This window comes from Rana temporaria, chromosome 4 (assembly GCF_905171775.1).
Source record: "Rana temporaria chromosome 4, aRanTem1.1, whole genome shotgun sequence".
Classification (NCBI taxonomy): Eukaryota; Metazoa; Chordata; class Amphibia; order Anura; family Ranidae; genus Rana; species Rana temporaria.
In genome coordinates this window covers 462,360,416-462,504,594 of record NC_053492.1, presented here as the reverse complement: position 1 = coordinate 462,504,594, position 144,179 = coordinate 462,360,416, and the positions used below count along the sequence as shown (strand labels likewise).

The window sequence follows — 144,179 nt, the reverse complement described above, 5'->3', positions numbered from 1 at the left end:
AGTATTTTATGTCCCGTGCAGGATTATTAAAATCGTCTTCTATGGATAATATATGGCTCAATTTAAAGACTCTCCAGCCCCCCAACCAACTCCCAAAAAATGACATGATCATTCCCTGGCTGCCTTCTTGCTGTTTGCTGTAAGTTCACTGATGGGCTTCTCTTCTTTTGTATGTTGAGTGTTATCTGTGAAATTGCATTAAAATCTACAAATCCCTCTTCCCCTTTTTTGACTTTCCTGCAGTCTGTTCTCTAATCCTTAGGCCGGCCATACACGGCGCCATTTCTTTTTTCCTGCGATCACGGGTTGCGGGAAAGAAATTCGCACGATTTGCCCCGTCAACACAGGCAGTCCTGACAGAGGAATTTACAATTGTTTTCTCTGTGGGGGGAAACCATCCCTGAGAAGATTATCGCTAGCAACTCTAGCGGCCTTTTTCGATAATCGCAAGCGAATCCAGCAGGCTTGTTGTACCCAAGTTGCTCGATCAGCTTTGTACGTTCAGCCTGCCCATTAATGGTTCGTATCTTGGCCGGTCCCTGCTGAACCAGCTGAGATTTGAACCGTGTATATCCGGCCTTAGCAATAAAACAGGCATTGTGCCGGACCCCCGTACTCCAGATGAGTCTGTCTGCCACCACACAATCCCAAGACCCCTTAGATTTCCCATTCACTAGCCCTAGCTCAGTGTAGGGTAAAACATCAGACCGTTTATTAGAACTAGAATACAAGTGTTAGATAGATAGATAGATAGATAGATAGATAGATAGATAGATAGATAGATAGATAGATAGATAGATAGATAGATAGATAGAAATAAAAAAAAAGATAGAAAGAAATAAAAAAAAAGATAGAAAGAAATAAAAAAAAAGATAGAATGAAATAAAAAAAAAGATAGAATGAAATAAAAAAAAGATAGAATGAAATAAAAAAATAAAAAAAAGATAGATAGATGGATAGAAAGAAATAAAAAAAAGATAGATAGATATAAATAGATAATCTTTAGTTAAAGAGGAGGTTCCTACCTCCTGCTCATATTACTCTAACAATACACCTGTAACCAGAAACATAAATTAACATGAGCTAATTAACCAATCCTTTAAAGCAGCCAATGTGACTCCCTAACTACAATACACTTTATCGTACATATCAACACAGAACTCCTTCATACAATTGCAGGGTTAATTGGCACAAGCAACAATGGGTGAAAAACTCTTAGAAGTTATACTAGACTCATTTACATTATAACAGACAGGTGATTTGAGTTGGCATCAGCATATTCAACAGTATGTGTCCCAACATTATGAATCGGTCACGATTTCTAATATGACATATACAGGGTTCCCAGAGTCTGTGTGTCTTGAGGGGGGGGGGGGGGGATGGACCTGAATCTAAAGTAACACCACCTCAAGGGTCCCCAGGCATACAGCTAAAAAAAGAGCACCGTTCCCCCAAATGCCAGGGCCCATGATCGGTAGGCAAGAGGCCAGCATTCAGTCCCCTCCAAAAGCCTCTGTCCCGGGTGAGTCGGTCACAGGCATATGGTATAGAAGCCCTCTTTTGGTCACTTTTCTAGGATGCCTAACAATCTCTGTATAAGCCTTCGGAAAATTGACAGCTCCTCAATGCAAACTCTGTGGGGTTTGCGCCCAGCGATGTAGCTTGCATTTATTGTCTATCACTGAATATTTGTCTTTGTGTGGCCAGCTTTGCATGTTCTTATTTATTCATAGTGCCTGAAAGGAAAAAGTCTGCTGTCCAATCAGTAAAAATATACTTGGGGGGGGGGGGGGGGGGGGTGGAGAGACCCTAAAATGTGTTTAGATTCCAGACAGTACAAAGCAGATTATAGCGCACACATTCAAGAATGACATTTATCCTGCAAGGCTAGTTAACTGCTTGCCAACCGCCGCACAAGTATTTACATTGACAGAATGGCATGGCTGCGCAAATGGGCGCATATATACATCCCCTTTAATTTGCCGGCTGTGTGGTCGTGAGAGCTCCGTGACCGTGTACTCGATGTCCGCTGGTGTCCCGCGATCGGGTCACAGAGCTGAAGAACGGGAGATGTCAGTGTAAACACAACATCTCCATGTTCTTCCTAGTGACATCGTCTGTTCCCTGTCATTAGGAACAGCAATCTGTGATGTCACAGCAAGCCACACCCCCTAACAGTTAAAAGCACTCCCTAGGTCGCACTTAACCACTTCAGTGCCCCCTACAGGTTAACCTCTTTACTGTAAAAATGACACTGGCAGTGATCAGAGCAGTTTTATAGCACTGATCACTGTAAAAATTAAAATGGTGTCAGAAGTGTCCCATGTGGCCACCATAATGATAATGTTGCAGTCATGATAAAAATTGCAGATCGCCGCCATTACTAGTGAAAAAAAACATTAATAAAAATGCCATAACGCTATCCCCTATTTTGTAGATGCTATAACGTTTGCGCAAACCAATCAATAAACGCTTACTGCGATTTTGTTTTTTAACAAAAATATGTAGAAGAATAGGTATCGGCCTAAACTAACGGGAAAAAAAAAAATTTATATATTTTTTTGGGGATATTTATTATAACAAAAGTAAAAAAATATTGATTTTTTTTTTTTTTTTTAATTTGCTGCTCAATTTATGTTTATAGCGCAAAAAATAAAAAACGCAGAGGTGATTAAATACCACCAAAAGAAAGCTATGTTTGTGGGGGAAAAAAAGGATGTCAATTTTGTTTGGGAGCCACGTCGCACGACTGCGTAATTGTCAGTTAAAGCGACGCAGTGCCGAATCGCAAAAAAGTAGCCTTTTCTTTGGCCAGCCAAATGGTCTGGGGATGAAGTGGTTAAAAACAATGCTCAAGAAAATTCAGGGGCTTTGGGTCGCACTATATGGTCATATAGTGCCAAGCGACAAAGTACCCTGATTAGTGTGCTGTCCAATCAGATCTTTATTTTAGCATTGTCTAGGGGCAATAATAGAAGAAAGAAAAGAAAGCCGCCATCTCATTGGTGCCTGTGGACAACAGAATCTTTTGGACACTTGTGATAAATGAAGGTAATGAGTCGCGTGTATTAATATTATTAAAAATAAAAAATTGATTTCTTTTTGTTGCAGAATTTACGACTGGAATCCTGAACAGCCAAACGTATTCAAAGTTGAACAAATGGAGCGTCTTAAGAAGGGTTTGCCCGTGGGAATGCTTAGGAGCTGCTTGTGCTCAGTTGACCAATACGTGTGCAATTCAACCAACTGCTGCGGCAACCTTCTCTGCATGGATACCAACGGCGTCGCCAACCACAAGCTAGTTTAAGTTCATCTGCACCTTCTCTAGCAATCTCAGGGGCCATAATCATCCTTTTGCTGTCCTAAATGGGCAAAAGCGAAGCCATCCGTTATCCCCCATTACACTCGTTACACCCTGATGACTGTTGCTGTATTAGCGTGTCTTTTTTTTTATATTTTTATTGGCCAGACGTAGTTATTATCACAGTACTCTGCGATCAAAGCTCTCATCAGCCAACCAATGCACTGGTAGAGAGGATTTGTATAGAAATAATTGATGAGATTGCTACTCCTTACCATAGTACCTCAGAAGAGAATGATTCACTCTTTATATAACTTCAAGTGCAATATACACGCTGTGGACAGCGGCCTTCTGTGTGCACAGCGATCTCTGTACTGTACACATAACCATGTCTGGCCACTGACCGATTACCTCATTTGCAGACTTTTGCACGGCTAAATGCTTTGGCACAAAATGAATGTGCCACCCTGTCATGATAAAGTGTTTCTGGATTCTGGTGCTTACAAGCTCTTTTAAAGTATGTAGAGGCATTAAAGATGTTTTATGTGCGTTCCCTCTCAAAAGTCTACGTTGGATCTTAAAGAAGAAACCTTGTCAAACTTAATAACTTTTGTGGACGGCGTCTTCAAGTTCTCAGAAGTGGAGCCCCATCTATGGTGTAACGCAGGGGGTAGGCAACCTCGGCCCTCCAGCTGTGGTGAAACTACAAATCCCATCATGCCTCTAGGAGTCATGCCTGTGTTTCGTCAGATTAGGTGACCTGTCAGTTTTGGTGACATTCTGTCGCCACCATCTTGCTACACTCTTCACTCCTCCACAGTAAGAATACACTGAGAAGGGGGCAAGCGGACATCTTGTTACACCCACTGGACTTTCACATTTCACAGTTATTTTTTTTAACAGGAAACAGAGCATATAAGGTGCAATACAGTACTTGGAAATCCATCGGGCTGTTTACATGCTGAATTATGAAAGCAGAGGTGTTCTGTCACATTAGCAGGTTTGTTGCTGCTGCTTTTGAAATGCAACATCTAAACCAGTGATGGCGAACCCTGGCACCCCAGATGTTTTGGAACTACATTTCCCATGATGCTCATGCACTCTGCAGCTGAGCATCATGGTAAATGTAAGTCCAAAACATCTGGAGTGCCTGATCTAAACAGTCTGTTGGATTTCTAAATGCTGTATTTCACCTTATAAGCTGCGTTTACGGTTAAAAATACGCGTGAAATGTAAAACTCTGGTGGGTGTAACCAGATGTCTGCCTGGCCCCTTCTCGATGTATCGTTACTATTGGAGGAATGCGGGGTGTAGCAAGATGGCAGCAATGGAACGTCGCTTCCGTCCGATATGGCGACCTGTCAGAATTGGTAACGGAACACCTGGGATTGTTGGGGTCTTGCAATAACTCATGGGACTTGTAGTTTTAAAACAGCTGGAGGGCTGAGGTTGCGCCTACCCCTGTAATGGATCAATGATCTCGCAGTTCTTCTCATTTTTATTCTTATCCATCTCCAAAACCTCAGTTGCTTGGAGAACCTGTTTTGATGATAACATGGAGTTTCAAACCGGGGACCTCCCAGCCAGGAAGCAGTGTTGACTTTGTTCTTTTCCTGCAGTTACTACTCCTAGCCACCACTGGAGGGCGCTGAAGGGAAATGGCCTAAAATACATATGCGCTGTCAATTCCATCCCCTATTCCAGGGGTCTCCAAACATTCTAAGCAAAGGGCTGGTTTATTGTTCTTCAAACTAGGAGGGCCGGACTATGGCCAGCAGGAGTGGAAATTTTCTTGGCATCATTGGGAGTAAGCATTGTCACATTTGGTATGAGGGGGAGGAACAGTGCCCAGTCCTTAGTATCATAGGGAGGAATAGTACCCCATTTTTGATGTCAGTGGAAGAAATGACGCCCCATTGTTGGTGACAGTATAGTGTCTTGTATCAGTGGGAGAAATAGTGCGCAAAGGGCAAGCAGAGGGCCAGATCTGGCCCTCGGGGCCGCAGTTTGGAGACCACTGCCCTATACTAATTGGTGCTGCTAACACTAATAATAATTTCCCATACCTGCACGCCAACTAAAAATATTGGCCAAATATGGAGTGCTGCTCCTCTTATTATAGCAGTGAAAACTGTGATAGACCACATTAATCAATACAACCAATTGTGTACCAAACTTCAAGCCACGGCTCTTGACAATTCTACAGAATTTATATAGCGCCAACAGTGTACGCAGCGCATTACAATATTAAAGGGAGACAATACAGTTACAATAAAATACAAGAGGGTTAAGAGGGCCCTGCTCATAAGAGCTTACACTCTAAGAGGGATTAATTTAACCACTTGCCGACTGTGTCACGCAGATATACTGTGGCACAATGGCTCTCTTGGGCAAAATCCCATACGGGTACATCCTATCCGTTTTTGGCCACCAGAGGGCGCCTGCTGCGCGTGGCCGGTGGGCACGATCACCGCCGGGCCACGTGCGATAGCACGAGGATTTTTGTGTGTAAACGCACAAATCCCTGTGCTGTCAGAGGAGAGGAGCCATATCGTTTCTGCCTACGACGTAGGAAAAACTATATGGCTTCTCTCCTAGTCGCTTGCATCCCCACACAGTTGAAACATGCTGAGGGAACACACATTTACCCCTTTATCGCCCCCTAGTGTTAACCCCCTTCCCTGTCAGTGACATTTACACAGTAATCGGTGCATTTTTATAGCACTAATCGCTGTATAAATGCCAGTGGTCCCAAAAAAAGTGTCAAAAGTCTCCGATCTGTCCGTCACAATGTTGCAGCCCCGCTAGAAATCGCAGATCACCGCCATCACTAGTAAAAAAAAATAACAATAATCTTAAAGGAATTGTAAATGCAGAAGGTTTTTTTTTTTTTTTTCTTCTTCTTCTTCTTCTTCATCTTGAATGAAAAACGTATATAGTGCAACACATGCGAACTGAATCGCCTCAGGGCACTTGGTATCCATTTCCTTCTATACGTTGCCTTCAGAATAGATGGGTTTTGAGTTTTTTTTTTCTGAAGGCCTGGTGATTCACTTCCGTTCAGATGCTGGTTGGTAGAGCGTTCCATAGTCTAGGTCAGTGGTGCCCAACCTTTTGAAGGCCACTTAAGCGACTTGGTAACCAGTCTTGGGCCACAATGAGCGGAGTGAACAGATGACAGGTCTGTGTCCAGTCCGCATATGCAAAGTAGACAATCTACTCTATGGGCCCTCAGATCCAATCAGATAGAAGGGGGCAGATCCACTTGTTTTTTTTTTAGCAGATCGGATTGGAGGTAGGCAGGTGTAAACGGACAAAAGTCTATTTAGATCTGCAGCTCCATAGAGGTCAATGGAGGGTCCGATTGGGTCAGATTGATCATGTGAAAGGGGCCTAAGGCTGCTTTTACACTGATGGTCTGTGGTCTATTGTGGCGCAGTGTATGGTTTTCCGGCCGGTTAACTGCACTTTGCCATAGACGTGTATTATATTCTGCAGGAGTGGTGCACTTTCTGAAAATCTGCTTGACTCCTCTACTGCCGGCTTCATTTACAACACTGATGCTCTTGGATGGCAGGTCGGCAGTCGTGGCTTGCAAACCAGCCATCCCAGGGCAGGAGGTCGCGGGCCACATCAGAGGGCTCCGCGGGCCACTGGTTGGGCACCCCTGGTCTAGGTCCTTGGATGGCAAATCTTCGTTTTCCTTTGGACTTGTATCGGGCCTTAGGTATAAGGAGTAGATTTTGGTTGGTAGAACGGAGATCTTAAAGTGGATGTAAATCCAAAAATATCTACATATCTGGCTTGGACATGTTTATCATAATATGAGGTGATCCACAGTATAAAAAGTGAGAAATCCACCCCTCCCCCACATAACACATCCTGGTAATATACAATGAACTGTGGATCACCTCATATTATGATAAACATAACATATGATAAACATGTCCAAACTAGACATGTAAATTACCTGTCACTCAAAGCAAGGAGAGACGAAAGGACTATGTATTTAGACAGGTTTTTATCTGGAAGTCTGTTAATTTTCACTGAACAATAATAGAGGATTGCTCAGAGCTGGATTAACTCTGTGTGGCAAGACTGGGCACATATGACAGGAAATCTTATTCTCTACATTGTGACATCAAAAAAAAAAAAAATTGGGGTTTACATTCACTTTAATGCGTTGTCATTGATCACATGATTTCTTTAGGGATCAATTTGGTTAATATTTTTAATTTAACCACTTCCCGACCTCCTCATGTACATATGCGTCAGCAGAATGGCACGGACAGGCACATGTACGTACCTGTACGTCCTCTGCTAGACGTGGGTGGGGGGTCCGATCGGGACCCCCCCCCGGTACATGCGGAGGTCGGGTCCGCTCGGGGAGCGATCCGGGACGACGGCGCGGCTATTTGTTTTTAGCCGCTCCGTCGCGATCGCTCCCCGGAGCTGAAGAACGGGGAGAGCCGTGTGTAAACACGGCTTCCCCGTGCTTCACTGTGGCGGCGCATCGATCGGGTGATCCCCTTTATAGGGGAGATCCGATTGATGATGTCATTCCTACAGCCACACCCCCCTACACTAGTAAACACACACACAGTGATCCCTAAATGTTACAGCGCCCCCTGTTTTTAACTCCCAAACTGCAACTGTCATTTTCACAATAAAGAATGCAATTTAAATGCATTTTTTGCTGTGAAAATGACAATGGTCCCAAAAATGTGTCAAAATTGTCCAAAGTGTCCGCCATAATGTCGCAGTCACGAAAAAAATCGCTGATCGTCGTCATTATTAGTAAAAAAAAATAAAAATGCAAAAAAACTATCCCCTATTTTGTAAACGCTATAAATTTTGCGCAAACCAACCGATTAACGATTATTGCGATTTTTTTTACCAAAAATAGGTAGAAGAATACGTATCGGCCTAAACTGAGGAAAAAAAAAATTATATATGTTTTTGGGGGATATTTATTATAGCAAAAAGTAAAAAATATTGCATTTTTTTCAAAATTGTCGCTCTATTTTTGTTTATAGCGCAAAAAATAAAAACCGCAGAGGTGATCAAATACCACCAAAAGAAAGCTCTATTTGTGGGGAAAAAAGGACGCCAATTTTGTTTGGGAGCCACGTCGCACGACCGCGCAATTGTCTGTTAAAGCAACGCAGTCCCGAACTGTAAAAACCCCTTGGGTCTTTAGGCAGCATTATGGTCCGGGGCTTAAGTGGTTAAAGGATGAATTGCTCATCATAGTACAAAGGCTATTTTTCCCCCCCAGTAGCCGGGAGCAGCTAATACAGAACAGAAAAATATAAACAGACTTGTTCCAGGTCGGAGGTCCTCCCTTGTCTGAAACTCCTGTTCATCAACAAACCGGGCACTTTTTTTTTTCCAGGTACAGGGATCAGGAAAGGAGAGAATAAAGTACTAAAATGACACTTGAATGTCCTTGAAGTGAACCTGTCGGAAGTCTTGTCTATGTTTGGGCACCGCAGCATGTATTCAGCCTTTTTTTTGCCTGAACCCCCCACGTTTGTATAAGTGAGACTCTGTGGCCAAAGAGGGCATTCTGTTTGGACTGGAGGTTGGCGGTTGTCTGGCTCTGAAGATGGGCAAGTAATAGTCTTAATAATAAAAGGAAGATCATTTCAGAGTGGCTCTTCTACCCAACAAAGAAAATAAGACAACTTCCAGTAATGGCACTGGATGTTTGTAGGTTTTCCCCCAGTAGGGGCTTACACCGGTATCATGGAAGACTGGGCTTTGTATAATAGTCAAGGAGCAATGGGAAGTACTGTTGTCCACACAGACCAATCAGAAATCCCCTTTCTTTAGTCTGACTGTACTAATCTGGTGCTGACGGGTGACTGCTTGTTCCTTAAATAAAAGCGTCCTTGTTGCCTGCAGCCCGTGTTCCTGTACTAAGCACTCCTTTTGCATATCATTTAAAAAGAATGTCTTCTGGAAATTATTCTTCTGTATTTTATTTAAATGCTTTCTGTTATGTATATACCGTTTTTTTTTCCTTTCTTGTGTCATACACCTACATGCCAAACACCGCGACAATCTCCTGCTCTCAAGGGTGATGTATTGAATCACAAAATCTTGTTTGTTTTTTATGGAAGCTGTCCTCTACGGGTCGGGGGAAAAAGTTAAGTGGTATCTTCAGGGCTTTTTTTTTCAGCTGGAACTCAGTTCCACCACCTCTGACTCAGGCCCTCTGCTCTCTACTCGGCACTATCGCTTGTAAACACAGAGGGCCAGATTCATGAAAAATTGCGGCGGCATAACGTATCCCCTTTACGTTACTCCCCCGCAAGTTTTCGTCGTAAGTGCTTGATTCACAAAGCACTTACGTGTTAACTTGCGGCGGCGTAACATAAATCTGTCCGGCGCAACCCCGCCTAATTCAAATGGGGCGTGTGTCATTTAAATTAGGCGCGCTCCCACGCCGAACGTTCTGCGCATGCTCCGTGTGAAAATTTCCCGCCGTGCTTTGCGCGAAATTACGGCGCCCCGACGTATTTTTTGAACGGCGACGTGCGTTACGTCGTTTCCTATTCCCGGACGTCTTACGCAAAAAAAAAAAAATTGGAAATTCGACGCGGGAACGACGGCCATACTTTAACATGGCTGGTCTAAATGTAAGCCATGAAAAAGCAAGCTTATGTTTGCGACGGGAAAACCGACTAGCGATGTCGTAAGAGAATGCGACGAACGCGCGTACCTTCGTGGATCGCCGTAAACCGCTAATTTGCATACCCGACGCTGGAAAACAATGCGAACTCCGCCCAGCGGCCACCGGAAAATTACACCTACGATCCGAAGGCGTACGAAGCTGTCGTATCTTGGTTTGAGGATTCCAAATCAAGATACGACGCGGCAAATTTGAAAATACGTATTACTGCTGTGAATCTGGCCCTTAAGTCCGACTTCTGTGTTTACAAGTGACAGCTTGTCTCTCAGCAGCTCCCACAAATCTGGTCTCGAGTGGCGCCCACTGAGTGCAAGATAGGGACAAAGGAGATGTGGGTGCAGATGCCAACACCCCTACTGGATGATCTCCCTGAAAGTGAGAGAGGCGGAGCCATTTACAGGTGTGCAGGAAGTTGCTAGAGCCGGTTGGGAAGAGGGGTGAAAGTGAGATATGGATGGGGGGGGGGTGCAGAGGTAAACAGCTGTGAAAGAAGGCTGAACTCTGCATGCAGCGCACCCCTGAACTCTGCACATAGCGCACTCCTGGTATTTAATGCCCCTTTAATACCCTCCCACTGTTGGCCAAATATGACCACACCCACTATTTGAGGCTGTTTGAAGGGGGGGGGGGGGGTTGATGGGCCATGGTTGAGTCCTGCACCTATTTTCTGAGAAAAAAAAGCCCTGGGAATCTTTAATAGTAAATAAATAAGAAATATACTTACAAACAAATCACTGATAAAAGCATATCTGGGTCCATAATAACCACAAAGCAACTGGGTCACTGAGACAGTTCCCAGCAAGACAGAGAACGTTGGGGCTATTGGTTTGTGTTGTTTTCCAGGTTTCACAACATGCCTACAAATTAATTGTTGCTTTTACTCTCTTAACCGTTCACATATCCCCAACCCTGAAAATTTATATTTTACCCTTAACTCCGCCTTCAAAACTTAAAGTGGTTGCAAACCTCAACAGTCTCTCTCTAGGGTGGCTGTCCTGAAAGACGAACAAGGGGGAAAAAGCTGATTATCGCCTTCTGTTTACATCATGTGATCAGCCGTCATTTTCTGACAGCTGATCACGTGGTAAGGGGCCCGGGATTGGCATTTTACTCCGATCTGTAATTAGCCGAGTCCCAAAGACTCTGTGATCAAGGAGAGCACACAGGGGGCACAAGCATGGGAAGATGTCCATGTACACCATGGCTGGTCAACCTGTGGCCCTCCAGCTGTTGCCAAAAGTGTCCGATGTGTACGCCGCAATATCGCAGTCCTGACAAAATTCGCCGTATTACTAGTAAAAAAAAAAAAATAATAATTTCAGAATTCTATCCCCTATTTTGTAGTCACTATAACTTTTGCGCAAACCAATCACTATACACGCTTATTGAGATTTTTTTTTACCAAAAATATGTAGAATACGTATCGGCCTAAACTTAAAAATTGGATATTTATTATCGCAAAAAGGAAAAAAGTAATTTTTTTCCAAATTGTCGCTCTTTTTTTGTTTATAGCGCAAAAAAATAAAAACCGCAGAGGTGATCAAATACCACCAAAAGAAAGCTCTATTTGTGGGGAAAAAAGGATGCCAATTTTGTTTGGGAGGCACGACCGCACAATTTTAATTTAAAGCGTTGCAGTGCTGAAATTTTGCCTGGGCAGGAAGGGGGTATATGTGCCCAGTAAGCAAGTGGTTGTAAACCTCAGACATGAAATATGAACAAAGAATATGCCTTTTATAGTGTGTACTTAAAGCACTAAGCCCTCGCTCACACTGAGCGCGGCTTTGAAATCGTGCAAATTCATCAGAACTCGCACGATTTCAAAGCCGCATTTCAATCTGACTTCAGGGGCAACTTTAACCCCTTCCCGACCGCCGCATGTAGATATACGTCGGCAGAATGGCACGTACAGGCACATTGGCGTACCTGTACGTCCCTGCCTAGACGTGGGTCGGGGGTCCAATCGGGACCCCCCCCCCGCGACTTGCGGCGGTCGGGTCCCCTCGGGGAGCGATCCGGGACGAAGGCGCGGCTATTTGTTTCTAGCCGCTCCGTCGCGATCGCTCCCCGGAGCTGAAGAACGGGGAGAGCCGTATGTAAACACGGCTTCCCCGTGCTTCACTATGGCGCTGCATCGATCGAGTGCTCCCTTATATAGGGAGACTCGATCGATGACGTCATTCCTACAGCCACACCCCCCTACAGTTGTAAACACACACACAGTGTACACCAAATCTTACAGCGCCCCCTGTGGTTAACTCCCAAACTGCAACTGTCATTTTCACAATAAAGAATGCAATTTAAATGCATTTTTTGCTGTGAAAATGACAAAAATCCCAAAAATGTGTCAAAATTGTCCGAAGTGTCCGCCATAATGTCGCAGTCACGAAAAAAATCGCTGATCGCCGCCATTAGTAGTAAAAAAAAAAAAATTAATAAAAATGCAATAAAACTATCCCCTATTATGTAAACGCTATAAATTTGGCGCAAACCAATCAATAAACACTTATTGCGATTTTTTTTACCAAAAATAGGTACAAGAATACGTATCGGCCTAAACTGAGGAAAACATTTTTTTTTTATATATGTTTTTGGGGGATATTTATTATAGCAAAAAGTAAAAAATATTGCATTTTTTTCAAAATTGTCGCTCTATTTTTGTTTATAGCGCAAAAAATAAAAACCGCCGAGGTGATCAAATACCACCAAAAGAAAACTCTATTTGTGGGGAAAAAAGGACGCCAATTTTGTTTGGGAGCCACGTCGCACGACCGCGCAATTGTCTGTTAAAGCGACGCAGTCCCAAACTGTAAAAACACCTTGGGTCTTTAGGCAGCAATATGGTCCGGGGCTTAAGTGGTTAAAGACACCTGCGCGGGTTCATGCACAGATGTCTATTTAAATTTCCCCCAAAGTCGCCAAAAGTTGTGCAGGAGGTTGGGACGCTCCTATTGCCGGCAATGGGCTCTGATTTGACCTGTGAAATAACGCCGATATGAACAAGGGCTCAGGGTCAACAGGTTTTCCTGACACCAAGAGAAAAAAAAGTTGATGGGAGGGCGCTCCAGCTGATTGACAGCCTCAGCGCCGTTCCTGTGTGCTGTGTAAAGGGGGGTGTGTGTCACTTCTCTCCAATCAGCAATCAGAGCTCTCCTCATTGAGCTCTGCAGTGTGTAATTTCAGCTCCCTGCCCCCTGTTTTCTGACAGCTCAGGAAAGCTTTATAAATTCTGCTCTTTGAACAGATGTAGAGAGTAGAAGGCTGCACATAAACAGGTACAACGTATGTAGGAGGATTTATTTCATCATTGTATCACCTGTGGCCAGTTACTTCACTGGGTATATGTAAGTGTTTATAAGTCCACCTTTTACTAAACGGCATTATCTTGTAGTTCATTCATTCACAGATCTCTGTGAATGAATAGTGTAGCCAGAGGCGTAGCTTGAATCTTGTGGGCCCCAATGCAAAAAGGTGACCTGGCCCCTTGGCTGTTCTCACGCGGTGCTCCTCTCCAATCAGGAAATGTCTCACAGCTTGTCCCCAGCCAATGAGAACAGAAGGGTGTGGACTGTGCAAGGCAAAGTGGAAGCCCAGTACTGAAGCATGGCTGCGGGGCCCTTGGGCAGATCAGAGCTGGACTTTGTGGAGGATATGATAATATGACAGGAAGGCTGCAGGGGCCCCCTGGAGCTAGGGATGAGAGTTGTGATTGTGACCCCTGCATCCCCTTATGCTACGCCCATGCGTGTAGCTGTGCACTATATGTAAATACAATACATATACAAGAGGTTCGCCCTGGGACTTTGAGTGGGGTGAATATGGTTAGCCAAAAAACATCATGATAGTAAAAAAAAAATAGATTTAATAAAGTTTGTTGTGCATGTAAAACACAACAGCAATAACTACAGGCTGATGAACTAGGCATACAGTGTGAACAAATAGGTCAGTCCACATACATGGTAAACAGTATATACCAATATACAAACATCGGTAGCACCAGACGACGTTTCGCGAGCCTGCGCTCGCTCTTCAGGGGTAAATGCTTTGCTATATCTGTAATGCAAGTAATAAAATGAGTGGCCCAGATTCAGGTAGATCCGCGCAATATTTGCGTGGGCAAAGGGCAACGATTTTTGCTCTGCGCCCACGCAAATATTTCGATTTGCCCGCGATTCACGGAGCAGTAGCTCCGTAAAAATTGCGCGGGCGCTATGCTAATTAGCCCGGCGTAAGGGCGTCTAATGTAAATGATCCCGCCGGGGGCGGGAATCATTTAAATTAGGCGCGCTCCCGCGCTGAGCAAACAGCGCATGCTCCGTCGGGAAACTTTCCCGACGTGCATTGCGGCAAATGACGTCGCAAGGACGTCATTTGCTTCTAAGTGAACGTGAATGGCGTCCAGCGCCATTCACGAATCACTTACGTAAACGACGTGAAATTTAAATTTCACGAGCGGGAAGGGCGGCTATACTTTAGCATTGGCTGCCCCTGCTATTAGCAGGAGCAACCTTGGTCTAAAGTCGCCGTACGGAAACTCCGTACCTTGCGTGCGCAGGGCCCGCGCAACTTTTGTGAATCGGTGGTAGTATGCAATTTGCATACTATACGCCGATCACAATGGCCGCGCCCCCTAGCGGACAACGCAAGAATGCAGCCTGAGATATGAAGGCATAAGGAGGCTTATGCCTGTCATATCCTAGGCTGCAGTCCGCGTAGCGATGTTCCTGAATCAGGGGCATTCGCTACGCGGGAGCAAAACAGCTATTGCGCCGCGCAACCTATGGTTGCGCGGCGCAATAGCCTCTTGAATCTGGGCCACTGTGTGTATCATAAAATAGGTAGGAAGGCGAGTCATCATCGGGGTCAACCTGTAGGACCCCATACTCGCCAATGGGCTGGGCCAGGTCATCAATCGCTGATTCCACCAGCGGCGGCAACAAACGTCCAGCACGGATGTATTTAAATACAAGTGCAAAAGGTGGAGTTAGCCTTTAACCGCACAATCTAACACTTAGTAATACTTAAAGGGGTTGTAAAGGTTTTTTTTTTTTTTTTTTCTAAATAGGTTCCTTTAACCACTTCAGCCTCGGACCAAAATGCAGGTAAAGGATCAGGCCCCTTTTTGCGATTCGGCACTGCGTCGCTTTAACAGACAATTGCCCGGTCATGCGACGTGGCTCCCAATCAAAATTGGCATCCTTTATTTCCCACAAATAGAGCTTTCTTTTGGTGGTATTTGATCACCTCTGCGGTTTTTATTTTTTGCGCAATAAACAAAAATAGAGCGACAATTTAGAAAAAAAAAAAAAATTCTCTTTCGTTCATAGACGGACACAGCCTTCATTGACCTTAGGGTTATACTTCTTCCTACCAGGAGATTTAAGCAGAATTCTACAGCACTTAAGGTGTTAAAACCTTTCCTTCATGCCGCTCCTCCCAGGGGGCGTGGCTCCCCCAGGCATAGCCCACACCCTGCTCTAGCAGCCTCAGTTTGTTTTCTGCCTAACGACAGGAGAGTCAGGCTCTCTCTGGAGTCCTGGACTCTGGAGTTTTTTCGTGTCTGAACTGGCGGCCTTGTCTTGCAAGGCCCCCTACTTGGTCATCCATCGGGATAAGGCGGTGCTGCGCCCGCAGCCCTCTTTTCTGCCGAAGGTCGTTTTTCGGCCTTTCACATTAACGAGGACATTGTTCTTCCATCCTAATGTCCTCAGCCGAAAAACCAGAAGGAGGCCACTTTACATTCTTTGGATGTGGTTCGGGCCCTACGAGTTTACTTGTCGGCGACCGCTCCGTTCCGGAAGTCAGACTCGCTGTTCGTGTCTGTGTCCGGTCCCAGTAAGGGCCTGGTAGTCTCGTCGGCCACCATTTCCAGGTAGATCCGACAGGTTGTGCTTCAGGCCTATGCCCTGAAGGGGCGGGCGCCCCCTTTTCGGGTCACGGCGCATTTGACCAGGCCGATCGGGGCCTCCTGGGCTTTCCGACATCAAGCCTCTGTGTTACAGGTGTGTAAGGCTGCGACCTGGTCGTCGGTCCACACTTTTTCAACGTTTTATAAGGTGGATGTGAGTGCATCTTCTGATGCCTCCTTCGGCCGCAGGGTGTTACAGGCGGCAGTTTACGGTTGGAGTTCCTCCGTTGAGTGACTCTGGTTTTGTTTGGGGTGTAACCTGTTTTTGCTGTGTTATTTTCCCACCCCTCGAATTTTTTGACACTGCTTGGGGACGTCCCTAAGGTCAAAGGATGCTGTGTCCGTCTATGAACGAAAGAGAAAAAAGGATTTTTGTACTCACCGTAAAATCCATTTCTCTGAGTTCATAGACGGACACAGCACCCACCCCTCCTTGGTTTGTACTGCTTGTTACGAACTGAAGCTGCTAGAGCAGAGTGGGGGTTATACCCGGGGGAACCACGCCCCCTGGGAGGAGCGGCATGAAGGGAAGTTTTTAACACCTTAAGTGCTGTAGAATTCTGCCTAAATCTCCTGGTAGGAAGAAGCATAACCCTAAGGTCAATGAAGGCTGTGTCCGTCTATGAACGAAAGAGAAATGGATTTTACGGTGAGTACAAAAATCCTTTTTTTTTACTTTTTGCTATAATAAATATCCCCCAAAAATATATAAAAAAAATGTTTTTTTTCCTCAGTTTAGGCCGATACGTATTCTTCTGCATATTTTTGGTTAAAAAAATCGCAATAAGCCTTTATCAGTTGGTTTGCGCAAAATTTATAGCGTTTACAAAATAGGGGATAGGTTTTTTGCATTTTTATTAATTTTTTTTTTTTTTTTTTACCTAGTGTGTGTTTACAACTGATGGGGGTGTGGCTGTAGGAGTGACATCATCGATTGTGTCTCCCTATAAAGGGGATCACACGATCGATGCAGCCGCCACAGTGAAGCACGGGGGAAGCCGTGTTTACACGCGGCTCTCCCCGTTCTTCAGCTCCGGGGACCGATCGCGGGACTCCAGCGGCGATGGGGTCCGTGGGTCCCGCAGCTTCGGACCGGGTCGCGGGCGCACGCCTGCGACCCATGGCTGGGTAGATGTAAAGGACGTACCTGTACGTGCATCTGCCCAGCCGTGCCATTCTGCTGACGTATATATGCAGGAGGCGGTCGTTAAGTGGTTAAGCTAGTGCATTGTTGGTTCACTTACCTTTTCCTTCAATTTCCCTTCTAAATGTTTTTTTCTTTATCTGAATTTCTCACTTCCTGTTTCTCCTCAGTAAACTTGCCCCCATCATCCGAGCCGTTCTGGCTGGGGGTTAGTCATCCAGAACAGCTTACTGAGGAGGAACAGGAAGTGAGAAATTCAGACAAAGAAAACAAAGAAAAAAAACATTTAGAAGGGAAATCGAAAGAAAAGGTAAGTGAACCAACAATGCACTAGCTTAAAGGGGTTGTAAAGGTTCGTCTTTTATTTTTTAAATAGGTTCCTTTAAGCTAGTGCATTGTTGGTTCACTTGCCTTTTCTTTCGATTTCCCTTCTAAATGTTTTTTTTCTTTGTTTGAATTTCTCACTTCCTGTTTATCCTTAGTAAGCTTTCCACCATCATCCGAGCGGTGGAAAGTCATTTAGAACAGCTTACTGAGGAGGAACAGGAAGTGAGAAATTCAGACAAAGAAAAAAAACATTTAGAAGGAAAATGGAAGGAAAAGGTAAGTGAACCAACAATGCACGAGCTTTAACCACTTCCCGACCGCCTCATGTAGATATACGTCGGCAGAATGGCACGGACAGGCACATCAACGTACCTGTACGTCCCTGCCTAGACGTGGGTCGGGGGTCCGATCGGGACCCCCCCCCGCTACATGCGGCGTTCGGATCCCCTCGGGGAGCGATCCGGTATGACGGCGCGGCTATTCGTTTATAGCCGCTCCGTCGCGATCGCTCCCCGGAGCTGAAGAACGGGGAGAGCCGTATGTAAACACGGCTTCCCCGTGCTTCACTGTGGCGCTGCATCGATCGAGTGATCCCTTTTATAGGGAGACTCGATCGATGACGTCAGACCTACAGCCACACCCCCCTACAGTTGTAAACACACACTAGGTGAACACTAACTCCTACAGCGCCCCCTGTGGTTAACTCCCAAACTGCAACTGTCATTTTCACAATAAACAATGCAATTTAAATGCATTTTTTGCTGTGAAAATGACAATAGTCCTAAAAATGTGTCAAAATTGTCCGAAGTGTCCGCCATAATGTCGCAGTCACGAAAAAAATCGCAGATCGCCGCCATTAGTAGTAAAAAAAAAAATAATTCATAAAAATGCAATAAAACTATCCCCTATTTTGTAAACGCTATAAATTTTGCGCAAACCAATCGATAAACGCTAATTGCGATTTTTTTTACTAAAAATAGGTAAACGAATACGTATCGGCCTAAACTGAGGAAAAAAATAGTTTTTTAGATATGTTTTTGGGGGATATTTATTATAGCAAAAAGTAAAAAATATTGCATTTTTTTTTCAAAACTGTCGCTCTATTTTTGTTTATAGCGTAAAAAAATAAAAAACACAGAGGTGATCAAATACCACCAAAAGAAAGCTCTATTTGCGGGGAAAAAAAGGACGCCAATTTTGTTTGGGAGCCACATCACACGACCGCACAATTGTCAGTTAAAGCGACGCAGTGCCGAATTGTAAAAACCCCTTGGGTCATTTAGCAGCATATTGGGGGATATTTATTATAGCAAAAATTAAAAAGTATAGAATTTTTTCAAAATTATCGAAGAGGTGATCAAATACCACCAAAAGAAAGCTCAATTTGCGGGAAAAAAGGACGCCAATTTTGTTTGGGAGCCACATCACACGACCGCGAAATTGTCCGTTAAATCGGCGCAGTGCCGAATCACAAAAACTGGCCAGGTCCTTTACCTGCATAATGGTCCGGATCTTAAGTGGTTAAGATAATGACACACTTCCAATCCCAACACCAGTAAATCATAAACAAGCAAGTGGAAAACCCCATATAATAACCTAACTATATACAAGTGGGGGGAACATACGTGAGCAAAACAGGACCGGGAGAAGAGACAAGGGGAACAGGAAGCCAGGAACTGGGAACAGGAAGCCAGTTATTGGAGCAGGGAGTCAGTTATGCCTCGTTTCCACTGAGCGGATAGGTACGGTTTGGTTCGGTACGCTATTTTGGGTGTTTCCATTATGAAAGCGTGCCATAAAACCGAACTGTACCGGACCATTCTGGGTCCTGCTTCAGATGTGGGGCCATAGAAAATGGAACGTTTCCATTAGGGCGGAGATGCAATACATTCCACTGATTGGTGGACGTGCTAGGCATTTTTTTTAAATCCTGTATGGTCCCGACAGTCCGATTTGCAGTGGAAACGCTCACGAGAATAGACCGGTCCGTTCTAAACTGTTCCAAATCTACTGACCCGAACCGTTCCATTCAATGGAAACAAGGCATTACAGAGGACAGGTCTCCGGATCAGGGTACAGGATCAGGAATGGATCAGGGTACAGGATCAGGAATGGATCAGGGTACAGGACCAGGAATGGATCAGGGTACAGGATCAGGAACAAATCAGACTCAAGCAGGGATACGGCTTGCAGGGAAAATACTGAAGACTGGACCTCAGTAAAATGCAGGCTTATATACCCCCAGCAGTCCATATCAGATGCAGCCTAATTCCCTGTATAGTTATCTGCTGGGAGACACCCGCTGGTGGTCACTGGAACTGCATCCTATGGATCTGGGAGCCACAGTGCCACCAGCAGATGAGTCCTTTCCTGACACAACTTATTCATACATTATGGGTTATAGATTCATACCTTCAAGTGATTGGACCCTTTGATCACCCCTGATGTTAACCCCTTCCCAGCCAGTGTCATTAGTACAATATTTTTAGCACTGATCACTGTATTAGTGTCGCTGGTCCCCAAAAAGTGTCAGTTAGTGTCTGAATGTTTGCCGCAATTTCGCAGTAAATAAATCAAAATAGCCCATAGTTTGTAGACGCTATAACTTTTTTTCCACAAAAAATATGTAGAAGAATACATATTGGCCTAAACAGAGGAAGACATTTATTTATTTATTTTTTGTTTGGATATTTATTATAGCAAAAAGTTAAACATTTGTCGGTAATTTTTTTGTTTATAGTGGGAAAAAACGCAGAGGTGATCAAATACCACAAAAGAAAGCTCTATTTGTGGGGAAAAAAAGGACATCAATTTTGTTTGTGTGCAACGTCGTATTGCAAAAAATGTCCTGGTCATTAGGAGGGTAAATCCCTCTGGAGCTGAAGTGGTAAATCTGTTTAGGTCTGCCCCATAGCAGTTTCACTGCTACACGGTGGCACCTGTGTGCCGGATCATGTATATATATGTAGCGCCTGTGTACTTTATGGTACTGGTGCTAGTCAAATTTAAGGGTCGATCAGAGTGTAGTTAACCACTTCCCGCCCGGCCTATGGCCGATTTACGTCCGGGAAGTGGTTCTGAAATCCTGACAGGACTTCCAGCTCGGCGATTGGTGATGCGGGGTGTCAGTCTGACACCCTGCATCTCCGATCTCGGTAAAGAGCCTCCAGCGGAGACTCTTTACCACGTGATCAGCCGTGTCCAATCACGGCTGATCACGATGTAAACAGGAAGAGCCGTTGATGGCTCTTCCTCACTCGCGTCTGACAAACGCGAGTATAGGAGAGCCGATCGGCGGCTCTCCTGGCAGGGGGGGTTCGTGCTGATTGTTTATCAGCGGAACCCCCCCCCTCGGATCACCACACTGGACCACCAGGGAAGCCCACCCAGGGTGGGCCAAAAAAAATAAAAAAGAGTCTGAAAACAAAAAAAAAAGTCTAAAAAAAAATGCCAATCAGTGCCCACAAATGGGCACTGACTGGCAACCTGGGAAAATCAGTGCTGCCCCACAGTGTCCATCAGTGCCACCCCAGTGTCCATCAGTGCCACCCCACAGTGTCCATCAGTGCCACCCCACAGTGCCCATCCATGCCCAGTGCCCACCTATCAGTGCCCATCTGTGCCACCTATAAGTATCCATCAGTGCCACCCATAAGTGCCGCCCATGAGTGCCCATCTGTGCCGCCTATGAGTGCCCAGTGCCGCCCATGAGTGCCCATCAGTGCCACCTATGTGTGCCCATCAGTGCCGCCTATGTGTGCCCATCAGTGCCGCCTATGAGTGCCCATCAGTGCCGCATACCAGCGCCGCCAATCAGTGCCACCTCATCTGTGCCCGTCAGTACTACCTCATCGATGTCCATCAGTGCCATCTCACCGGTGCCCAACAGTGCCGCCATATCAGTGCCCATAATTGAAAGAGAAAAACGTATTTACAAAAAAATGAACAGAAAAAAATAAAAACGTAATTCTTTTTCTTTTGCGCAAAAAAAAAAAATCGCAGAGATGATCAAATACCACCAAAAGAAAGCTCTATTTGTGGGGAAAAAAGGACGCCAATTTTGTTTGGGTACAGTGTAGCATGACCGCGCAATTGCCATTCAAAGTGTGACAGCGCTGAAAGCTGAAAATTGGCTTGGGCGGGAAGGTGCGTAAGTGTCTGGTATGGAAGTGGTTAAACTCTGATCTAAATTGTTAAGTGCAGAACAGGGTCTCTGTCTCAGCTGGGCTGTGCTGCGGGCTTATTCTGTTGTACTGGGGTGTTCTTCCAACCCCAGTGCTGTAGGTGGCAGCAGTGGAGGTTTGGGTGTTCATTCCCAGCAGCCAATCAGGAGGGTTTGACCTCGCTGTGCATGCTGGGGAGGGGTATTTTATGGGGCAGACGCCATTGGTTCTGGGTCTTCTTCGTCCAGTGTGGCACCCACCTTTAGGGTGGCCACATCACGGCGCCCCGGCGTTATGGCCTACCTGGCCGGGGCGTGTGTGCCACGCAGTGTTCCTGGTTCCGGAGCCATGCTGGCCCGGAGCATCTGAACAGCGACTGGGTTCCCACCTTTGAGGATCCCAAGCTGTACTGCTGTTCGGTGGGAAGTCAGTCTGAGGAGTGCCATTGAGAGGCTGGCGATCCAAAAGGGCCTGGACAAACCACCGGGGATCGAGGTAGCCGGACACTGAAGGATTGATCACCTATCATTCGGTACCTGGGCGACAAGTTGAAGGAGATCCAGGTGTAACTTATCTAAGGAGGGATATCTCAGAGGATTCAATCCAGAGAGGGCCTGTGGCAGAGGCGTCTCTCTGAGGCTCACCGAGGAGGGTCTGTGGCAGAGACTTTATCCTACAATTGTCCGAGTGATACTCCGGCTGCCAGGTCAGTGAGAGAGACCTGTCCGGGTACACTAAACCCATTCACATAGGAGTGGCGCATAGAAGTGTTACGTTTGGGAGCAGGACTGTTTCCTATCTTCACGCCTGAATCTGCTATTCTCCCTTCTTCTTCAACTTTTCTTTCCTCACCACAAGTTTACTGGGCCAGATTCACAAAAGAGATACGCCGGAGTATCTGCTGATACTCCGGCGTATTTTCAAATTTGCTGCGTCGTATCTTAATTTGTGATTCACAAACAAGATACGACGGCTTTTGGCTAAGATCCGACAGGCTTACGGCTTCGTACGCCTTCGGATCTTAGGCTGCAATACTTCGGCCACCGCTGGGTGGAGTTTGCATCGTTTTCCAGCGTCGGGTATGCAAATTAGCTTTTACGGCGATCCACGAAGCTACTCGCGTGCGTTACGTCGTCGCAAGTCGTTTATTCCCGTCGCAAAGTTAAGGCTGCTTTTTCATGCCTTAACTTTACACCAGCCATGTTAAAGTATGGCCGTCGTTCCCGCGTCGAATTTAAAAAAAAAATTGGCGTAAGTACGTTACGCACGTCACCATTCACAAACACGCGGGGCGCCGTAATTTCGCGCAAAGCACGTCGGGAAATTTACTAACGGAGCATGCGCAGAACGTTCGGCGCGGGAGTGCGCCTAATTTAAATGGTACACGCCCCATTTGAATTATACCGCCGCAAGTTTACAGGTAAGTGCTTTGTGAATCAGGCACTTACGCTGAAAACTTGCGGCGGTGTAACGTAAAGACGATACGTTACGCCGCCGCAGTTATTGCTGAATCTGGCCCATAGTTTTTACCCGGCTGGGTAATAAAGAGCACAGCAAAGAGCACCTGTCGTGGAAATTTCTTTACTTCTACTATATGCAATACGCATCATTCACCCCAAGAATTCGGAGGAGCCATGAGGTAATGTGCCGCCCAAAAATCCAGCAGCTCCTCCAGGGGGTAGTGCTACATATACATGATCCGGCTTTTCCGGGTGTGGAACGCACATGCTCCCGCTGTGATCACACAAAAAGCTCTATTTGTGGGGAAAAAAAGGGCATCAATTTTATTTGGGTATAATGTCGCACTACTGCACAATTGTAAGTTAAAGTAACGCAGTGCCGTATCGCAAAACATGGCCTGGTCAGGAAGGGGGGTAAATCTTTCATCCTTTTCGGCTGAGATACTTGTATCACCGGTTGGAAGTTCCTAAATAAAATGTCCAGGCATAGGCGTGCGCACATAGGGCCAGATTCTCAGAGGAGATACGACGGCGTATCTCCAGATACGCCGTCGTATCTCTGAGTTGCGCCGTCGTATCTATGCGCCTGATTCTTAGATTCAGTTACGCATAGATTTCCCTTAGATTCGACAGGCGTAAGTCTCTTACGCCGTCGGATCATAACTGCATTTTTACGCTGGCCGCTAGGGGCGTGTACGCTGATCTACGCGTCAAAATATGTAAATCAGCTAGCGTACGCCCGGCCGACGCAGTAAAGTTACGTCGTTTACGTTAGGCTTTTCCCTGCTATATGGTGGCATAAGTGCGGCGTACCAATGTTAAGTATGGCCGTCGTTCCCGCGTCAAATTTTGAATTTTGTACGTCGTTTGCGTAATTCGTCCGTGAATGGGGCTGGACGTCATTTACGTTCACGTCGAAACCAATGACGTCCTTGCGGCGTACTTTGGAGCAATGCACACTGGGAAATTCCACGGACGGCGCATGCGCCGTTCGGGAAAGACGTCAATCACGTCGGGTCAAACCTGATTTACATAACACACGCCCACCTCTTCACAATTTGAATTAGGCGGGCTTACGCCGGCCTATTTACGCTACGCCGCCGCAACTTTCTTTTAAGAATACGGCACTTGCCTGTAAAAGTTGCGGAGGCGTAACGTAAATAGGATACGTTACTCCCGCACAAAGAAACGCCGATCTACGTGAATCTACCCCATAGGGTGTACGGTGTGCCTGGGCACACCCTAATCACCCTGTACTGTGCAGATTCCCCCTGCTGCCTGGCTGCAGAGAAAGGGACTGGGGAATCTCTGTCCTCAGTCCCTTTCTCTGTCTCAAAAGTTAGACATCAGGGGTCTGTTTAGACCACTGATATTTCACCAAAGCCCCCCAACAGGTTTTCTAAAAAAATATATATATATAATGCAATAGGCTGCGCACACCTATGTGTCCAGGATTATATAGCAAATCCACTAGCTAGTAGAAAGTAATTTAGCTGCAGAGCTCCCCCCACCCCACCCCAAGCTTCCATGCCAGAGGGGGACAGATGATCCTCCTGCATCTGACACCTTACCGTAATATTCCCAGGTGCCAACTCACTTTATTGGAGCCCCTAATTACCACCATTTTTTTTATTCTTAATAGTATATTTAAAGTACATTTGGTTAAAACAAAGTCTAAAGCATTGGTGGAAAAAAACGCCGGCCATAAAAATGTAAAAGCATTAAGGATTAAAGCTCTCGGGGGAATTGTTGGCAGTAAGTGTCCATTCTTTTCATCCAATCAATAACCTTCTGGATCACTTTCACTTCTGCCAAAGACAGAAGAACCTCTGCAGAAAGGACAAAGCCTCGTACAGCCTGACATTTCAGCTTCATCACCTCTGGAAGATTTATACGGCTCTGTCTTTGCCTTTATACTTTAAAGAAGATTTGTTTGCATTTGTTAGAGATATTCCCTTTAATTCTCTGAAGGTAGCTTTAGGCTGAGTTCATGAGATTGCACGGCAGCAACACCGCGGTAATTTATTCTTAATAGCACTCCAATGCACCTTACCAACGCACTGCATCACAAACCATGGTAAGCACAGCTGCGTGTCGCATTTCAGAAAATGGTGCATATAAGCTTTGGGGTCGGTATTAGGAGCACCTAGTACAAAAGTTCATGAGGCTCCGAGGTCTAATCGCAATGTTTATTGAATAAGAGCATCAGGAGAAGCCAACGTGTTTTGGGGGGGAAATGCCTCCCCCTTCCCATAGGCGTGCGCAAGGGGGGTGCCTGGGCACACTCTAATTCTAGGGTTGGCAACTAATCAATGGCAATCTCCCCAGTGACCATGGGCAGGTGACAGCAGGGCCGGCCTTAGGTGTTCAGGCGCCCTATGTGAGCTAATCCTTTGGTGCCCCCCATCTTCACCCCTCGCCCCCTTGTCACCTAAACTGACTTACCTTTCGGTGGACGGTGCGCCTTTGCATTTAAAAATGGCGCCGCCCGGCGCTTAGACACCACTGCGCATGCGCCGTCTGCCTGAGAATAGCCAAGGTTTTCTGGCTTTCCGGTGAAGCGGCGGCGCATGTGCAGTGTGCCTGTCGGGGCCGGCAGCAGACATTTTTTTCAGGTGCTGCAACTGATGCATTGCTCTTTACCCAGTCCCAGGGCAGGGGGACCTGGCAGCGCGCAGGGAGACCTGGCAGCGCCTGCTGCTGTGACTCATAGGACTCAGACTCCTGTGATGATAATGTGAGTAACTAACTGCGACTCACATTCTGCAAGCTTTGATGGTTGCACTGCGCCCCTGTTGCCCATGCGCCCTGTGCAGCCGCACAGCTCGCACACCCCAAAGGCCGGCCCTGGGTGACAGGTAAACTGCAATCCTTCCTTGCTGACCCCCAGAACCTGGACAGGAGGTGGAATTTAGTGGAACCAATCTGTATTTTCCTCCTGCAGCAGCTGAAAGTAGGCTTCTCCTCCTCTCCCTCTCGCCGACATTCAGCTGCCACAAGAGGAAAATTCCAATACCATAACAATATATGCCATGCCCCCTGTCCCTGTTCTTTCTGCTGCTTGGGTACCCCCTTGCTCCCCCCTCTCCCATTGCTTCAGGATGGAGAGCTGGGAAGAGGCCGGTAAATATCTCACACATGCATGTGTGTTGGAGCTTTGACATACCTCCCAACTTTTTGAGATGAGAATGAGGGACACCTATCAGCAAAAGCATGCAGGCATAGGATACATCCTTTGCCACGCCCCCTTAAAGGAGAATTGTACAAAAAAAACAAGATTGGTTAAACACACAAGTGCTTTTTTTACCACTACTATTCCTTTATATTGGTTTTTGGAGTTTACAAATGAAGCAATTTAGAAATCAGATGAAAGGTTTAGCGCTGGAAAACACGTTTTGATAGAAAAAAAGTGCATTTTACATACATCTATATAGATAAGACCAAAATGAGGGACAAATGAGGATGAATGAGGGACATTGCTCTAAATCAGAGAAAGTCCCTCGAAATCAGGGACAGTTGGGAGCTATGCTTTGAGGTGAATACCCCATTTCAATAGGCTGCGTACACCTATGCCCCTTCCTTATGGTTAATGTACAAAAAGAGGTAAAACATGCAAGCCAGTCCAATCACATCCATAGTTTCAGGTTATTCACATTTTCCTTTCCAATAGTTTTATTTTTTTTATATGCTTTTTATTAGAGATGGGGCGGACACCCCCAGTTCGGTTCGTGACAGAACTTTTGAACATCACAAAACCGAACAACGAACCCCATTTAAGTCTATGGGACCCGAACTGGGAAAATCAAAAGTGTCCATTTTGAAGGATTAGTTATTGGGCATACAAAGGGTATGGGGGTCTGAGTACTGCCCTGGGCCTGGGGGACATGTATCAATGAAAATAAAGTTTGTAAAAAGATCATTTTTAAATGAGCAGTGATTTACTGATGCGTAAAGTAAAACAATAAAAATGTTAAATGTCTTTAAATATAGTGCCTGGGGGTTTCTTTAGTCCGCCTGTAACGTGGCACATCTGTACCATGTATAAAACCTGCTGTAGTAAAAATTACATTTATAAAGCCAAAAAAAAGAAATTTACCCTGCAAGCTTACTTTATTTTATAAACAATTGGCTTTGGGAGGCAGTCTGTATGATGAGGCCATAATGCAGTGCACTGGGAACAGGATTAGGGTTTGTTTGGATAATTTGTGGTTCTGTTTTGCAGACTTTGGATAGAAATAACAGGTGCGGAAATATTGGACTTTGGGTGTTGGTGGTGCCTTCACACCATAACCCTAGTGAAGTACTCTTGATGAAAGCAAGAAATGACCTTGCTATCAAAAATTTTAATGATGTGCACCTGTCAAATATGTGTGGAAAAATTGGTCCTTGGGTGTTAATTGTGCCCATGAAACCTACACCAAAAACATTTTTCCAGATAAAATCAACACCCACAAAGCTAGACAGCGTAGACAGTCTTGGCGAGATTCCAGATCGTGAAAACACTTAATCGGCGACATCGGCATTAGGGGCTTGATAGCTGCTGCTAATCCAGAAATGATCCATTTTAATAAATGTCAACCGATCAATGGAGTCTGTGGACAGACGCCCTCTTTTATCTGTCACAAAACCTCTGACAGCACTGAATGGCCATTCGGAAAGGACTCTGGATGCAGGCAAGCCCTGCAGCTCAATTGCATACTGTGCAAGTTCTGGCCAGTGGTCTATTCTCATGACCCAGTAGCCCAGTGGATCATCAACTAGAAGGCTCTCCATGTCTGTTTTTTCCGTGGATAATCTCCCACCATATGATACAGACGCTGCCAATGGGATGTGGAAGCTGACAGCCCTGGGCGCCAAAGGACTAAAAAAAAATTGAAATGCATCACTGAGGCCGCCTCCTTCTCCACCAGAGTCTCTGGAACTGCCTCCTCCCAGCCACATACTACTCCCGAGAGTACTGCGGACAGAAAACCATCTCTTAAGGTTTGACATATGTTGTCCTCTGCTTCAATGTATTCAAAACTGACAGAATCCTCCTCCTCCCTCTCCTCTTGTGTGTTCTGTGATGTCACAAGAATGGTATCTGCATAAAGCGGGCCTTGAGAGGAAAAAAAGTCCTCCTGCTGCTCTGCCTCGAGTGCCCTGTCCAGAATGCCACGCAGAGTCTGCTCCAGCAGGAACACAACAGGGATTGTGTCATTGATGCATGCATAGTCACGGCTCACCATCCTTGTTGCCTCCTCAAATGGTGACAGTACAGTGCATGCATCCTTTATCAGCAGCCATTGCTGTGGGGAAAAAAGCTGAGTTGCCCTGCATGTGCAGCCGCTGCAGCATTGCCAAAATTGAGTTTCATTTGGTATGCATGTCACAAATCAGGCGGCTGTGTATGACTGCTTGAATTGGCTACAGACTCTTCTGGCCTGCTTTAGCAGATCTTCCAACCCTGGGTGCTTGTTTAACCACTTCCTTACCGCGTCATTGTGAAATGACGGCGGCAGGAACCCCTCCTCGATCCAGGAGGACGTCATATGACGTCCTGGGCTTTGCGGGTGGATATCTGAATGATGCCTGCAGCTAGAGGCATCATTCAGATATCCTTCTCTCCTGCCGGCGATTCTGCACAACGCAAGAACGATCATAGCGGCGATTCCGCCGCTAGATCGTTCTTACAGGCGGCGGGAGGGGACATCCCCCCTCCCGCCGCCATCCGGTGCTTCTCCGGGCTCTCCCGTGCCATCGGGGGCCCGGAGAATGAATCGTCCGGCGCTGGCAGGAAGCATAGAGATGACTGGTGACCAGATGGTCACCAGTCATCTCTATGACCGTCGGAGGACTCGGGCGCGATGTGATGACGTCACGCCCGGGTCCCCGTAAGTAAACAAAGCCGCAATTGCGGCTGCTAAGCAACCGTAAGCATGAGATCGGTGAATTTTTTTTCACCGATTTCATGCTTTCCAGCCTGGAGGAGAGATGTGGGGTCTTATTGACCCCGCATCTCTCCATAAAGAGGACCTGTCACACACATTCCTATTACAAGGGATGTTTACATTCCTTGTAATAGGAATAAAAGTGATAATAAAAAAAATTAAATAAAAAAAAAAGTGTAAAAAAAGAAATAAATATGTAAAAAAAAAAAAAGAAATACATTTATTTTTTTTTAACGCCCCTGTCCCCAGTAGCTTGCGCGCAGAAGCGAACGCACACGCAAGTCCCGCCGACATATGTAAACGCCGTTAAAACCACATATGTGAGGTATTGCCGCGTGCGTTAGAGTGCCAGCAACAATTCTAGCACTAGATCTCCTCTGTAAATCCAAACTGGTAACCTGTAAAAAAATTCAAAGCGTTGCCTATGGAGATTTTTAAGTACCGAAGTTTGGCGCCATTCCATGAGTGTGCGCAATTTTAAAGCGTGACATGTTAGGTATCTATTTACTCGGTGTAACATCATCTTTCATATTTTACAAAACAATTGGGCTAACTTTACTGTTTTGTTATTTTTTTAATTCATGAAACAATTTTTTTCCAAAAAAAAAGGCGTTTGAAAAATGATTGCGCAAATGGCGTGCAAGATAAAACGTTTCAATGACCGTCGTTTTATTCCCTAGGGTGTCTGCTAAAAAAACATATATAATGTTTGGGGGTTCTGCGTAATTTTCTAGCAAAAAAAATATGATTTGTACATGTAGGAAAGAAGTGCCAGAATAGGCCTGGTATGGATGTGTGTATAACTGCCCTGTATGGAAGTGGTTAAAAAACGATTGCACAACCAAATTGAGGACATGAGCCAGGCATGGCATGTGTTTCAACTTTCCCTGTCGAAGGGCGGACAGGAGGTTAGTGCAAACCACCATTCCTGGCTCAAGCTGGCATGGCGTAAAACCACCTCTGGGCCTGCCCCGGCAGAGCAGAAAGAATCTCTGCTCCGGTGTGACTCCTGTCCCCTAGACAGACCAGCTGAAGTACTGCATGGCACTTTTTAGCCTGACTTATTGAATAGCCCATTCGACGACAAATCACCACCAGCTGTATGGAGACGTGGTGGCAAAACAAGCTCCAGCACTGAGCCCTGTCATGCATCCTTCCGAGTTGCAAGCAGAGTTGCCCAGTGTGCTGTGAACAAAATATATTGTCCCTGACCATGCTTGCTGGACCACGTGGACCTTGCTGCTAACTGTCTTTTCCAATAATGCCACAACATTGCCTTCCACATGATGGTACAGAGCTGGAATGGCCTTGCGTGCAAAGAAATAGCAACTGGGAACCTGCCATTGTGGTACAGCACATTCTGCAAATTCAGGGAGGTGGGCAGATTCCCCCAGACGGAAAGGCAGGAGTTGTAAAGCCAGCAGCTTTAGAGGCTGAGCATGTGGGTGGCAGTGACTGTTTCGCTGCAGCAGCTGGGGCAGAGAAATTTGCCTGCTATACTTTATAGCTGGTGTTGTGATGCTGGCAAACGTGCTGCAAGGACCTGTGACACCCTTCGCTATACCATCATCCCTGTCATTGGAGGCTGCTGAGAGGTTATGAGATATAGTGGGGGTAGACCTGAAAGATGAGGAGTGAGGAGGAGCAGAATCTTGTCCCTTTTTGTGTGGCTTTTAGGTGCTGTATCACATAAAATGGCCTGGTCATGAAGGGGGGGGGGGGGGTAAATCTTCCGAAAGGTCAAGTGGTTAAGGGGGCGTGGCAGGGGGTGTGTCCTATGCCCACATTATTATTATTATGCAAAATGTATATAGCGCCAACGGGTAATGCAGCACTTTACAATATAAAAAGGACATTTGCTAATGTGTCTCCCTTAATCCCATCTCAAAAAGTTGGGAGGTATGCTTCAGACCAAAAGGGTGACAACAGAAAGGGGAAAGAGAGACAGGCAGTGGCGGTGCGTCCATAGTGGGTGCAGGAGCGCCGCCCCCTCTCTCCTGCACCCGTCACTCAACAAGTGAATCTTGCATTGCATGAATCTACCTATTATCGCCGCTGCCGCCCACTATTCAGGTGTCCGGCCCGCTGTTGAGCGCTGGCCATCTGAATAACAGCGGTGGGTGTTTTTTGGAAATGCCTGATTAGAGCGAGAGGCTCTAAAAGGCTTCCCGGTTACAGCCTGTGAGCTTTAATCGGCTTCAAAATGGTTAACCAGTGGGCGCACAGGCTGTGCGTTCCCTGGTTAAACAATGCTGTGTTAGGGAATCGTTTCCCCAACACTGACCCACCTCTCAGCCAATTAGGTGCACCGGGTCTGGTTAACGGTGACCTGATTGGCTGAAGCGACATCGTTGGAGCGTGGAGAGGACGGCGCTGACCCGATGAAGGTAAGTACCGGGCTGGTGACAAACTGGCTGCATTGGGGGGAAACTGACGGCATTTGGGGACAAACTGGCTGCATTGGGGGGAAACTGACGGCATTTGGGGACAAACTGGCTGCATTTGGGGGGAAACTGGCTGCATTTGGGGGGAAACTGGCAACATATGGGGACAAATTGGCTGCATTTGGGGGGAAACTGGCTGCATTTGGGGGAAACTGGCGGCATTTGGGGACAAACTGGCTGCATTTGGGGACAAACTGGCTGTATTTGGGGAGAAACTGGCTGCATTTGGGGACAGACTGGCTGTACTTGGGGGGAACCTGGCTGCATTTGGAGGGAAACTGGCTGCATTGGGGGGGGGGCTGGCTGTATTTTGGGGGAAACTGGCGGCATTTGGGGACAAACTGGCTGCATTTTGGGACAAACTGGCTGTATTTGGGGACAAACTGGCTGTATTTGGGGGGAAACTGGCTGAATTTGGGGACAAACTGACTGTATTTGGGGGGAACCTGGCTGCATTTGGAGGGAAACTGGCTGCATTTGGGGGGCTGGCTGTATTTGGGGGGAAACTGGCTGCATTTGAGGGGAAACTGCCTGTATTTGGGGACAAACTGGCTGCATTTGAGGGGAAACGTGACGTTTGATGGGCACAGTGGCTGCGTTTAATGGGGACAGTGGTGGCAATTGATATTTTATTTTGCAGCTTGTTTGCACCCCCACAAACATTTTGAGCACCAGCCCTCCAAATGAGACACAGTCGTGTGCCATGGCGACCCTATCTCCTGTCAGAAAGCTCGTTTGCAGGTTGTCAGGCCAAGGAACTCTCATTTTCAGGAAGAAGCCACAAATAAAAACAGTCACATTCTTTTTTTTATTTTTCTTTCACAGAAAACTTTATTGATGTGACACCATGAGACCAGTGGGCGCGCTTTTGCCCTCAGTCCACACGTCTCCAGGTCGCGCCGTGCCCTCAGCCAACATGGCCGCCCACCACGCCCACTAGCGAGGACTCCATTTCCCGTCATGCTCGGCGGCCGGCTGTGAGGCAGACAGTGGCCGGCGGGGGTCAGTGCAGGAGGCGGATCGGTGTGTCAGTCGGTTTCTAGTTTCTGCGAGCAGATTCACCTCTCAATGGCCATGGACACTTCGGGGAAGGAGAGGGAGGCCGTGCAGCTGATGGCGGACGCGGAGAAGAGGGTGAAGTCGTCGCATTCCTTCCTGAGGGGTCTCTTCGGGTGAGGAGGAGGAGGGACGGGGGAGGGGAGGGAGGCCTGTCAGGGATGGAGCTGTCATCGGGAGCTGTCCGGAGTGCTGATCCCTGATTCCTTCTCCATTCCCCATACACTTCAATGGGGATCATCCCCTCCCCCCCATACACTTCAATGGGGATCATCCCCTCCCCCCCCACCACACAACATGTATGTCTGATGAGAAATCTCACATATGATGAGTCACATGACCCCAGCATTGGGGGCCCATTTATATAACTGGGGGGCATTTAGGCCTCACTAATGTGGCCCTCCCCCACCTATGATGAGTCACGTGACCCCTGCCATGGCACCATGGCATTGGCTGCTTAGGGGCTGATTTATATGGGGGGGGGGGGTATATAGGCCTCATTAATGCCACCCAGTATAATGAGTCACATGACCACTGCCATGGCATTGGCTGCATGGGGGACTATTTATATAACTGGGGGGGCATTTAGGCTTCATTAAAGCAGTCCTCCCCTCCCCCACTGATGAGTCATGTGAACCCTTGCAATGGCATTGGTTGCATGGAGGGCCCATTCATATTACAGGGGGAGGGGGGGGGGTTATAGGTCTCATTAAAGCGGCCCTCCCTTCCCCCACCTATGATGAGTCACGTGACCCCTGCCATGACATTGGTTTCATTGGGGTCAATTTATATAGACGGACGGGGGGTGTTACGGCCCCCCTTTTTATCACCTATGATGAGTCACGTGACCCCTACCATGGTATTGGCTGCATAGGGGACCATTCCTAATACTGGGGGGCATTTAGGACTCACTAATGTGGCCCTCCCCTCCCCCCACCTATGATGAGTCACATGACCACCGTGGCATTGGCTGCATGGGGGCCCATTTATATTAGGGGGGGCATATAGGCCTCATTAAAGCAGTCCTCTGCTCCCCCCCACCTATGTGATGAGTCACATAATCATTGCCCTGGCATTGGTTGCATGGGGGGGGCATTTATATAACAAGGGGGGCATATAGGCCTCATTAAAGCTTCAGCATTGGCTGCTTGGGGGGGGGGGGGCATATAGGCCTCATTAGCTCCCCCATCTATGATGAGTCACATGGTATTGGCTGCATGGGGGGGGGCATTCATATTACTGGGGGGGGCATATATGCCTCATTAATGTGGCCCTCCCCACCCGATGAGTCACATGATCCTTGTCATGGCATTAGCAGCTTAGAGGCTGATTGGTGTTGGGGAGAGGGGGGGGGGGGGGGGCATATAGGCCTTATTGAAGCGGCCCTCCCTTTTTCCCACCTATGAGTCCCATGGCATTGGCTGCCCATTCATATTACGGGGGGGGGGGCATATAGTCCTCATTAAAGTGGTCCTCCCTTCCCTCACCTATGAGTCGCATGACCCCAGCATTGGTTACTTGGGCGGGGGGGGGGGGCATATAGGGCCAGATTCACGTAGAATCGCGGCGGCGTAACGTATCGTAGATACGTTACACTGCCGCAAGTTTTCATCGCAAGTGCCTGATTCACAAAGCACTTGCGATGAAAACTACGCCGGCGGCCTCCGGCGCAAGGCGGGCCAATTCAAATGGGCGTGTGCTATTTAAATTGGGCGCGCTCCCGCGCCGGACCTACTGCACATGCTCCGTTTCGCAATTCCCGTCGTGCTTTGCGCGCCGTCATTTTTTCCGAACGGCGACGCGCGTAGCGTACTTCCGTATTCCCGGGCGTGTTACGCAAACGACGTTAAATTTTAAATTTCAAAGCGGGAACGACGGCCATACTTTAGACAGCAATACGATTGCTGACTAAAGTTAGGGCACCAAAAATGACGACTAAATTTGCGACGGGAAACTAGACTAACGGCGACGTAGTGAACGCAAAAATCCATTGTGGATCGCCGTAACTCCTAATTTGCATACCCGACGCTGGTTTACGACGCGAACTCCCCCCAGCGGCGGCCGAGGTATTGCATCCTAAGATCCGACAGTGTAAAACAGTTACACCTGTCGGATCTTAGGGATATCTATGCGTAACTGATTCTATGAATCAGTCGCATAGATAGAAACAGAGATACGACGGAGTATCCCTTTTGTGAATCTGGCCCATAGTCCTTATTAACTCCCCCATCTATGATGAGTCACATGATCCTTGGGGGCTTATTCATATTACAGGGGGGGGGGCATATATAGGCCTCAATAATGTGGCCCTCCCCCATCGAGGAGGGTCTTTTAAACCTCCAATAAAGCTGTCCTCAACCAGTGATTTCCCGATCACTGCGATTGGCAGCCACCTTGGTCACATGATCGTGAGCCCATGCTGCCACCTTCTGGTCGTACCCAGAGCCCCCCCGGGAGCGGCATGTGACAGTGCGGTCACCGAACCCTAGGCTGCCATGGATGCAGATGCCTAGGCTGGCCATACACTATACAATTTTCTTATACAATTTCCTTTAGATTTACTTTCAACTATGTAGTGCAAGGGCCTGCCTGACAGCGTACACATTGAAAGGGTTTAAGTCTGACCTCATATTATAGGGTTTTGGTAAATCTAAAGGGAAGTTGAATAAGAAAATTGTATAGTGTATGGCCAGCCTGAGACTGCTGTGGCTGCTTATGCCCTCCCCCCCCCCCCCCCTCGGGGCTGGGCGCTGGCTCTTCCAGAGGGGGAGGGGGGTTCTCATTCTTCATGGTTGAGCTTGGGTCACTCACGCGTAGGCTTTTGCATGCGCACGTCACCTAAACAGCAGTCCTAGCATTTCAGTAAGATGCACTTCCACGGCAAACCTGGGGAGAGAAAAGTCCAACATATTTTAAAAATGCGCCACGCTCAACCACATGGTGCTAAGGGCAGTTTGGCGCACATGGGTGCCATTAAAGCGGTATCAAATCCGAAAGCAAACGTTTCTTATATTGCAGCTTACCGATTCTTAGATGTGATGGCTGCATTAGTTTTATTTTTCAGGTTTTCTTTTTTTCTATTTTCAATCTGGTGATCCAGCCAGCAAGTCTGTTTTTTTTTTTTTTTTTTCAAAAAGCTCTCCAGCATATAGTATTAGGTTACATGGATGAGACAAACCCTTTAACACTGACAGATGCTTGCAATGATCAGCTTTATGTAAAGCCTTTATCCCAAAATTGATAAAAATAATAAAAAATGCTGTAATTGATTATAAAGTGTGAGCTGCAGATTTGCTTCAGTTTTAGAAATCTTCTAAAAACATCTAACCCTCCCCCCAGACTGACAATGCTGCGGTCTGCTGTGCCCCCCGTTCTCCTTCATCCAGAGTCGGGGGGGGGCTCTAATACAGGAAGTGTGTTACTGGCCAGATCACCAGGTGAAAACACAGGGAAAAAGCCAAAGAAAACTGAACTAGCTTGGTTCTGGGAGGATGTCCTCCAATGTGCGCCGCCCTGTGACCGCCCTGTGCTTTTGTACATAAATAATCACAGATGGTCAAACGGGCCAATCACAGCTGGTCACAGTGTAAACAAACTTGCCAGTTATTGTCTCTCTTTTTCTCACACAGAGACGTGTGAGGAAAAGAGCGGATCTGACAGGGCACAGTGAGTAATCAGTGCGGCCTCATCTACGCCCCTCAGTGCCTGCCCGGCCTCATTTGCGCAGCGTCATCTGTGCCCCTCTGTGCCTTTGCGGCGCCATCTGCGCCCCTCTGTGCCTGCGCGGCGCCCCTCTGTGCCTGCGCGGCGCCATCTGCGCCCCTCTTTGCCTGTGCGGCGTCATCTGCGCCCCTCTGTGCCTGCGCGGCCCCATCTGCGCAGCATCATCTGCGCCCCTCAGTGCCTGCGCGGCCTCATCTGCGCCCCTCAGTGCCTGCCCGGCCTCATCTGCGCAGCGTCATCTGCGCCCCTCAGTGCCTGCCTGGCCTCATCTGTGCAGCGTCATCTGCGCCCCTCAGTGCCTGCGCGGCCTCATTTGCGCCCCTCAGTGCCTGCGTGGCCTCATTTGCGCAGCGTCATCTGCGCCCCTCAGTGCCTGCGTGGCCTCATCTGCGCCCCTCAGTGCCTGCGTGGCCTCATCTGCGCAGCGTCATCTGCGCCCCTCAGTGCCTGCGCGGCATCATCTGCGCCCCTCAGTGCCTGCCCGGCCTCATCTGCGCAGCATCATCTGCGCCCCTCAGTGCCTGCGCGGCCTATCTGCGCCCCTCAGTGCCTGCGTGGCCTCATCTGCGCAGCGTCATCTGCGCCCCTCAGTGCCTGCGTGGCCTCATCTGTGCCCCTTAGTGCCTGCGTGGCCTCATCTGCGCGGCCTCATCTGCGCGGCCTCATCTGCGCAGCCTCATCTGCGCCTCTCAGTGCCTGCGTGGCCTCATCTGCGCCCCTCAGTGCCTGCCCGGCCTCATCTGCGCAGCGTCATCTGCGCCCCTCAGTGCCTGCGTGGCCTCATCTGCGCCCCTCAGTGCCTGCCCGGCCTCATCTGCGCAGCATCATCTGCGCCCCTCAGTGCCTGCTCGGCCTCATCTGTGTGGCGTCATCTGCGCCCCTCAGTGCCTGCGTGGCATCATCTGCGCCCCTCAGCGAAAAAGAAAAATGACTTATTTGCAACATTTTATAACAGAAACTAAAACTTTTTTTTTTTGTGTGGTATTTTTTCATTTATAGTGCAAATAATAAAAACCCCAGGGGTGATTAAATACCACCAAAAGAAAGCTCTATCTGTATGAAAAAAATGATAAACATTTCATACAGCACAGTGTTGCATGACTGCGCAATTGTCATTCAAAGTATGGCGGCGATGAAACCTGAAGATAGGCCTGGGCAGGAGGGGGGGGGGGGGGGGAGGTGCCCGGTATCCGGTATTGAAGTGGTGAAGGATTATTGTCACCCCTGTGCGTCTGTTAAGGATCAGCGCGTTTCCACGCGGGTTGGGAATGTACCCGATTATGAGCTTGTTTTTCACCCGCACAAGTATGAAGCTGACGATACGGTGCAGGCGTCTTCTCTTTTACTAACATTGCAGGTGGGGACACATGTAGGGAATGTGGGCATTAATGCCCTCCCTGACACCATTATGTGGTAAGCAAGGTTTTTTTTTTGCCCCAGAATGTTATATTGTAGCTGGATGTTTTGTGCGTGTGTGGAGGAGGAGCGGCACTCAACTGCCTGATTTTACCATCCCAGCTGCCAGTGTAAATACCCCCTTATATTGGAGGCCAGTGGAAAGAATGCCCCTTACGGTGGTTGCCAGTGGGGATAATGCCCCTTACGTTGGTTGTTGGTGGAGAGGATGTCCCTGTGGAGAGGATGCCCCTTGCGTTGCCAGTGGGGAGGATGCCCCTTGCGTTGCCAGTGGGGAGGATGCCCCTTGCGTTGCCAGTGGGGAGGATGCCCCTTGCGTTGCCAGTGGGGAGGATGCCCCTTGCGTTGCCAGTGGGGAGGATGCCCCTTGCGTTGCCAGTGGGGAGGATGCCCCTTGCGTTGCCAGTGGGGAGGATGCCCCTTGCCTTGGTGGCCAGTGGAGAGGATGCCCCTTGCCTTGGTGGCCAGTGGAGAGAATGTCCCTTGCCTTGGTTGCCAGTGGAGAGAATGTCCCTTGCCTTGGTTGCCAGTGGAGAGAATGCCCCTTGCGTTGGTTGCCAGTGGAGAGAATGCCCCCTGCGTTGGTTGCCAGTGGGGAGAATGCCCCCTGCGTTGGTTGCCAGTGGGGAGGATGCCCCCTGCGTTGGTTGCCAGTGGGGAGGATGCCCCCTGCGTTGGTTGCCAGTGGGGAGGATGCCCCCTGCGTTGGTTGCCAGTGGGGAGGATGCCCCCTGCGTTGGTTGCCAGTGGGGAGGATGCCCCTTGCGTTGGTTGCCAGTGGGGAGGATGCCCCTTGCGTTGGTTGCCAGTGGGGAGGATGCCCCTTGCGTTGGTTGCCAGTGGGGAGGATGCCCCTTGCGTTGGTTGCCAGTGGGGAGGATGCCCCTTGCGTTGCTTGCCAGTGGGGAGGATGCCCCCTGCGTTGGTTGCCAGTGGGCAGTGGGGAGGATGCCCCCTGCGTTGGTTGCCAGTGGGGAGGATGCCCCCTGCCTTGGTGGCCAGTGGGGAGGATGCCCCCTGCCTTGGTGGCCAGTGGGGAGGATGCCCCTTACAGACAGCTTAAAATGGTAATTGGTGTCATGCAGTGCTCTCTGCCAGATGGTGTTGGACTAGGGTGGCCACATTTCCCAACTACTATTCGGGGACACCCTCCCTTCCCAAAAATCGGCTTGTGCTGTATTGAATCGCAGCACAGTGATTGGACACAAGAGGCGGGATTTATGATTTCTCCAATCACAAGCAGTGGGCGGGGATTGTGCTCCTCCAGGCATTCCCGGGCCAAGACAAGTGCTGTCAGTGAGTAAAGCGGTGATGTGGCGGCCCGGGGGGATGGCTGTGTCGGTTTCATTCCAGGACACTGTATTGTCTTAGAATAATTGTGCCCGGGACAGACCTTCAAAATGAGGGACATGTGGTCACCCTATGTTGGACCTGCCACTATGCAGGCTCCATCAGATCGGAGGTCAGTCATCCACAGCTCAGGGGGCCCCTGGTGACCTCTGGAAGAACCCCGATTAGGAATGACTGACCTAGTAGTAAATGGAGATGCCTCTTAAAAGGAAACCCCTCCTGGTTCCTGGATTGGACACACTGGCTCCTGTATTCCATACAATGTCCCCCCCCCCCCCCCCGGTGTTCCTCCATATGTAATGTACAGTATATATGAAATGTAGGGAAAGACGTAGAACACGTATATATTGTAGTGAAGAATTCTCTGCCCGTGACGGCTTTTCCTTTCCTTGTTTTGTTCTTTTAGTACGAGAGGCTGCAGTGTCAGTATAAAGCATTGTCATCATTGCTCCAGAGCCACCAATTATCATAAATGTAATCTGATTAGTAGGTGGAACATTGGTGACGTATCCATTGTATATGAGCCCCGGATTTACATAAAGTTGCTCTGAGGGTTGGAGTAATTCCTGCGCCTAGAATCCCAATAAATGATTTCCTGTTTAACCCCCTGAGAAAAGGGGCGAAATTTAAAGACTCGGGGCCAGATTCTGGTAGAATCCGCGACAGCGTAGTGTAAGCCATTTACACTACGCCGCCGCAAATTACTGGAGCAAGTGCCGTATTCTCCAAGCACTTGCTCCGTAATTTGCTGCTGCGTAGTGTAAATGGCCCGGCGTAAGGCCGCGTAATTCAAAGGGGGCGGCTTGTATTTAAATTAAGCGCGCCCCCCGCGCCGATCTAACTGCGCATGCGCCGGGCATAAAAATAGCCCAGTGCGCATGCTCCAGCTCACGACGGAGAACGTCAATGACGCCAACGTGAGCGTCATTGACGTAAAGTCCTATTCGCGAACGACTTAGGAAAACGACGGAAAAAAATGACGCTGACCCAACGCCATACTTAACATGGCATACGATGGACCTTCGTAAACTTGCCCCTCATATAGCAGGGGCAAGTTTACGCTTACGGAAACGTCGTAAATTCACTGCGTCGTCCGCTCGGTAATCGGCGTAAATAGCTAATTTGCATAGACGGGGAAAACGACCAGGCGACACCTAGCGGCGGGAAAAAAATTGCATCTAAGATCTCACAGCGTAAGAGCCTTACGCCTGTCAGATCTAAGGGATATCTAAGAATCGGTCACATAGATACGCCGGGCCAGATTAGGACTTACGACGGCGTAAATGGCGTTGCGCCGTCGTAAGCCTTTTAAGAATCTGGCCCTCGGTCTACATTTTTTTTTGCCACAATTTACTCTTCCATCCATATTTATGGTCACAATGCCTAATCCTCCCCGCAAATTGCCCCAATTCCCGCTTATCAGGATTGTGGCGTGCTTCTCCCTGCAGTGTGTTTAAATCTGGCATGCTCTGCCTGCACAGCCAAATCCAGTGGTGCTGCGTCCATAAAGAGGGGGGCTCTTTCTCTTCACCTCTTTATCACCATAGATAGATTCATGCATTGCTGCCACCCCATATTCAGTTGCCTGGCCCCTTTTCGGGTGCAGGGCACCTAAATTACAGCAGCGGGGTATTTTTTGGAAGCACCTGATTAGAGCTCATGGGCTCTAATAGGCGTTCAAAAAGGTAAACAGCGGGCCCCATGCTGGGCGCTCGCAGTTCACTCAGCGGTGTGTTCGGGAAGGGAATGAATATTCGTTTTCCTAATGCTGAACCGCCTCTCGGCCAATTGGGTGCTCGGGGCTGTTACCTGTCACCTGATAGGCGTCCAATCACAGCGCCTGTCATTTCAGCCAATCAGGCATCCAATTGTAGCAGAGGATGGGAGAAGACATCGAGGAGCGTGGAGGACAACGCCGCAGTGACCCGCTGCTCAACCGAGACAAGTAAGTGCCAGGCGGGCAATTGATGGGCACAGTGTCTGCGTTTGGGCACAGTGGCTGCGTTTTGAGGTTTTTTTTTTTTTTAAGTTTGTTTGCGCCCCCCCAAAAGTTTTGAGCCCCAGCTGCCACTGGCCAAGTCATCTGTTCACAGGGACCTGTGAATGGAAGACTACAAATTCCACCACAGAAAAGGGGCTCCTAGATCTCAATAGAACATAAGTGGGGTGACTTCTAGTCCCGTGTTTACTTCCTCCAGTCTCATAACAGTAGATCCATACCTCCAGTACTGACTGCAGGAGCCAAAGCACTGCCCCTACCATGCACACATCTCGGTTACAACACCGTTCACTCTAAACTGATGACCTGTAAAGGCATTTAAAGTGGTTGTAAAGGAAACAAAACAAAAACAAACGTGTCTGTACTTACCTGCTCTGTGCAATGGAATTGCACAGGGCGGCCCTGAACCTCCTCTTCTTGGGTCCCCCACCTGCGCTCCTGGCTCCCCCTCTTGCTGGTACCCGCCCAATGGAAAACCGATTCCCATGGGGCACTCATGCAGGCTCACTCCCAAGCCCCCCTGCTGCATTCATCAACACACAGTGGGGGCTTGGCCCCGCCTCATCGCCACTGGAGTTGATTGACAGGAGCCAATGGCTCCCAATGCTATCAGCCTGCCCAGGGAGGACGGACGAGGACAGGAGAGCCTCAGCTCTCCTGCACAGCACTGGATCGCAGTGGGGTTCAGGTAAGAATAAAGGGGATGAGGGGGAGAGTCTGTGACACAAGTTTATTTTTTTTTTTTTTTTTTTACTTTAATGCATCGAATGCATTAACCACTTCCTGCCCAAAGCTGTCATATGGCGTCCTGGACTTTGAGTGGAGATATCTGAATGATGACTGCAGCCAGGGGCGGACTGACAACTCATGGGGCCCCCGGGCAATAGGAGATTATGGGGCAACACAGTATACATACACAGTATACATACACAGTATATACACATACAATATACACACACAGTATACAGTACATACACACAGAATACACACACGCGCGCGTGTTTTACTGAGGCAGGCAACCCTGATGGGAACCCCTAGTGGCATGGGGCCCTCGGGCAGTGCCCGAGTGCCTGAATGGTCAGTCCACCCCTGCCTGCAGTCGGGGGAGATGTGGATATTACTAATATCCACATCTCCCCCATTGTAATGTCCACCTCTCACACCCCACTGTAATGTCCACCTCTCTCCCCCCACTGTAATATCCACATCTCCCCGCAAGTAGACAGACCCGTGCGCCGACGTCAGCACGCCGCCGCCGGGTGTACCAAGATGGCCGCCGCTCCAGAGCTAGGCCGAAGCCGCTGCCTTTCCTATGGCCGAGGCCGCGGATATCAATCGGCGGATCGCGTGGTGTGCCGATCCGAACGGGTTGACCGATCCGTTGCACCCCTACAAAACGCCATCACAGGCCCCACATATGATACCGCTCCATGACTGGTAAAATGATCATCAAAATGTGTCTGGTTTGTAGTGAATCCCGTCCATATAAGGGCTGATTCACACCTATGGCATTTTTATTGCAGATTTGCACTACAGAACATGTTCCATAGGAAACCATGTTAAATGGACTGTAGTGCAAATCTGCAAAATGCAAAAAGCACTAAAATTGCATAGGTGTGAATCCAGTCTTAGACTGTATGTATTCTGGAGTAATGAAGTAATGAGACTTAAAATACACTTCCACCATTCTCTGAGCCTACTCATTAAATAATAAATACCTGTAACAGTCAAACCAAAGCTTCCCAAACCACCAATAAATCAGAAAAGTTTATGCAATTAAGAAAAGCTGAGTGCAGTAAGTAGAGGGGCTCAGAAATGTAAGATCTGTACTGCAAGTTTCTGCTTTAAAGGGGTTGTAAACGTTCGTTTTTTTATTTTCTAAATAGGTTCCTTTAACCACTTGCCGACCTCCTCATGTAGATATACGTCAGCAGAATGGCACGGACAGGCACATCAACGTACCTGTATGTGCTCTGCTTGACGTGGGTGGGGGGTCCGAACGGGACCCCCCCCGCTACATGCGGCGGTCGGTAAGCCTCGGGGAGCGATCCGGCTATTTGTTTATAGCCGCTCCGTCGCGATCGCTCCCCGGAGCTGAAGAACGGGGAGAGCCGTATGTAAACACGGCTTCCCCGTGCTTCACTATGGCGGCGCATCGATCGAGTGATCCCTTTTATAGGGGAGACTCGATCGATGATGTCAGTCCTACAGCCACACCCCCCTACAGTAGTAAACACACATTAAGTGAACACTAAATGTTACAGCGCCCCCTGTGGTTAACTCCCAAACTGCAACTGTCATTTTCACAATAAACAATGAATTTTAAATGCATTTTTTGCTGTGAAAATGACAATGGTCCCAAAAATGTGTCAAAATTGTCCGAAGTGTCCGCCATAATGTCGCAGTCATGAAAAAAATCGCTGATCGCCGCCATTAGTAGTAAAAAAAAAAATGCAATAAAACTATCCCCTATTTTGTAAACGCTATAAATTTTGCGCAAACCAACCGATAAACGATTATTGCGATTTCTTTTTTTACCAAAATTAGGTAGAAGAATACGTATCGGCCTAAACTGAGGGAACATTTTTTTATATATGTTTTTGGGGGATATTTATTATAGCAAAAAGTAAAAAATATTGCATTTTTTTCAAAATTGTCGCTCTATTTTTGTTTATAGCGCAAAAAATAAAAACCGCAGAGGTCATCAAATACCACCAAAAGAAAGCTCTATTTGTGGGGAAAAAAGCACGCCAATTTTGTTTGGAAGCCACGTCGCACGACAGCGCAATTGTCTGTTAAAGCGACGCAGTCCCGAACTGTAAAAACCCCTTGGGTCTTTAGGCAGCATATTGGTCCGGGGCTTAAGTGGTTAAGCTTGTGCATTGTTGGTTCACTTACCTTTTCCTTCCATTTCCCTTCTAAATGTTTTTTTTTCTTTGTCTGAATTTCTCACTTCCTGTTCCTCCTCAGTAAGCTGTTCTGGCTGACTAACCCCCATAGATGATGGGGGCAAGTTTACTGAGGAGAAATAGGAAGTGAGAAATTCAGACAAAGGGGGGGGGGGACATTTAGAAGGGAAATGGAAGGAAAAGGTAAGTGAACCAACAATGCACTAGCTTAAAGGAACCTATTTAGAAAATAAAAAACAAACCTTTACAACCCCTTTAACCACTTCATTTTATTTTTTTTTTTGCATACTTGGTAAAACCTGCATTTTTGGCACTAAAAAAACAAAAGAAGAATATTATATATACCGTATATACTCAAGTATAAGCCGAGTTTTTCAGCACATTTTTTTGCGCTGAAAATGCCCCCCTCGGCTTATACTCGAGTCACCTTTTTGCACCTGATCTCCCAGACTTTGGGGACCCGGTACCGGCTGGCCGTAGGTCCCCTGGACCCCAAACTTGGCACGCATGTAGCCCCACTCTTCCTCTACAAGTGTGCAAAGTTTGTTCTCTGGGGGGACCTACGACTGTGGAGCACCGAATATTTTTTTTTTCTCAAAGCCGGGCATCCCTTCTATATGCTCCCATGTTAAACGTAAGTCTAGTCATGGGCACAGTGAGGCATGTAGATGGACACCCTAGGCTTATACTCGAGTTAATGTTTTCCCATTTTTTTGTGGTAAAATTAGGTGCTTCGGCTTATATTTGGATCGGCTTATACTCGGGTCGGCTTATACTCGAATAATTACGCTATGTTCTGAAAGCAGAGGCCCTGTAGAATTAAAGTAGAACTATAGGCACTTTTTTTTTTTTTTGTTTTCTCATTTTGGATAGCGCAAGGGAGGGTTATAACAACTGTCAGATTTTTTTTTTAACTTTCTTTTTGCAGAGATTTCTCTTCACTTCCTGTCTGATAGCCAAACAGGAAGTGAGGGAAAATCTCTGCAAATTTTGGGGATTCCTTGGGGACCCCCCCCCCCCCCCCAAGGTCACCAGAACTAGTGACGCCATTGGAAGATTTCCCCTCTATTACTTTTCTGAGGATGACCCAAAATTTGGGGATTTTCTTTTTTTTCACTTAGGGAATCTCCCTAATGGGGCACAGACAGCAATAAAAACTGACGGGTTCGAATCCATCTCCACTCTATCCAAAACCAAAAAGAAAAGTTTTGCCTTTAGTTAAACTTTTAGAGGGTAGTTACAATTTCCTTTGTTGCACAATATTTGCTCAGATGGTTATCAAATGCACTAAAATGAATTTCAGTGCACACAAACACAATTATAATTCCTGATTTAAAAAAAAGATATATATTTTATGTGTGTGTGTGTGTGTGTGTGTGTTTTATGTAAAAAATAATAAATACAAAACTATGTGAGCAAAAATTACGGTACCCCAAATTTCCAGTAGGTGATGCTTTAAATCAGGGGTTGGCAACCTCGGCACTCTAGCTGAGGTAAAACTACAAACCCCATCATGCCTCTGCCTCTAGGATTCATGCCTGTGATTGTCAGGGTCCTGTCTCATGGGACTTGTAGTTCACCACAGCTTGAGGGCCGAGGTTGCCTACCCCTGATTTAAAGCGGAGGTTCACCCAAATAACACTTATCAGACCAACTTCTTTATACTTCCGCAATTTTTTTTTTTAGGCTGTACATACCTTCTAATCTATATTTGCAATCCGGCTTCCGGGTATTTCTCCCCGCGGGAGTAGGCGTTTCTATGCTGAGGAGGCATGTCATCTGGGAGGTCGTGTCACGGCGTTTCCGAAAGAAGCCGAACATGCAGAGCTGCGAGTCGGCTCTATACGGCGCCTGCGTAGGAGCCGTGTAGAGCTGACTGCGCAGGCGCCGTATAGAGCTTCTTCATGTTCGGCTTTTTTCGGAAACGCTGTGACGCGCCTACGCAATACGGGGGGCGGGGCCTTATCCGCCGGGGAGAACTTTTTCTGAAAAGACGTCAATCATCTGGGCGACCTCCCAGGTGACATGCCTCCTCAGCATAGAAACGCCTACTCCCGTGGGGAGAAGTACCCAGAAGCCGGATTGCAAATTAAGATTAGAAGGTATGTACAGCCTAAAAAAAATTCCGGACTGTACATGTTAGAAGTATAAAGAAGTTGGTCTGATATAAATGTTATTTGGGTGAACCTCCGCTTGATTTAAATTGTCACTAAACCCAAGTTCACATTGAGGACCGGTTTTAAATTGTGCAAGTTCGGCTGAATAAGCACGATTTCAAACCGGCAATTCAGTCTGACTTCAGGGGCGATTTGACAGACATCTGTGCGGGATCATTGTTCATAGATGTCTATTCAAATCGCCCCCCGAAGTCACCAAAATTGGCACAGGAACTACTTTTGGGAATCGGTGCAGCGCCGCAAAGTTCGAACGGTGCCATTGCCGGCAGTAGCCTCTGATTTGGCATGTCAAATCGCATTCCCAATCGGCCCAATGTGAACGTGGGCTAAGGGGTTGGTTCAGCAACGCTGGAGAGTGCAAAATCAGGTGCAGCTGTTCGTAGAAACCAATCGGCTTCCAGGATTTCTTATCAAAGCTTAAAGTGGAGGTTCACCCTATAAAAAATTTCTAACACTACATCCAGCCCAGTTCTGCAAATAAAATTACACTGACCTTTATTTATTTTTTTGCCGTAGATACCGTTTACCCGTGGAATTCACCGCGGCTTCAGTGTAGGGAATCCTGCGGGAGTGGGCGTTCCTATTGACATGCCAATTGATTGACATGCTAAACGACGGCGCACACAGCGCGTCACGACTTCCCGAAGGAAGGTCGGCTCGGCTCACCAGCGCCGAATAGAGCCGACCCGAGCTTCTTTCGGGAAGTTGTGACGCGCTGTGTGCGCCGTCGTTTAGCATGTCAATCAATTGGCATGTCAATATGAACGCCCACTCCCACAGGATTCCCTACACTGAAGCCGCAGTGAATTCTAAGGCTAAACGCTATCTACGGCGAAAAAAAAAAAAAAAAGGTCAGTGTAATTTTATTTGCAGAACTGGGCTGGATGTAGTGTTAGAAATTTTTTATAGGGTGAACCTCCACTTTAAGTGAACAAGTTGAAGTTCGAAGCTGATTGGAGATTGCAAATTGTGGTGCAGCTGTGCATGGTAGCCAGTTTTAGTAAATCACCCCCCTAACACCCTGTTCACACTGTGACTGTCATGCAATTTGACAGGTAAAAATCACATGACTATTTGAACCGTTCAAATGGGTGTGACTCCAACTTGCATCGTTTTGAATACGCTTCCTGCACTATTTTTGCTGATTCCATGTCTGACTTGCAAAGACACCTGTACATGAAGGCACACAGATGTCGGCAAGCCGCACATGAAATCGCACTGCCAGAGAAGTCGCATCATTTGCTGACTTTTAGGGCAGACTGTCCTCGTTTTCTATATAAATGCACGTTTAAAAAGGCATATTAAAGAGGCAGCAGGCTTTGAGTGTTTTATGACGCAGTCAGCGTTTAATTATGAATGAAGAATGTGCCATAGGGGAGGAGTGCTGTATGTGCCAGATCCAGCGTCTGTAGAGCAGTGGTGTGAACACAATCCAATACAGAACAACTGGTCAGTGATGAGGAAAGTGAATGTAAAGACCTTTTATCTAAATTATGTGACCACTCATCTACTTCTGGACCAGCGGCGTACCTGTATTTTGCTGGACTTTCAGTGGTTATACCGGGATGATGCCTGCGGTCTCTGATCGTCTCGGAAGCCCTGGAGTAAGAAGATGAAGAGCGTCCTTTTTAAAAGAACTACACCGGCTGCATGGGCAGTGATGGCTGATCACCGATGGAGGGAAGGGCATCAGGGACCATGAAGGTGGGCGGTGTTGCCCTTAAGCCTTAGTGCATGGGGCTCCGATGTTTTAGATGCAGGTAGGGGGCAAAGGTAGGGCATCCTGCCCCACTGCCAGCAGCCTTTCAAACTCTGAGGTCCTGACTGCATGGGATTAGACGGCACTCTGCTGTACGCATTTTTAGGCAGCATGTGCCCAGGCATGGCTTGGTAAGCAGATTTCTTGTGGTCCGGGCATTCGTGACCCTATATGTTCGTACAGCTAAGGGCACCATCCGGCCACAGCAGCTGTCAGACCCGCCCACAGCTATATGCCTATGCTGTTTATCAAAGTCGGTAAGCCAATGAGGAGAGAGAGGGGGGCGGGGCAAGGCTGTGGCTCCATGTCTGAGTGGACACACAGAGCAGTGGTTTGGTTTGGGTGCCCTCCCATAGCAAGCTGCTTGCTGTGGGGGTACTTGGCAGTAGGAAGGGGCCCCCGGAAGAGGAGGATCTGTGCTGCTCTGTGCAAAATTATTACACAGAGAGAAGGTGAGTATAATATGTTTGTTATTTTTAACCACTTGCTTACTGGGCACATAAACCCCCTTCGTTCCCAGGCGAAATTTCAGCTTCCGGCACTGCGTCGCTTTAACTGACCTTTGCGCGGTCGTGCAACGTGGCTCCCAAACAAAATTGACGTCCTTTTTTCCCCACAAATAGAGCTTTATTTTGGTGGTATTTGATCACCTCTGCGTTTTTTATTTTTTGCGCTATAAACAAAAATAGAGCGACAATTTAAAAAAATACATATATTTTTTACTTGTTGCTATAATAAATATCCCAATTTTTTTTTTTTTAAAAAACTATTTTTTTTCTCAGTTAAGGCCGATACGTATTTTTCGACGTATTTTTGTAAAAAAAAAAAAAAAATCGCAATAAGCGACTGGTTTGCGCAAAAGTTATAGCGCCTACAAAATGGGGAACAGAATTATGATTTTTTTTTTTTTTTTTTACTAGTAATGGCGGCGATCTGCGATTTTTTTTTTTTTTTTTTTTTTTTTATTGGGACTGCGATATTGCGACAGACGTATCGGACACTTTTGACACAAATTTGGGACCATTCACATTTATACAGCGATTAGTGCTAAAAAAAATGCACTAATTACTGTATAAATGTGACTGGCAGGGAAGGGGTTAACACTAGAGGGTGAGGAAGGGGTTAAATGTGTAGCCTGGGTGTGTTCTAACTGTGTTGGGGGAGGGGGGTGACTGGGGGAGGTGACCGATGCTGTGTCTCTATGTACAAGAGACACAGATCGGTCTCCTCTCCTCTGACAGTCCCTGCTGTCAGTTGCCGTGTCACCGACGATCGCGTGTACCCGGCGGACATCGCGGCCGCCAGGTACACGCATTGGGTCCCCAGCGATGCGGCGGCACAGTGGTTACCCGCCGCGCGCCGGGGTAATGCATTTAAAATGACGTCCAAAGACGTCCACTTGGCACCTGAGAACCGCGCTGTTGACGTCTTTTGTCGATAGCGCGGGTCTCAAGTGGTTAAACAATAAAAAAAAGAGACTTTAGTATCACTTTAAAGTGGTTCAAATGGCAGAAGTTTTTTTTTTTTTTTTTTTTTATCGTAATGCATTCTAAGTGCAGCAGCCCCCCTAATACTTACCCAAGCCCCATCTCGATCCAACAATGCTGCACGAGAGCCTCGGCTGTCCAGGGACGCTCCCTCCTCATTGGCTGAGACATTAGTGGGCACCATTGGCTCCCGCTGCTGTCAATCAGTCAGTGAGCCAATGAGGAGAGAGAGAAGGGGGCGGGGCCCAGCCACAGCTCCATATTGGAATGGACATGCAGATTAGCGGATCGGGAGTGAGCCTGCTCTTGTAACCCCAAAGCAAGCTGCTTGCTGGGAGGGGACAGGAGTGCTGGTGAGGGACCCGAGAAGAGAAGGATCAGTGCTATTTTGTGCAAAACTAACTGCACAGAGCAGGTAAGTATAACATGTCTGCTATTTTTAAACAAAATAGACTTTAATGCATTAAAGGCTGTATGTGACCTTGCACAACAGTTCACTTGTCACCCTGCATTGCAGAATGCACCAATAAACACTGACTTTGTGTCTGGAAGAAGATTTTGTCTCGGACTCCCAATATGAAGTGTTTAATTTCCTGTTTTTTCTATAGTATGAGATGTTCAGCAGGGATGGTGAGACCCCCCTCATCGTGTCCCTAGCGGGTGGCCGGTGCTGAGATCTCCGGGGCACAAACCTTCGCTGGAGGCTGCTGCATAATTCATCAGATACACAAAGCTGATATTTCAATTTTGCTCAGACCTCAGCGAATGAACGGAGATACATTTCTCATAAAGATTGTACTGGAAATATCCAGAGCAGAAGGAGCGCTAATACACGAGAGAGGTCTGTGCATGTGTCTGGGGACACACAGCCCATGATTATTATTCTGCCAGAAGATAAATTGATATAAAAAGGTGTTTACATGATGAGAAGGCTGACGTCAATATAAAAGCTGACCTGACTGGTGATGGGCAGGAGAGGTACCTGCAGATCCCACTGATGGGCCCCCAGGAGCCCCGAACCCAAGAGATGAAATGTCAAAAGATGAAACAACCCCCCCCCCCCCCTCAATAATGGAATCCTTCCTGTTGGTTATGTGTTCTGTATGGAAGGACTGCTTTTGTCATTCATGAAGAATTTCATCTGAATAAATTGTGTTGCCAATGCAGCAATCACTCCCGGCTTCACTTTTCTAACCTGCACTGGAAACAGAAAGAGAATCTGATGCCGCGTACACACGGTCGTTTTTCGGCATGGAAAAAAAAAACGTAGTTTTTCCAACTTCGTCATTAAAAAAGGACGTTGCCCACACACCATCGTTTTTGAAAAATGATGAACAAAGCGCGGTGACGTACAACACGTACGACGGCACTCTGAGGGGGAAGTTCTATTCGCCTTTGGGCTGCTTTAGCCGATTTCTTGTTAGTAAAAGACAATTTGCGCTTTTCTGTCTGTTACAGCGTGATGGATGTGCTTACTCCATTATGAATGGTAGTTTTACCAGAACGAGCGCTCCTGTCTCATAACTCGCTTCTGGGCATGCGCGGGTTTAAAACGTAGTTTTAGCCCACACACGATCATTTTTTACAACACGAAAAACATTTTAAAAAACAACGTTAAAAAATGCAGCATGTTCGGATTTTTTTTGTCGTTTTTCAGAAGCCGAAAAATGATGTGAAGCCCACACACAATGATTTTAAATTACGTTTTTAAAAACGTCGTTTTTTTTCGTGCCGAAAAACGACCGTATGTACGCGACATCAGAATGGGGGTAACATTCGATCAGTCATATATTCTGTTAATACCCTGGTGCCCAGTCTGTGGCCCAGGGGCTGCATGTGGTCCTTATTTTAAGCACTTTTTGTGCATCCCACCGGGTCCCTGTAGATGCTAATCTGTTTTTCCCTATTGCCGTGTTTTATAGCAGTGATTTCTAGCTGGCTCATGTAATGTTTCTCCAGGCAGTAGCTCTCCATCAACTCCTGTATCATGTCATTGTCTGCAGTCTCTGGCCATCTCCTTTATCGTTTCTGCAGTCTCTGGACATCTACTGCAGTGGTCATCAACCCTGTCCTCAGGGCCCACTAACAGGCCAGGTTTTATGTATTACCTTGGGGAGATGCAGACTAGAATACTGCAATCAGAGCAGCAAATGATATCACCTGTGATGTATTTCAGTTATCTTGCAAACCTGGCCTGTTAGTGGGTCCTGAGGACAGGGTTGATGACCACTGATCTACTGTATCATTTCTGCAGTCTTTGGCCATTTCCTGTTAATGTCTGCATCATGTCATATCATGTCACTGTCTGCAGTCTCTGGCCATCTCTTGTATCATGTCTGCAGTCTCTGGCCATCTCCTTGTATCATGTCTGCAGTCTCTGGCCATCTCCTTGTATCATGTCTGCAGTCTCTGGCCATCTCCTTGTATCATGTCTGCAGTCTCTGGCCATCTCCTTGTATCATGTCTGCAGTCTCTGGCCATCTCCTTGTATCATGTCTGCAGTCTCTGGCCATCTCCTTGTATCATGTCTGCAGTCTCTGGCCATCTCCTTGTATCATGTCTGCAGTCTCTGGCCATCTCCTTGTATCATGTCTGCAGTCTCTGGCCATCTCCTTGTATCATGTCTGCAGTCTCTGGCCATCTCCTTGTATCTGTTTGATGGGATCTACCTGGGGGGATGGTGTCTGGAGTATCTTTATCTGCTGATTTAATAAACTTTCTGGAACACATATACTGCTATTGTGGTAAAGGATCTGGGACTGCTGTTGCATCTTCTCTACCATGGATAGCACGACTGAACTCCAGACCAGTTGCATGAATATTTTGCTCTCTATCTTTTAAAGTTCTTTGCTTTTGTTGTAAAGTGGATTTGAGAATATATATTTTAGGGCTGTTACTGATCAAAATGTTTCTGTTCGATTAATCCATTTTTTCTATTTTTTATTTTTAATCGATTAATCGACTAATTTTGATTAATTATAACGCACATACAGATCCAACTACTTTTAGCTGATCTCCTTGCAGGCTGATTCCCAGTGCAGCTCCCAACCACTGGAAAATGGATAGCAGGATACAAAAAAACCACAAAGGCAGCGCTCGATGGGAATAGCATTTAAACTTTTATAGTCTTCAAGTAGGTAACAAAATAAATATTGCACTGGAGATAAAATCGATGTAGCTACATAAACTGTAAAAATGGTGCAAGTAATACCAAACGGTACCAAAAGCAGTCATGAAAACATGTAGCTAAGTATGATACTGGTATAAAAATGTGTACAACAATACCACTGCTGAATCCAGATGAGGAGGGGTTAACATCAGTCCGTCGGCATGTAGATGTCCCGTGAAGGGAACTATCACAACTCCTAGTGGATGGTTGTAGAATCCCAGGTTGATAGAGGGAAGTGATAGAGAGAAGTGTAACAGCCCTTGCGTGTGGCAGATAGTGAGGTCCCGCCGGCATGCAGATATGAAGGCACAGCAAAGGAGCCCTTCAGATGGACACTGCAAGCCCCGCCGGTGTCCGTGACGTCACCGGATCTCCGACGGAAGACCCAGAAGCCAGCGGAGAGGTGAGTACCAATCAAAAGAATTTTAATCAATCAAAAAAATTAAAGATTAATTAAAAGTTAATTTGCACAGCCCTAATTTTTATATATATAATCTCTGTTCTATCTCTAGAAGAACTAACAATGTGTGTGTGTGTGTTTTTTTTCTTTTTCTTTTTTCTTTGAATTAGGGGAAACACAAAAGTAGAAGAAGCCTGTGACATGTATGCCAGAGCTGCAAACATGTTTAAGATGGCAAAGAACTGGCCTGGTAAGTACCAGATTGTTTGGCTTCTATCCTTTGCTTATTGACACGTTGACAGTATTGGCCAAAAGCAAGTTTTGTTTAATTGGTCATTTACTTATCCAAAATTGATAAGGGCATATAAGCATATGTGGTAACAGCTGTTAAAGGGGTATTAAGCAGAAGTTCCACTTTTGGGTGGAAGTCCGCTCTATTTGTCTCCTATCCCCCACCCCCCCTTCTCCGGTGCCACATTTGTCACCTTTTGGGGGGGAGTGGGTACCTGTCTTTGACCGATACCCTGTCCCCACGTCGGGAGACTGAGGCGAATTGCATCACAGCTCAGCGCCCTCCTCCTTCCCCGCCACTGGGCCAGTAGGAGAACGCAGCGATGCCTCGCGCATGCGCAGGAGGGACCCAACGTGAAGCCGTAATGCTTCACCACCAGGTTCCCTTACTGCCAGTGGCGGCAGCAGCACCCAACAGCTGATGGAAACGGCTGCGGTCCCGACATCGCTGGACTCCAGGACAGGCAAGTGTCCTAATATTAAAAGTCAGTAGCTGCAGTATGTGTAGCTTCTGGCTTTTTATTTCTGCAGGGGTGGGTCGACCTCGGCTTTCAAGGGGTTGTAAACCCTCAAGGTTTTTCGCCTTCATGCATTTTATGCTGTCAATGGCACGGGGGGCGGGGCCAAATCCTGCTTTCTATGTGAATAGATGCAGAAGCTGGACTCAGGCGCGCGCCCCCATGGATCTCCACGAAGGAGAGCGCCTCTCCAACAGGGCACTCGAGAAGAGGCGGAGCCAGGAGCGCCGCTGAGGGACCCCAGAAGAAGAGGATCAGGGCCACTCTTTTAACCCCCGCTATCCGCCAAAAAAGGTTAAAACCGTCCACAAAGTGCCGCTGCGCATTGATTTCAATGGGCAGGGGCGCCTCAAAGATGCGGCTGGCAGGACATTTTTGAGTGTCCTGCCAGCACACTGCTCCAGTGTAAAAGCCTTCAGGCTTTCACACTGGAGTAAAAGAGAGGCTCTTTGCAGGCGCTATCTTTAGCTCTATAGCCCCTGTAAAGTGCCCCAGTGTGAAAGTAGCCTTATGCATTCTAGGCAGTAAAAAAAAAATGCATTCAGCTCCCCTCCCCCAACCCCTTTCCTCCCAGATCCCCTAAATGCATACCTGAGCCTGATCGCAATCCGGCGTTGTGCACACGATCTCTCCCTCATTGGCTCAAACACTGCAGCGGGAGCCATTGACAGCTGTCAATCACAGCAAGTGAGGAGGGGGCAGTCCTGAGCTGCGCTCTTGTGTGTCAATGGACATGGAGCGGGGTTGGGTAGAGCACTCAGCCCGGAGAGGGGGGGGGGGGCGCTGCCAGGAGCGCCAACAGAGGATCTCCGAAGAGAAGGATCGAGGCTGCTGTGTCAAACCATAAAACTTACATGGAACAGGAAAATATAACATTCAAGCATTTACAATCCCTTTAATAAGATTTAGAGAATTTGTCAAAGTGTCAAATTCTTCATTATTATTATTTCATGGCTCCACCCACAGCTATAGTTGCTGGCTATTGATTGTACTGCCTTTATCTCTGTATCCTATTATTTATTTTGTGATCTGTTTTGCAGCTGCAGGAAATGCATTTTGTCAGGCAGGCAAGCTACACATGCAACTGCAGAGCAAACACGATGCAGCTACTAGTTTTGTAGATGCTGGAAATGCCTACAAGAAGGCTGATCCACAAGGTAAGTTTTATGGTGTATGTGGTGTCCGCCATCTTTGCCATGTTTATACACATGAATCATCCCATTGCATTATTGCTGTGCCACTTTTGGCGCTGTGTTCATAGCTTGAATGGGCTGGTTACCTTAAACTGACTGCATGTGTAGCCGCATGTGTAGCCCACATCTTTGTGCCTTTATCTCCTCCATGGTATTGCATTCTCTACTGCATCATAATCAGCATGTCATAAATGACTATTTTTACATTCTGTATGGTTTAAGATGCTTTTCATTGTCTTTCCCAAATTGCTAACCATAGAGGCTATCAACTGCTTAAATGCAGCCATCGATATTTACACTGATATGGTAAGAAGCGATTACTCACTAGTAAGCTGACTGTTCCTATACAACAGTGGGACATTCTGTGACTTGATTAGTACGTCTGCCATAGGGGAAATATAGGGGTAACATTGCTCATCCTCCTGAAATAGCCTCTGACTGTTATCCTGATCCTCTGGCTTCCAAACGGAGTCTGTGATGAGAAACAAGTATGCGGATCCAGAAGGTCAAAGTAGAGTCGGGTGTCCTACTCATTTGTTCAGGGTCACAGACTTGGGATTAGAACCAAGCAGATAGCATTTTACAAATGAAGAGTCATTGATTGGAAACCTTCTCTCATCACAGGTTCCCTTTAGGAACATTTGTACAGTAAAACCTTGGATTGCGAGTAATGCGATTTAAGAGCGTTTATTTTTAAAATTCTGACTCGATTTGCGAGTGTTGTCTCCCAAGACGAGCAGGATTCAAGCCTCTGGGGAGTGCAGTACCGCATGTGGCCAGAGGTGCGGGGGCGCCGGTGACACTCAGAGCCACTCAGAAACACTTTGGCCGCGATTCAGATACATTCTAGTTATTTTTAAACGGGCGTAACGCATCTCCTATGCGCTACGCCGACGTAACATTGAGAGGCAAGTACTGTATTCAGAAAGCGCTTGCTCCCAAAGTTACGTCGGCGTATCGTAAATGGGCCGGCGTAAGCCTGCGTAATTCAAAGTAGCAAGGCAGTGGGCGTGTTGTATTGTAATGAAGCGTGACCCCATGTAAATGCATGGCTGATCGAACGGCGCATGCGTGCGCATGCTCAGAGTCACGTCGCAAATACTCCCTAAGATACGTCGGCTCAATGCTTTGTCGACGTAAACGTAACATACGCCCAGCCTCATTCACATACGACTTACGCAAACGACGTAAAATACGACGGCTGTTTCCGACGTCCATACCTTAACATGACTTACCCCTGCTTTATGAGGGGTAAAGTTACGCCGGACCGACGCCTTCCGTAAAGGTCATTTGCATATTTGACGCGTAAATCTACGGAAGCGCCCCTAGCGGCCAGCGTAAATATGCACCCAAGATACGACGGCTTAATCCACTGGCAGGTCGTCGGCAGCATGCTCCCCCCCTACCTGAAAGTTCTGGATGATGTGCTAGGCACATAATATAGGTGCAGCAGAGCCACCTTGCTGCTGTATATCTGGTATATAGTCGGCAAGCTGTATGTCTGAGCGAAATAAAAATAAGATGTATGCATTACATCTCTGCAATACATGAACATTTTCTGTTTTGTCGCTTTAAAAACAATTAAAGTACAGAAAAATCTGCCAACAATCCAGTGCACTCCTAACTTCCTGTTTGGGCTGACAATACAATGTCTCAAAATTCCCAAGCAACAATGTCGGGCTGCTCAGTTCTCCTGCAGGACTACATGACCCCCTCCCTCATCTCCATAGCCCAAGGAGAAGGTGTTCTGTAGTGCAGCAGAAGAGCACTGGGCAAATCTCAGTGCAGCAAAGGCACTGTGCTTCCAGCTCCAACAGAAACCTGGTGGTACACTAAATTTCCTGCAGGATCACCAGGTGTTTTGTAGGGGCAAAACGTGGGAAATGTGCACTACTGCAGAGATGTACTGCATGCTTTATTTTACCCAGGCATACCCTTTAGCATGTAAATTCACATTTAAATCTCCTCCTACCAGTTTATTACAGAAACTTTGGTCCAAAAAAATTACTGCCTGTTTTGTGTTTTTTTTTTTTTTTGCTGTGTGTGTGTGTGTGTGTGTGTGTGTGTGTGTGTGTGTGTGTGTTCTTTTAGGTTGGTGACATAAACCGGTTTTATCTTTTACAGGGAAGGTTTACGATTGCTGCCAAGCATCACATTACAATTGCGGAAATTTATGAGAGCGAACTTGTTGATATTGAAAAGGTAAAAATATATTTTCTATTTCATCTAGTTAACCTGTTTAAAGGCCAAGTTCACCTTTCTGAACATGTTGCACACCGTATTTACTCCCTGCATTCACTCCCTGATTCCCCTCCCTCCCTGTGACAGTGGGCGGGGAATCCTCTCCCTGCACCTGCTATCACAATTTGAAACCAGTGCAGCTTTGCTGGGCTCCGCCCACTCGGCTGTGTCATTTATTCAGTTTCCTGTAAATGAACAGACTACAAGTATCGTCAACCAGTACGGCTGATATGAAAAACTAGAAGGGTGGGACTTTAAATGAGGCGCAAGGCATAGAGCCAAGCACTTCTATCCCCAATATTTTGAACAAAGGACAAAGGTGGGACTTTAATTGAGGCATGCACCCCAGGAGATTAATGATTACGGCTGATAGCTTGTAGTTCTCAATGAGCTGCGAGGGCACTGATGTTCGCTTATTCAACTTTTTTCTCTGAAGTAGCTGTCTGCCCGTATCGGAGGTATGGGCAGACGGCTATCCTGAGAGTCTGTAGGAGCCTGGAATTGCACCTGCGACCTCCTGATTGCAGGTGCAATGCCCTGCAGGCAAAAAAATAATAAAAAAATACACACATTTTTATTTTATGTATCTGCTAAATTTTTTTTTTTTTTTTTTTTTTTTTTTCAAAAGGTGAACTTTAGCCTTAAAGTGGAGGTTCACCCAAAAACAAAATTTTTAACATTAGATTGAGGCTCGTTTTGTGAAGGGGAATCGGGTGTTTGTTTTTTTTAAATCGAAGCAGTACTTACCGTTTTAGAAAACGATCTTCTCCGCCGCTTCCGGGTATGGGCTGCGGGACTGGGCGTTCCCATTTGATTGTCAGGCTTCCGACGGTCGCATACAGCGCGTCACGATTTACCGAAAGTAGCCGAACGTCGGTGCGCAGGCGCCGTATATAGAGCCGCACCGACGTTCAGCTTCCTTCGGCTACTCGTGACGCGATGTATGCGACCGTTGGAAGCCTGACCATCAAATAGGAACGCCCAGTCCCGAAGACCATACCCGGAAGCAGCGGAGAAGATCTATCTCTAAAACGGTAAGTACGGCTTCGATTTAAAAATAACACCCGATTCCCCTAGACAAAATGAGCATCAATCTAATGTTAAAAATAGTTTTTCGGGTGAACTCCCGCTTTAAAGCGGAGTTCCACCCAAAAATGGAACTTGCGCTTATCCGGTGCAACCCCCCTGCCCTCCGGTGTCACATTTGGCACCTTTCAGGGGGGAACAGATACCTATGTAATACAGGTATTTGCTCCCACAGGCTCCACAGCGATCTACGCCATGATCCGGCCCTTTGACGCCCCGCTGTCTTCTGGGAGAGACACACAGGTCCCAGAAGACAGCAGGGACCAGTGAGGACACGCAGCAAGACTCTTGCGCAGTAGGAAACCGGGCTGTGAAGCCTCAAGGCTTCACTTCTTGATTCCCTTAGTAGCTGTGACGGTATCGGTATGATATCCCCGTCAACGTTCCCTTCTTCCCATAACGAAAATCACCCCAATATTCCACGAGGAGGGATATCCCTGGAATCGCCCAGAAAGCCACACATGAGACCAGCTTACTGCTTGAACAACACAGACTTTAATGTTATAACACACACAGCTTATATGTCATTTCCAAAACTGTTACAGTGACAAATCTCCGCCCCCCTCACACTGGGGCTTCCATACAGATGAGTAGGTAGACACGACGGGGCCGATGCTGAAACACATTTTCTTTAGACAATGACATCAATGACGCTGAGCACTAGCTGTACTGAATACATCAACCAGACCGCTCGACCCCGCATATAGAGAGATAATTACCACAATGAAGCAATCAGAATAATTAACACAAGCCACTTAAACCCAGCTCTCCTTCACACAACACAATAGATCAATTAACCTTTAGAATAGTGAGGGGACATTAGCACATCAATAACCTGGCTAGCAGGGAGCAGTAAACTGAGACATATAGGCAAATGTATCACAATGGCCCCCCTTTTGCTCCCTGCTCCGGCAAACCCGGTTGGACCTTCCCTGGTCCAGTAGGGTTGACGGGTTCAGAGCTATTAGTCAGAGGTTAACTCCGTTTGGCATGACTGACCTCCCTTGGCAACTGCTTCAGACTCAGGTATGTCACCGGGTCGTCAGATCACACGCCGGTCAGTCCCCAAGTCTTTGTGCGATCTGCAAAGTCACCAGAAGTCAGTGTGAAGACAGCGAATGGGTCTGTGCGCCGCCGTCTAGGTGTCCCGCTATGGGAGGGGCAGGTTATGGCTCTGAAGTGACAATCCCAGGAGATTCATAAAAAGAAAAAGTTATATTTGTTGAAATGCTGTAGCACTGGTGTTTAGAGTCCGGGGGGGGAGGGGAATCAGAGCCCCATAAGGTCAGCCACCCCTTGCTCCCTCCGCAGCCGCCGGTTCTCCTCTTGGAGCTTCTCCAGCTCCATCTCCAGTTCATGCTGCTGTGACCTCAGGTGGTTGTTCTCCTCCTCCATGCGGCTTATGCACTCCTCCAGCTCTATGTACTCACGGATCAGCTCCTGCTTGCTCATGTCCTGCAGGCTCTCCACGTGGTCCTTCATCATCAGGAACTGGGTGGTGGTGTAAGGGGCCACCGGTGGGCCCTTGGCGAACATCTCGGCACGCATCTGGGACGCCCGCTGCGACTCCCTCTCCTCCAGTCGCTTCTTCTCCTCCCAGGTCAGCTTGTTATACGGCTTCCAGGACCTCTTCTTCTTGAAGGGTGGCCGGCGGTGCCTCTTTCTGCCCAGCTCCCTCCAGGGCCCCTCCGGCTCAGGGCTGTCGCCCATGACCAGCTGACAATGGTGTTCCCTGTTGTCCGTAATAACAGATTGTACCATGAGGGCTTCGTAAGGGGTGCCCAATGGTTCTTCCTGACCCAGCTCCTTTGGATCCCAAGCCGAGTCTACACAATGGGCTGCTGCTGGTGGGCGGTACCCAGGTTGAGACCAATTTGACCTGGTGTTGTCATTCATGGGGCAATTATGCTTGAAGTGACCCAACTGTTTGCACCGGAAGCAGCGTTGTTCATTGTCCTCCTGGCGTGGGTAGCGAGGGCTATATGTCATCGGTCTGTTAGGCGGTTGGTATCTAGCGGCTGGTGGGTGTGAGGGCGCCGTTGGTTGTGGGGGTTGTACCCGTGGTGTGACCTGGTTTGTCTTGCGAGTATCCGCATATTCATCCGCCAACTTCGCGGCCTCTGGTAGAGTCATGGGCCTGCGATCTCTCACCCAATCCTTGACGTCCGTCTGGATGTGATTGTAAAATTGCTCCAGGAGCATTAGTTGCAAAATGTCCTCTGCGGTGGTGGCCTGGCTGCTGTTAACCCAGTTAGAGGCCGACAGGGACAGCTGGCATGCCCATTCTGCGTAAGAGTCTTCCGTGGTTTTGCGTGAGTCCCTGAACTTCTGTCGGTGGGACTCTGGGGTTACTGCATAACGAGCCAGGAGCGCTTCTTTAACCCTGGCGTAGCTATGGATATCCTGATCTGGCACGGTCCGGAAAGCATCAGAAGCTTTGCCTGATAGTTTGCCTGACAATATTGCGACCCAGTCTCTTCTAGCTATTCGGTGCAGGTTACATTGTCGCTCAAAGTCTGCCAGGTAGTTATCAATCTCACAGTCCTTTTCATCAAAAGCTTTAAAAGCGCTAAACGGAATCTTCCTTGCGTCTGCTGTGCTGTACTCACTGTTCGTAGAAGGTGCGGCTGCTTGTTGGACTGCTGCCAGTTTTAACTGTAGCTCTGCGTCCCTTATTTGTTTATCCTTCTGTAGTTCTGCGTCCCTTATTTCTTTAGCCTCCTGTAGCTCTGCGTCCCTTATTTGTTTATCCTTCTGTAGTTCTGCGTCCCTTATTTGTTTATCCTTCTGTAGCTCCGCGTCTCTTATTTCTTTAGCCTCCTGTAGCTCTGCGTCTCTTATTTCTTTAGCCTTCTGTAGCTCTGCGTTTACTAACATGTCCATCACTTTCAGTACCACATCTGGCGTTGGGTTCGGGCCGAACCACGCTAGCTTCTCTCTCATTAGCTTGTTGGCTGGCGATTCCTCCTCCTGAATCACTGGTGTCTCCATCTCTTGTACTGCTGGCGTTGCTGCAATCCCGTCCTCCTGGTCTAGCTCCATTGATTCTGCCATGATGACCCGCTTGGTTTTGTTGCTAGCAATCCTTCCACGAACTTCCAGTAGTTCTTCCAGTGTCTGCTTGGAATCCGGGTGCGAAGGGGAATAGAAGGGAAAAATCCCACTGCTACCAACCAATTGTGACGGTATCGGTATGATATCCCCGTCAACTTTCCCTTCTTCCCATAACGAAAATCACCCCAATATTCCACGAGGAGGGATATCCCTGGAATCGCCCAGAAAGCCACACATGAGACCAGCTTACTGCTTGAACAACACAGACTTTAATGTTATAACACACAGCTTATATGTCATTTCCAAAACTGTTACAATGACAAATCTCCGCCCCCCTCACACTGGGGCTTCCATACAGATGAGTAGGTAGACACGACGGGGCCGATGCTGAAACACATTTTCTTTAGACAATGACATCAATGACGCTGAGCACTAGCTGTACTGAATACATCAACCAGACCGCTCGACCCCGCATATAGAGAGATAATTACCACAATGAAGCAATCAGAATAATTAACACAAGCCACTTAAACCCAGCTCTCCTTCACACAACACAATAGATCAATTAACCTTTAGAATAGTGAGGGGACATTAGCACATCAATAACCTGGCTAGCAGGGAGCAGTAAACTGAGACATATAGGCAAATGTATCACAGTAGCAATGCCGGCCCCTGCACCCAGAGCCGATGGGACAGATCGGCTTCGGGTGAGCACATCGTTGGCGCCCTGTACAGGTAAGTGTCTTTTTTAAAAGTCAGCAGCTGCAGTATTTGTAGCTGCTGACTTAAAAAAAAAAAATGTGTTCCCCTTTTTTTTTTTTTTTTTTTTAGGCAGAACTGCAGTCTGCTCACATAATTTGTAATAAAAACATCTTTGCCATTCTAAAGCTTCCCTCCTTGCATATTTTATATATACTGTGATTCTGTACTTGCCAAATATGCTGCAGAAATCTCCCTCCACTGAGTCTGGCTGCAGCCATTTTAAATGTGGGCAGCTGAAGCTGCGGTCTGTTCACTTCCTCCATTTACACAGACACACAGAGGCACACCTGCAGCTCTCATTGGCCCTCCCTTCCTGGCAAACTCTCACAAGAGAAAGCTGTTTATGATGTCATAAGCCTAGGCTAATGACCAGACAGGAAACAGGAATTGGGCTGTATAAGATGGCAGAAAAAAGTTTTTTATTACTATCAAAAGTTAAAACGACAACAAGGGCAGAAGGTTTAATAGATGGAAAGATGAAAAAATTACTGAAGTTCTGCTTTAAAGAGGATTTATTGCATCTTAATATGTATTTGCATATTTTTTTTATTCATTTTTTTGGCTCAAAAAATAATAATTTTTGATTTATCAAAAAAAAAAATTACATGTGAATATTTTGTACCCCGTGTTAAATTTGTAAAATAAAAGAATCAGTAATATTTTAATGTCATTTTTTAAATTAAACATAAATCAACATCAAGACAACATAATGGTTGATTTATTTTCCGTGTTGTATTTTTGACTGTCGTGATTGGAGAACTTTTGACTTTTTTTTCAGGCCATTGCACATTATGAGCAGTCAGCAGATTACTATAAGGGAGAAGAATCAAACAGGTAGGGTAATACATTTCTATTTAAAGTTTTGCGATATGAAGGGGAAAGAATTTATTTATTTTTGGGCTTTTATTTGTAATTTCAGCTCTGCCAATAAGTGTCTGCTGAAGGTGGCTACATATGCCGCTCAACTGGAACAGTACCAAAAGGCAGTAGAAATCTATGAACAGGTAAAGAGTCCCTGTCTTATTCTGGCATTGTCTTTTTACAGCTCAGTGAAAGATATAATATTCTGTGATGGGATTGAGAGACATCGACTACAAGACAAATTTCAGCCTTTTGAACCCGATGGTATTGAAAAAGTGAACCAATGAGGGCAAATACATAGCAGATAGCGGATGCTATTAAAGAGGACCTTCTTTAAAAAAAAAAAAAAAAATCTGGGGGGAAAAAAAACCCTGCAAGAGAAAGGCATAATGAGCTAGTATGCATAGCATACTAGCTCATTATGAATTACCTTAAATTTTGAAGCCCCCGAAGCGGTCCCCGATCGCCTCCTCCACCGCCGCCATCTCTCCCGGAGTGAGTTCCGGGTATCGCTGCTCCGGCGCTGTGACTGGCCAGAGCAGCGATGCCTTCGCTCCCGCGAATGCGCGCGGTAGCTGCCAGTGGCGGCACGATCGCCTTCACTAACGGCACGCTCAGTGCGCCAGCGCCATGCGCACCGTAGACATCAGTGCCCCTTTTTTGGAAAATATCTCCTTAACCATGTAGGTTAAGGGCCCTTTCACACGGGCGGATCAGTAATGATCCGCTCCGTGTGTCCGCAAAAGCTCAGCGGGGATCCTCCGTAAAATCCCCGCTGAGCTGACAGGGCGGATCGGATGAACACGGACCGTATGTCCGTGTTCATCCGATCCGGCAGACGGAAGAAAAATAGGATTTTCTTCCATCCGCAAATGCGGATCTTTGCGGAGGTGGACAATTACGGGTGTCAGCGGATGGTCATCCGCTGACACCCGTAATCACATAGGGACCCATGTATGTCCCGTTTTCATCCGCAACGGACGGATGAAAATGCGGACATACGGTCCGTACGTGTGAAAGGGCCCTTAGGAGATATTTCTTGGACCTACAGGTAAGCCATACAACCAATTTAATAGCTTGCCTTTAAAGTGACACTAGGGTAGAGTTACTAAAACTAGTGCACTCAGAATCTGGTGCAGCTGTGCATGGTAGCTGATCAGCTTCTAACTTCAGCTTGTTCAGTTAAAGCGGACCCCCCCCCCTCCTGTGTAGCATTTGGCACCTTTCAGGGGGGAGCAGATACCTGTCTAATGCATAGATACCAGAGCCACCCGTGGGTATCTACGCCACGTCCGGTGCCCCTCCTCCCCGTCTTCTGGGAGACACACGGGTCCCAGAAGACAGCAGGGACCAGTGGGATCTTGCAGCGTGAGTCGCGCATGTGCAGTAGGGAACCAGGAAGTGAAGCCACAAGGCATCACTTCCTGATTCCCTTACCGAAGATGGCGGTGCCTCCACCTAAGAGCCGGGGGACGGGTGCCGACGTCGCGGGTGCCCTGGACAGGTAAGTGTCCTCATTTTCAAAGTCAGCAGCTGCAGTATTTGTAGCTGCTAACTTAAATAAACAAATAAATACAAATAAAATTGGAACTCTGCTTTAAGCTTTGGCAATAAAACCTGGAAATAAAAGAAATGGCTGCACTCCGCAATCGATCAAAATTCTTTATTGGAACTTTCCAAGTGCTAACAAGAACAGAGCTGGTAGAATTTTGATCGATTTACTGAGTGCAGCTATTTCTTTTATTTTGATTGCATGTGAAGGCGAGCCGGGGGGGGGGTGTCAGCCTCTAGATCACCAGATTTTGCACTCTCCAGCTTTAGTAAACGGCGCCCATGGGTCACCTTGTCCATGCAGGGCAAAGTGATAATCTCCTGCAAAAGCCCCTCCCTGATGCCTTATACTTTTTGGTGCTCTCCCTTTGCTTCTTTCTCTGTTGCAGCCTGTCGACCGTACCCGGGTCTTTTGAGTATGAGGGCGCTGTGACAGTTCTCAGGCCTAGCAGCTGATCACTAGACCCCAGCACACTCACATGACAGTTATGCCTTGTTTCCACTGCACGGAACGGTTCGGGTCAGTAAGAATGGAGCGGTTTAGAATGGACCGGTCTATTCTCGTGAGCGTTTCCACTGCAAATCGGACCGTCGGGGACCATTCAGGATTTAGAAAAAATGCCTAGCACGTCCACCAATCAGTGGAATGTATTGCATCTCCTCCCCTAATGGAACCGTTCCATTTCCTATGGCCCCACATCTGAAGCAGGACCCAGAATGGTCCGGTACGGTTCGGTTTAATGGCACACTTTCGTAGTGGAAACACCCAAAATAGCGTACCGAACCGAACCGTACCGAACCGATCCGCTCAGTGGAAACGAGGCATAAGTGACATCTCCCTTCCCATGGTTGCTGACACTCAGGACTGTCTTAATGCATGGGCAACCCTGGGCAGTGCACATGGGCCCCATGATAATCTTACATTACATCATACATGCAAAGTGTCCCGGATTTGCTGGGACAGCCACGCTTTTTACTAAACTGTCCTGGGAAGGCCGTGTCCTGGAATCTGGTTTGTGGGTAAAGAAGCAGCCTGTCACAGGGCTAAATCTACCATCTGAATGATGCCCCCCCCCCCCCCCCCCACTACAATCCCACCTTCCTGCTGTTTTTGGTGCGCTTCCAGCTTTTTGCAGAGGTTAAGAACGAACCCCGAACGCAGAGCATCTTGCCACTGCTTTTTATTCTTGAGAGTGGGTGCATAAATTGGAGAAGGCTGGTAGGAGCCCCAGGGCATTACTTTGCCCAGGGGCCAATGATGCTTTAAAGAGGGCCCTGTTGACACCATTTCTGAATTGCTGTGACAAAGGAAGAAGGGTCAAGGGAGTGCAGGTAAGGTGAGTATACAAGGTTGGGGGAGGGGAACCCAATGCAGAAACAGTCATGTTGCCCTGCAATGGTAAGCCTCGTACACATGATCGGATTTTCTGACGGGAATTGTGTGATCACAGGATGGTGTCGAATAATCCGACAGTTTTTTGCCGCTCCTTCGGACAATTGTTGTCGGAAATTTCCACCGACAAATGTTGGATAGCATGCTTTTAAAATTTTCCGACAACAAATGTGTGTTGTCGGCTTATCCGATTGTGTGTACACAAGTCCTTCGAAAAAAAATCCAAAGTACAAACACGCATGCTCAGAAACAATGCTCACCATAACACAACATTGGCAGTAGTTTCCCAAAGGGTGGCGCTAAAGTGCTGAAAAAACAGATTTCAGTTTTGTTGGGTAGACAACATTTCAAGGGGTATGAATACTTTTTCAAGGCACTGTAATCTCACAGTATTTCAATATACTTTTTTAATGTTTAGAACTTCCAGAACACTTGAGATTCTTTGTGATTTAAAAATATTAAGGCCAGAAAAATACTGTATATACTCGCGTATAAGCCGACCCGAATATAAGCCGAGGCACCTAATTTTACCACAAAAAAATGGGAAAACGTATTGACTGAAGTACAAGTCTAGGGTGTCCATGTGCATGCCTCGCTGTGTCCATGTGCATGCCTCGCTGTGTCCGTGTGCATGCCTCGCTGTGTCCGTGTGCATGCCTCGCTGTGTCCGTGTGCATGCCTCGCTGTGTCCGTGCCCATGCCTCACTGTGCCCATGCCTCGCTGTGCCCATGCCTCGACTGACGTTTAACATGGGAGTCTATGAAAGGGGTGTCCAGCTTTGAAAAATCGGTGCTCCCCAGCCATAGGTCCCCCAGACAACAAACTTTGCACACTTGTAGAGAAGAAATAGGGGTACATGTGTGCCAAATTCCGGGTCCAGGGGACCTACGATCGGCCGGTACCAGGTCCCCAAAGTCACCAGAGAAATGACCGTTTAACATGGGAGTCTATGAAAGGGGTGCCCGGCTTTAAAAAATCGGTGCCTCCTGGCCATAGGTCCCCCAGACAACAAACTTTGCACACTTGTAGAGGAAGAGTGTGGCAAGTTTGGGGTCCAGGGGACCTATGGCCGGTCAGTACCGAGTCCCCAAAGTCTGGGAGATCAGGCGCAAAGAGGTGACTCAAGTATAAGCCGAGGGGGGCATTTTCAACACAAAAAAATGTGCTGAAAAGCTCGGCTTATACCCGAGTATATATACGGTACACTGATTCTAGAACATTGGAAATATTGATATATTAGAAAATCTAGAAAAGGCTTTTAAAAGTTTTGTAAGCGAAAAGATGGGTTAATGTGTTCATAACTGGAAGGACTTCAGTTTTGTTACTGCTCTCCCTAATCTGCCTTTATTTCTTCATAAATCCATAATCTAATCTCTCTTCTAGGTTGGTACCAGCACAATGGATAATCCTCTGCTGAAGTATAGCGCAAAAGAATATTTCTTCAAAGCTGCTCTCTGCCACTTCATTGTGGATGAACTGAATGCCAAGGTAAAATGTATTGTATATTCTGGGGCAGATCCACAGACATCTGTGACGGGCGCAGAGTATCTAAGATACGCTACGCCGCCGTAACTTATCTTTTTTAGTTTGAATCCTCAACGAATTCGCGCTGTAAGTTACGGCGGCGTAGTGTATCTCCTGCGGCGTAAGGGCGCGGAATTCAAATGGCTGTGATGGGGGCGTGTTTTATGTTAATACGTCGTGACCCGACGTAAACAACGTTTTTTTTTTTTTTTAACTGCGCATGCGCTGTCCCTGGGGGTATCCCAGTGCGCATGCTCGAAATTAAACCGGAACCCGCCAATGGTTACGACTGTGACGTCTTTCTACGCAAATTCCTATTCGCGAACGACTTACGCAAACGACGTAAAAATTCAAAATTGTATGCGGGACGGACGGCCATACTTAACATTGAGTACGCCTCAGTATAGCAGCTTTAACTATACGCCGGAAAAAGCCGAACGCAAACGATGGAAAAAAATGCGCCGGCCGACGTACGTTCGTGGATCGGCGTAAATAGCTAATTTGCATACTCGACGCGGATTTTGACGGAAACGCCACCTAGCGGCCGCCGGAAAATTGCAACTTTGATCCGATGATGCCACCATTGATTTTTGAAATTCAGCCGACAAAATATTCATCTTGCCGGGAATGTTCGTTTCTCTCCGGGAATATTCTTTTCTTGCACATGCGCGTTTTTTTTCTATTACATTTCTCGCACGATTCTCCCATCATTGATCAGAAAATCGTTAGTTTTTCAAAAAATTTCCAACATGTCGGATTTCTCAAATTTGTTTGCCGCACGAAAATCGGCTGTTGCTGCAGCCCAATAACGGTGCGAAATACGAACGAAAATTCATTAATACGATTTTCAAAAGAAAATTCTTTCGAAATTCGAACCGTGTATGGCCGCCTTAAGGCTTCCACCGTTGACTGATCAATTCTCACTAGGGCCGTTTATGAACTATACTGAAACAATGGGGTTTGAGTTGGAGGAGACGGCAAGAGGGTTTAGGATACTGTACAGGGTGGAGAAGTCATGAAACATTGAAGCAATCGTGTCTGAGGATTGTAACATACCCTGTTTAGAACAACGAATCATAGGGATGTATGCCCTCCCTTGTTACACAGTTAGTCTGGTTGAAAAAAGCAATAAGTCCATCTAGTTCAACCAATAAAAAGGGGGGGGGGAATAAAAAAAAAAAAAAAAAGATACAATCCTATACCCACACATCCAGAGGAAGGCAAAAAAAAAACATCCAAATCTAATTTGCTCCAGCAGGGGAAAAAAATCCTTCCTGATCCCCCGAGAGGCTATTGGAAATTCCCTGGGTCAACTTTATCTATAAATGTCAGTACCCAGTTATATTATGTACATTTAGGAAAGAATCCAGACCTTTCTTAAAGCGGAGGTTCACCCAAAATGGAACCTCTGCTCTCCCCCCCCCCCCTTCCAGTGTCACATATGGCACCTTTCAGGGGGGAGGGGTGTAGATACTTGTATAAAACAGGTATTTGCACCACGTCCGGGTATAGACTCCCGCTGGAGTCCCGCCCCTTCACGTCAGTCCGCTCCTGGTTCACGCCTTTTGAGCTGGGGTAACGCACATGATCGCAGCGTTTGAAAATGTAAGTGCCCCACTATACACAGCAATGCATTACTGTACATCGTGGTGAGCTGCCTTTCAGAAAAAAGATCATACACCAAAGCCTATGTGAAGCCTATGATTTGATTTTGTGTGTATGTAATATTTAGTTTACTAATTGTAAGCTAGAGCACTCCAAGTGATGATAAAACCCATAACAGAAATGGCTTGGTTCTGAGAACTTTCCACCTACAAAGAATAGTCTAAAGTTTTGTTCCCTATGACTGCCTAATATTTTTTGTTGCAATGTGTCATTGCGTTCTGTTATATGTATATTGATCTGTGTTTGCTGAGTCACTGGCTAAGGCAAGATGGGCCAACTCACTCAGTTAGTATTAAGGGAGCCAATAGCCTGGGCAAAATGAAGATGTAGCCCCCTCTCTTCCCCCAATGGCTTTTCTACTTCTCCTCTGTTTGGGTACAAGGGATACTCACTCCTCCTTTATGTCCTATTTTTCAGCTTGCTGTGGAAAAATATGAAGAAATGTTTCCTGCATTTTCAGATTCAAGGGAGTGCAAACTATTAAAGGTTGGTCACATATATAGATTGTGTGTTTTTTTTTTTTTAAATGTTTGTTTATACATAGCAAGAAACTGGTCCACATGAACCATAACATGAACATTACAATGATTTCACCGTCAAGAACATAAATACAGAGGAGGACAACATTTTGGGGACGTTATCTGTCACAAATAGAGAAGTAGGCATACCAGGGTGAATCCCTTCAACGCCCCACCTCCCCTTCCTCAGTAGCACGACTCTCGTACAACTCTTGTCGAAAATCCAGAGCTGATGAGGTGCGATATGTCAATAAGGAACAGTGGGCACAGTTCCCCCCATTTTCCTTTTTCTAAGTGCCAGCAAATAGAGAGAGAAGAAGAAAGTAGAGTGCAGGTGCCGCATAGAGAGCGGCTAGAGGAGGACAGGAAAGAGTTGTATAGCGGAGAAGAGGTGAAAGAGGGGAGGGGGAGTCACGAGTATGGAATTCACGAGCCCGGGCAGCAACCGGGCATTGGTGGTCCACTCCAGGAGGTCTCTCTGGTAGTCTGTCTCCCGGCCTAAGCGGTAACAGTTTCCGACCGTCACTGTCTAGGGGTTACCTCTGAGGGCCTGGCCCTCCGCCGAGTACGTAAAAAAGTTCCATAACGTCCACGTCTGAGAGTACAGTTCGGTCCTGTCTTGTTTTGTCAGAATCAGGTCTTCCATTGTGTTAATGTCGTCCACCTTCTGTAGCCACATGGCTACCGTCGGTGGGTTTGGGGACCGCCAGCAGAGCGGTATACACGCCTTTGCTGCGTCCAGTAGGTGGATAGGTTGTGTTTTTGTGTCAAGAACAAAGATTTCTGTATTGGTGTAGTAGACGTTTGGTAGGGTTACTGGGACAATTAAATGTGTTTTTTTATTTTTCTCCCTCCAGAAACTCCTTGAAGCTCATGAAGAACAAAATTTGGATGCATACACTGAAGCCGTAAGTTGTCTTCTAATACTTTTAAAGGCTTTTCTATTTGTGTGTGTGTGTGTGTGTGTGTGTGTGTGTGTGTGTGTGTGTATATGTGTGTGATATATATATATATATATATTACACACACTGGGAAAAATTCATTATTTTATCCCCTGCAGATTTTGTAAGTTGGCCCACTTACAAAGAAATGAAGGGTCTATCATTTTCTTTTCAATATGTTGAGTTTTGATAAATTAAAAGAATGAAAACAGTATGTATTATATGTTTGGAATCCTCCCCTCCGGTGTCACATTTGTCACCTTTCAGGGGGGAGGAGGGGAGCAGATGCCCGTGTAATACAGGTATTTGCTCCCACTTCCTGGCATAGATCACGCGGTGACCTACGCCACGTCCGGCGCCTCCTCCGTTCCTCCCCGCTGTTTTCTGGGAGACACGCAGGGACCAGTGAGGCAGCGCGACCCATGCATGCACAGTATGGAAACAGGAAGTGAAGCCGCAAGGCTTCACTTCCTGATTCCCTTACCGAAGATGGCAGTGCCTCCACCCGAGAGCCGAGGAACAGATCGGCTTAGGGACCCGACATCGCGGGCGCCCTGGGCAGGGAAGTGTCCATACATTAAAAGTCAGCAGCTGCAGTATTTTGTAGCTGCTGACTTTTTTTTAAAAAATTTTGGCGGAACACCGCTTTTAAGAATGTACGCCTAACGACAACTCGTTATGTGTATAAAAGACACCTGTCCACAGAATCTTTTTCTTTGATTCAAACCTCATCATGGGCAAGAGTGGTCAAAGGACGTCGGGGACAAGATTGTAGACCTGCACAAGGCTGGAATGGGCTACAAGGCCATCAGCAAGAATCTGGGTGAGAAGGAGACAACTGTCGGAGCGAATATTCTCAAATAGAAGAAATCCAAAATAATCATCAATTGCCCTCAGTCTGGAGCTCAATGCAAGATTTCCCCTCATGGGGTGAGGATGATCATGAGAAAAGTGAGGGATCAGTCCAGAACTACACAGGAGGAGCTTGTGAATGATCTCAAGGCAGTTGGGACCACAGTCACCGAACAAACCATTGATAACACAATACACCACCATTAATTGAAATCCTGCAGCGCCTGCAAGGTCCCCCTCAAAGCACATGTACAGGCCCATCTGAAGTTTGCCAATGAACATCTAAATGATTCAGAGGAGGATTGGGAGAAAGTGCTGTGGTCAGACAAGACCAAAATTGAGCTCTTTGCTATTTACTTGACTTGCTGTGTTTGGAGGAAGAAAAACGCTGACTATGACCCTAAGAACACCATCCCTACAGTCAAGTACAGAGGTGGAAACTTGATGCTATCGGGCTGTTTCTCTGCTAAAGTTACAGGCTGCATTGAGGGGCCAATAGATGAGGCCGTGTATTGTAAAGTCTTGGATGAGAACCTTCTTCCCTCAGCCAGAACACTGAAGATGGGTCATGGATGGGTCTTCCAGCATGACAATGACCCAAAACATATGCCAAGGCAACAAAGGAGTGGCTCAAGAAAAAGCACATTAGGTCATGGAGTGGCCTAGTAAGTCTCCAGACCTTAATCCTATAGAAAATGTATGGAGGGAGCTGAAAATTCAAGTTTCCAAGTGACAGCCAAGAAACCTGAAGGATTTGGAGAAGATCTGTAAAGAGTGGACTAAAATTCCCCCTGAGATGTGCGCAAACCTGATCAACAACTACAAAAAAAACGTCTTGCCTCTCTGCCAACAAGAGTTTCTCCACCAAGTACGAAGTCATGTTTTGCTTGGTGATCAAATATTTTACACTGAACTGCAACTCAATTTATAACATTTGTGTTTTTTATTTTTTTTTAGTTTTTGGTTGATATTCTGTCTCTATCATTTAAAATGCACCGATGAAAAAAATGATAGACCCTTCACTTCTATGTAAGTGGGCAAACTTACAAAATCTTGCATGGATCAAATATTTTTTTTCCTCGTAAGTGCATTTAGAAACTGGTGTAAGATTATTTAAAGTGGTTGTATACCCGTAACTATTTTTCTTTACACCTAAAAGGCATACTGAGCTACTATGCGCCGCATAGTAGCTCATTATGAAATACTTGCCTTGGAACGAGGTGTGTAGAACTTACCTGGTCCACGCCGAGCGAGATGTCATCTTGCCTCGGCGTGTCTTCCGGGTATCGCTGCTCCAGCGCTGTGATTGGCTGAAGCCGCGATGTCGACTTCATTCCGGCAAGGTCCGGCGGCTGCCGGGCCTTTAGCCGAGGATCCCCGCTGCGCATGTGCCGCTGCAGTCAGCGGCGCATTGCGAGGGGAATATCTCCTAAAGCAGTGGTCATCAACCCTGTCCTGCAGGGCCAACTAACAGGCCAGGTTTGCAAGATAACTGAAATACATCACAGCTGATATCATTTGCTCCTCAGTGATTGCAGTATTCTAGACTGCATCTTCCCAAGGTAAAGCCCCATACACACTATCAGTTTTCCTGCCAGTTTTCTCTTCAGGTTTACCAAAACCATGTAGTGCAAGGGCCTGCCTGATTGCATACAAATTGAAACTCTTGAGGTTTTACCTCATATTAGATGGTTTTGGTAAACCTGAAGAGAAAACTGTCAGGAAAACTGATAGTGTGTATGGGGCTTATTACATAAAACCTGGCCTGTTAGTGGGCCCTGCAGGACAGGGTTGATGACCACTGTCCTAAACCGTCCAGGTTTAGGAGATATTCTTTATACCTACAGGTAAGCCTTATTATAGGCTTACCTGTAGGTAAAAGTGGTAGTAAAGACTTTACTACCACTTTAACAGGCAGCATAGGTTAGGTAATGTGCAGGTCATGTATAGGTGAGCGGGAAGTCCGAGCAATGGGGCACATGTCCCTGCACACACACATGTGCACTCGCAGGGAGGAGATCAGCATGGGAACAGTTACTACAGGCAGCCGATAGAAAGTGGAGGGGAGTGACAGACATCTGCAGTGTCTGGGAGGGAAAGCAGAGACTGCAGCATGTACACATCAGTACTTTGTTTTTGAAATGAGGACCTACAGCAGCAGTCTGAGGACAAGACTGTTTGACCTCTGGAAATATTTCTGCAATATATCCTGTTTTTGTGTGCTCATCAAAATGGAGTGTTGGCACAGGACAGTGTTGATCTGCATTGTGGCCTGATAACCTTCACACTCCTTCCCTGTGAGTGTCCTAACTTCCCAACTTGCTTTTTGGTGATTTTCCTCTAAAAACAAATAAGATGCGTATTGTCATGACGTCCGCAGATGGGATCTCGAATCCTGGGTGGGCATCATATGGCGTCCTCGGCTTCCCGGCAGTATAGGGGGCGCACGTGCACCCCCACCACGTCAACGAGGAGCCAATGCGTGTGCACGCGATGTCTGCCGGGTACCTGTGATCGCTCGTGACTGAGCAGGAGCGTGGATCTGTGTGTGTAAACGCACAAATCCATGTTCTGTGAGGGGACAATAGACAGATTGTGTGTTCCTAGTATATAGGAACACCGATCGGTCTCCTCCTCCTAGTTAGTTGTCGTTCCCCCTGCCCCCCCCCCCCCCCCACTGTTGGAATCGCTCCCTAGGTAACACATTTAACCCCTTGATCGCCCCCTAGTGTTAACTCCTTCCCTGCCAGTGATATTTGTACAGTAATCGGTGCATATTTATAGCACTGATCTCTGTATAAATGTCAATGGTCCCAAAGTATTATCAAGTGTCCGATCTGTCCGCCGCAATGTCGGTCACGATAAAAATCGCACATCACCGCCATTACTACAAAAGATTATAAAAATGACATAAATCAATAACCTATTTCAGCGTTTCTCAACTCCAGTCCTCAAGGCGCCCCAACAGGTCATGTTTTCAGGATTTCCCTCACATAAAACGTCTATGGTAATTACTAAGGCAGTGAAACTGATCAAATCACCTGTGTAAAATAATGGCAAGCCTGAAAACATGACCTGTTGGGGTGCCTTGAGGACTGGAGTTGAGAAACGCTGACCTATTTTGTAGGCACTATAACTTTTGCGCAAAGCAATATACGTTTGTTGCGATTTTTTTTTTTTATATTTTTTTTTTATTAATAATGTGTATAATACATATCGGCCTAAACTGAGGAAAAACGTTTAAAAAAACAAACAAAAAAAAAAAAACATTGGGATATTTATTATAGCAAAAAGTAAAAAATATATTTTTTATATATTTTTTTTCAAACTTGTCGCTCTTTTTGTTTATAGCGCAAACAAGAAAAACCACAGGGGTGATCAAATACCACCATAAAGCTCTATTTGTGGGGGGAAAAAAATAATAAAAATTTAATTTGGGTGCAGTGTTGCATGATTGCGCAATTGTCATTCAAAATGTTACAGTGCTGAAAATTGGCCTGGGCAGGAAGGGGGTGAAAATGCCCGGTATTGAAGTGTTTAAAGGCGAATAAGCAGTGTCAGGCGGTATCAGTCATGAGGCACAGGGGACCAGTTTACTGTCCTTCAGACCTTAGAGGGGTGGGACTGACCAGGGAGCACTTAAAAAAAAAAAAAAATGTATTTAACTCGGTTACCTGTTTGCTAAATTTTATAACAAATTCTGAAAACGTCTTCGTTTTTTATTTTTTTTCTTAATTTTTGGTCTTTATTTAAAAAAAAAAAAAACCCCAGCGGTGATTAAATGCCACCAAAAGAAAGCTCTATTTGTGTAAAAATGTCATATGGGTACAGTGTTGCATGACCGAGCAAATGTCATTCAAAGAGTGACAGGGCTGAAAATTGGCCTGGGCAGGAAGTGGGTATAAGTGCCCAGTAGTGGTTAAGGCAAACCTGCTGCTGGGAATAAAAGTATATACCCTTATTGCATATAATACATTTTATATCTCTCCATCCCATCTTCAGGTGAAGGAATTTGATTCAATTTCTCGTCTGGATCAGTGGCTGACCACCATGTTACTTCGGATCAAGAAATCAATCCAAGGAGATGGAGACGGCGACCTTAAATGAGGTGGAGATGTGCCGCCAATACACAACCGATCCCTAGTTTATTTTTTGTTTTACAAAATGATGTATTTTTATTTTTTTACCTAATTTTTTTTTTTGTTTTTGTTTTTTTGTGCCAGTAAAGTCTGTAATACAACACGATGTGGATGGCTGCATGTCATCTCCATGAATCTGTAGTACAGGGAATAAGTGACTTCCTAAATAATGCAAAGAATTCTCAGCAGGCAGTGACGGTTCCTTTTTATGTGATGGGACACAGACTGTGTGTGAGCAGATGTAGCTCCTCTCTAGGACATCAGCTGCTGGAACACACAGCATGGGCGATCATTTGGCAGGCTAAACCAATATTCCTGAGCATGTCTGTACGCTAGGTAGGAAGCCAGGTGTTTGTGAATTTTATATCGGGCCTTGTGAATAAATAACCATTGCATACCATAACATTGAACCTGCAAGCCAGTCTGTGTATCAGTGAAGATCCAGCTGCAAAGCCCCCACTGCTATTGCAATATTTCCAGAAAAGTTTTTTATTTTATTTTGTTCCACTTTTGTTCAATTTTTATTTTTTCATGACTTTCTGGATAAGCCCACCTACTGCCATACCTTTGTCCAATAAGAACACCTTGACTGATGTTTTGAGGCAGTCGCATTGGACAGTGAATGTTAGTAGGTGGAGCTTGGCAATGACATCAGAAAAAGTCAGACCTCAAGTAACAAAGTGAAGCTAAATCGGAGAGGGGGTGAAGAAGAGGCTATCTGTATTAATAACGTTTATTACCTAGAAAACCTTCCCTATTGGCTACTCTGATTTATTTTCACTTTGTTATAGCGGGCCTGATTTATTTATTTTTCTTCCAAACTCTGGAATAAGTCCCGCCTACCTGTCTGCACCCTGTCCAAACAAAGTATCCGTAATGACCTATGACAGTGATATGCAATTAGCGGACCTCCAGCTGTTGCAAAACTACAAGTCCCATCATGCCTCTGCCTCTGGGTGTCATGCTTGTGGCTGTCAGAGTCTTGCTATGCCTCATGGGATTTGTAGTTCTGCAACAGCTGGAGGTCCGCTAATTGCATATCCCTGACCTATGAGTTTCTTGTATTTCCCCAGTAATGGTGAGAATCAGAAAGGCGCACAGAAAATGGTCTTTTCTGACCGATTACAAAATTATAGCAGGCCCTTGCTTGTAGGTAAGGCTTCAAGTGGACCTGTTGTTTTGTAGCACATGCAATGCTTTAAAGCCCAACTCCAGCTTGGTGACAATCCCCCCTCCCTGGCCCTCTGACCCACCTCCCTCTAACTGGTGGTAGGAAAATAAAAATCTATCTAAATGCCTGTTTTACTTGACCGGGGCCATGGTCACATTGATGATCCTTTTCTCTTAATCTGTTTACTTCCTGGGATCCTACTTCCGGGTGTTGCTATCTGCTTTATGTGCACACCTCCTATTGATGGAGGCCCTCCAGCAGCTGGGGGAGGTCGTCCCTCTTAGGCTGGGGCGTGGGCAGCCAGGGGAGGTCGTCCCTCTTAGGCTGGGGCGTGGGCAGCCAGGGGAGGTCGTCCCTCTTAGGCTGGGGCGTGGGCAGCCAGGGGAGGTCGCCCCTCGTAGGCTGGGGCGTGGGCAGCCAGGGGAGGTCGCCCCTCGTAGGCTGGGGCGTGGGCAGCAAGGGGAGGTCATCCCTCGTAGGCTGGGGCGTGGGCAGCCAGGGGAGGTCGCCCCTCGCAGGCTGGGGCGTGGGCAGCCAGGGGAGGTCGCCCCTCGCAGGCTGGGGCGTGGGCAGCCAGGGGAGGTCGCCCCTCGCAGGCTGGGGCGTGGGCAGCCAGGGGAGGTCGCCCCTCGCAGGCTGGGGCGTGGGCAGCCAGGGGAGGTCGCCCCTCGCAGGCTGGGGCGTGGGCAGCCAGGGGAGGTCGCTCCTCGTAGGCTGGGGCGTGGGCAGCCAGGGGAGGTCGCTCCTCGTAGGCTGGGGCGTGGGCAGCCAGGGGAGGTCGCTCCTCGTAGGCTGGGGCGTGGGCAGCCAGGGGAGGTCGCTCCTCGTAGGCTGGGGCGTGGGCAGCCAGGGGAGGTCGCTCCTCGTAGGCTGGGGCGTGGGCAGCCAGGGGAGGTCGCCCCTTGTAGGCTGGGGCGTGGGCAGCCAGGGGAGGTCATCCCTCGTAGGCTGGGGCGTCGGCAGCCGGGGGGGGGGGGGCTGTCTCTCGTAGGAATCAAGTTTGAGGATTAAGGTAATTGATGTACAATTTCTTTTTTTTTTTTTTTTAAATCATGGAGTTGGGCTTCAAATGAAAGTAGTGCAGGGAGACCTTATAGTTGCCATATTTCATGTTTGAAAGTTTTAATGTGTTGTTGAAATCTGAAGTATGAAACACCTATGTGTGTTTTATCCCCTCCCAGGGCTGTGTTTTATTAAAATAGCAAAAAGGCTTATAGTTCGGGTCTGTCGAGGGAGCCCACACTCGGCTTTCTGGACTGGTGATGATCTAAAAGAGATTTTTTTATTTTTTACTTGTATGTTAATATGGACAGCCTCTCCTTTTCATGATTAAAATTTTAGTGGCCTTTTTTCTATGATTCCTACCAAATATAGAAATTAGAATTTGATAGGAAAGGTAGGCTTGACGTGGGCAGCCCGGGGTCATCCCTCGTAGGCTCGGCGTGGGCAGCCCGGGGTCGTCCCTCGTAGGCTCGGCGTGGGCAGCCCGGGGTCGTCCCTCGTAGGCTCGGCGTGGGCAGCCCGGGGTCGTCCCTCGTAGGCTCGGCATGGGCAGCCCGGGGTCGTCCCTCGTAGGCTCGGCATGGGCAGCCCGGGGTCGTCCCTCGTAGGCTCGGCATGGGCAGCCCGGGGTCGTCCCTCGTAGGCTCGGCATGGGCAGCCCGGGGTCGTCCCTCGTAGGCTCGGCATGGGCAGCCCGGGGTCGTCCCTTGTAGGCTCGGCATGGGCAGCCCGATGTCGTCCCTTGTAGTCTCGATGTGAGTTGCTTGGCATGGGCAACCTTCAAACCTACTTGATAGGACAGATGTTTTAGGAAAGAAAAGCCCTGGAATTTAAAAAAGTGGATATTTTTATTTATTGCCCCAAAGCCACTTTGGCCACAGTTCTGTTATATTGAAATGTTGTACCCTTCTATTTATTTTGCCACCGCAAAATTGTGTAGGAAAATCTTTAAATTCTTCTGCCCCATTAAATTCATCCTTCGATGGGCTTAAACTACACACAAGGCTTCTGACTTTAACAAAAATCCCCTGAAAAGCCTTCACAGCCTTCCCTTCTCTCCTCCTTGGAGCATGCCATTTACTGCTGGCTGCAGGTCCATTATAGATATTCCATTCATTTCTAGTGACTCTGCTGGTTTAATCAACCTCACGATTGCCGGCACCATGTAAAGTGAACTTGTGGTCAGGATATGGTTATTAAGTATTAACGAGCGGCAAACGTGCCTCAAAGCGGCCCTCGCTGACCTCTGTAGCTGCAGTGGCGAAAGTAATCTATAAAAAATTACAGCAGAAAGGAGTGAATTCCTCCAGATTGTACTTTCAGCAGCTCGGCTCCACCTGCTTCTTCCCACAATACCTTCCAATCTCTTAAAACGGAGCTCCAGTATGGGGAAAAAATATTTAAGTCAACAGCTACAAATACTGTATCTGCTGACTTCTTCCTTTTTTTTTATTTATATATATATATATATATATATATATATATATATATATATATAACACTTACCTGTCCAAAGAATCCTGCAATGTTGGCACCCCAAGCTTAATCGTCATTTTGGCTTTGGGATGCAGGGACCAGCACCTTCACTAAGGGAAACAGGCAGTGATGCCTACAGGCTTGACAGCTGGTTTCCTGCTGAGCAGGCTGAATGGTCCTGCCGTGTTCTGGGACATTTGTGTGTCTCAGAAGGCACTGGAAATGCACGCCGATCGCTGTGGCGATCTTGCTCCAGAAGTGGGAGCAGGCACTTGTCAAAACCAGGTACCTGCTCCCCCCCCCCCCCCCACCCAAAAAAAAAAAGGTGTCAAATGTGGGAGTGGAGGGGGTAAGGTGCGAACAAGTCAAGCTTCCACCTTTTTGTGTTGAGCTCCGTTTTTCAAGTGTAGAATGAAATCTGGGAGGGGAGCAGGGACCGCTGAGAGATTCATTTGGACAACTTCAGTGCTTCTGCAATGAACTTTGAGGATGAATTGCTCCTCAGTGCCTGCAGTAACAGAGGTCAGGGAGGGCTTGTTTTAAAACTCATTTTCTGCCTGCTAATACTCAAATGCCCATATTCTAGCCACAGGTTCAGTTTAGGTTTGGGGGGAAAAAAATGGGTGATAAAACCTATATTTATGTTGGGTCCAATCTCATAAAGATTTTGTGAGGAATGTTGGTGACTTTAGAAGACTAAGTGGAGCTTTTATAGTTTTCCCTGTGTTTAGGGCTTGCTGCTTGCAAGATATATATATATATATATATATTTTTTAGGGGTTCGCCATGTATAAGGGCTTAACTGTTTGTTATCCAATGAAAACTAGACAGCTGGATGCCTTTTTTGTTTTCATTTAGGAATGGGAAGATATCCATGCAGTTGGTGAATACCACTGACATTCCATGTGTCCTATAAATGTGCACCCCCCCCTCTACTATTAAACATTGACTTACTGGGGTCCGTTCTCTGATGTGAATGTTCATATTTTATGTATGAACAAGGGCTCCTCAATAGATTTATTAAAGAAGCGTTTTATTTCGGTCATGGGCCAAATATTGCTATGACAGAAAGCAAAACTCGAGAGATTTGGGTTCTGCTGGCTCATTCTTGTAAAAGGATTCTATTGTGGGTATAAATAGGTAGACAGAATAGATGATATAATGTATAGTAAAATAATATATAAAGATAATGGTTATGTCTATTTTTATTTTGGGGGAGTGTTAAAGACTCGCTCAGTAAGCCCCCATTCACATTTGAGCACGTTTTCCATCACATTTTATAATTTTATTTTATTTTTTCCTTTATTTTTTTATTTCTTTTGTGTCTTGGCCAAAATAAATCTGTGTCATCTGTGACATCACACATTGTCATCCCTTCATCTTCCTGTTTTTTTTTCTGTGTGGTCTTGCGCGATCGGAGCTCATATCCGCTATTCTGAACAAAAGATTACAGCGCACACATACAAAAATTACATTTAAAGCACCTGAACATATCAAGCAAAAATCTGCGGATTTGGTCACACCACATGGCCATATAGTGCTTAAGCCCAATACTGTGTCAAAGTACCCCATTATCACTGAGTCCTACGCTATTCATAGAATGAAAGATCACTGGAAACAAACTCCTCCTCAAGTTAGGACCCCATCTCTGCCTGCGTATGATTTCTAATACAGGACTACCCTGGCTCTATTACCAAGCATAGATGTGATTCCTATTTTCACCTATAGGGGGTGGAGGTGGGTCCATTTAGTATAGTAATGAATTTTGGTTCAGTTTAGGATCGTAGCTCCTTTACTGTGCAGAAGTAACGGGTGAACTTTATTGTACTCGTGTACCATTTAGAGAAGTCATATTTTTTACTTTTGCATTGCTCTATAATTCAACAATATATGTATTGGCGGATACCCAGGAAATGTTATATCTTTAGGTTGTTACATTTCGCTTAGGCCCCCGTACACACAACCGGATCTATCCGCTGGGTTTTATCCGCGGATCAGTTCCAGCAGATAGATCCGGTCGTGTGTACGGCCTAGCGGACATTTTCCGACGGATAAAAATCAAGCCGACGGATTTCAAGCGGATAAAAATTCCTTAGCATGCTAAGAAATCTATCCGCTTGAATCCTGTCCAGCGGACTGATCCGGTCGTCTGTACAGACTCACCGGATCAGTCCGTCCGCTCCCATCCCTCGCATGCGTCGTAATGATTCGACGCATGCGTGGAAGTCTTTACCTTCCTGGGTCGCGCACGTCGTGGCGGCGGCGCGGCACGTCACCGCGGATGTATTCCGCACGGATTTTGATCCGATGGTGTGTACAGTCATCAGATCCAAATCCGCCAGAGGATTTATCCGCTGGAAACGGTCCAGCGGATATCCTCTTGTGTGTACGGGGCCTTAGTATTTCTTCCTTCCACTTCTATGATTTTTCCAGATTTAAAAGTTGTTTTTTTTTTTTTTTTTTTTAATAAACGTTACCATTTTTTATTTTATTTTTATGAACTCAAAAAAAGTCTTCTATCTTGCAGCTTTTCATTTTGTTACTCACTGTGACAGAACCCCACTGTATATCTGTTTTTAGTTTTGCATATGGAGCTACAACAGTGATGGTTGCGGTCTTTGGGGGTCCTGTGGCGAGCTGCTTCCCCTCTGCACGCCAACCATAGAGTATCGCTCGCTTGGCACTGCCGTCATTTATAGAACAGCTTTTTGTTGTGCGTTTCTTTTTGTTTAGGTAATGCAGCATACAATCAGAGCAGCATGCATCAGTTGAACAGTTCAGTAAGATACAGGCAAAGATATATAGCGGTCTCATCCAGAAGTCAACCAAAATCATACATAGTGAAAAGACACATTGCTTTGTATTCACTAAACAAAAAATTCAATCTCTGACTTGATGAGGTGGAGATTGTGATGTCACAGCCCCTCCTTATCCAATAAGAGGATCATAGGCGTGCGCACAGGGTGTGCCAGGTGTGCCCAGGCACACCCTAATCACCCTGTGCAGCACAGATTCCCCCTACTGCCCTGGCTCCCCCTCCCCCCCACAGCGCTGCCAACTTCCCTCCTCTCCCGCCAGCTATAGCTGTGGGGAGGTATTGGGATGAGTGGGGCAAGGGGCAGTATGTAATTTACCGGTCCCTTACCTATGTGAATGAACACTGTGAGTGATGGGTAGTGTTTGTTTGAGCTTTGGGGTGCACACCCTAATGTAATAGGCTGCGCACACCTATGAAGAGGATGTCTTCTTTTCATTGGAAAAAAAAAATACAAGGCTTTCTATGAATGGCAGCAGTGCCCAGCAAGCAATGCCATGTGGTCAATGCATAAGGAGGAGGGCACTTGAGCAGCACCTGAGAGATTGGGATGATCGCTGTAGTAGCGCCGACCACTATAGCGATTTCCAGCCTCCCCGGCAGTCCGGAAGGTATGGCCTTGCAAACTTTTATTGTGAGTAGCTGGACCAATGTAGAGTACGCAATGCAAACGTTTTCTGGAGTTCAGCATTGAAAACAGATTATGCTGCAGGATAGGGATGGATCGTTTAGTTTAAAGTCCAATAAATCCTAAATACAGTACAAGTGCATCAAAACCATGCAACGTCTTGCAGTTTTTCTTTAACAATTAGCCACAGCGTGAGTAAAAATAAGACTGTCTCCTGCCAGCATGCTCTAATAAGGAACACTTGATCTGCCAGACGCGTTCTCTGCTGAGTCACAGCCAGAGCTCTCCAATGAGCAAGGATTATAAGCTTTGCTGTCAACAAAGCTATAGGTCCAACTTAGTAGAGGGTGTGTTGGAGCTCTGCAGAGAGATCACTGCTTTCATGCAAAGAGCTGAGGTCATCCTCTGCAGCTGCTGGCAGGGGACATTTCATTTTTTTGTTTTACTTTGCATGAGCTGAAGTTGCTTTACAAAGAAAAACAAACAGCAGGACTTTGCACACATTTGCTTTAATGCACCTGAAATGTATTTACCGTGTATAACGCGCTCCCGCGTATACCGCGCACCCCTAAAGTTGGCCCGAATCCTGTGGAAAAAAAGTTTTTTTTGTACTTACAGTTTTGGTGTCTTGCGCGGCTTCGGGTGTCCTCTTCGTCGGTTCCGGCGTCCGTCTGCGGCTTTGGGTGTCCTCTTCGTCGGGTCCGGCGTCCTTCTGCGGCTTCGGGTGTCCTCTTCGTCGGGTCCGTCTGCGGCTTCGGGTGTCCTCTTCGTCGGGTCCGGGGTCCTTCTGCGGCGTCCTCCCCGCTTGTTTCCCGTGCCGAGTTTGAATACTGTGCCGATATATACAGAGCGCAGTACACTTGTGTATTGTCGGGCAGGCTCGGCAACTCTCGCGCTGACGTCCTGTACGTCCAGGACGTGAGCGCGGAAGGAGCCGAGACTGCCCGACTATACCCGAGTGTACTGCGCTCGGTATATGTCGGCGCAGTATTCAAACTCGGCGCGGGAAAGGGGGTATCGGCATTTACCGCGCACCCACGATTTTGCCCTGATTTTCAGGGCAAAAAAGTGCGCGGTATACGCCGATAGATACGGTAGTTATTTTTAAAGCTGAATTCCAGGAATTCAGCTCGCATGTAAAAAATAAATTCATTAAAGGCATACTATGAGTTAAATCTAGCGAGATGCATCACACCTCCTGGACCTAGCTCTATTATTCATATCTGACACCTTTTTATAGTACTTCCAGAAGACCGCTATCGCTGTAGTTCCAGGAAAGCAACGCTGATCCTTCTGAGCTTTGCATCTTGAACAGGAGTGTCGCTGTAGCTGCTATGCCTGCCCCTTCCCTCCTCTTGCCCATTCACAGAAGCCTTTGTACTATGTGAACACATTCATGTGTTAAGTGTAAGGAGGTGCCTGCTGCCTAGTAGACTCATCTGTTATTCACGTCTGACAGGCTTATCGTTTTACAAGAAGATGACTTCCGTAGCTCTGATGCTGCTCACTGTGGTCTCTGTTCCTTCAAGAGCAGAGTCACTGGAACTGCCTGTCCCTCCTGCCCATTCACAGAAGCCTTTGTATTTTGTGAATGTGTTCACATAATGCAAAGACTTCTCTGAAATGGCAGGATAGGGGTGGGCATAGCTGCTACGTATGACTTTCTCCTCTCTCGCAGCCCAGAGTGTCTCCTGTAATTCCTGGCAGAGCAATAAACCTGTCGAATGTAAATTGTAGAGATAGGCCCGGGAGATGTCGTGCAGCTCCTTGGACTTAACTCATAGTGTGCATTCACATTTTTACAAAGTGGCTGAATTCCTGGAATTCAGCTTTGAACGAAAGGCTTTTAATTTAGTTTTCATGTACGTTCCAGTGTGGTAGTTGGGGCACTTTTTTGTACTGTACAAGGTGGAATTCCCTTTTTACAGATTAGAAAACGTAGCATGGCCAATTTTAGATTGCTAAATAGAACATCTCGCTCTTTATCGGACCGCTTTTATGAGATAACTGTTGATTTTGTGCTGGTCTTTCATTTCAGGTGGTCTCCTTTCTTTTTGAGACGACCTGAAAACAGTATTTTTGCACAGTTGTGAAATATGCATTCCCCCTTCTGTGTGTCAGTAACACCATGCAATAGTTTTTGTAGTCCTGTGTCTGTCGTTCTTGTGTGTCTTGATGTAGATTATTATTTTTTTTTGAGTATATTGTGAGTTAGATGATGGCATGTGTGTGTTGGCTGTTGTGTTTTAAATTTGCTGCCACGATTTTCAGCCTATATAACAGACAATCTGTCTTCCTTTTAGGTGTATTATGATGTATCCCTATATAAAATTAATTCTAAGCAGGAAACACTTGGACTCTTTTTGTGTGCACATGTACAGTTAATAAAGTGTCAATATGCTACAGCACTGACTTGTTTTGTCTGTTATTGCTCTTAGAGTGAAATCATACTGGATATGCTCCAAAATACAACTACCGTGTTTGTCTATAAAACCGTATTGCTCCCTGTGACACCCAGTCTTCACAAAGGTGGAGGAGCCCCTGAAACGCGTTGCCTAGCAAACCCTGAACCCCCAAAGTCTGGTTGGCAGTGAGCCATAAGGCTGCTGCATTTCAACACTTGGCGATTCCTTCTCCTCCACAAGTAGACATCCAGTTTGGAGTCCACCTACGTGAAAACCCTTCAGCTGGCCTCAGAGGACTGTTTGAGACCATCACTCTAATTAATTGTTTAAATGATTGTGATCTCAATTCGACACACACACACACACACACACGTGATCTTAACCACTTGAGACCCGCGCTATTGACAAAAGACGTCAACAGCGCGGCTCTCAAGTGACAACTGGACGTCTTTGGACGTCATTTAAAAGCATTACCCGCGCGTGCCACTGGGGGGCGCGCAGCGGGTAAACACTGTCCCGGCGCATCGCTCGGGAGCCGATGCGTGTACCTGGCGGCTGAGATGTCCGCCGGGTACACGCGATCGTCGGTAAGACAGCAGGGACGTGGAGCTCTGTGTGTAAACACAGAGCTCCACCTGCTGTCAGAGGAGAGGAGACCGATCTGTGTCCCTTGTACATAGGGACACAGCATCGGTCACCTCCCCCAGTCACCCCCCTCCCCCCACACAGTTAGAACACACCCAGGCTACACATTTAACCCCTTCCTCACCCCCTAGTGTTGACCCCTTCACTGCCAGTCACATTTATACAGTAATTGGTGCATTTTTATAGCACTGATCGCTGTATAAATGTATAAATGGCGCCAAATTTGTGTCAAAAGTGTGCGATGTGTCCGCCATAACGTCGCAGTCCCAAAAAACCTCAGATCGCCGCCATTACTAGTAAAAAAAAAAAATAATAAAAAAAAACTCATAATTCTGTCCCCTATTTTGTAGGCGCTATAACTTTTGCGCAAATCAGTCGCTTATTGCGATTTTTTTTTTTTTACAAAAATACGTCAAAATACGGATCGGCCTTAACTGAGAAAAATAATTTTTTTTTTTAAAAAAAAATTGGGATATTTATTATAGCAACAAGTAAAAAATATATATATTTTTTTTAAATTGTCCTTTTTTTGTTTATAGCGCAAAAAATAAAAACCGCAGAGGTGATCAAATACCACCAAAATAAAGCTTTATTTGTGGGGAAAAAAAGGCGTCAATTTTGTTTGGGAGCCACGTCGCACGACCGCGCAAATGTCAGTTAAAGCGACGCAGTGCCGTAAGCTGAAATTTCGCCTGGGAACGAAGGGGGTTTATGTGCCCAGTAAGGAAGTGGTTAATCTAGCATTTCCACGATTCATGTAAAAGCAGCCGGCAAATGTTTATCAACAACAGTGCTCAGCCATTGAAAGAGACGGGTAAAAAGAAATGTATCTTTCTGTGTATTCATTTACAGATCAAAGGGATGAACTTCAGTCTGCAAATGAAGTCAGTTTAAAGCAACCTTGTTTAGTAAAAAAGTATAAGATAACTGATTATTTGTGTGCTGATCGGTTTCCGCTGTAAGTAGTCAACCTGGAAGTGCAAACAAAGATTTCCCCTTGGAAATGGTCCTTTTTAGACACAGATTGTGAGACGATAATAATAAAAATGATCGAATGTATTTATAATATCAAAAAAAGAGTAACATTCATGTACATAGAATAGTGTTAAACATTGAATATTGTACCGTCATACATGCAACATCCTATGCACATAGTGAGTGAAAAAGATTCCATAATGCGGACATTCATAATATGAACACAAAGTACTAATTGCATTTGTGTTTCCTACGCGTTACGGCGTACATTGGACTCCTTCTTCAGGGGTAGTCCGATATGCAGTTATAGTGATATTTAGTAATCTAGAAAATGCAAACGTATGCATTATACATCCATTGGATACTGAAAAAAAGAAAATTGGCAAAGGATAAAAAGGTTTCCAATTGACACTCGCATGTCTAATGATGATGTATAACCCAAGTGGATATGGCAGAGGCCACCAGGATGGCCAGGAGGAATAGTGAGGAAGAAAAAGAAGATGGACGAGAGCCACAGAAATGCAAACCGGAAACAGAACAGCATTGCTATGGGCTAAAAGACAATAATAATAAAAAAGTATAAGGAGTGCCTTAAAGCGGATGTGCCATGGGAAAAAAATATTAAAAGCCAGCAGATACAAATACTGCAGCCGCTGACTTTTAATATTAGGACACTTACCTGTCCTGGAGTCCAGCGCCGATCGCAGCAGAGGACAAGCGATCGCTCGTCTCTCTGCTGCTCCCCCCGCCATCCACGCTGAGGGAACCAGGAAGTGAAGCCATGCGGCTTCACTGCCCGGTTCCCTATGGCGCATGCGCGAGTCGCGCCGCGCCCGCCGATTGGCTCCCGCTGTGTGCTGGGAGCCGAGTGTTCCCAGCACACACCGGGGGGGGGGGGGGGGGGGCGACGGGATGTGACGGAATGCCCGTCTTTTGTCCGTGAATGCCGGGCCGGAAGTGGGTGCAAATACCTGTCTTTAGACAGGTATCTGCACCCCCCTCCCCCCTGAAAGGTGTCAAATGTGACACCGGAGGGGGGGAGGGTTCCGATCAGCGGGACTCCACTTTAGGGTGGAGAAACGCTTTAAACCCCAGACGCACGTATACACACCCGCGCGCGCACACAGAATATATATAAGCGCAGGTATATACATAAGCGGCTGTGATTAGTTGCAAATATACATAGAAAGTTCGTAGGGAGCATACCTTCAAAGTCGCTATGATGGCTGCAAACTATGCAGAATATGTTGATATAAATTGTCCGCCAAAGTTTATCATCAGTTCCATATATAAGAAGAAAAAGGTGATTGGCTGTTCAGTATAGGAACAACGGATTGAAGGCAACTATTACAATTTCTATCTCCTGACAATCCTAGTTCAAGCCAACAGCAAATTAGCAAAGGGAATGGCCACCTAAAAAAAACATATAGAGACAAGGAGTTAGACATGTGCACAGCAAAATTTTTCGTTTATTTCTGTTTCGTTTCTGTTCGTTTATCGTGATTCGTAACGAGTTGTAATTTCGTAAGACGTTAGTTATCGTATTCGTACTCTTTAGTATTTTCGTAACACTCTTTTTTCCGTTTCCGTTTTTTTCTGTTAGTTTATTTTTCGTTGAATCGAGATTCGTATTTTCGTTATATTTTGTATTCTGCCGCGTTCGTATTTTTAAAATGATTTTATTCGTTCCTTCTTTTTGACGTTAGTTTAATTTTCGTTGTTTTGCTATTCGTATTTACAATATATTTTCCATCATGCCGCGTTCGTATTTTCGTAAGAAATATATTTTCGTTGCATTATGATCATTCGTATTTTCGTGTCTAATTTCCTTTGATTGTAAAAACGTACTTTTGTAGATTTTATTGCATTCGTAATTCTGTTAGAATACATTTTACGTTTATTCGACACACTCGTCGTAATTTTGTAATTCGTACTTTACTGTGATTGACTTGACTGTCTTAGTTAGCACACACACCCTGTCTAGAATGAAGTCTGACGTAGAAGAAAACTAAAATATGTCAGATATTACAAATACAAATCTAGAAATTAGATGCACTGCAGTCTAACACAGAAAAAGACACAAGGAGCCAGGAGGTAATGAGAAATAAGCTCATTGGGGGAAGGAACAAACCTCTTCAGAGGAAAGGGATAGCGCTCAGTGGCTATTGGTCAATGTCCAGAAATATTTCAGTACTAACGAAAGCTAATTTACATTATTTTGTATTTTCGTTGTTTTCATTTCCGTTTTCCAAAGATTCGTAATTTATTTTTCGTTAGTTTTGATTTTCGCTTTTTATTCTTTGTTCGGCATTTCGGTTGTTTTCTTTTCGGTCTTCGAATATTAGTAAGTTTGCATTTTCGTTAATTTTGTTTTTCATAATTATTATTTTTTTTGGGTTCGGTATTTTCGTTGTTTCTATGTTTTCGTTTCTTTCATCTTTCGTATCTTCGTTGTTTTTCATATTCGTTATTTTGAAAATATCGTTATTCGTTATTAATTGCGCTAAACCGTTCGTTCATTCGTATGTTAATGAATCAACTAAAATAACGAAAATTGACGGAAAACGTATTCGTATCTTAAAAAATTGCACATGCCTACAAGGAGTACCTAGTCTCAGATAGCAACCTCCGATGAAGTCACGTGTCGTGACGTAATGCATAAGGTTAGATGTGACCGGAAGTGACGTGACACCCTGACCGTCCACCGGAAGTGCCGCTGTTTGGCGTTTTATTCGTTTTTTCAATGTAAGCACATTTTTACCTTTATTAAATTTTAAAGTGCTTGCATACTTCACCATGAGAGCTTTTTATTTCTACATTTGCTCCTGATACACCTTGTGGCTATCCTGTGGAGTCGACTTCGCTGCGCCTGGACCTATACTGGTATTGGATACAGAGAACGCCCCTCGATTCTATCTCAGCACTGGGAAGATTCCGTGCAACACGTGTTACCCACTGTTTGGATTCTGTTCCAGTTTTGGGAGGATTTCGTTGACACGCATGACCTAGTGTCTGGAGGTAAGCGCACTGTGAGCCCAGGCTAAGCAATTTTGCGATTGTCCACATTGATGCCCGAAGTGCAGAAGTTTTGTTTATCACTGGCACACTAGATTGATTTATCCAAACTTTGATTTATATATTTGGACTTTTATTTTTGGATTTATTATCAGTTTTGGGTTATTTCACTAATTTTGAATTCACTGCATATTTTTATTGATTGTTATCAGTCCCCTATGGACTGTCTTTATATTCACTTTTAGATTTTCAGTTTGCGCTCATCATTCTTTATTCTACACACTGTATGTAATGCAATTCTGGTATTTAATGCCCCTTTAAGACCCTTCTACTGTTTGAAATTTGAACGGGATCGTGGTTGAGTTCCTGCACCTATTTTCTGAGAAAAAAAGCTCTGTGTGTATATATATATATATATATATATATATATATATATATATATATATATATATATATATATATAAAAATATAATGAAGCAAACAAAAGAGGCTTCAAACATACTCGAACGTTTATAATATAAAGGATAAAGTGTCAGAGTAACGCTTACCTATGCATAAAAGTTTAAAGAGTTCAGTTGTGGACACTTCCTGTGATCGATCGCCATCAAAGAAGATAATATATTGCCTCCTATTAGTAGTCAAACATTGCCATAAACCCGCCCCATGCAGCAGATGGAGACAATTACCATAGACTGAATCCACCTGTGCTGCTCGAAAGGTCCCCTGAGTGGCAAGTTTTTTGTTTTTTTTTGTGTTAAAATATTTTTTCTCTCCCCCGTAACTCCGCCCCCTCCCCCTTTTACCTGCCTTAGCCCCTGGGCCTTCTGGCTCAGGCATAACTCACTGCCCCCCGGCCCCGGCTGGGGAGATGGTGGTAATTTGTAATTAGTTCCTTTAATAGTATATTTTCTGCTATGTTCTTTTATGTATACATATGTTTTATCTCTATATCCCCTGCGCGGGAATTTGTTGCTTGTTTTTCCTCTTTTTTTTATATATATTTTAATAAAAAATATTGTACCAGAAAGGTCCCCTGAGTGGGCGGTGCATGGTGCCACCCCATGCCCACATCCAGGATGGCGGCTTGGGCAGAGTGACGTCATGCGTCACGCTTCCACCGACACCACCTGGGAACCACGTCAGCTAGTGAGGGAGGGAGAGAGGATTACCACAGCCTCAACAAGGGGACACAGTGCGCGTGCAAACCATGTGCGGTTCCCAATAGCCTTTAGTCACAGGTTGAGCTGGATGGAAACAGGAAGTGTCAAAGATATACCACATCGTGCAGCCCCAATGTCGCAAAAGATTGCTGAGCGATCTAGGGACCGAAGGGTGGATGGTCAACCAAAACGGTCTGTGGATCAGAACGTCCCATGCCCGGATTGCACAAAAAGGGGCACCGCGTCCAATTCAACCAGAAAAAGAGAGAGGGGAAACAAATAAAAAAAAGAACAAAAGAAACAAAAACAAGGAGAATTATAACTACAAACAGAAATGAAGCCTCGTACACACGACCGCATGGGCGTCCTCTCCATAGGGCAAGGGGGGTCGTTTGCCCCCCCTGGAATCACCAGGGAGAGCCAGGAGCAGGGCCGAACTGGCCCTGGGGCCGATTTAAGCAGTGACTGCAGCGCTTCCCTCCCCTCTAGTTGTCCCTTATTTAGAGTGCCTGTCCCTCTTCTGGAATCAAACCCATTTGGCCCTCATTCCAAAAGATTTCTCTTTTAGATCTGAAATAAATATACTGCCAATATAGTGTAGTGTTTCAGTCAAGGGAAAGGGCTGCTGTGTAATGTAAAGGGGTCCAGTGATGCAGGTTGCTGTATAATGTAAAGGGGTCCAGTGATGCAGGGTGCTGTGTAATGTAAAGGGGGCCAGTGATGCAGGGTGCTGTGTAATGTAAAGGGGTCCAGTGGTGCTAGGTGCTGTGTAATGTAAAGGGGTCCAGTGATGCAGGGTGCTGTGTGTAATGTAAAGGGGGCCAGTGATGCAGGGTGCTGTGTAATGTAAAGGGGTCCAGAGCTGTGAGGTGCTGTGTAATGTAAAGTGGTCCAGAGGTGCAGTTGTGGAGAGGGGGTACACAATAGTGACAAAGAGATATTGAAAGATGCAGGGGGCACAGTGGGTTGTTTTTCCATTTTAACATGGGGACGCTTTTAACCCCCGCTAGCGGTCGAAGAAAGGGTAAAATGCAACTGTGTATCGTTGCTGCCAAAGCGCCCCCCCTCTGAAAAAATTTCAGAGGACGCCCATGCACGACCGGTTTTACCGGCAGGAAAACTGCCAGGAGATCATTTGGCCAGGAATCCGTGTGTATGCTCCCTTTCAGTTTTCCCGACTGGGAAAAATATAGAACCCGCTCTCTATTTTCCCGGCAGGATTCCCGGCAGAGTCTTTCCTGCCGAGAAAACCGGTTGTCTGTATGCTTACCTGTTCCATTGGAAACCTGCGCATGCTCGATAAGAGTTTGACGCATGCGCGGTAGCATACAAGTTTAGTGTGTGGTGTAGCAAGATGGCAGCGACGGCATCGAATGTGATGAGGCTGTCTGTATGCACGGCAAGCTTGCCAGGAATCCCGTCAGGAAAACAAACGTTTTTTTTTTTTCTGACGGGATTCCCGCCCATGTATACAGGGCTTTGATATACAAGTGCTTTGGATTACAAGTATGTTTCTGGAACAAATTATGCTCGCAAACCAAGGTTTTACTGTACATGAATGTTGCTCTTTTTTGATATTATAAATAAATTTGATAATTTTTATTATTATCGTCTCCCAATCTGTGCCTGAAAAGTCAAATTTCCAAGGGGAAATCTTTGTTTACATTGAACCATGGGATGTTGGCCTTTGAGGCTGGGTTCACACCACTACACTACTTTCATCCTACTTTGCTCTGTGTTCAATATTTCCCTATGAGAGCGTCTTGTAGCGTCCTACACAAGTCGGTCCGACTTTGAAAATGCTCCCTGTACTACTTTTGGTCCTACATTGATCCTACTTCAACCCATTGAATATCATTGAAGTCGGACCAAAGTAGTATCCTGTTCATGAAAGTAGGATGGATGTAGGACCAATGTAGGATACATGTAGGACCAATGTAGCAGAGCAAAGTAGGATGAAAGTAGTGTAGTAGTGTGAACCCAGCCTGAGGCCCCTTTCACATGTCCGTTCCGCCTGTCCGTTCATTACAAGTCCGTTAACGGACTTGTAATGAATCCCTATGGGAACGCGTCCGTTAGCGGATGGAGCATCCGCTAGCGTCCGCGTCCGTCGGGATCCGGTTTTCGGACGGAAGAAAACCCTATTTTTCTTCCGTCCGGCGGAACGGAACTGATGCAGACGGACACACGGCCCGTCTGCATCCGGTTCCCCATAGGGCAGAGCGCAGCTGAGACAGGGCGGTCCCTGCACTATGTGCGGGGACCGCCCTATCCGCCGACAGCTGAGCCGACGGAGACACACGGAGCGGACCCAGAAACGGTCCGCTCCGTGTGAAAGAGCCCTTAAAAGTAGATGCAATCCACCTCCATTTTTGATTGATTTCCCGCCTATTTGTAGTGAACGTTTTTCGATCCTTTGCCGAATGTCCTTCCTCCTACGGCCTATTTCCGATATCTGCAGATGCGCCATACTGCCACAACACAGTTTGGTCTTTGAAACATAGATATCCAACCCTCCCTACTCAAACTCTTATTGACTGACCCGTCTCACACTAAACTTGTATCCACGTACTACAAAACTCTCCTTTATACTACGACAACTAGGATTAGCACCACCAAAACGAAATGGAGCTCTGACATACAAGAGCTGACGGAGGATATTTGGCAGGAAGTGCTTCTTCTCCAGGTATCGTCTGTTATCTCTTCCCGGGATAAAGTCCCTCAAACCAAATTATTATACAGTTCCTACTTTACCCCTTGTCTACTCCGTAGACTAAAGAGACCAGTGGCGGTGCGTGTATAGAGGGCGCCGGAGCGCCGCTCCGGCACACGCCACTGACACAATATACATAGATTAATGCATTGCATGAATCTATGTATTGCCGCTGAATATTCAGATGGCCGGCCCCCTGGCGAGCGCCGGCCATCTGAATAACGGCGGCTGTGGAAGTGCCGATCGATAGAAGAGTGATATCTTCATTAAAGCAGAACTTCTCTCTAATTAGAACCTTGTCCCATTGTGCTCCCTCACCCCCCACCAGATTTCCGAGTACAGCCCACAGGCTGTAAACACCTTCCAGATGCTTATCCTCGGGACACACGGGGGGTGCGTTCCTTGGATAAGAGTGACAGGCGTCTCAGCCAATCAGGTTCACCGGTTCTGGTTACCGGTAACCTGATTGGCTGATGCGTCATCGAGGGCGGGAGAAGACATCGAGGGACGTTAGAACCACGGCTGACCCCAGAAAGGTAAGTGCCAGGCGGGGGGAGGGGACATTTTACAGGGCACAGTGGCTACAATTGCTAGGCACAGTGGTAACAATTGATGGGAACAGTGGTAACAATTGATGGGCACAGTGGTAACAATTGATGGGCACAGTGGTAACAATTGATGGGAACAGTGGTAACAATTGATGGGAACAGTGGTAACAATTGATGGGCACAGTGGTAACAATTGATGGGCACAGTGGTAACAATTGATGGGAACAGTGGTAACAATTGATGGGAACAGAGGTAACAATTGATGGGCACAGTGGTAACAATTGATGGGAACAGTGGTAAAAATTGATGGGCACAATGGCGACAATTGATGGCACACTGGCTGCGTTTGATGGCATGGCACAGTGGTGACAATTGATGGGCACAGTGGCGATAAATGATGGCACAGTGGCTGCATTTGATGGGCACAGTGGCTGCATTTGATGAGCACAGTGAGGCTGCAATTGTTATTTTTTTTGTTTGTTTGCGCCCCCCCCAATTTTTTTTTAGCACCAGCTGCCACTGAAAGAGACTACCCTCCGCAACATGTTCCCGATGTGGCATGGCTGATGGTACATTTTTCCACTTAATGTGGGAATGCCGCCGATTAGGAAATTCTGGTCGGGAGTCACGGCCCTTATCAGCTCCCTCACTCAGCTCCCTTGCCCAACATTTGTAATCCTCTGAGATGCCTGCTAGGATATGTAGATGATGAAAATATATTTAAAAATGTACAAACCTCTCTAAGAATTAACCTGTTCTATGCAAAGAAAACAATAACTATGCATTGGAAATCCCAATCCTCACCTACAATAGCCTTCTAGCTCACCATAGTCAATCAAGCTATACAGTGGAACCTCGGTTTTAGACTAACGCGGTTAACGAGCGTTTTGATTTGTGAGGAACTTTTTTTTTTAAATTCTGACTGTTGTCTCGCAGAATTCAACCTAATATGGCCTGCAGTACCGCATTTGGCCTGAGGTGTGGGGGCGCCAGAGCCGAACAGTGACAATGGCAGCCGATCAGCGCCGTTTGGCAATGCTCGGAAAGACACAGAAATACACAGTTTCCAAGCCTTGCCAACGTTTACCGAGGTCAACCGACGTGTCCTCAGGCCTTTCCGAAGCTCTCCGGCGTCCCCCCCCCACTTCTGGCCGCATACGGTATTGCATCCCATTGAAGTCAATACGGAACAAATTATTCGTTTCCATTGACTTCAATGGGGAAACTCGCTTTGGTATGCAAGTTCTTTGGATTACAAGCATTCTCCTGGAATGTATTATGCTCGTAATCCGATGGTCAACTGTACCTTTATACAAATTGACATATGAGGGCAGAGGATGCCCAAAAAAGTTTCATAAGATCTGGAATCCATGGGTTAGTTCGGATTGCACTATACCACCTGCTCCTTGAGTTCTCTGAAAATGTGAATTGACTGCTAGTCGTTATACTGGAATTTAGAAGGTAACTCATTCAATCTGTACTCACTGGCCCAGATTCAGGTAGATCCGCGCAATATTTGCGTGGGCAAAGGGCAAAGATTTTGCTCTGCGCCCACGCAAATATTTCGATTTGCCCGCGATTCACGGAGCAGTAGCTTCGTAAATTGCGCGGGCGCTATGCTAATTTGCCCTGCGTAAGGGCGCCTAATGTAAATGATCCCGCCGGGGGCGGGAATCATTTAAAAGCAAGGACGTCATTTGCTTCTAAGTGAACGTGAATGGCGTCCAGCACCATTCACGAATCACTTACGTAAACGACGTGAAATTCTAATTTCACGAGCGGGAAGGGTGGCTATACTTTAGCATTGGCTGCGCCTACTATGAGTAGGAGCAGCCTTATGCTAAAGTCGCCGTACGGAAACTCCGTACCTTGCGTGCGCAGGGCCCGCGCAACTTTTGTGAATCGGTGGTAGTATGCAATTTGCATACTATACGCCGATCACAATGGCCGCGCCCCCTAGCGGCCAACGCAAGAATGCAGCCTGAGATATGAAGGCATAAGGAGGCTTATGTCTGTCATATCCTAGGCTGCAGTCCGCGTAGCGATGTTCCTGAATCAGAGGCATTCGCTACGCGGGAGCAAAACAGCTATTGCGCCGCGCAACCTATGGTTGCGCGGGCGCAATAGCTTCTTGAATCTGGGCCACTGACTGGATACCATGTAACTGTACCTCATTGCTGAGTGAGCACTGTTTGCTCCTTTAACCACTACCCGACGGCCGTACGACTTTATACGGCCACGGGGTGGTTCTGAATCTCTAACAGGCCGTAAAAAGACGGCCTGCGCACGCATCCAGCGCGTGCTCGCCGCATCGCTGAGATGCCGATGCGAGTGCCTGGCGGCCGTGATGTCCGCCAGGGACTCGGGATCGGCGGCTACAGGGACAAGACGTGGAGCTCCATGTCCTGTCAGGGGAGAGAGGAGACTGATCTGTGTCCCTTGTACATAGGGACACAGATCGGTCACCTCCCCCAGTCACCCCCCCTCCACCTACAGTTAGAACACAATTTAGGGTACACATTTAACCCCTTCAACGCCAGTCACATTTATACAGTAATTAGTGCATATTTATAGCACTGATCACTGTATAAATGTGAATGGCGGCAAAAATGTGTCAAAAGTGTCCGATGTGTCCGCCATAATGTCGCAGTCACGAAAAAAATGCTGATCGCCGCCATTAGTAGTAAAAAATAATAATAAAAAATAATAATAATTCTGTCCCCTATTTTGTAAGCGCAATAGCTTTTGCGCAAACCAGACGCTTCTTGCGATTTTTTTTATTTCCCAAAAATATGTAAAAGAATACGTATCGCCTAGACTGAGAAAAAAAACGTTTTTTTTTAAAAAATTGGGCTATTTATTATAGCAACAAGTAAAAAATATTGTTTTTTTTTCAAAATTGTCGCTCTATTTTTGTTTCTAGCGCAAAAAAAAAAACAACTAAAAAAAGACTGAAAATTTTGAAACAAAAATACGTTTTTATTTTTTTCTGTTAATTTTTTTGTAAATAAGTAAGTTTTCTCTTTCAATTACGGGCACTGATATGGCGGCACTGATGAGATGGCACTGATGGACATCGATGAGGTAGTACTGACGGGCACAGATGAGGTGGCACTGATTGGCGGCGCTTGTATGCGGCACTGATGGGCACACATAGGCGGCACTGATGGGCACACATAGGCGGCACTGATGGGCGGCACTGATGGGCACTCATAGGCGGCACAGATGGGCACTCATAGGCGGCACAGATGGGCACTCATGGGCGGCACTTATGGGTGGCACTGATGGCTACTTATGGGTGGCACAGATGGGCACTGATAGGTGGGCACTGGGCATGGATGGGCACTGTGGGGTGGCACTGATGGACACTGTAGGGTGGCACTGATGGACAATGTGGGGTGGCACTGATGGACACTGGGGCGACACTGATTTACCTATGTTGCCAGTCAGTGCCCATTTGTGGGCACTGATTGGCATCTTTTATTTTTACAGCCTTTTTTTTTTTTTTTTTTTTTGCAGCCTTTTTTTTGTTTTCTGCCCTTCCCTGGTGGGCTTCCCTGGTGGTCCATATGGCGATCCGAGGGGGGGCTGCGCTGATAAACAATCAGCACAAACCCCCCCGTCAGGAGAGCCGCCGATCGGCTCTCATCTACTCGTGTCTGTCAGACGCGAGTGAGGAAGAGCCATCAACGGCTCTTCCTGTTTACATCGTGATCAGCTGTGGTTGGACACGGCTGATCACGTGGTAAAGAGTCTCCGTGAGAGACTCTTTACCGAGATCGGTGTTGCGGGGTGTCAGACTAACACCCCGCAACAACGATCGCCGCGATGCGCGCCCCCGGGGGCGCGCAGCGGCTCAGAATCCTGAGGACGTCATATGACGTCCAGTCAGGATTCTACAACCACTTTGCCGACGTCAATTTGTCATTGGCGGGCGGCAAGTGGTTAAAGTGACGCAGTGCCACAAGCTGAAATTTCACCTGGTCAGGAAGGGGGTATATGTGCCCAGTAAGGAAGTGGTTAATGCTACATACGCACTTATGTTTTTTGTCCGGTTGTTTGTCTGTATGTTAACAATAAAAATAAAATTATACCTTAAAAAAAAAATGTGCTATGGGGCGGTCGGGAAGTGGTTATATTGTTTCTCTGCACTAACATTTATTTTTGTATTTTTTTTTCCTGAAAATATAGTAAGCAGTTGAGACATAAAAAATTGCAACTGTCATTTTGTTTTGCAGGGACTCTGCGCTCAGAAACGGTTTGGGGATTTTAAAGTGGAGTTTCCATCCCAAATTTTTTTTTCCATTATTGTGCTCATTAGACCCAAAAAAAATAAAAATGTTTTACTCATCTGGAAATACCTGTTGCTATGCAGTAACACAAAATCTGCCTTTGGAATCACCTAGGATCCTGACATCATCTCCCTCTAATGCTCCTGGGAAATGTGTGGTGTCATTTCCCAAGATGCAGTGTGCTACCCAATTATCACTCCCCCATCCAAGACTTCCAGGAAGTAAGGGCCAGATTCACGTAGAATCGCGGCGGCGTAACGTATACGTTACACCGCCGCAAGTTTTCATCGCAAGTGCCCGATTCACCAAGCACTTGCGTGAAAACTTATGCTGGCAGCCTCCGGCGTAAGCCCGCGTAATTCAAAGGGGCGTGTGCCATTTAAATTAGGCGCGCTCCCGCGCCGGACCTACTGCGCATGCTCCGTTTTGAAATTCCCGCCGTGCTTTGCGCGAAGTGACGTCATTTTTTCGAACGGCGATGACGTGCGACGTGCATAGCGTACTTTCGTATTCCCGGACGTTTTACGCAAGACAACATTTTTTAAAAATTTCGACGCGGGAACGACGGCCATACTTTAAACAGCACATACAGTATGTGTGCTGTCTAAAGTTAGGGCAGGTCAAACGACGCCTAAAATTGCGACGGGAAACTATACTAGCGACGATGTACCGAACGCGAAAATCCGTCGTGGATCGCCGTAACTGCTAATTTGCATACCCGACGCTGGAATACGACGCGAACTCCACCCAGCGGCGGCCGCGGTATTGCATCCTAAGATCCGACAGTGTAAAACAATTACACCTGTCGGATCTTAGGGATATCTATGAATCAGCCGCATAGATACTCTGAGAGATACGACGGAGTATCTCCGCTGTGAATCTGGCCCTAAGTGCTTGTGGGCTTCACAATGCCCACAAGCAAAATGACAACGGTGTGGACATAGTTTTATAAACTATCTTTTTTGAATAACTATGCGGATCGGCGGCGGATTGTAAAATAGTAAGTGACCGGATTTATATTATAAAAACGCAGGATGAAAGGACATACATTTAAAAAAGGCTAATTGTGGTTGGAACCCCGCTTTAAAGCGGGGGTTCACCCTTAGAGGGCACTTTTCCCCCTTAGATTCCTGCTCGTTTTTACTAGGGGAATCGGCTATTTGTTTTAAAATATGATCCGTACTTACCCGTTTACGAGATGCATCCTCTTCGCCGCTTCCGGGTATGGGCTGCGGGACTGGGCGTTCCTTCTTGATTGACAGGCTTCCGAGAGGCTTCCGATGGTCGCATCCATCGCGTCACGATTTTCCGAAAGAAGCCGAACGTCGGTGCGCAGGCGCAGTATAGAGCCGCACCGACGTTCGGCTTCTTTCGGCTATTAGTGACGCGATGGATGCGACCGTCAGAAGCCTCTCGGAAGACTGTCAATCAAGAAGGAACGCCCAGTCCCGAAGACCCATACCCGGAAGCGACGGAAGAAGATCGCTCTCTACAATGGTAAGTACGGCTCATATTTTAAAACAAATAGCCGATTCCCCGAGACCGAACGAGCATCAATCTAAGGGAAAAAATTAATAAATGGGTGAACTCCCGCTTTAAGTAGTTTTCTAGCAAAAACAGCAGATTTTAGAATATACATGTGATAAATTAAAAAATGGTGCCAGATGCAAAGTGGTTAAAGCTCCAATCTTTGTCGTTATCGGTGGGGGAAACGGCGCAGTGATTTCTGAATGTGGTGATCAGTCATTTGTCAGAGGCTCCTGACAGACGCACACAGCTTATCTCTGAATACATTTGCACACTTCATTAGAAGACGGTGTGTGATGGGATGAGTGGGGGAAACTGCCATCTCAGTTAGTCACAGCGTCGGCTTTATTTATTCTGAATAACATTTTCTCCTCCTCGTGTCTCTGGCCATCTGTCTGCTGAGCTACAGGACTGAGAAGGAGAATTTATATGTTCTGCATTCTAATTCCAACACTGCCGGATTTAACCTAATCCCACGGCTTTTAGGAAGTGCGCGGCCTCACCGGGAGACGGAGATTAGCAGCAAGTGGATTGCCAGTGTTTGATACAGTACAAGATTGCAATAGCTCCAGGGGTCTCCAAACTATTGCCCTCCAGCTGTTCAGGAACTACCAGTCCCATCATGCCTACTAGTTATGTCTGTGAATGTAAGGCCCCGTACACACGACCGAACATGTCTGCTGAAACTGGTCCGACGGACCAGTTTCAGCAGACATGTTCGGTCGTGTGTACGGCCGACCGGACAATTGTCCGGCGGATCGGACAGTTTCCAGCGGACAAATGTCCGTCGGACATGTTCGGTCGTCTGTACAGACTCACCGGACATGTCCGATTGGCCGCCATCCCTCGCATGCGTCAAAGTGATTCGACGCATGCGTGAAAGCATTGAACTTCCAGGGCCGCGCACGTCGCTGCATCGTAGCGGCCACGTCACCGCGTATTTCTGTCTGATGGTGTGTACAAACAACCATCAGACAGAAATCTCCGGGCGGACATGTCTGCTGAAAACGGTCCGGCGGACCTTTTTCAGCGGACAGTCCGTCCGTGTGTACGAGGCCTCAGAGTTTTATAATGCCTTATGGAACATAAGGGCCATGCTAGAGGGCCATGGTTTGGAGACTTATGCCCCGTATACACGTGTGGGATTTCCGACTGGAAAAGTTCCCGTCGGAAATCCCAAGGGGAAAGCCGAGAACCTGCTCAGGCAGTCTTTCCCTCTACACACAGCCAGTTTTCCCAACAGGAGAACTGCGAAGGAGCTTTTGGTCGGGAATCCCGGCCATGTGTATGCTCCATCGCAGTTTTTACCCTTGGAAAACTGCCAAAAACCACCGGGCAAAAGTCCGCCGGTTTTCCCGGCGGGCAAAAAGAGAGCTGGTTCTCTTTTTGTCCGGCGTTTTTTGGGAAAACTGCGAGGAGCATACACACGGCCGGGATTCCCGGCCAAAAGCTCCATCGCAGTTTTCCCGTCGGGAAAACTGTCCATGTGTACGAGGCTTTAGACCAGGCATGTCCAAAGTCCAGCCCGCGTTCCGGTTTTGAACAGCCCGCCTGGTTATCTGGACATATATATCTTTTGTGGCCCCCAACGATCTCCCAGCACCGGGGCCACAAAAGATATATATCAGGCATCACTTAATGGTGGATCGCGGGCCGAATCCTCATTCATTACATGGGAAGCGCGGCAGCCAGGTCTCTCCTTTACATTGCATCACTCCCCCTTCCAACACAGCTTATTCACACAAGCCTGGAAGCACTGCAGGTCCGGACAAAGGGCGGGACCTTTCAAGTTGCAAAGCAGGTGATTGGTTGCTAGACAGTGGGGCGGTCCCAGCAACCAATCACCTGCCTTTAACTTGAAAAGTCCCACCCTTTGTCTGGACCTGCCATGCCATGTGTGCTTCTCAGCTTGTGTGATTAAGGTAGGGCAGTCAGTGTGGGGAGGGGGAATGCTGCATTGAAGAAAGGGACAGTCTGTCTGACACTGTTATATCGAGGGAGGACTGTGGTGAAGTGGGGTCTGATTGGGGGGATCTGTGATGAAGTGGGGTCTGATGGGGGCATCTGTGATGAAGGGGGGGGGGATCTGTGATGAAGTGGGGTCTGATGGGGGGGATCTGTGATGAAATGGGGTCTGATGGGGGGGATCTGTGATGAAGTGGGGTCTGATGGGTGGGATCTGTGATGAAGTGGGGTCTGATGGGGGCATCTGTGATGAAGTGGGGTCTGATGGGGGCATCTGTGATGAAGTGGGGTCTGATTGGGGGGATCTGTGATGAAGTGGGGTCTGATGGGGGCATCTGTGATGAAGTGGGGTCTGATGGGGGCATCTGTGATGAAGTGGGGTCTGATGGGGGCATCTGTGATGAAGGGGGCATCTGTGATGAAGGGGGGGGGGGGATCTGTGATGAAATGGGGTCTGATGGGGGGGATCTGTGATGAAGTGGGGTCTGATGGGGGCATCTGTGATGAAGTGGGGTCTGATGGGGGCATCTGTGATGAAGTGGGGTCTGATGGGGGCATCTGTGATGAAGGGGGGTCTGATGGGGGCATCTGTGATGAAGTGGGGTCTGATGGGGGCATCTGTGATGAAGGGGGGGGGGGATCTGTGATGAAGTGGGGTCTGATGGGGGGATCTGTGATGAAGTGGGGTCTGATGGGGGGATCTGTGATGAAGTGGGGTCTGATTGGGGGGATCTGTGATGAAGTGGGGTCTGATGGGGGGGATCTGTGATGAAGTGGGGTCTGATGAGGGCATCTGTGATGAAGGGGGGGATCTGTGATGAAGTGGGGTCTGATGGGGGCATCTGTGATGAAGGGGGGGGGGGATCTGTGATGAAGTGGGGTCTGATGGGGGGATCTGTGATGAAGTGGGGTCTGATGGGGGGATCTGTGATGAAGTGGGGTCTGATGGGGGGGATCTGTGATGAAGTGGGGTCTGATGAGGGCATATGTGATGAAGGGGGGGATCTGTGATGAAGTGGGGTCTGATGGGGGTATCTGTGATGAAGTGGGGTCTGATGGGGGAATCTGTGATGAAGTGGGGGTCTGATGAGGGCATCTGTGATGAAGGGGGGGATCTGTGATGAAGGGGGGTCTGATGGGGGTATCTGTGATGAAGGGGGGGATCTGTGATGAAGTGGGGTCTGATGGGGTATCTGTGATGAAGGGGGGGTATCTGTGATGAAGGGGGGGATCTGTGATGAAGTGGGGTCTGATGGGGTCTGTGATAAGAGTGGGATCTGTAATGGGGGGATGTGTGATGGAGTGGGGATCTGCTTCACAGACCTTTATTTAAATTTTTTTTTTTTTCCCGGAAACTTCCCTCTTAAAGTGAAGGTGCGTGTTATACGCCAAAAAATACGGTACATCCAAATAACACACAGAGATCACCTCTTTACTCACACACAGCCACAAAGGCAAGATAATTATTGTTGTGTATTTGTTGCTCGAACGAACACATTTACACTGAATTTTTATGGTTCACAGAATGTCAGGCAAAATGGTCGGCCCTCATGCATGTTCACTTCATTAAATCTGGCACTCTTTGAAAAAAGTTTGGACACCCCTGCTTTAGACGATTAAGAGAAAAGTCTGTCATAGCTTCCAACTTGGAGGAACTGAAAAAATTGGGGAATTTTTTTTTTTTCAAGGCAGTATTTAAAAAAAAAAAGCTTGGAATATGTTTAAAAAAAAAAAAAAGATAAATAATATATGACATGATCTTTTAGACTGTAAGCTCTAACGAGCAGGGCTTTCTTATTCCTACTGAATTAAATGTACGGTCTGCCGTAATGTTATAAAGTGCTGTGCAAACTGTCGCTACAGTGTGAACCCGGGCTCCAGGTTTTCTTGTCAAAGCTTTATTGAACAAGCTGAGGTTAGGAGCCGATTGGCTGCCATGCCCAGCTGCACCAGTTTTAGTAAATCTACCCCATTAAGTATAGTAAGTACAAAGCACTTTATTGGATATATTTTGGTCATACAGTGGAACCTCGGATTACGAGCATAATCCTTTCCAGGAGAATACTCGTAATCCAAAGCACTTGCATATATTGATTGTGTCTTTTTACCTATACCTCACCAACGTGTTTGATTTTATTTTCTTTCCTAGATTCTGTACTTGCGCACACATTTAATGACGGGGATGGAAGAGAAATTTATTGTTAAGGAAATTTCATTTCTGGAGAAAAAAAAAGAAAATTCATAAACCGTCTGCATACAAAGAAATAGCTCAATCTTCCAAACACTGGCAAGACTGGTACTGGAATTGTCCTGGCCACACTGATGGTGATGTGATCAATATCAGATATTAGTTCTGGCCACACAGATAGTGATCAATATCAGATATTAGTTCTGGCCACACCGATAGTGATCAGTATCAGATATTGGTTCTGGTCACACCGATGGTGATCAGTATCAGATATTAGTTCTGGTCACTCCGATAGTGATCAGTATCAGATATTGGTTCTGGCCACACCGATAGTGATCAGTATCAGATATTGGTTCTGGTCACACCGATAGTGATCAGTATCAGATATTGGTTCTGGTCACACCGATGGTGATCAGTATCAGATATTGGTTATGGCCACACCGATGGTGATCAATATCAGATATTGGTTCTGGCCACACCGATAGTGATCAGTATCAGATATTGGTTCTGGTCACACCGATGGTGATCAATACCAGATAATGGTTCTGGTCACACCGGTGGTGATCAGTATCAGATATTGGTTCTGGTCACACCGATGGTGATCAGTATCAGATATTGGTTATGGCCACACCGATGGTGATCAGTATCAGATATTGGTTATGGCCACACCGATAGTGATCAGTATCAGATATTGGTTCTGGTCACACCGATGGTGATCAATATCAGATATTGGTTCTGGTCACACCGATGGTGATGTGATCAATATCAGATATTAGTTCTGGCCACACCGATGGTGATGTGATCAATATCAGATATTAGTTCTGGCCACACCGATGGTGATCAGTATCAGATATTGGTTCTGGCCACACCGATAGTGATCAATACCAGATATTGGTTCTGGCCTCGCTGATAGATCTATTCCATATTGACCATAGCGGGGATGGAGGAGTCGGGCTGTGTGTGGAGGACGGTCAGGTGGCTCAGCGTAGTGGCGATATACACTTCCTGAGGAATGATGGTACAGTCCGCCTTGCAGTTCAGGATGGAGGTAGCATTGTTCTCATGTAATAAGTCCACACTTCCCGGGACCACCGTCAGGTTCTGGTAGTGACAGTTCTCGGGGTAAGCGAGCTTCTCTGCAGCTTTAGAGGAGTCTTCGCTGTCCTCCTCAGTAAGCTCCGATTTCTGCCCATCTTCAGCTTTAGGATCCAGAACAACAAGGAATGACTTCCAGGGCATGTTTTTATCATGGATCTTCACCAAAGAGAAAAAAGAGGATTAATAATTGTGAAGCATATGCTTCAGTGTAATTCTCCCTGCTAGTACTTGTGTGTGTGTTAGAGGTAACAGGTGATTTCAGGTGTGACTCATTCCTCTGTTGAAAGGTTTATTGATCTATTGTGTTGTGTGAAGGAGACCTGTGTTTACTGTTTACTGTGATTAGAAGTGGCTCATGTTAATTATTCTGATTGCTTCATTGTAGTAATTACCTCCACTGATGTCATTATCTAAAGAAATGTTTTCAGGGTCGACTCCGAAGTGTCTGCCTATAATCTGTATGAGAGCCCCCACTGTGTGTGGAAAGGGGGTGGAGATTTCATTGTTCCTTGATTGAGGATTTAGCTTGTAACTGCATATATACCTAGCAGCAAGCTGCCATTAAACTGTCTTGTTCCAGCAGTAAGCTCTGACTCATGTGTGGCTTATTGGGGCGATCCCAGGAATGTTCCTCCTCGTGGAATATTGGGTGATGTCCTTTATGGAAGAAGGGAATGTTTGACGGGGATATCATTTTAATACCGTCACAATAATAGATTAGGAGCAATGCTGGTCATAGACGGAGCAAAGTTCTTTCCTTCATAAGAAATTTGCTCAATTTCCCCAATAACACAGTCAGTGTTGACAAGTGAATCCATCTTGTGGAACCATTGTGTTCTCTTGGCAGGGACAGGATGGGACTGGACGCGCGCCCCCCCCCCCCCCGGCTCTGTGACTTCAGCCCGCTGTTTGCGGAAAACGGGTCACAGAAGTGCGGAATGAACTGCATTCCTGTGATCCATAGGAGAATTACAGCCAACAGAGCTTTAGCTGTACTTCTCCTTTAAGAAGGGACTAGGAAAAGAAAACAGACCAACAACACAGTGGCCAGGTGGTTAGCACTTCCACCTATCAGCACTACGGTTTTTGGTTTGAATCCCAACAACAATGCCTGCATGGAGTTTGCATGTTCTCCCTTTGCCTGCGTAGGTTTCCTCCCACCTTACAAAGACATGCTGGGAAGTTAATTGGCGTCTGTCTAAATTGTCCCTAATATGAATGTATCAGTGTGAATTAGGGACCTTCATTGAGAGCAGGGACTGATGTGAATGTACAATGTATTTGTATCTGTTGTGAAGTTCACCTGCTTACAAATCCACTTAACCACTTCCTTACTGGGCACATATACCCCTTCCTGACCAGGTGAAATTTCAGCTTGTGGCAGTGCGTCACTTTAACTGACAATTGCGCGGTCGTGCGACGTGGCTCCCAAACAAAATTGACATCCTTTTTTCCCCACAAATAGAGCTTTCTTTTGGTGGTATTTGATCACCTCTGCGGTTTTTATTTTTTGCGCTATAAACAAAAATAGAGCGACAATTTTGAAAAAAAAAACAATATTTTTTACTTGTTGCTATAATAAATAGCCCAATTTTTTTTAAAAAAACATTTTTTTTCTCAGTCTAGCCGATACGTATTCTTCTACATATTTTTGGGAAAAGAAAAAAAAAAAAAATCGCAAGAAGCGTCTGGTTTGCGCAAAAGTTATTGCGTTTACAAAATAGGGGACAGAATTATTATTATTTTTTATTTTACTACTAATGGCGGCGATCAGCATTTTTTTCGTGACTGCGACGTTATGGCGGACACATCGGACACATCGGACACATTTTTGGCGCCATTCACATTTATACAGCAATCAGTGCTATAAATATGCACTAATTACTGTATAAATGTGACTGGCATTGAAGGGGTTAACACTAGGGGGTGAGGAAGGGGTTAAATGTGTACCCTAAATTGTGTTCTAAATGTAGGTGGAGGGGGGTGACTGGGGGAGGTGACCGATCTATGTCCCTATGTACAAGGGACACAGATCGGTCTCCTCTCTCTCCTGACAGGACGTGGAGCTCTGTGTTTACACACAGAGCTCCACATCTTGTCCCTGTAGCCGCCGATCCCGAGTGTCTGGCGGACATCACGGCCGCCAGGCACTCACATCGGCAGGCCGTGTTTTTACGGCCTGTTAGAGATTGAGAACCACCCCGCAGCCGTATAAAGTCGTACGGCCGTCGGGTAGTGGTTAAGGACCGCCTAACGCCGATATACGTCGGCAGAATGGCACGGCTGGGCACAATCACATACCTGTACATCGCCTTTAAGAGCCCAGCCATGGGTCACGCGCACTCGTGACCTGGTCCAAAGCTCCGTGACCGCGCCCGCGGGACCAGATCGCCGCCGGTGTCCTGTGATTGGTCACAGGAGCTGAAGAACGGGGAGAACTGTGTGTAAACAAACCTTCCCCGTTCTTCTGTGTGGCAATGTCAGTGATCGTCTTTTCCCTGTTATAGGAAACGACGATCAGTGACGTCACACCTCCAGCCCCCGCCCCCCTACAGTAAGAATCACTCCCTTAGGGCAGACATTAACCCCTTAGAGCCCCCTAGTAGTTAACCCCTTCACTGCCAGTGTCATTTTCACAGTAATCAGTGCATTTTTATAGCACTTTTCGCTGTGAAAATGACAATGGTCCCAAAAATGTGCCAAAATTCTCCGATGTGTCCTCCATAATGTCGCAGTCACGAAAAATAAAATAAAAATCGCCGATCGCCACTATTAATTGTAAAAAAAAAAATATATTATTAAAAAATGCCCTATTTTGTAGACGACATAACTTTTGCGCAAACCAATCAATAAACGCTTATTGCGATTTTTTTTTTACCAAAAATAGGTAGAAGAATACGTATCGGCCTGAACCGAGGAACAAAAAATGTTTTTTTTTATATATTTTTGGGGGATATTTATTATAGCAAAAAGTAAAAAATATTGCATTTTTTTCAAAATTGTCGCTCTATTTTTGTTTATAGCGCAAAAAATAAAAACCGCAGAGGTAATCAAATACCACCAAAAGAAAGCTCTATTTGTGGGGGGGGGGAAAAAGGACGCCAATTTTGTTTGGGAGCCACGTCGCACGACCTCGCAATTGTCAGTTAAAGCGACGCAGTGTGGAATCGCAAAAACTGGCCAGGTCCTTAACCTGCATAATGGTCCGTGTCTTAAGTGGTTAAAGAGCAAATCGTCCCTTAAGGGCCCTTTCACACGGGCGGCCCGGACTGTCAGTTTTCTAGGCGGACCTGAATGGGCGTTCCGTGCACCTCTATGGAGCCACGGATGTCAGCAGTGACATGTCCGCTGACATCCGACCCGCCAAAGTGTGACAGAGGAAAACCCTATTTTCCATCCGTCTGGCGGATCGGATGAAGGCGGGCTCTACGCTCCGTCGTCATCCGATCCCCTATAGGGGAGAGCGGCGCTCTGACAGGTCAGTCCCCGTACAGTGTGCGGAGACAGACCTGTATTCTGCCTGCTCAGTGGGGATCGACGGAGCAAAGCGGAGCCCGTACACGGACAGCCCCGTGTGAAAGGGCCCCAACTCTTGCAGATAACAGGGGTTCAAACTATATATGTTTTGACATACACTGGAATCTGTTGTAAGATTATTGATCTGATGATTAAAATAAGCTCCCCCCACACTCTAATGTGCAATATCCATGGTCTCACCGAGGTGTGTCTCCGCAGGGTGGATTTATCGGTGAACGTCCGCTGACACGCTATACACATGAAGGGCTTCTCTCCCGTGTGAATGCGGTTGTGCCTCTGTAGTGCGTTCAGCTGAGTGAACTGCTTTCCACATTGTTTGCAGCAATACGGCCGTTCTCCTGCAAGTAGAGAGGAATACATTACATAACATTTACACCGAAGCTTAGTACACACCACTGCTGGGTTGACTAATAAAAAAATAAAATAAAAATTATAAATAAATGAGGCGCTGAACAAAACAATCCGATGTTAGTACAGCAATCTTCCCCACTAAGCTATGTGTGTTCCGACAGGGCGACGCCCCCTGACATTGGGCCCCTGTGTACTAGGCTTTAGGGACCTCCTCTTCAATATGTATGTATATGTATATATATATATATATATATATATATATATATATATATATATATATATATATATACACATATACACACACCCACACACATGCATACATATACACACACACACACACACAAAAAGTAAGTACACCCCTCACATTTTTGTAAATATTTTCTTCTATCTTTTCATGTGACAACACTGAAGAAATTACACTTTGCTACAATGTTGTGTAGTGAGTGTACAGCTTGTAACAGTGTAAATTTGCTGTCCCCTCTAAATAACTCAACACACAGCCAGTAATGTCTAAACTGCTGGCAACAAAAGTGAGTACACCCCTAAGTGAAAATGTCCAAATTGGGCCCAAAGTGTCAATATTTTGTGTGGCCAGAATTATTTTCCAGCACTGCCTTAACACTAATAGAAAAACGAAAACTGGACAGCCGCACTCCAAAATAACTTAAAAAAGTTGTCTTTATGTTTCAACTGTACAAACACAGTCACTGCAACCAACAGAAAACAGGATGGCCGATGCGTTTCGCACTTACAGTTAGTGCTTTGTCATGGAGTCCTCTTCCCCTCCTCCATGAGGATATCACAGAGCTGGTGGATATTAGAGACCTTGCGCTCCTCCACCTTCCATTTGAGGATGTCCCACAGATGCTTAATAGGGTTTAGGTCTGGAGACATTCTTGGCCAGTCATCACCTTTACCCTCAGCTTCTTTAGCAAGGCAGTTTTCGTCTTGGAGATGTGTTTGGGGTCGTTATGTTGGAATACTGCCCTGCGGCCCTGTCTCCGAGAGGATCATGCTTTGCTTGAGTTAGTCACAGTTTCCCCACCCCTTCAACCTCTGCAGCACTCATACGTCTATTTCCCAAAGACAACCTCTGGATATGGCGCTGAGCACGTGACCTCAACTTCTTTGGTCAATCATAGAGAGGCCTGTTCTGAGTGGAACCTGTCCTGTTAAACCGCTGTATGGTCTTGGCCACTGTGCTGCAGTTCAGTTTCAGGGACTTGGCAATCTTCTTATAGCCTAGGTCATCTTTATGTAGAGCAAGAATTCTTTTTTTCAGATCCTCAGGAGTTCAGAGTTTGCCATGAGGTGCCATGTTGAACTTCCAGTGACCAGTATGAGAGAGTGAGAGCGATAACACCAAATTTAACACACCTGCTCCCCATTCACGCCTGAGACCCTGTAACACTAACGAGTCACATGACTAAATGGGCCCAACTTTGACATTTTCTCTTAGGAGTGTACTCACTTTTGTTGCCAGCGGTTTAGACATTAATGGCTGTTTGTTGAGTTATTTTGAGGAGACAGCAAATTTACACTGTTATACAAGCTGTACACTCACTACACAACATTGTAGCAAAGTGTCATTTCTTCAATGTTGTCACATGAAAAGATACAAGAAAATATTTACAAACATGTGAGGGGTGTACTTACATTTTTGTGTGTATGTGTGTAAGTGTGTGTGTGTATATATGTATATACATACAAATTGAAGAGGAGGTCCCTAAAGCCAATTACACAGGGGCCCAATGTCATTTCTTCAGTGTTGTCACATGAAAAGGTAGAAGAAAATATTTACAAAAATGTGAGGTGTGTGTGTGTGTGTGTGTGTGTATATATATATATATATATAAAAAAACAATTACAAAAATGTGAGGGGTGTACTTTTTATAACACACACACAAACAAACACACACACGTGATTCTGCGCAGCCAGCCCACACTGTAGCAGTAAACCTACAGTGTGCGGTCAGCAAACAGTTCACACATGTCAGCTGCCTATTAAAACCAAGCAATAGATACTGGACAGCCCCATACACCTTGTGTAGCAGCAAAAAAATAAAAAATAAATACAATAAAACCCCTTTAAACACACAGTTGCAGGCAGCACAGCCTACCACTGCTCCCCACAGTGGTAGCTGAGGCTGTGTCGCAGCCAATGGATGTGGTTATGAAATGGTGCAATCCCTCATTAAACGGGCACATGGGAGGCAGAATTTCCCCTCCCAATCACCTGCTGACAAAGCGATCCAACGTGGGTCCCGGGTCAGTAGCCAGGCCCATGTTAGGGGGGCCAATACCTTTTAGAACTGAACATGAAACCAATAAAGTTCCCTCTCCCCTCCGTCCTCCTTTTGGGGTTTGTTGCTTTCCCCAGACAAATATTGGAGTCTTACCAGTGTGAACTTTAATGTGCTGGTAGAGAGAATTCCTCTGAGCGAACGTTCTGAAGCAGATGTCACATTTGAAGGGTTTGGCTCCGGTGTGAATGCGGTTGTGATGCTTTAAATATTCTTTGGAGGCAAAACTTTTCCCACACGTCTCACACATAAAAGGCCTCTCCCCTAAGAAGCATAAAAGTCGTCATCATCATCAACATCGTCATCAACATCAACATCAACATCAACATCATCATCATCATCATCATCATCATCAACATCATCATCAACATCCCTCATCAACATCATCAACATCATCAACATCATCATCTGGGCTGATTTTTTAACAAATGACTGGAAGGTGAACCAAAGTGTCTGAAGGAAAAACTTTCTGTATTGCCCAAAAGCAACCTCAAGTACCCCCCCCCCCAATACAAAACCCGGCACAGACAACTCCCCTCAGTCCTTTCATACAATAGACCATGTTGGGAAGATCTCCTCCCATCCCCCTTCACACAAGGTGTCACTAGGTCAGGAAGGAGAACTATTCCCAACAAAAGGCACATAATCAACAAAAACCTGACCAAAGGGTCCAACCTTTCCCCGTTCCATCCAAAACCAAGGAAATGGTTTTGGATGGGGCTGGGCCCTAAAGTGTTTTTTTTATTTTTTATTTAAATAAGAAACATGTTATACTTCCCGTCTCTGTGTAATGGTTTTGCACAGAGCAACTCAGATCCTCCTCTTCTTGGTTCCCCCTCATCGCTCCCCCCCCCCCCCCCCCGAGTGCTCCCATGGCAATCAGCTTGCAATGGGGGCACTAGTGTGTGCTTGCTCCTGAGCCACACCCTGATTGTCCATCAAATCAGAGTGCAGCTTAGTCCCACCCCTGCTCCTTCCTGACTGGCTGGAATTTACAGCAGCAGAAGCCGATGGCTCCCGCTGCTGTGTCCGAGCCAATGAGGAGGGAGAGAGCAGTTGCACTTTGCTGTATTGAGATTAGGCTCAGGTAAGTATTGGGGGGGATGCTACATGCAAAAGTTTTTTTTACCCTAATGCTTAAAGATAAAAAACCTTGTGCCTTTACAACCATTGTAATGCCCAAGGTAAACCCATGATTTTGGTTATGTGCTTATTATTATATAGCTGCTACTAGACTGTAAGCTCCAACGAGCAGAACCCTCAGATTCCTCCTGTATTGAAACTATACTGTCTGCCCTCATGAGGTTTTATCCTCTCACGATTTGCCTTCCCTGGTTCCTCCTTTTCCCTTCATCAACATGCTAATGACATTTTTAACCACTTAAGACCCGGACCAAAATGCAGATAAAAAACCTTGCCCCTTTTTGCGATTTGGCACTGCGTCGCTTTAACTGACAATTGCGCGGTCGTGCGACGTGGCTCCCAAACAAAAATTGGCATCCTTTTTTTCCCACAAATAGAGCTTTCTTTTGGTGGTATTTGATCACCTCTGCAGTTTTTATTTTTTGCGCTATAAACAAAAATAGAGCGACAATTTTGAAGAAAATGCAATATTTTTTACTTTTTGCTATAATAAATATCCCCCAAAAATATATAAAAAAAAATATTTTTTCCTCAGTTTAGGCCGATACGTATCCTTCTACCTGTTTTTGGTAAAAAAATAAAAATAAAAATCGCAATAAGCGTTTATCGGTTGGTTTGCGCAAAATTTATAGCGTTTACAAAATAGGGGATAGTTTTATTGCATTTTTATAAAATTTTTTTTTTTTTTACTACTAATGACGGCGATCAGCGATTTTTTTTTCGTGACTGCGACATTATGGCGGACACTTCGGACAATTTTGACACATTTTTGGGACCATTGTAATTTTCACAGCAAATATCCCTAAAGCCTTCAGCACTAAAGAAAAGTAAAACATGGATGGTGCTTGGATTCCCTTTACATTACAGCTCCATTCCCACAGAATACAGACGTACCTCCATTTGCTCAGCACCGCACATCCATGATGACGTACCTGTGTGACAGCGCCTGTGATAGATCAGCATATGGTTCTGGGTAAACTTGGCTCCGCACTCCTCACAGGCAAACGGCTTTTCTCCAGTGTGAGTTCTGGGGAAGAAAAACTAATAATAAAAAAAAGCAACTTTTTTTTAGCAATCTCGGGGTGGCATCCTAAGGAGGGCAATGCCCTCTGGCCAAATTAGGCCAATGGTGTCACACCCCGCCCCCCATTGTGCACTGCAGCGCGGGGGATTCCTTAACTGCAGCCGATTTGTCCGGTGGGGGATGTGATCATGTGACAACTTCCCATTGGTTCCCTACTCCCGACGTTCACAGCGATACCATTTATATGTGCATCATTTGTTGTCTGTACCCCAGAAACAATAGTGCCAAAGAAATTCCCAGCTCAACTTACCGACCAGCCTGCAACCAACCAAATTGTCCAGTCAAAGGCCCCATTCACACCTCCGCGACAAAACGCCCGACGCCGGACGCTCGTGCCGCTGGAGGGGAGAATTCCCATTGCTGTCTATGAGATGGTTCACATCTCATAGACGCCGTACGCCTGCCGCCTGAAAAAAAGTCCCGGACCCTTTTTTTCAGGCGGCATTGGCGTTCGGCCATACAAAGCAATGGGAAGGATTTGTAAAAAAAAAAAAAAAGTTACACTATTCGCGGGAAAATACGCCGCGTACGCGGCGTTACTTGTCGCGGAGGTGTGAATGCAGCCTAACAGTTTACGTAAAAAACAGGGGTTTAGTTTGCACACATTTGCAAATACATACGTGAGCTACAGAGCAAGGCACCCCAGTATTATCTGCAGTCCTAACAGTGGGAGCACATGCATTATAATGGATAGGTAGAGGGCAGGTGAGCCTAAAAGGAGCCCACCCCTCCTTAAAGTGGAGTTCCACCCAAAAGTGGAACTTCCACTCGTTGTACCCCCCTACCCCTCCGGTGCCACATTCGCCACCTTTGGGGGGGGAAGGCAGGCAAGATACTTGTCTTTCACAGGTATCCTATTCCCACTTCCAAGAGCCTCAGCCACAGGTATTAATGTCACGGCTGGGGCTCCCTCCTCCTTCCCCAGCCGCCGATCCAGTAGGAGAGAGGGGCGGAGCCTCGCGCATACGCAATAGGCTTCACTGCCAGGTTCCCTTGCTCGCAATGGAGGCGGCATGCAGTGTCTGCATGTGTTGCCGACATCGCTGGACTCCAGGACAGGTAAGTGTCCAATTATTAAAAGTCCGTAGCTGCAGTATGTGTAGCTGCTGGCTTTTAATTTTTGCAGGGGTGGTCAGACCTCCTCTTTAAGAGCACAGGGGCGCACTGGACACCCAGCATTTGCATGCGTTGCCCTTCCATGTGCTTCTTGCTGCAAAGGTCAGTTATAGGTTGAGGCAGGGGCCATTTGAATGGTTGAAATATTGTTGAGGGGGGCGCCCTGGACACCTTTGCTGCCATTATGCTATATTCTGGGTGTCCAGTGGGCCCCTGTGCCTTTAAGGAGAGGTGGGTTCTCTCTAGGCTACAGAGCCCCATCAAGGCAACCCCAGTATTATCTGTAGTCCCAACTCTAAATTTTGAGTCTCCATAGTAGAAGCACATGAATTATAATGGAGCTAGAGATTTTTTTATATATATATATATATATATATATATATATATATATATATATATATATATATATATATATATATATATATATATATATATATAAAAATAAATAACGGAGCCTAGAGAATGCACAATGGCAGCAAAGGTATCCAGTGCATCCCTTCACAATGGCAGCAAAGGTATCCAGTGCATCCCTTCACCAATATTTCAGCAGTTCAAATGACCCCTGCCCCAACCTACAACTGGCCTTTGCAGCAAGGAGCACATGGAAGGGCAACACATGCAAATGCTGGGTCTCCAGTGGGCACCTGAGCCCTTAAAGCGGATTTCCACCCAAAAGTGGAACTTCCACTTTAATCACTCCTCGCCCCCTGATTTGACATGCAATTTTTTTGGGGGGGGGGGGGGGGAGTAAAGGCTTTGTTAGGAGTGGGACTTCCTGTCCCACTTCCTCTTTCCACCTAGGCGACTCCTCCCCCTCCCTCTAGGCGATTTTCTGGGACACGTGACAGATCCCAGAAGATCGCCTGTCCACTCCGAGAGCGCAGCGTGACTCACGCATGCACAGTGCCTGCCTGGTCGTGAAGCCGAAATCTGTCACGGCTGGGTGCCTAGAGTGGCAATGGAGGTGCCAGGGGAGAGGAGCGACGCTCCCGGCGGCCACATCGCTGGACCATGGAACAGGTAAGTGTGTTTATTAAAAGTCAGCAGCTACACTTTTTGTAGCTGCTGACTTAATAAACATAAAAAGCCTGGAACTCCTCTTTAAGAAGTGGTGGGCTCCCTCCAGACTCACCTGCCCTCTGCCTATCCATTATAATGCATGTGCGTCCACTGTGGAGGCTCACAGAATTTCCCTTCCATGTGCTCCTTGCTGCAAAGGCCAGTTATAGGCGAGGGCAGAGGCCATTTACAGAAACAATAGTGCGCAATTTATTTATTTTTCAAAATCTTGCCTAAAAGCACACAGACCTAGATCAAGCCATCAAGCCCCGATCTAGTCAATTTATTTTTTATGAACAAATTAAAAATAAAATATAAAAAGGTTGGCGCTAATTCAAGAGTGAAAATAATATAAATGGCATCACAAATCATATAAATAAACCATAATACATAAATGCATGTACTATCAAAGAGAGCCTTATGCCGCCATGACGTGAAAAATGCCATTTTTTAAATTGGTCGTTAAAAACGGCCGTGTGTGGGCTCCAGAGCATTTTTGTCGACGAGAAAAATGGGCATTAAAAATTAAGAACCTGCTCGATTTATTCTCGTTGTTTTTCACGTCGTCATTTCTCTCGTCGTGAAAAATGGTCGTGTGTACGCTTTAACGACGGGGAAAAAAAATGCGCATTCTCAGAAGCAAGTTATGAGAAGGGAAATTTGCATAATCAGCCCAAAGGGTGGCACCATTCGAATGGAACTTCCCCTTTATAGTGCCGTCGTACGTGTTGTACATCACCGCGCTTTTCTAGAGCATTTTTTATTACGATCGTGTGTAGGCAAGGCAGGCTTGAGAGGAATCAGGTCGTCAAAAACGTCGTTTTTTTCCATGACATGAAACATGGTCGTGTGTACGCGGCATTAGAAAAGACTCCACACACCAAAAGGCGCGCCAGATAACTAAGATATGAAAAACTTTTTGTAGAAATCAAGTCCTTAGAATGATGGATCTCCATCAGGGAGGGATATTTCTTTAGCTTCGTCTCATCAGCTAATAGATTCTAATTCTTTGTACACACGTTACAGGATTCCCGGCGGTAAAAAGTCCGCCGTGAATCCCGAGGAGAAAACCTGCCCGCTAAGTTTTTCCCCGACAGTTTTTCACATAGGAAAACTGGCGGGAAAAAGACTGAGAGAACTGGTTCTCTTTTTCTTTTCCGGCAGTTTTCCTGTCGGGAAAATTGCGATGGAGCATACACACGGTCGGTTTTCCCGGCCAAAAGCTCTCATGGCATCCCTACGGGAAAACCGGTCGTGTGTACAAGGCATTAGACTCATGTTAAAGGCAGATGCTCGGAAAAAACATAATCATCACGTAGCGCAATACAGCCTGGACAAACTGGAAACTAAATTGTGCACTTACTGTATATACTCGAGTATAAGCCGACCCGAATATAAGCCGAGGCACCTAATTTTACCACAAAAAACTGGGAAAATATATTGCCTCGAGTATAAGCCTAGGGTGTCCATCTGCATACCTCCCTGTGCCTCACTTTACCTCACTGTGTCCATCTGCATTGCTTTACTGTGCACATGTGCATGCCTCACTGTGCCCATGCCTCACTGTGTCCAAGACTAGACTTACGTTTAACATGGGAGTCTATAGAAGGGGTGCCCAGTTTGAAAAATCGGTGCTCCCCAGACGTAGGTCTCCCAGACAGCAAACTTTGCACACTAGTGGAGGAGAACTGGGGCTACGTGTGTGCAAAGTCCAGGGGACCTACGGCCGGCGGGTATCGGGTCCCCAAAGTTACCAGAGAAATTACCGTTTAACATGGGAGTCTATGAAAGGGGTGCCCGATTTAGAAAAATCGGTGCTTCCCGGCCGTAGAGGAAGAGTAAGGCCCCGTACACACGAGAGGATCCATCCGCTGAAAAATCTCAGCGGATCGGTTTCAGCGGATAGATCCCCTGGTGTGTACGTTCCAGCGGATATTTATCCGCGGATATTTCCGATTTCCAGCAGATAAAAATTTGTAGACATGCTTACAAATCTATCCGCTGGAATCGGAACCAGCGGATCGATCCGGTGGTCTGTACAGACTCACCGGATCGATCCGTCCGAACCCATCCCTCGCATGCGTCGTAATGATGCGACGCATGCGTGGATATCCTTATATGACAGCGTCGCGCACGTCGCCGCGTCATCATCGCGGCGATGGCGCGACACGTCACCGCGATGGGAATTCGGCGCGGATTAAAATCCGCAGAGGATTTATCCGCGGATACGGTCCGGCGGACCGTATCCGCGGATAAATCCTATCGTGTGTACCAGGCCTGAGGCTATATGTGTGCTAGGGAACCTATGGCCGGCCAGTACCGGGTCCCTAAAGTCCGGGAGATCAGGCGCAAAAAGGTGACTCGAGTATAAGCCAAGGTGGGGCATTTTCAGCACAAAAAAATTGCTGAAAAACTCGGCTTATACTCGAGTATATACGGTACATTAGTGGGTGCCAATATGCACTAAAGCCTCGTACACACAAACTAATTTTCTGAGAACAATTGTGTGATGGACGTTCCATCGCACAATTGTTGTCGGATTTTCCGACAACAGATGTTGGATAGCATGCTTTCAAATTTTTCCGACAACAAATGTTGTCTCTCTACAGGAGAGTCAGGACGCTCTCTACATTGTAGATAGAGTAAGTAGCTGTGTGTTAGTGGGTGTCCTGACTCTCCTGTAGTCCAAGGGAGGGGGCGAGCACGACACTCCACACCAGGGAGAAAGCCTTGCATTACTGTGTGGAGTTACAGACAGAAGAACAGGAAGTGAGGATTTCTCAGAAGAAATAAGGACATTTAAAAGCAAAATGGAAGGATGAGGTAAGTAAAGGAGGACTGCACTAAGGTAAAGGAAGATATTTAGGGGGAAAAAAAATTGTACCTTTACAACCCTTTAAGAATATGTAATGTAATGTTGAGTTGAGAGATATCTTGATATAGCACTGAAGGGTCCCGACGCGCTGGGCCAACTTAGACAGGATCCGATTAACCTACCAGCATGTCTTTGGCGTGTGGGAGGAAACTGGAGTACCCGGAGGAAGCCAGGTAAGTGAAGGAGGACTGCACTAAGGTAAAGGAAGCTATTTAGGAAAACAATTGTACCTTTACAACCCCCTTTAAGCACGAATGCCTACCTCATGTGCGTTTTCAGCGCAGAAGTCTGGGAAAACCGGGCGATACACAAGGAACATTTAAAGGGTTTGTCCCCGGTGTGCGTTCTTTCATGGAGCCTCAAGGCCGTCTTGGAACTTAGACCTTTCCTGCACACTTGGCAGAAGTGTCTTTCTCCTCCACCCTCGTGGACCTGCAAAATGTGCCTCTTGATGTCTTTTTTCCTCTTGAACTTCTTGTTGCAGAGCTCACACGGGAACTGGCGCTCGTTGCTGTGCACGTGACGCTGGTGGCTTTTTAAGTTGCACTTATTTGCAAAGTTTTGGTTGCAAATATTGCACTGGTAGATCTCCTCGGAATTTGCGTGATTCTGCTTCGAGTGTTTCACGTACGCCTTTTCATCTTCAAAGTTCTCCCCGCAGATAGAACATGCCACGTATTTACCAGTCGCTTGAGGATTATCATCATCGTTGGAGGTCTTTCCGCTCTCCGCCAATTCACATGGACTGTCCTCGTCCTCTTCAGCTTTGATGCTGTCCTCGGTCTGCTCGCCGATAAGCTCCTCATTGCATGGAAATGGTTCCCTCCCAATGCCGTTCAGTAAGGAGTCAACGTCTTCACCGTCTTGCTGTTCCCGAAGTCGTCTTGTGTACTTCTTCTTGGGAATCTCAACCACGGCTTTCCTCCCAGGTAGGCGTCCACTCAACCTCCTGGATTTGGAGCTGGAATGCTTGGAGGGCTCCATTTTTTCCATATACTCCTCCACTTCTATGGTTGAGGAGGCCTCCAAACACGACTCCTCTCTGAGTTTGCCGTCTTGGCCATTGTGAAAGTTATCCGTACTTTGGACCTCATCTGCTCCAGAAGACTGGAGATCCGTCAGAGAATTTATATGCAGTTCCTGCATGTCATCCTCGCCGTCTTGCGATTCCTCAATATTCTGCAGATCCAACCACACCGACTCTTCCAGCATCTGCTTTCTATGCTGACTGCAGGCCTTGGCCAAGTCAAAGCATTTTAGTTTTTCGGCTACATCGTTGACTCGCTGGACTTTGTCTTCTTCTACTTCCAGCTTGGCCGTATAGATGAATTCCAGAAACAAGGCGAAATCCACGGCTGAGATTTCATTCATCAAGACAGAACTACAACCCAGGAGCCGATCGCTGGTAAAGATCTCCTTGAAATACTTGCTGGAGGCTGCCAGGATGGTTTTGTGGGCGCTGAAGTCCTCGGTGGTCCCCTGATGCTCCACTCTTACAGTTATATCGCATAAGTGGCCCAGCAGCCGGAATTGGTGCATTTCCTTCAGGAGGTGGATGGGCAGAGACCTGGACTCCAGCAAGACTGTGGGGCTCTCCATTGTATTCGGGTCCTTCTGGAATTTGGAGGAAACAGAAGAAGAAGAAGAAAAAAACTGTAAATAACCTGCATGAATACCATTGCCAGGGCTGTCTTTAAAGTGGAGGTTCACCCGGAAATAAAAATTTTTACCCTTAGATTCCTGCTCATTTTGTCGAGGGCAGTGATGGCGAACCTTGGCACCCCAGATGTTTTGGAACTACATTTCCCATAATGCTCAACCACACTGCAGTGTGCATGAGGATCATGGTAAATGTAGTTCCAAAACATCTGGGGTGTCAAGGTTCACCATCACTGGTTTAGGGGAATCGGCTAGTTGTTTTAAAATCGAAGCTGTACTTACCGTTGTAGAGAGCGATCTTCTCCGCCGCTTCCGGGTATGGGCTGCGGGACTGGGCGTTCCTATTTTGATTGACAGGCTTCCAACGGTCGCATCTATCGCTTCACGATTTTCCGAAAGTAGCCGAACGTCGGTGCGCAAGCGCAGTATAGAGCCGCACCGACGTTCGGCTTCTTTCGGCTACTCGTGACGCGATGGATGCGACCATCGGAAGCCTGTCGGAAGACTGTCAATCAATTAGGAACGCCCAGTCCCGAAAGACCATACCCGGAAGCGGCGGAGAAGATCGCTCTCTACAACGGTAAGTACAGCTTCGATTTTAAAACAACTAGCCGATTCCCCTAGACAAAATGAGCAGGAATCTAAGGGTAAAATTTTTTTTATGGGTGAACTCCCGCTTTAATATTGATTAGACCCTGGGCAAACATTTTCTCCCCCCCCCCCCCCCCCCCATGGAATTTTGCTCCCCTTGTGCTCTGAGACATACAATAAATATCAGCTGGACTTAAAATCAGTTTACTGTATCAGATCAGGCAGTGATTGCGATTGGTTGCCAGAGGTTACAGCATATCATTACCACTTACTGGTTGCTAGAGGTTACAGCACACATTACGGCTCACTGATTAGTTGCTAGAGGTTACAGCACATGATTTCTGCTTGTTGATTGGTTGCTAGAGATTACTGTACAGTAATACTGCTCACTGACTGGTTGCTAGAGGTTACAGAACATCATCTCCTCACTGCAGAGGGGCATGATATACATATGTATACTGCCTTTATTTACATATGAATCCCGCTGCTATTTATATATGAATGTGCCCATTATTTGCATATGAATGACGGTTATTTACATGTAAACACAGAGATCTGCCCCGGCGCATCGTATCTGAGATACGCTACACCACTGTACCTTACCTGGCTTTGGTTCGAATCCATAAAGATTTTGTGCCGTAAGTTACGGCGGCGTAGTGTATCTCAAGCAGCGTAACGGCGCGGAATTCAAATTGGGTGGGTAGGGGGCGTGTTTCATTTAAATGAAGCGCGTCCCCGCGCCGAACGAACTGCGCATGCGCCATCCCTAAATTTCCCGCTGTGCATTGCGCGAAATGACGTCGCAAGGACGTCATTGGTTTTGACCTGGACGTAAATTACGTCCATCCGGATTCACGAACGACTTACGCAAAAACAAACAAAATGTTTTTTTTAAATTATACACGGGAACGACGGCCATATTTAACATTGAGTACGCCACGTAATAGCAGCTTTAACTATACGCCGAAAAAAGTCGACTTGAGATGACGTAAAGGAATGCGCCGGCCGCTCGTGGATCGTCGGAAATAGCTAATTTGCATACTCGACGCGGAAAACGTCACCCAGCGGACGCCGAAGAATTGCATCTTAGATCCGAAGGCGTACGAAGACGTACGCCTGTCGGATCTAACCCAGATGCCGTCGTATCTTGTTTTGAGGATTCAAAACAACGATGCGACGTGGGAAATTTGAAAGTATGCCGGCGTATCAGTGGATCTGCCCCAGAGTCTGCAGGTGAGTCATCTGTACACAACAATAGGGCAGTAGCAGCACTTCACACTGAGATATCAGGACACAGCACATGACTACAATTTCAAGAGACAAGGGAATGTAAACTGGGATAGTTGGCAAGCATAATGCCGCATACACACGATCATTTTTCGGCATGAAAGAAAACTTTGTTTTTAAAAACGTCATTTAAAATGATCGTGTGTGGGCTGCACATCGTTTTTCAGTTTCTGAAAAACGACAAAAAAAAAAAAATTCGAACATGCTGTATTTTTTAACATCGTTTTAAAAAATGACGTTTTTCGGTTTGTAAAAAATGGTCGTGTGTGGGCTAAAACAACATTTTAAACCCGCGCATGCTCAGAAGCAAGTTATGAGACGGGAGCGCTCGTTCTGGTAAAACTACCGTTCATAATGGAGTAAGCACATTCATCACGCTGTAACAGACAGAAAAGCGCGAATCGTCTTTTACTAACACGGAATCAGCTAAAGCAGCCCCAAGGGGGAACACATGGAACTTCCCCTTTATAGTGCCGTCGTACGTGTTGTACGTCACCGCGCTTTGCTAGAGCATTTTTTAAAAACGATGGTGTGTGGGCAACGTCGTTTTTAATGATGAAGTTGGAAAAATTTTGTTTTTTGGACAGGCTGAAAAACGACGTTTTCCTTCATGCCGAAAAATGATCGTGTGTACGCGGCATGAGGCAGCTGTTTTGGGCCCCACAACAAAGACAGGGCCCAGCTGCCCTTTTTTCTCTGCCTTAAAGATGGCCCTGACCATTGCCTCTATTCATACCTATGTGTTCAAAGCGGAAAATGAACGGAACCATTGTACCTATCAAGGCAATACAGTGCGTCTTCAGGACCACGGAGCAGTCTAAGTTTAAAGTGTTACTAAACCCACAACAGTAAAATCAGTCTGCATATGCAGTAAAACATGCTTGTTATACTCACTGTGGAACTTAAGGGGTTAATCTGCATTGTGTAAAAGGCTGTTTGATCCTGTCTTCTCTAGACCGCTCCTTCTTTCACTGTCCCCAATCCATCTCCTGACAAGACAGAGCGTTTGGAGTCACTCTGCACACGCTCAGTTTGGTGTGTATTGCTAGACAGTGGTAAGCACAGGGCCAATCAGCACTGTCCAGACAGGGGGTCAGGGGTCCTGCAGCCTCATAGGAAAATCAGGAGAGAATGAAATCTCCTCCTACAAGCTTTAGCCAGACACTGATAGAAGTCACAAGACTGCTATATACTGCTGATAAGAAAAGGGTATTTATCAGTATATATTTACTAAAATAATTGCATTTCCATGTTCTGTGAACTGTGAGAGATCAGATATAGTGAATGCAGAGTCCTGGGTTTAGTAACACTTTAAATCGGCACAAGAGATGGTACATATATTCAAAGTAAAGTGCCCCTCGTGCTGGTGGTCCCTCACCCCCCTCCCATACCCACGCTGTAATCTTCCAGTGCTGCAGGGGTTAAAACAGGGGTGTCAAACTCAATTTCATTGTGGGCCGAATCAGAATTATGATAGTCCTCAAATGGGCCGGTTGTATCTGCATCCCCTCCCCTTACATTAGATGTCAAGAGCCACCCCACCGTCAGAAGTTGAGTCCCCGACTCTCCCTTACATCACAGTGCACCCCCCTTTCCTTATGCTGCTGCTGGGAAGAAGCTGAATGCATTGCTTGAAAGCAGAAAGTAAGGGTCTGGAGGAGGACCAGAGGAGGGCTGGAGCTATCCTGCCGCTGCAGGAGAGGTGCGAGGGACACATGAAATGGCCTGGATTCGGCCCGTGGGCCTTGTGTTTGACACCTGTGGGTTAAAACGATCCCTTGGACGGGTCAGTGTGCCAACTATGTCTGTCTTTTCTGGACCCCTCCTCCATTCACAGATGCTGTGCTAAAGGACAGGCAGATGAATGGAAGGTCCACCACTTCCATTCACTGATGTAAATTATAATACATAATGGAGTACGGGAAAAGAATGAAAGGTCTGCCGCCTCCATTCGTAGAGTGCTTTTTATGGATGGAAGTTAAAGTGTTACCAAAGTCAGATTTTTTAACAAACCTGTTATACTTACCTGCTCTGTGCAGTGATATTGCACAGAGTGGCCTTGATCCTCTTCTTCTCGGGTCCACCGGTGGCAAGCTTGGCTCCTCCTCTTTTTTTATTTCCACCATAACTAGCTGCTTACTATGGGGAGAAACGTGGTCCGTGCGCTTCCGATCTGTGTGTCTATAGAGCCGCACATCATAGACTTACACAGCAGGGCTTATCCCCCGTACACACCATCACTTTATGTGATGAAAAAAAACGACGTTTTTAAAAACGTCACTTTAATTGACCGTGTGTGGGGGAAAACGTAGTTTTATGTCTTGTAAAAAACGACCAAAAAAAATTGAAGCATGCTTCAATTTTATGTGTCGTTTTTCAAAACGTCGTTTTTTACTTCACAGAAATTGACCGTGTGTAGCAAAAAATGTCGTTTAAAACAACGTTTTTTTCATCCACGCATGCCCAGAAGCTACTTATGAAGCGAGCTTCAATGGAAAAACGTGGTGGAACGTAACCTCACTTTGCTAGAACATTGTGAGAAAACGATGGTGTGTAGGCAACTTCGTCTTTGAAAATGGAAGTTTCAAAAACGTCATTTTTTACTTCACAGAAAATGTCGTTTTTTTTCCATCACATAAAGTGATGGTGTGTACGGGGCATTAGGCCCGCCCCCCACTTCCTGTTCACTGCATTTAATTGACAGCAGGAAGAGCCAATGGCTCCTGCTGCTTCTTGAGTGCTGTGTGAAGAGGAAGAGAGGGGAGAATAGATGCAGCCGTGCACAGCGCTGATCTCTTCTCCCCTCTCTTCCCCTTCACACAGGGAAACTGAAAACATTTATCTTCATACAAAGAATGCATTTGGGAAAAAAAAACGTTTTTTGGTTTAGTAACACTTTTCTAGTACAGCATCTATGAATGGAGGATGGGCGATTGAATAAAAGGGTTGCCTGCTCCATTTATAGAGTGCTTTTCATTAATGGAAGTTATAGTACAGCATCAGTGAATGGAGGAGGGGTGGTTAACCACTTAAGCCCCGGACCATTTTGCAGCTAAATGCCCAGGCCAGGTTTTGCGATTCGGCACTGCGTCGCTTTAACAGACAATTGCGTGGTCGTGCGACGTGGCTCCCAAACAAAATTGGCGTCCTTTTTTCCCCACAAATCAAGCTTTTTTTTGGTGGTATTTGATCACCTCTGCGGTTTTTATTTTTTGCGCTATAAACAAAAATAGAGCGTCAATTTTGAAAAAAATTCAATATTTTTTACTTTTTGCTGTAATAAATATCCCCCAAAAACATATATAAAAAAAATGTTTTCCTCAGTTTAGGCCGATACGTATTCTTCTACCTATTTTTGGTAAAATAAATCGCAATAAGCGTTTATCGATTGGTTTGCGCAAAATTTATAGCGTTTACAAAATAGGGGATAGTTTTATTATTATTTTTTTTTACTACTAATGGCGGCGATCAGCGATTTTTTTCGTGACTGCGACATTATGGCGGACATTTTGGACAATTTTGACACATTTTTGGGACCATTGTCATTTTCACAGCAAAAAATGCATTTAAATTGCATTGTTTATTGTGAAAATGACAGTTGCAGTTTGGGAGTTAACCACAGGTGGCGCTGTAAGAGTTATGGTTCACCTAGTGTGTTTACAACTGTAGGGGGGTGTGGCTGTAGGTCTGACGTCATCGATCGAGTCTCCCTATAAAAGGGATCACTCGATCGATGCAGCCGCAACAGTGAAGCACGGGGAAGCCGTGTTTACATACTGCTCTCCCCGTTCTTCAGCTCCGGGGCGGCTATTAACGAATAGCCGCGCCGTCGTCCCGGATTGCTCCCCGCGGGTTAGCGCTCGCCGCATGTACCGGGGGGGGGGGGTCCCGATCGGACCCCCGACCCGCGGCAAGGAGGGGACGTACATGTACGCCCATCTGCCTGTACGAGCCATTCTGTGGACGTATATGTATATGCGGCGGCCGTTAACCGGTTAAATATAAGGTCTGCCTCCTCCATTCATAAAGTGCTTTTTATAGAAGAAAGTTATCGTACAACATCTAGGAATTCAGGACAGGCTGATGAATGAAAAGTCCACCTACTTCATTCGGTTATAATACAGCATCTATAAATGGAGGACGGGAGATGAACAAAAGGTCTGCCCTGCTCCATTCATAGAATGCTTTTCACTGATGGAAGCTATAGTACAGGTTCCATAAACGGAGGAGGGAGACAGAAAAGGCAGCCATGATCGGCACTGTGGATGAGTGCATACAGTAGAGTCAGCTGATCGTATTATCCTCCTGTCAGGGCTGGGCTCTGCCCTTCCTTCACTATTCTGTCAGCCAATTGACAGCTCCCATCTCTCCACAGTGATCCAACTGTTGATGATCCTGCTCGTCAGCTCTGCCTACTTAAAGCCTTCCAGTTCATTTGCTCTTTGCCTTCGCCTGTGTTAACATCACAAGAAACTTTCTCCTGTGTTCCTGTTGAAGACCTGCTTGTCTGACGTTCCCTCTGGCTACAGATCCTGCTTGCTGTACTACTACCTTTATCGCTGGCTCTTGGACATTGGCTTGGCGGACTACCAGATCCGGTTACTGAACTCTGGCTATGTTTTGACTACGTTTACCTTTTTATTTTTATTATTATTTTTATTATTAAAGCGGGGGTTCACCCCCAAAAAATGTTTTAACATTACATTCAGCCGAGTTGTTAGAATGACATTAGGCTGTTTTTTTTATTTAGTAAAAGGACCCCTAAAAAAGGGTGAAATTAGGTGTGTACCCTGAAGGTAAGTGGCTTAAAGTCCAAGCCTAATACCTCGTAATACACAATGGTGAAATTGTGAAATTAATTGATACACTATAGACTACACTACAGGTATTTCACATATGTATACCTATTTGCTGATTTTTTTAGCACGGATTTGTATCAATTAATTTCACAATTTCACCATTGTGTATTACGAGGTATTAGGCTTGGACTTTAAGCCACTTACCTTCAGGGTACACACCTAATTTCACCCTTTTTTTAGGGGTCCTTTTACTATATATTTTTTGGGCGCTACATTTTCTTTTTCACATTTTTCACCTTATATCCATATGGTATGTTGGCAGCCTGATTTACACCCAATATTTGGTTTGCGCAATATTGTATATACACTTTTTTGTTTTTTTTATTTCCTTGCCGTACATACCGTTTTATATATATATGTTCACCGCGGCTTCCGGGTATAATCTGCGGGACTGGGCGTTCCTAATTGATTGACATGCTTCTGACCGGCGCATACAGCGCGTCACGAGTTGCCGAAAGAAGCCGGACTGCGAGTCGGCTCTATACGGCGCCTGCGCACCGACGTTCGGCTTCTTTCGGTGACGCGATGTATGCGCCGGTTGGAAGCCTGTCAATCAAATAGGAACGCCCAGTCCCGCAGATTATACCCGGAAGCCGCGGTGAACATATATATATATATAAAACGGTATGTACGGCAAGGAAATAAAAAAAAAAAAAACAGCCTAATGTCATTCTAACAACTCGGCTGAATGTAATGTTAAAAAAAAAATTTGGGGGTGAACCCCCGCTTTAATAATAAAAATAATAATAAAAATAAAAAGGTAAATGTAGTCAAAACATAGCCAGAGTTCAGTAACCGGATCGGGTAGTCGGCCAAGCCAATGTCCAAGAGCCAGCGATAAAGGTAGTAGTACAGCAAGCAGGATCTGTAGCCAGAGGGAACGTAGTCAAGCAGGTCTTCAACAGGAACACAGGAGAAAGTCTCTTGTGATGTTAACACAGGCGAAGGCAAAGAGCAAATGAACTGGAAGGCTTTAAGTAGGCAGAGCTTACAAGCAGGATCATCAACAGGTGGATCACTGTGCAGAGATGGGAGCTGGCAATTGGCTGACAGAATAGCCCAGCCCTGACAGGAGGATAATACGATCAGCTGACTGTATGCACTCATCAACAGTGCCGATCATGGCTGCCCAGTCCCGCAGATTATACCTGGAAGCTGCGGTGAACATATATATATATAAAACGATATGTACAGCAAGGATTTTTTTGGGTGAACCCCCACTTTAAACAAGTGTGATATAACTGTACTTCAGTCTCGGTCTGATTCATGGTTTCGGACAGGAGGCGAAGGCCATGACTTCAGAAGATGAAGCCAATCCACTTGTTAATAATATTTTTTCCAGATTGGATGACCTGGATCACCGCATGGATCAGTTTGCCACTGCGATACAGACGCTCCTGAGTCGCACGGCTCATCTAAAAGTCTCCTATTGTGGCCGCTCCGGTAGTCTCTGTGCAGGATAAACCCAGTGGCTTACGCGTTGGACCTTCCTTCCAGTGTGCGTATCTCTAATGTGTTTCACGTCTGCTTATTGAAACCTTTGGTCTGCAACCGTTTTACCACCTTGGTGCCACGTCCTCGCCCTATACAGGTTGAGAACCATGAGGAGTATGAAGTACAGTCCATTGTTGACTCCCATAGGTTCCGTGGGCGCATACAGTACCTGGTGCATTGGAGAGGGTAAGGTCCAGAGGAACGCTCTTGGGTCTCATCCTCAGACGTACATGCCCCTGTCCTACTCCGTGGTTTCCATAGACGTTTTCCCCTCAAGCCCGGTGGTCCTCCAAGGGGGAGGGGTCATTGAGGAGGGGGGTACTGTCAGGGCTGGGCTCAGCCCTTCCTTCTCTGTGCTGGCAGCTCAGCTGTCAGCTTCCATTTCTCTACAGTGATCACCCTGCTTCCAGGTATAATCTGCGGGACTGGGCAGCCATGATCGGCACTGTTGATGAGTGCATACAGTAGAGTCAGCTGATCGTATTATCCTCCTGTCAGGGCTGGGCTATTCTGTCAGCCAATTGCCAGCTCCCATCTCTGCACAGTGATCCACCTGTTGATGATCCTGCTTGTAAGCTCTGCCTACTTAAAGCCTTCCAGTTCATTTGCTCTTTGCCTTCGCCTGTGTTAACATCACAAGAGACTTTCTCCTGCGTTCCTGTTGAAGACCTGCTTGACTACGTTCCCTCTGGCTACAGATCCTGCTTGCTGTACTACTACCTTTATCGCTGTTACTGGACTCTGGCTATGTTTTGACTACACTTACTCTGTTTACCTTTTTATTATTAACCACTTGGGACCCGCGCTATTGACAAAAGACGTCAACAGCGCGGCTCTCAAGTGCCGGGTGGATGTCTTTGGACGAAGCATTACCCGCGCGCGCCACTGGGTGGCGCGCAACGGGTAAACACTGTCCCGGCGCATCGCTGGGAAGCCGATGCGTGTACCTGGCGGCCGCGATGTCCGCCGGGTACACGCGATCGTCGGGAACACAGCAGGGACGTGGAGCTCTGTGTGTAAACACAGAGCTCCACGTGCTGTCAGAGGAGAGGAGACCGATCTGTGTCCCTTGTACATAGAGACACAGCATCGGTCACCTCCCCCAGTCACCCCCCCTCCCCCCACATAGTTAGAACACACCCAGGATACACATTTAACCCCTTCCTCATCCCCTAGTGTTAACCCCTTCCCTGACAGTCAAATTTATACAGTAATTAGTGCATTTTTACAGCACTGATCGCTGTATAAATGTGAATGGTCCCAAATTTGTGTCAAAAGTGTCCGATACGTCCGCCGCAATATCGCAGTCCCAATAAAAATCGCAGATCGCCGCCATTACCAGTAAAAAAAAAAATAATAAAAAAAAATCATAATTCTGTTCCCCATTTTGTAGGCGCTATAACTTTTGCGCAAACCAGTTGCTTATTGCGATTTTTTTTTTACAAAAATACGTCAAAAAATACGTATCGGCCTTAACTGAGAAAAAAAATAGTTTTTTTAAAAAAAAATTGGGATATTTATTATAGCAACAAGTAAAAAATATATATTTTTTTTTAAATTGTCGCTTTTTTTGTTTATAGCGCAAAAAATAAAAACCGCAGAGGTGATCAAATACCACCAAACTAAAGCTCTATTTGTGGGAAAAAAAGGACGTCAATTTTGTTTGGGAGCCACGTCGCACAACCGCGCAAATGTCAGTTAAAGCGACGCAGTGCCGGAAGCTGAAATTTCGCCTGGGCACGAAGGGGGTTTATGTGCCCAGTAAGTAAGTGGTTAAACAAATGTGATTTAACTGTACTTCTGTCTCGGTCTGATTCATGGTTTCTGACACCTCCCTAGCACTGGAAGATTACAGCAGTGAGGTATGGGGGGGGGGGGGGGGGGCAGAGAACTTCATAAAGCAGCCACCAGCACAGGGACGCTTCTAAAGGTAGAAAGTAAAAAAAAAAAAAAAAGTCTTCTGGGTTCCCCCCCCATACTTACCTGAGCCCCATCTTTATTCAGCTACGTGCATGAGAGCAAAGGCTCTCCTGGGTCTCTCTCTCTCCTCATTGGCTCAAACAGCAGGGGGACCATTGGCTCTGGCTGCATTCAATCACGGCCAGTGAGCCAATGAGGAGAGAGAAGGGGAAGGGAGACCCAAAAAGAGGAGGATTGGGACTGCCCTGTCTAAAACCATTACACGAAGCAGGTAGGTATAACCTATTATTGAAAAAAAAGGGCCTCTGATAGTTAAAAATACAGAAAACCGTTGGGGGTATAAAGTAACTTCGAGCAAAAAAATAATAAAAAAATGCAGATTTAATATGTGCACGCGCGTATCTTATTTACGCTACGCCGCCGCTACTTAGAGAGGCAAGTGCTCTATTCACAAAGCACTTGCGTCCTAAGTTACGGCGGCGTAGCGTAAATCGGCCGGCGTAAGCGCGCGTAATTCAAAGTAGGCAGGTCGTGGGCGTGTTGTATTTAAATTAAGCGTGACCCCATGTGGACGCATGGCCGAACGAACGGCGCGCGCATGCTCAGTATCACGTCGTATTTACGCCCAAAGATACGCCGGCTCAATGCCTGTGACGTGAACGTAACCTACGCACAGCCCAATTCACGTACGACTTACGTAAAACGACGTAAAAAGATACGCTTTTTCCGACGTCCATACTTTGCACCTAGAGACCTGCTTTATCTTTACGCCGGCGTATGTCTTACGTAAACGGCGTAAAAAAATTGCGACGGGCGTATGTACATTCGTGAATCGGCGTATCTCGCTCATTTACATATTCGACGCGGGAAATCAACGGAAGCGCCACCTAGCGGCCAGCGTAAATATGCACCCCAAGATACGACGACGTAGGAGACTTACGGCGCTCGTATCTTGGCCAAATCTATGCGTAACTGATTCTATGAATCAGGCGCAAAGATACGACGGCGGCCATTCGGACTTACGACGGCGTATCTGGAGATACGCCGTCGGAAGTCTTTGAGAATCTGGGCCACAATGTATAGCGATAGAAAGAGATTTTTTTTATTTATTTATTTTTTATCTATTATAGGTTTTTGAGGATATATATACACAAATCTTTTATATTGCACCGAATATTCATATTTTTTTAAAAACACATTGTAGCAAAATATAATAATTTCCCACAAAAAAATAATAATATTTCCAGTAAGGAAACTGTCAGCTGTCATAAATCAGTGCAGTTATTGGATAAATAAACCCTAGAAGGGTGTCCTCTCCCCAACTTGCTAGGGGAGGATCTCCTTCTACAGACAATGGGCGCCCCCCTCTGTCCCAGCCCCCTCCTGGTCACCTACCTAGCGGCTGCGCCCTGACAACCAGCAACAGCCCCGGACGACGGTGTCGCTCAATCACGGATGATTACGGTGAGGCCCGGAAGTAATGAAGAAATACGGTAACACGGCCAAACACTTCCCCACAGCCTCAGGACACACCTACAGCCAATCAGAGCGCACTATGCAAATCGCCAGCGTGTGGGTGGGCGCGGTCTGCTGAGGATGGAGCGCTGATTGGATGTTGTACTCGATATGGGCGTAAACGGCGGATGTAATATCCGTCTCTGGTTGTGGGCTTCGGCAAAATGGCGGCCGGGAGTAGTTATTTCAAAACTAATAAATTGAAGCTGGAAGTTTAGTGAAGCAGTGTCATTGTTACAGATTTCTCCATATACACATACATATATATATGTAAGTGTGTACACATGCACATTTTTGAAGTGAGACATGCCACAACCACGTAAAATGCACACAATTGCAGCGGACTTTCAAGGGTTAAACTTTATAAAAAATAATGTTCTTTGACAAGGAACATACATTCAACATTAACCACTTAAAGTGGTAGTAAACTCTGTACTACCACTTTCACTTACAGGTAAGCCTATAATAAGGCTTACCTGTAAGTATAAAGAATATCTCCTAAACCTATACGGTTTAGGAGATATTCCCCTCGCAATGCAGTGCATACTAGCTCATTATGGCTTTTGCTTTTCAGGTATGAAAAAAAAAAAAAAAAAACAGCAGCGGCTTTACTACTGCGTTAAGGACCTTGCCTGTTTTTCAGATTTGGTGTTTACAAGATTAAAAAATTTTTTTGCTCGAAAATTACTTAAAACCCCCAAACATTATATATATATATTTCTAACACCCTAGAGAATAAAATGGCGGTCATTGCAATACGTTTTGTCACACCGTATTTGCGCAGCGGTCTTACAAGCGCACTTTTTTTGGAAAAAAAACACTTTTTTTAATAAAAAAATAAGACAGCAGTAATGTTAGCCCAATCATTTTTATATCGTGAAAGATAATATTACTCCAAGTAAAATGATACCCAACATGTCACACTTCAAAATTGCGCCCGCTCGTGGAATGGAGTCAAACTTTTACCCTTAAAAATCTCCATAGGCGACGTTTAAAAAATTCTATAGGCTGCATCTTTTGAGTTACAGAGGAGGTCTAGGGCTAGAATTATTGCTCTCGCTCTAAAGATCGCGGTGATACCTCACTTGTGTGGTTTAAACACCGTTTTCATATATGGGCGCTACTCACGTATGCGTTCGCTTCTGCGCGTGAACTCGTCGAGACGGGGCGCTTTCAAAAATTGTAATTTTAATTTTGTTTTCTAATTTATTTTTATTTATTTTATTAATTTTTACAAAAAAAATAAAATAAAAAATTGGTCACTTTTATTCCTATTACAAGGAATGTAAACATCCCTTGTAATAGAAAAAAGCATGACAGGTCCTCTTAAATATGAGATCTGGGGTCAAAAGACCTCACACCTCATATTTAGACTAAAATGCAAAAAAAATTTAAAAAATATAATAATTTGTAATTTGGAAAACATGACAACAAGAAAATATGCATTTAAGAAGCATGGGGGGAAGTGACGTTTTGACGTCGCTTCTGCCCTGCTATGCTATGGAGACGGGTGGGGGCCATCTTGCCCTCACTCGTATCCCAGCCGAGCAGGAGAGATGACCCGATCGCCTCCGCCGCTGCCGATGGCTCCGGTAAGGCAGCGGAGGGCGCGGGAGAGCGGCGGTAGGGGGGGGGCTTCTCCCGCCGTGGAGACCACTGTTATTGTTTAGAGGACCGCTCACTGAAAATATGGATATCTCGGTTGTGGCAGTGGCTGCTGCCGTTACCGAGATATCCATCTTTAACCACTTAACCCCCGGACCATATTGCTGGTCATAGACCATTGCACTTTTTGCGATTCGGCACTGCGTCGCTTTAACTGACAATTGCGTGGTCGTGCGACGTGGCTCCCAAACAAAATTGGCGTCCTTTTTTTCACACAAATAGAGCTTTCTTTTGGTGGTATTTGATCGCCTCTGCTGTTTTTAGTTTTTGCGCTATAAACAAAAATAGAGCGACAATTTTGAAAAAAAATTATATTTTTTACTTTTTGCTATAATAAATATCCCCCAAAAATATATAAAAAAACATTTTTTCCTCAGTTTAGGCCGATACGTATTCTTCTACATAATTTTCGTAAAATATATCGCAATAAACGTTTATTGATTGGTTTGCGCAAAAGTTATAGCGTTTACAAAATAGGGGGTAGTTTTATGGCATTTTTATTAATATTTTTTTTTTACTAGTAATGGCGGCGATCAGCGATTTTTTTTTCGGAACTGCGACATTATGGCAGACACTTCAGACACTTTTGACACATTTTTGGGACCATTGGCATTTTTTATAGCGATCAGTGCTATAAAAATGCATTGATTACTATAAAATTGCCACTGGCAGGGAAGGGGTTAACACTAGGGGGCGGGAAAGGGGTTAAGGGGGGTGGCCTCACTAGGGGAAATGACTGATCGCTATTCATACAGCTGACAGCTGATCACGTGGTAAGGGGACGGGACCGGATCGGATCTGTGATCCCCCGAGTTTCAGTGACTCAGTGATCACAACGCGCGCCCTGCAGGGGGCGCGACGTTCTCCCGGATTTTCAGGCCCGCGCTGTATCGGTCATTTGACTACAGCACGGGCCTCTAGTGGTTAAAATCCAGCAGCTACAAATACTCCAGCTGCTGACTTTGAATAAATGGACACTTACCTGTCCAGGGAGCCTGCGATGTCGTCACCCGAAGCCGATCAATCGCTCGTCTCTCGGCTGCCCCCGACGCCATCCTCGGTGAGGGAATCAGGAAATAAAGACTTGCAGTTTCACTTCCTGGTTCCCTACTGCACATCGCGAGTCTCACTGCGCGTCCTCACTGGTCCCCGCTCTCTTCTGGGACCTGTGTGTTTCTCAGAAGACAGTGGAGGAGGACAGAGTAGGCGCCGGACATGATGTAGGTCACCGCAATCATCGTAGTGATCTATGCCTGGGGAGTGGGAGCAAATACCTGGATTACACAGGTATCTGCTCCCCCTGAAAGGTTCCAAATGTGACACCGGAGGGGCCGGGGAGGGGGGTGGAATCCAAAAAGTGAAAGTTCCATTTTTGGGTGGTACTCATTAAGAAGCCAACAGATGATCGTGGGAGCGTCAAATCCAAAGATCACATAAACATGAATTGGTATTAAAAGCAGTAAACGGTTTCAAAAGAGAAATAGCCGACGCGTTTCAAAGGCACATGGCACCTTCTTTGGATTTAATGTCTTCTTCTCCTTCCTTTGACAGGAAGTTCTGAGAATTAAAATGGAATTTATTACATAATGTTATAATCAAACAACAGCTGTGTACCTCTATACTACAAACAAAACATTGTAACCTCCTGTGATTACGATGTCTCAGTTTATGAATGGAGAGGAGCCACTGTCTTCTCTTCATTCATTTTCAGTGCAGCTGAGGCTGCAGAGAAAGGGACTGGGGAATCTCTATCCTCTGTCTCTTTCTTTGTGTCAAGGGGGAGATATCAGGGGTCTGTTAAAGGGGTTGTAAAGGTATTTTTTGTCCCCTAAATAGCTTCCTTTACCTTAGTGCAGTCCTCCTTCACTTACTTCATCCTTCCATTTTGCTTTTAAATGTCCTTATTTCTTCTGAGAAATCCTCACTTCCTGTTCTTCTGTCTGTAACTCCACACAGTAATGTGAGGCTTTCTCCTTGGTGTGGAGTGTCGTGCTCGCCCCCTCCCTTGGACTACAGGAGAGTTGGGACGCTCTCTACATTGCAGATAGAGAAAGGAGCTGTGTGTAAGTAGGCATCCTGACTCTCCTGTAGTCCAAGGGAGGGGACGAGCACGACACTCCACACCAGGGAGAAAGCCTTGCATTACTTTGTGTAGTTACAGACAGAAGAACAGGAAGTGAGGATTTCTTAGAAGAAATAAGAACATTTAAAAGCAAAATGGAAGGATGAGGTAAGTGAAGGAGGACTGCACTAAGGGAAAGGAAGATATTTAGGAAAAAAAAATACAACCCCTTTAAGAATATGTGATGTAATGATGAGTTGAGAGGTATCTTGATATAGCACTGAAGGGTCCCGACGCGCTGGGCCAATTTAGACAGGATCCGATTAACCTACCAGCATGTCTTTGGTGTGTGGGAGGAAACTGGAGTACCCGGAGGAAACCCACACAGGCACAGGGAGAACATGCAAACTCCAGGCAGATGATGTCGTGGCTGGGATTCGAACCAGCGACCCTTTTGTAGTGTAATATCCATTTGCAATGGAGAACTTTAAGGTTGCATCTTTATGGTTGTCTTATGTTCACTTTATCAAGCTAGATTTGCCACCAGGTGGAGCTCCAGGTCTTCCTCAGAATTATTTGATACTCAACAAATGTGTAATACAAAGTATAAGAAGACAAAAAAAAGGTGGAAATATGTGAAGTACACATTTAAACCTCACATGTGTGATTTGAATACCGTTTACATGTGCAGGTGCAACTTACGTGTGTGTTTTCTTTGCTTCGCGATCTCGCAGGGCCCCCATCAGGGGGGTATAGGCAGTACACCTGTAAGGGGCCCAGATGGCAACCCCCCTTGTTTTACATTTTTAAAATAAATTACATTTTATATATATATATATTTTTTAATTAAAGGGCCCAGAGGTCCACAGGGTCCAGGATGGCAACCCCCCTTTATTTTTTAATAATGATGATGGGCTGATGATGTTACAGTCTCTACCAATCCAAGCAGGCTTTGTATTCATTAATAGAATACATTGCTTGCCGTGATTGGCTCCAGCTCCAGCAAGAAGGAAGAAGAATATGGCTCCAGAAAGAAGAAATTTGATGCGTCGGAATCCTCGGAAGGGGGGTCGTCTTATACGATGAGTACAGGCAAAAAATCTTAAAAAACTGTAAAATTAGGGGGTCAGCTTATACGCCCGGTCGCTTATACACCAGCAAATACGGGTACAGTTAAATTACACTTGTTTATTAATAATAATAAAAAGATAAACAGAGTAAGCATAGTCAATACATAGCCAGAGTTCAGGAACCGGATCGGATAGTCAGCCAAGCCAAATGTCGGAGAGCCAGAGAAGAACGTAGTCAGGGGCGGACTGACCATTGGCACTCTCGGGCACTGCCCGAGGGCCCCGTGCCACTAGGGGGCCCCATCAGGGTTGCCAGGCTCAATAAAAACCAGGGACAGCATGTAAAAATCTGTGTTTTTTTTACATCTGTCCCTGATATGTCCAAAACCAACATGCTTTTGATGTGAAAATCCTGAGATTTTAGCTGCCCTGCCTATGCAATGCCTCCTCGCGTGGTGGCCATCTGTAAGCCCTGGGGCCCCATAATCTTCTATCGCCCAGGGGCCCCATGAGTTGTCAGTCCACCCCTGAACGTAGTAGAACAGCAAGCAGGATCAGGAGCCAGAAGGAATGTCAGTCAAGCAACAGGAACGCAGGAGATAGTCTCTGTGATGTTGACCTGCGAAGGCAGAGAGCAACTGAGCTGGAAGGCTTAAGTAGGCAGGACCGACGAGCAGGATATCATCACCAGGTGAGTCACTGTGGAGAGATAGGAGCTGGCAATTACCTGACAGCTGAGCGGCCAGCTCAGAGAACAAAGGGCTGAGCCCAGCCTTGACACAGATAAAGGCAAGCAAAGGGCCACAATTTGGGAGACCACTACTCTATCTGGATCTTTATTTATCACTATCAGGATCACCAGCAGGAGGAAGGAGGTTCTGATTCCTCTAGATCTTTAGTTCATCCTCATTTAGAATACTGTGTCCAATTCTGGAGACCTCACTTACAAAAAAGACATTGATAAGATAGAACAAGTCCAGAAACGACAAAAATGGTGAAAGGTCTGAGGGATAAGACATATCAGGAGAGACTTATGTACAGTCTGGGGGAAAGAATGGACAGGGAGAACGTGATTGAAATTTTTATATACAGAAAGGGTGTAAATAAGGCTCAGAAGTATTACGGGATTTCTTTTTTTTTTCTGTACTGTCTATCTTCCTTCAATAAAGCACTCCTGATTGTTTAAATAAAAAAAATAAAAAAAAGATTCAGAAGGGCAGTATTTTAAATATGAAACTAAAATCAAAAACACGGGAACTTGACCTCAAACCAGCAGGAAGAAAGCTCAGAACTAATCTTAGAAAGCATGCTTTGATGCTTCAAATACAGTTGCATTCCAGCAGTGGGATCACACATGCTTGGGATCAACATAGATCTACCAGTATACTATGGCAATAAGGTAAAAATAAAAATAAAACCCCCCCCCCCAAAAAAAATAAAAAAAAAAATAGGGCAGGCTCGATGGACCACTTGGTCTTTTTTCTGCCCTCTCTCTTATCTCCTATAAATACTGTACAGAATTTTTCCTGGAAATCATGTTCAGAATGCAACTGCTTGAGGACAACTTTCTTTTGTGCTTCACTAAATGAAACTTCTTTCATCCGGTTTTATCAGACTAATAGAAAAATCGCTCTACTTTGCTGCGAGAGGATATTGCGACTTTTGGAAAGCACAGGATGACACAAACTGCTTGTACTGTTCTTGCGAGATTTGTTTCCAAGTAGAATTTAGGCCAAGCAAAATTACTTTACTTGTGCGTCTGTGCCGTTTTTATCCACCTATTCTCCTGTCCAGCCGTTTATATCAGTGGTGGGTGATCTGGAACATTTCTGGGAATTGAAATGTTGCCTCCTGATTCTAAAAAAAGTAACTTATTTTTGTTATTAAAGGTTCGAAATAATAATAAAAAAAAATAACAAACATGTCATACTTACCTCCGCTGTGCAACTAGTTTTTCACAGAGTGGCCCAGGACCTCGCCTTCTGGGGTCCCTCGGCCGTTCTCTCGGCTCCTCCCCGCTTCAGATAACCCCCTCTGGGAAGCGCTCTCCCAAGGGGGTTACCTTGTGGGCGCGCTCCCGAGTCCAGCATTTGCATCCATAGACACAAATGCCGGAATCGGCCCGCCCCCTGCGTCATTAGATTTGATTGACAGCAGAGGGAGCCGATGGCCGCACTGCTATCAATCTATCCAATGAAGAGCCGAGAAGAGCGGGCCGAAAAGAGCCGAGAAGCCAGCGTGTTCTCGACGCGGGACATTCGAGGGCTCAGGTAAGTAAACCGGTGGGGGGGGGGGGGAGGGGGATTGGGGGGGCTAATAATCATCATAGGATACATTAAGGTGAAAAAACAGGAAGCTTTGCAACCCCTTTAAAGTTGAATGTCAGAAAGTAATAAAATTAATGAATATGTTGCCCCCCCTCCACTTTGGATACAATATCTAAAGCCTGTGTTGCCTAGAGCAGGGGTCTCCAAAACTTCTAAACAAAGACACAGTTTATAGTTTTTCAGACTTTAGGGGGGGGCAGACTGTGGCCAGTTGGAGTAGAAAATGCCCCAACGTCAGTGGAAGTAACAATGACTTGGTGGTCAGTGGGAATAAATAATTACATAGCACCTGCGGTCAGTAAAAGGAGGAATAGTGCCTCTTTTTTTGTATTGGTGGGAGGACTAGTGTCCCATCATTGGTGTCAGCTGGAGGAATTATGCCCCACTGTTGGTGTCTGTGGAAAGAAGTTAGTTTGTAATGTTTGCCTTGGGCTCTAAATGACCTTGTCCTGGCACTGTAAACAGCCCATGGTAGAGTGTGAAATGACAGGGACTCCTAATACAGCCTATTATACTATTATAAATACTCATCTGTCAAACTGGGGTCAGTGACCTATGTTATGCTAACATGCAGATGGGCCCAGTTAAGTTGAGTTGAGTTTCATATAATTTTTATATTTATCATTGGTGTCTACACAAATGTATAAGAGAATAACACCCCTATATTACAAGGTGCAGAAAGCTGATGAGACATTATCCCTTCTGAGGAAGCCATACATAAATCCATATCACGTCTGTGGTCTATCAAATCATGATTTCGTTATTTTTAATAATATGTTGGTTGGCGAACTGGAAAATATTTTCGTCTGGAAAAATTGATACAGGACAAAAAAATAGTATTAAAAGGAGCTGTCATTAAACTATCATAATATCACACTCCTCAGACCCTTTGTATGATTTCTGTAAAGGGACCAGAAAATATGGCTGCATCTGCAGCTCGTCAGCTCTCAATCTTTCATCAAAACCATACCTGAGAGTAGGGAATGAGAATTAACTGACTCTAAGCGAACTGGACTCCAGGTATGGTATATTTTTAGTTACATTGATCCAGCTTGGACCAATGTAACTATGTATATACCATACCCATCCGATGACCCTGGAAGCTGGAAATCACTGAAGTGGACGCCACTACTCCAGTAATCTCCTCTTGCTTTTGGGTCCCGTGCTGAGCTGGTGGCCTGATGCATTCCATACTTATGTCCGGTGGGTGGTAGGTAAATTAAATACGGTTTTGTTGTCGGAAATTCCGATCGTGTGTACGCCTTTGGTATTTTGAAAAGAGTTTTAATTTCAGTACTCCTGTAATTGGCTTACTGTGTTGCATAGAAACCTGTAAAGAGCAACAGTTATGGCTACAGCCATCTCTGGGTAGATATTACTTGAAGCCACCTTGCTTTCACTGATCAAATGAGTCCCTGAAAGCCAATAATTTGAAAAAAATAGCAACCTCACTGTTAAAGGGTGGGCTCCCCACAGCTTTATTATTGGAGTGTGTTGGAGATGAAAAGGGATAGTCAATAAATCTGTGTAGGGAAGGATTCTTTGCCATGCAATGCTATCCGGTACTATACAGTGCTATAAATGTGCTAACCTCAGATTGCGAGTAAGGTGGTTAACAAGCAATTTTTTTTTTAATCCTGACTCGGTTTGTGAGAATTCAAGCCTTTGCAGAGTCCAGTAGTGCATTTGGCCAGAGCCTATTGGAGCCGTTCATAAATACTCCATTCCCGAGTGCAGCCAAACAGTCTCCAAGCTAATTTTGTCTCCTTCTGTAATCAAGGGAGCAGGGATTGTTTGGTGTGGTCTGTTCATTGTTTCAAAGGCAGGGACTTGGATTGCTTCCATCCCTTCTAGAAGAAGCTCCGAGAGCTTGGGGTGGAAGTATTCAAATAGTTAGCTTGAAAATTGATCAAGGCCTAGCCAATCCCTGGGGAGATGTGCCCAGATTGTTGCTGAGCAGCTGATAAATAGTCTGGAGCCCTGGAGAGACTGTTTTTGCCCAGTAAGGAGAGTTCCCAGCCTCAGGGGGGCTGTTGCCCCTGTGACAGCCTATGGACTGTGTTGGTGTTCCATGAGGTATCAGTGGTGCAGGGACCTGGAAGTTACCTGGAACTGACTGCAGGACTTCTCTGAAGGGATCTGGTCTAGAGAAGGACTGTCTCAATCACTGTAGGAAGCTGAAAGATACACAGCTGCCCTGGGGACCCTAAACTGTAAAGACCCTAAACTGATCCCTGTGACTGTACAGTGCACTGGTACCAGCAGTTGTGTATTAGCACAAGGTAACCCGATGACAAAAAGACTTGCCCTTGGACTTCAGCTGTGAGGAAATAGAGTGTTCATTATTCACATTTACTTCGGGAGAATATTGTCTTCTAACCGCTGTTTGCTAAATGTTTTGGAGTATCCCATTGTCAGGCACCATAAACCAAACAGAGACAGAAAGTGCAGTTAAAATTGCACCTTTAATGAACTAGAAAATATAACACGGTTTGAATGCCAGAGCGGGTAATCAGATGAGCCGGGGTCAGGAATAGGGAAGCCACCCATCCGGGATTCACCCAGACAGTTTGGGTTTTGAATCGTGTGTCCGGGTGTCAGGCCACCTGAAACTCGGACACAATATTCAGAATGGACTGTGGCTTCCCAAGTAAAAAAGTACCACAACCTCTGAGTGCATAGGTGTGCACATGGACCCTACCCCCATACACAGTCAGGAGAGTTGAGAGGGCTTGATATGCTCCTCCTACTCCCACCCCTACCCATCTGTTGCCCACCCACACTCCAATCCACCAACGTTCTGTGCCTCAGGAAAGGGATGTGTGGGCTGGAAGTTTGAAACCCAGCAACCGGCAGATACATCATGGATGAAGGGCTTTGATGCCTGAGCCTCCATCCTCAGGTGAGTGAGCTGACCATCCAATTTCTGTTACTGAAGTCTCTGTCCTTCTTTCTCTCTCCTGCCTCCAATTTAGTGAGTACACTAAGGTAAGGTGTAGTGGTGCCCTGTGGACTCTGATGTAAGGGGGTTTTGGGAACCCTAATTTAAGGGGGAATGGTGGGAACTCTGATGTAAGAGGGAGGTTTGGTGGCAGAAACCCCCTTACATTAAAGTTCCCCTTTACACCAGAGACCACAGCGTTCCCCCTTCGCATGGTTAAAGTGTTCCGGTTTGGCTTTAAGAAAAGGTGACAACCTAGTCAGGAAACCAGGAGTCAGTGTAAGGAGCAAAAATCAGGAACATGAATCAGAAGGGAAGTCAGCTATGCCCATTCTTACACAGAAGTACAAGAAGGAATGCACTTAGAGATCACAGACCACGCAAGGGCAAGGAGGAAATGAGTTAAGCTGTTTAAATAGCAAAAAAGGGTCTGGTTGTAGGCTGGACTTGAAAGGCAGGTTATTGGTAACCAGGTGAGTTACTGTTCCAAGTTCTTCCAGCAATAAATTACAAAAAAGACAACCTCTAGACTGTTCCTTGGAGCCAGAGTGTGTGGACTGTTGCTTGGGTGACTGGCGGCCTCTGTACTGTTTGGGAAAGAATCACGTAATATCTACAGCCCCTGCAGGGGTAGCACTACACCTGCTATCCAGCGAATCAGTTAATTTGTTTTTAATGAGTACACATACTAGTTGGCAGAGGGAAAAATGCTTTTGGTATAATTGATTCATTTCTTTGAAGCAGAAAATGTAAAAAGCAACCCTTGATTATAACAGCCTGAAAATGATTTTAGGCTCTTGAGAGCATTTTTTTTTTATGACCTTTTATAAAAGTCACGATAAAGGTTACAAAGTCACAAGACTGGACAATCAAGAAACTTCCAGGGAAGCAGAAATATGTTCACAAACAGCTACGTAAGTGAACTAAAATGGACCAATTTCACGTAAAAAACGGTGACTGATTGAAATAACAAGAGTAAGGTGTATAAAATGTCAAATAGAATATTTTCCATTGTGTGGGCAAAAGTGACTTTCGATTGCTGATAACTGTCCCAGATTCGTGAAAATTACCTTTCCAAGGTCTGGCTTTTCTAGTCGTTTTTTAGAGAACATATATAGTGAAGACTGTCGTATCAGTGCTTTGAATTCGAAGAAACTAAATAAAGTTGACTCCATACTTGCTTATAAATGTTACCTTTTTTTAAACACTTTAGCCCCGTAAGGTATTACCCCCTTAATGAACAGGCCATTTTTTGTGATAAGACACTGCGTTACTTTAACTGACAATTGCGTGTTCGTATGACGCTTTACCCAAATAAAATTGATGTCCGTTTTCCCCACAAATAGTGCTTTATGTTGGTGGTATTTGATAACCTCTGCACTTTTTATTTTTTGCGCTAGAAACAAAAAAAAAAACATTTAAAAAAAAAAAACAATATTTGTTACTTTCTGCTATAAAACATATACCAATAAAAAAAATGTAAAAAATTAAATGTCTTCATTAATGTAGGGCAATATGTATTCTGCTACATATTTTTGGTAAAAAAAATCCCAATATGCGTATATTAATTGATTTGTGCAAAAGTTATTGCATCTACAAACAATGGGATATTTGTATGGCATTTTATTTTACTAGTAATGGCGTCGATCAGCAATTTTTAACAGGACTGCGATGGACAAATCAGACACCTAACTGACACTTTTTTGGGAACCAGTGACATTCCTACAGTAACCTGTGCTAAAAATATGCACTCTATTGTACTAATGATGGGTTAACACAAGGGGTGATCAAAGGGTTAAGTTTTTTCCTAGGGGGTGCTTTCTTACTGTGTGGGGGATGTACTCACTGGATGAACACAGAGACTGTTCCTGCTCAGCAGGAACACAAGATCACTATGTTAATTCCTGCCAGAACGGAGGTCTGCCTTGTTCACATAGGCAGACTGCCATTCTACCTCTCTGGGGAGCGATCGTGGGTGGCTGGCAGACATTGCGTCCGCCAGACCTGCTGATTGGCCCCCCCACTGGCTATTGTACAAAATGACTCACAGGTACGTGCAATAGAGCCCCCCTGTGGCAGTATATGTACTGTGGCTGGTCAGGAAAGTGGTTAAGGTGAAGGAGTCAAAGCAATAACTTAACCCCCTTCTCTGCTGCTCCTGCCATGTGCACATTCTGTATCAATTTTTTATTTGAGTATAAAACAAAAACAGATATAAAACATCTGTTTAGAAACATACATTTTGATAGATAAATAGTGCTTTTCCCCATTATAAATAAGAGAAGCTGC

At 46.2% G+C, this 144,179-nt stretch overlaps 3 protein-coding genes across 7 annotated transcripts in view; 2 read left to right on the top strand and 1 right to left on the bottom strand.

Moving 5' to 3' along the window:
* GPCPD1 (glycerophosphocholine phosphodiesterase 1) overlaps positions 1-3,864 on the top strand; it is a 131,156-nt gene extending 127,292 nt beyond the window's left edge. For 2 of the 3 annotated variants that reach the window (XM_040351683.1, XM_040351681.1), the window contains exon 20: positions 3,112-3,864. In XM_040351683.1, the coding sequence (XP_040207617.1) occupies positions 3,112-3,307 (196 nt within the window). In that variant the 3' untranslated portion in view covers positions 3,308-3,864. The remainder of the gene's footprint in view (positions 1-3,111) is intronic. The other variant, XM_040351682.1, reaches the window with a different exon arrangement.
* A 28,473-nt stretch (positions 3,865-32,337) lies between these two features.
* Positions 32,338-84,909, top strand: NAPB (NSF attachment protein beta). Of its 2 annotated transcripts, XM_040351679.1 has the most exons (12): positions 32,338-32,546; positions 52,990-53,069; positions 54,669-54,785; positions 55,081-55,127; positions 56,946-57,023; positions 62,743-62,798; positions 62,884-62,968; positions 67,154-67,258; positions 69,377-69,445; positions 70,335-70,385; positions 75,273-75,378; positions 84,805-84,909. In XM_040351679.1, the coding sequence occupies exons 1-11, from the start codon at positions 32,443-32,445 to the stop codon at positions 75,375-75,377; spliced, it is 897 nt and encodes a 298-aa protein (XP_040207613.1). In that variant the 5' UTR covers positions 32,338-32,442; the 3' UTR covers position 75,378; positions 84,805-84,909. The 2 variants fall into 2 exon arrangements, with proteins under 2 accessions (XP_040207613.1, XP_040207614.1); XM_040351680.1 differs by lacking the exons at positions 32,338-32,546; positions 52,990-53,069; positions 55,081-55,127 and having other exon boundaries at positions 54,674-54,785.
* Positions 84,910-103,920: 19,011 nt separating this feature from the next.
* On the bottom strand, positions 103,921-131,858 carry GZF1 (GDNF inducible zinc finger protein 1). Of its 2 annotated transcripts, XM_040351678.1 has the most exons (7): positions 131,706-131,858; positions 118,763-120,114; positions 113,299-113,393; positions 111,320-111,487; positions 108,750-108,907; positions 104,836-105,188; positions 103,921-104,673 (listed from the first exon to the last, which is right to left on the bottom strand). In XM_040351678.1, the coding sequence occupies exons 2-6, from the start codon at positions 120,097-120,099 to the stop codon at positions 104,850-104,852; spliced, it is 2,097 nt and encodes a 698-aa protein (XP_040207612.1). In that variant the 5' UTR covers positions 120,100-120,114; positions 131,706-131,858; the 3' UTR covers positions 103,921-104,673; positions 104,836-104,849. The 2 variants fall into 2 exon arrangements, with proteins under 2 accessions (XP_040207612.1, XP_040207611.1); XM_040351677.1 differs by having other exon boundaries at positions 103,921-105,188.
* Positions 131,859-144,179: the final 12,321 nt, after the last annotated feature.

Bases quoted from the DNA above. Each gene is read 5' to 3' on its own strand.
- NAPB (XM_040351679.1), top strand. From the start codon at position 32,443: ATGGCCATGGACACTTCGGGGAAGGAGAGGGAGGCCGTGCAGCTGATG. The intron at 69,446-70,334 runs GTTGGTCACATA...TTCTCCCTCCAG, and splicing joins GGGAGTGCAAACTATTAAAG to AAACTCCTTGAAGCTCATGA. The intron at 70,386-75,272 runs GTAAGTTGTCTT...TCCCATCTTCAG, and splicing joins TGGATGCATACACTGAAGCC to GTGAAGGAATTTGATTCAAT.
- GZF1 (XM_040351677.1), bottom strand. From the start codon at position 120,099: ATGGAGAGCCCCACAGTCTTGCTGGAGTCCAGGTCTCTGCCCATCCAC. The intron at 111,488-113,298 runs GTACGTCATCAT...TATGCTTCTTAG, and splicing joins TCACAGGCGCTGTCACACAG to GGGAGAGGCCTTTTATGTGT. The intron at 108,908-111,319 runs GTAAGACTCCAA...CTCTACTTGCAG, and splicing joins GCACATTAAAGTTCACACTG to GAGAACGGCCGTATTGCTGC.